The following is a 104,000-nucleotide window of genomic DNA, read 5'->3' as shown; positions in this document are numbered from 1 at the left end:
TTTACAACAAGCATGGGTTGCCGAAGAACAGTTCTAACCCTCATCTTCACGGGTAACAGATTATGTGAGTGACCGGTGCTAACGATAGAGTGTCATCACTAATTTTCAGATTTCAATGAATGAATGAATGAATGAATGAATGAATGAATGAATGAATGAACGAACGAACGAACGAACAAACGAACGAACGAACGAACGAACGAACGAACGAACGAACGAACGAACGAATGAATGTTATCGCTAATTTGGCAGAATCGGTATCGTCGCATAATCGAGACTGGCTCATTTCTGGCCTTCACGTTCTATATCTAACCCACAGGAACATGATACTTTACCAATTATTTTGCTAATTTTAAATGTATATTGCTTGCATGTTAGTATATATATTTTCAGTATTAGAAACCACAAAATACTAATTTGTTTCAGAAAATATTAAACTACAAATGATGAAGCTGAAACAGTGTTTTGAACTGCTTAAACCTCAAGGTGCTGTCACGTCTACACATTCGTAGCCTGAGACAACAGGGGCAACATGACAAGAGTTGACTGTGCTCACTGTTAATAAAGATGAATCATGTAGCCCACACGGCGAGTTTGCATGGCTGCTCTATGAGGATTATTTCAAGACATTGACATTATTCGAACAGACAGCACTCCAGTGGCTATATGTAACATCATTGTGTTCATTTAGGCGGAAACCGACCGTTTCCATGGAAATTTGTAAACAATTATATACATGTGTGGATACAAAGAGTATCATAATAAATTGTGAAAATCTGTATGGCATATTGTGTGTTATCTTTATAGATGTGAAAAAACCGCTTCTTATAATCATAAGAAATCTCCGACAAAAGAAGCGTCCTTCGTACGATTCTGCCTATAAAAAAAATTAATGTTTTTATGAATCACTATTATGATGATAATGATGACAGTGGTTTCAAAAAGGTGTATGCTTCCACAACGGTGGCACCCGCTACAACCCCATGCAAGTGTAAATCAATTGTTTTAAAACGAAGAGCGATGGGGTAGCCTAGTGGTTAAAGCGTCTGCTGGTCACTCTGAAGACCCGGGTTCGATTCCCCACATGGATACAATATGTGAAGCCCATTTCCGATGTCCCCCGCCGTGATATTGCTGGAATATTGCTAAAAGCGGCGCAAAACCATACTCGCTCACTCATTTTGGGAACGACCTCATGGTACACAGCCACTGATCCGTGAAATACAGAAATCACTGCGATTCAAACCAGGAAAAATACACGGAAGCATGTACAAACCCAGTCACTGTCAGTTTATTGATGGCAAAACTGGAAGACAGTAACTGTTTGGAACAGCGTTAAACCAATCCCGTTCAGTCCTTGTCAAGCATGTTTTATATACATATAATCGAACTCAGAGTCTTCACCATGTACTATAGTGGCCTGGGTATGTGCGCTATATAAATATCCTATAATAATAAATAATATCTTGAATAATAGACAATTCCGCAATATCGCTATCCCAGAGAGTAGATTTTCAAAATTAAAACGACTTTCATTTAATAGATGTGTTTAATGTGAGAGTAATAAGAGACATACACCAAGGAAGACCTCTGGCAGGAGACTGCTCATACCACACATTAGTGCCCATGTGCGGATGTGGTGTCTTGAAAGAACAAACAAACGTGAAACTTCTTCTTTTTATTGGCAATCTAAGTTAGAGAACGTACAATTACAAAACATATTATAAACGTAATGCAGTACCTTAATAAAGTACATTGTCTGCGTAGAATTCTGCATAACATAGAATTCTGTATAACAGAATTTTGTCACGAATGAATGAAACACGATGTGATATTTCCAATGTCACTAAAATCGGATCTGTCCGTCCTTCATGATTTCTTTATGAGCGGGGATCTCTGGACATCTCCTTATACGATTACGTTAGGTGAAAGAAGGAGCCCTTAATAGATGGCGTCAGCTAATTCTGGGCAGACTTTGAACACGCAATCTGAATGACGACTATGTGAGCCAACCAGATGTCACTTTTGGAACCGAGAATTCAGAAGCATCCACGCTGATATTCCGAACAGAATGTTTATTTGAACTCCCGTGGAAGTGCTCTGATCTGTGAAAGTATGGATCTGATGTTTCGGAGATTGTGCTATATTCGTACCTATTAACCAAACAACTCTGAACCTTGCTAATCCAGTATCTTCACAACATAGGACCTTAGTAATCCATGGCCTCATTATTCCGAACTTTGGTCATTAAAAACAATTTCACACCTGACCATGGTACTTCTAAACCTCGAAGTTCTAACTCTCATTTACCATTATCGTTTCGTGAGGAGAACGGAAACGTAAATATGTGAGCCTGTGATGATTTTTTCACTCGTGTTTATGAACTAGACCTCCTGTCTCCTTTCAAAAATCTAAATATCACATCTGTTCGCGGAGTTCTTAAACATGCACATTTATCAATCGATTTTGACTTCTGCCGTCATCTATTTTACAGGTCTCTACCACACTAGCTTCAGGAAATTCGTTGCTTTTGTTTCAGAAGGATTCCCTGTGAAATATGAAGTTAGTCTTTTCTACGTTGCCTCGGAGACACAGCTTCTGGACGTCTTCAATCATCGCCTTGGGTCCACAAACAAACACATCGACAGTCGCCCTGCAATGGACAAGTCCATCCGATATGCTAAAACATTCCTGGAAGATGTTACAACAACTGGTTCATATTGAACATTATCCGGCATCGGTCTTCTCATATTACCATTGTGAAGCGAGTTTGAATGTCCGCCAATATCTTATTCGCTCAATAAGGTATTGATTGGTATTCGAACTTTGGAAAAACTCTGGGCCTCAGGACAGATTATGAATGCTTACACAAATTTACCAAAATCGGCTATAAATGTGAGCACATTTCAAAACATTTATATTTTAAAATGCTGAATAATGTTAGATATTATGTGTAAATATTTTCGTAAATTTGAGTTTTCGCTGGAAAGGTATGTATTTTTACAATTAAAGTTGATTTCCGCCGTCTGTGCTGGCAGACAGTGTGTGAATCAAATATTCAATGACACACTGAAATTCGAAAAGCCAAATATATATAATTATTACCGTTTGTGTGCAGCACAAAACTCACTGAAGTGTTGGGGCCAAACAGGCCGTCCACGTTGTAGACGGGAGGTAACAAAGTCTCTCTGCTCAGTGGGAATTGCCTATAATATAACACTTTCATATAAACATCATTCGTTATATGAAGGTTATGTTATTCATCATGTTAATTAATTAGAATCAAGAATCATCAATTAATCTGAATTCCAAAACAAACCCGTTGACATGACATAAGTACGATATTGTTTTCTCCACTTCAACTTAAGACCGACACATACTGCCTTGACTTAGACGGTACACATACAGTACGAAATAACAAGCTACCAGTAAATATAACGAATGGTTCAGTTACCACCAACTACCGATAGACACAATGATTCTACACACAATCTGAATATTACGAACAAAGTTATTCTTCATCTCTCTTCTCCACGCTTTCCTTGAACTGACCTGTATGTGTGAATCTTGCAGACCCGTACAGTGGAACCGGATGTCCAGGAAATCAGGCATATTTTGATCCCATAACTTTCAAACAGACAAAAAACAAATCCATTAACATAATCATTAATGCATGCAATAGAGATTATCCCATGTTATAAATCACCTGAGGTACCACTTTGATCTACAGGTGCAGAAACTATGTCATCTAGTAGGGGTGGGTATTGCATAGAATTTTCATATTGCGATATATTGCGATGCGAAAGCATATATTGCGATATGTATTGCAATATATTGCAAGAAGACTTTTAAAACAAAAACAACTTATTATCGAGTTGATGCTTGATTTATAAAGCAAAACAGAACAAAATCACTATGCTTGACTAGGCTGTGATAAAAACCTTTAATGATGACAAAATACAAATGTAAATAATGTTTGGCACAAATGAAACAAGGAAAGGAACGATTTAAAAAACGGAAATATCCGAAGATTTCCTGGTATTACGAAGTTTTCCGAATGCATGTCAAAATATCGGTTTTCGATCAGCATATCGCAATACGTATCGTGTTCATGTGTGAACCGGTAAATACAGGTACACCGGTTATATTGCGCAGCCCTATCATCTACTAGGACTTTCCCGACACATACCTAAGTTTGGGTCATCCGTATTTGCCAGGTTATATTGCTTTATGATCAGCCCACATGGTCATATTATGCAAAGGACATGATGAGCACATACCAAGCATATACACGACACTGTTAAACACATATGAAGATCACAGACTTACATGTTGATGGGTGGATATGATGGTAGCTAAGAACCAGGTGAGCTCCAGTAATGAACGACACACCCATAGTAGGTAGAGGCGTTTTGGTTTTAACTTGTGTTTGCTTGACCTGGAACATATGTAGAGGATTGGCAATGATTACAAAACATCGATAACATTATAACAGATCGAGTGTAAACCATTTCTAGCAGCGGTGTAAATGTTAAAATAATCATCTGCGTACCATATCTGACATTTATCTATTACTGCAATAAGTAATTACGCCACACAACTAACATTGTGGGTTCGAATCCCAGTTTGGAATGATTATGGTTCTAAATCTGACAGCAGCATACCCGAGCTCTAAGAGTTTTAATAGTCTCAGACCTGCCTCACTGTAGGCACCTCTACCAATTCTTCATTAGCTATTCCGTCTAACAGCTGAAAGCGGCGTTAAATCCAACTCACACACTTTTATGAAGTCAAGATGGTTTAAGTGACTTTGAATACTACTACAAATATATCTCGCCACGTCAGCTGAATTCTAATAAGACAATGGTCGTGGGCTTTTGCAACAAGTGATACCCAGAGTTGGGATGTGACGCCATCACACCAAGGTAAGGGCGATTCTAGGATAAGTAATACACACAGGAATTTGTGTGTCAAGGGGTTACGACATTCACCGACTGATCCGAAACAGGTCATCTCAATACTTCGATTGATCGCATATTATATATTCAGTGCTTTCAATGGTGGCACATACCATGATATCTGTATGGTGTCAGCTGTTTACCTGACATGGTTCAACACGGCTATGAACGGTGTTACTCCTATTCCACCAGCTATACACACGGCAACCCGACTCTGAAGGACTGTATCGAGAGGCCCTCCAAACGGCCCATCAACTACCAGCTTTAACCTACAAAAGAATGCGTGAGCATCATTATCCTTGTGGATGAAGATAAGGATAAATACACGATGTACTATCAGCAGCCTCACTGTCAATGGCCACCCCGTTTGAATTGGTCTTCAGCAACCCATCTTCACCGTCTGAACAGGACCAGGTGACTTCAATTTTGCATGACATCGTATCTCAATTACGTTGATTGATGCTCATATCAGTCACCAGAATGTCTGGTCCAAATTCGAATATTTACCATTCTCATACTGGAATATTGTTGCGTCCGGCGTTAAATAACAAACAAATACGGCCGAGAGTATATACTCTAGCCTTCTATCTGTCCTGGAGATTGTGCATCTTGTATCTGTATTACACGGTACGGCTTCACTGTGGAACTGTGGCCCATAATTGATGGTAAAAAGCTAAAATATTGTGAGTATTAGTTCAAGTTGCTTTGTATGTATCATCGGCAAGACTGAAATTACATGCCATTGACCCTGAACAGTGTTTAACATTAAATCCATCACCTGCGTGAAACCGATATCACTGATATCGTCATTTAGACACTGCCATCTCGACCTGGCCTTGTACGAGATTTAAACATGTTAGAATTCGTGTATTACATTGAAAGAGGTGGCAAGACAATTCTACCACCCTCTACACAGTAACGTACTAAGTATGACCTGCTTGTTCGTTGGAAATATCTGTTTCAATTATATGCTTTTACCGAATTTATTTTTCGATCTAATAAGATCGATGACAGAATAATATACACAAAATACAAAACACTTGGGGTAATCAATGCAGGATATTGTCTTACCGAGATGTTTCATCAAATGACTCAACAGATTCGTCGCGCTCTTCGTGAAGCAGATCCTGAACATGTGTCCTGAATCTCTCTGAAATATACAGTTGTTGTGATCTTCGAGAACCAGAAATGTTAAAATACAAGATAAGGAAATCTGTTTTTGCCAGGCGGATTGCGATGAGCCAGAAGAGAGTGAGTGAGTTAAAATTTAAAGTCACATCGGCTGTGTTTCAGTCATATCGTGGTCGGTTTCGAAGAATAACCTATTTGCTTTGGGGGCGGGGTAACGAACAGTATTTCCGTCACACTACGACGTGTTGGCTTAATGTTGCAGGAGTGAGTGAGTTTAGTTTTACGCCGCACTCAGCAATATTCCAGCTATATGGCGGCGGTCTGTAAATAATCGAGTCTGGACCAGACAATCTAGTGATCAACAGCATGAGCATCGATCTGCACAATTGGGAACCGATGACATGTGTCAACCAAGCCAGCGAGCCTGACCACCCGATCCCGTTAGTCGCCTCTTCCGACAAGCATGGGTTACTGAAGATCAATATTTTAACCCGGATCTTCACGGGTAAATGTAGAAGGAATGTCGGAGGTGACAGAGGCTTTATAAATTAGACGCTTACTATTTCGGTTACATCCATGTGCTGGGGTTTGGTGCTAAAAAACCTACAAACCTAATCGGGATGGTCAGGGATTCGAACCCCTGGCAATAGGTTTCTGGTTTACACGGAAGACTCTTCAATGAATTAAGAACTGTGAAATCAGTCAAAAGACGACGACAGTAGTGTTTTCACTCTAATAATTGTGGAAAGCCAACATATAAACAAACAATAACAATAAACACTACAAATTCCATGCTAAAATGCAGACATCACAGAACACAAAAAGCAAATATATACGAAATTTCAAATTTTGAAAATTGTAGTTATATGGTTTAATACATACAATCTGCCATTTCTGTGATCATATATCTCGGTCCTTTTTTCCTAATCCTGTACATAAGTCTGTGCCGAGAGCCACAGCCAAACGTCTCATCATACCTTAATTCCCTAATTGAGACTGTCACAAAACAGGTGAGGCGGCAAGACGACTACCACGTGACTGAGGATGATGCGTCACCGCCTTCAGCTCTACATAGGGGGTTAACCACATGAACTGAATCCTTCCCCTAAACATTCATAGCTTACTTAAAGGCTGGTTGTTAATGATGAATGGGAAGCACATAATCAGAGAGTGAGTGAGTGAACCATATAGTTTGTAATAAAGGATGATTATGCAGATTGTGAAGGAGTTGGGTTTAAAACGCTTTCGTCATTATTGTAGTAACGGAGAGGATGAGCTGGGTGTGAGCTGACAGTGACTGAGTTTAGCTGGGTTGCACTGGGCTGAGTTGGACTTAGACTAACGCTTAGACTCTGAATATATTAAATTTGGATAGAAACATTAATTTTTAAACTGAAAAGGAGCCCCGGGGCAATGGGAGATTCAGAACCGTAACCTGAGGAAATCTAGACTTGCTTCATGTAGATTTTTTAGCATTGCAGAAAGGGCTGGACAGAAGGTAAAACAATGCAGTTCAGGGACTGTGACACAGATTAGGCTGGGCTGGGCTTCCCGAGGACTGACTGAATGAGTTTGGTTTTACGCCGCTTTTAGCAATATTCCAGCAACATCACGGCGGGGGACACCAGAAATGGGCTTCACACATTGTACCCATGTGAGGATTCGAACCCGGGTCTTCGGCGTGACGAGCGAAAGCTTTAACCACTAGGCTACCCCACCGCCCGGCTTCCCGAGGATGTACCCGTTATCGTCTTTAGTGTTACTCACATAGGTAACTTTAAGGTAAGGCGTGACAGACAAAAGATCAGGAAAATATGGGATTCGACCAACGAAAACAGCCTGCTCTTAGCCCTTGTCACCCACATTGTCCCGATGGAGAGGCCGATTGTCACAGTGTTTCTTAACACGGGGGATTCTATAATGTAATGACAAGATATTGATTAATAGTTACCAATTCACCTGACCAGTCACCATGTGCTCGGATATGTATGGATATTTCTGGACGATCTCTCGTTGGACACTGCAAGATGGACATGTTGGTAAAGATGTACAGTTGACTGACTATTATTTAAATGTATTTCAACAATGCTATATTTCGATAGAAACATTTTCAATGCAAAAAAATATTATGTCTATCTATCTGTCTGTAGTTGTATGGTTCTTTACGGGTATTACAACAGTACTAATGTGATAACGTGAAGCTACAATACCTTTGTGATGGAGTATGGATGCCATTCAAAGACGGACAGTCTCGGACATTGAATCAACACATACTGCAACGAAACCATGGCTGGGATGTTTATTGTTATATATACTGAATGTAAAGGGATAGATATTTGATTTAACTTAAATTACAACTTTTTGGCACGGAAAGATCATCAGTACTCAACACCATTTAACATCACTTCGGTTATAAGCAACTCAGTTACAACCAAATAAACCTAGACTGACGTACAAAAGAAAGTATACACCTGCTGCTTTGGGATCATTTTCCAAAAGAGAACGTAATTATTGTGTAATTCATGTAATTTACTTTGATTTTGGCTTACAAGAAACATTGTGTATGTGTTAGTAAAACATCACAGATGTGGACTTTCTTTCGCAGGTAAGTATATTCTCTAAGCAAATATCACTGTTGAGTGATTGTTTAAACATACAACCGCAAAAGAAGTGATTATTTTACAGTGAGTAAATCTGATGGTTACTAAAATTAGCTATTCACTTATTCAAACTCGAAATATGAATAACGAAATAGTTAAATTTACGAATCACGAATGACGTGTAACGTATTGGCATATTGTTGCCTGAGTTAGTACCCACGAAAAATACTTGCTATAGTAATTGCATATAGTGTGTATAATTACCTGTCCTGGTGACGGTTTGCGCATATCCGTTTGCATATGTATTTCAATGACGTCACAATCATGTTCGATTATGTCCGTGACAATTACAGTCGTCTCCCTTTGTTTCATACGGAAAGCACCATCTATGACGTAGAGTAGAAGCGGTATGCCTATCCACAGCCAGGACTGGAATACATGGACAGATTCCATATGCGATATTAGTACAATGAAACCTTTTTAAACGGAGCCCCGTTCATTCAAATGCCCCGAATTCGGATTAATATTGTTAACGACAAAATCTATTCAAACGGAATAACAATATCGCCGTGACTCTCTAATCCAGTATTTGTTTTCCCGGACATTATCACTATGGTGCGTCCTGATTAAGAGGGTTTCATTGCAATATTTGACTGTCAACTGACTGCAGGGGTGGATACAGCTTTTTGAGAAAGGGGGGGGTGCACACTATTGAGAAAAGGAAGGATGCACACTTCATTTTCACCCGAGTTTCAGTGGTCATTTAACAAACTTTCAGCACGGTGTGTGTGTGTGTGTGTGTGTGTGTTTGTGTGTTTGCGCACCCCTGCACCCCCCCCCCCCTCTGGATCCGCCTATGGACTGCACCTCTGTGCTGGTTACGACTGATATAACTGTTATCTCCTGTCTGACAAACGAAGGGGTCATTGTAGACCATATCACACAAAATGATCAAATGATTTGTAGGTGTGAGCCGGAATCAATGTTCCGCAAGGTTGATCTTGGAGGCTTAGATGAGATACAATAATAACAAAACTGTACCTAACTTGATGACGCACCTGGCAACCAATACTGTCAAACTTTGGTTCCTCCTGACACCGGTAGGAGTGGAATGAATATTCTGGTTCCGGTTCCGGTTCAGCCATTGGCATTTTCAAAGTATCGTTACATCCGGGTGTGTGAGCGGGAATGTTGACCTGCTTCCGTATCGGTCCCCTGATAACAGAGTTATAAAAGAGATGAGTGAGTGAGTTTAGTTTTACGCCGCTTTTTGCTATATATCCCAGCAATATCACGGCGGGGGACATCAGAAATGGGCTTCACACATTGTACCCATGTAGGGAATCGAACCCGGGTGTTCAGCGTGTCGAGCGAACGCTTTAACCACAAGGCTACCCCACCGCCCCTATAACAGAGATAAATCATAATAATACAATAACCATGCTTTGTATCAAGTAGAATACGGCAAATAACAAATAGTGAAAACAAATAAGTTACTATGAAATTATAACAACAAGTATAACCATGCATAATCACATCATTGAAAATAATATAACTGCCTTTGATCCAATGTCACTGCATTAAAGAAATCAATTACATCATTAAAAAGGTCGTAGTAAAATACAACCCAGAAATATTCCAGTTGTATGACGGCGTTCTGTAAATAATCGAGCCTTGACAATCCCGTGATCAATATCATGAGCATGGATGTACACAATTTGTATACGATGACATGTGTCAACCAGGTGTGCGAGTCTGGGCCCTTATTCTCCAAACGTTCGTAGCTCTAAGAATTCTTAATTTTGATCGTAGCCAATGTGTAAGAATGGGTTAAAGAAGTTCGTAGGGCTATGAACGTTTCGAGAATAGCTAGCTTGACCACCCGGCCCACCGTGTCGCCCCTTACGAGCATGGATTGCTGAAGACCAATTCTAACCCGGATCCGCCGTACCGTCAGCTTCACCGAAATGTAAGACATGTAAGACTGTCATTACTTTCCCCACATCAAGGTGACAAAGAACTGCTCAAACCGGCGTTAAACCACACCCACTCACTCACCCAAGCCCCTAATACGTCACTCACCTTAAGGCGTGTATGAGCAGGAGGATGTAGAATATAACGATAAGTCTGTGAGTGTACCAGAACAGGTCGTAGTTGGTGTCCCTGGAACAAACATGCGACAAACTATATAATAAACAGGAAAGTTGGGCATTTACTTTGTTACAACCAAACACACGCATATATTCAAACTAAATGGTAAACGTGAAGAATCAGTTAGGAATGCTCGTGAAGTCCAGGGCACGTGGTAGGCCCACTGTACGTCCAGGGCACGTGGTAGGCCCACTGTACGTCCAGGGCACGTGGTAGGCCCACTGGTTGAATATTAAAGCATAACAATAACATTATCTCCGTTCCCGGTTGATAAATCGTATATATACACTATCAAGCATTGTGAGCGAGACGATCACGCCTTATTCCGGTTAACAGTTAAGTTTTGTGAGCCTGTAGTTTGCCGATTGCCTCACTGTGCAATACATACTGAGCGAAACAAATAAGGGAACACCACTTCATGGCAGTGTTCCTTTATTTACCCTCGGATTTCCTCCTACAGAACTATTCAGAGCTGGTGATGAAAACTGGAAAATTAAAGGAACGCTTGAATTTTCATGTGTTTTTATTTGTTTTTCTCAGTATATGTGACCAGATCCAACAATTTCATCTGTCTACATTTTTAGACGTAAATAGGTTTTCAACCGCAATCAACCATCCGCTGATCAAAACAGTGTCCACGTCCTCACTCGAATATCAACCCGTGAAGATCCGGGTTAGAATTGATCTTCAGTAACCCATGTTTGTCGGAAGATGCGACTAACGGGATCGGGTGGTCAGGCTCGCTGACTCGGTTGGCACGTGTCATCGTATCCCAATTGCGTAGATCGATGCTCATGCTGTTGATCACTGGATTGTCTGGTCCTGACTCGATTATTTACAGACCGTCACCATATAGCTGGAATATCGCTGAGTACGGTGTAAAACTAAACTCACTCACTCACTCGCTCGAACATCATCCACAGACATCACTACCTTTACGGTTCTCACCTCATGTAACGGAAACTTGATGTTACAATCATTATCAGAATCATCATCATCAACATCCCCGTGATTCCTGGAACTGCAACAGTGAGATCCCGTTTTTAGTTAAAGTGATGAGATTTTGTCGGTCTGTTCTACTCAACAATCACTGGATTGTGTGGTCCAGACTCGATTATTTACAGACCGCCGCCTTATGGCTGGAATATTACTGAGTGTGGCGTAAAGCTAAACTCGCTCACTCACTGTTCTACTCAACAATATTCCAGCCAGTTGAAGGAGTAACTAATCAAACCTGGACCAGACAGACCATTAGACGATACTATGAGCAAGATTCCGTTATTATGTATTCTACAATTAAAACGCAAAGTATTGATCTGTTTAATTTACAATTTCAAGTACATAGTGTAAAGATTAAGAATTAAGAAAAGATACAGAAGGAAACAATTCATAAATTACCTGTTGTTATGGCAACAAGAAGAGGATCCTGCAAACACACAAATATATCATATCACCCATTTCAAGATATATATTTTTGGATTAAAAAACCCAGGTCTAGTTACATTAGTGAATTAAGACAAGGTCACAAGTAATAACTGAACCATATACAAATGGTGGCAACGTATTTTGCAATCAACATGTGAGATATCACGGCGGGGTCTATCAAGAATGGGTTTCAACCATTAACCCATGCTGGGTATCGATGTTTTGTGTTCAATATCTCTAAAAGAGAGGAGCAAATGACAGAAGAAACATGACTGTTGACGTTTACCGTTAAGTTCACCCTTCAGTCTAATTAGAATGTGGTTTTCTTTGATATGACATCCCCCAGTATGACGTCTTCTGAGACGGTAGCTTCAGCTGAACCTTCTGATCAGCCAATGAGCGTCGAGGCTCTGTAGTCTCGGTTGGAATGAACGAACCATCTAGATCTATATATCTGATTTCTATATCTCGTCCAGTTAATCTCGCAAAATTGTAGACGATAAATGTCGCGCAGTGATATCGAGGAGGATATATTACACACCCTGAGTGAGTGAGTAGTTTAGTTTTAAGCCGCACTCAGCAATATTCCAGCTATATGGCGGCGGTCTGTAAATTATCGAGTCTGGACCACACAATCCAGTGATCAACATCATGAGCATCAATCTGCGCAATTGGGAATCGATGAAATGTGTCAACCAAGTCAGCGAGCCTGACCACCCGATCCCGTTAGTCGCCTCTTACGGCAAGCATGGGTTACTGAAGATCAATATTCTAACCCGGACCTTCACGGGTATTTTCACACCCTGTCGCGCAGTGATATCGTAGAGGATATGTTACACACCCTGTCGCGCAGTGAGGAGGAATGTCAGTGTTCTGTCGGGGGTTTCTAGCGGTCAAACTGAAATCCCACTGTCGTTGGTGTGAAAAAAACGGAGCCGAATCATTCAACCGAAATTCGCAAAAGGCTGTTCTTCCTATATCATGTTTGGGCGGTTCAGGTTCGAGTTTTTCTGATGCGACCCAAGGCTACTGACTCCCAAATACCCGTGATTGTCGTGTCTAAGTACACGATCCCATGTTAACGACATTACCTATTGACAAACGGAGGATCATTAACAGAATGGATTCGAATCATGATGTCCCTGTCAAAAGACAAAAGACAGACCAACTGTGTAGTCGTTCTGTGTCGAGATGTTCAAGATATTCGAGATATTACCTGGTTTGAGAAATGTGCACCGTTGACACCTGGAATGGCCGTGTTGTAGAACTGAGAGAAGTTCCTGGCGTTGAACATGTGAGCGACAAAATGAATAACTGAAACAGAGAGTGAAATCTCGATAGTCCTAAACCAGTGGCTTACGAACCTTATCCCCCAGACAGTTACACAGTCATGGGCCGATGCTACGTGCTCAGGAATCGTTAATCCACAAATCAGTTAAACCTGGTGATATTCGGATTAACAGGATCTATACAATAGTACAATGTACTGCTCATATATAGTCCCCACTCAGGTTTTAATTACGAAATTAACGTGTTTATTCATATATGTTTACATGATTTGCAATACGTTGTAGAGATACAATTAAGTATGCACTTCTTCGTTTCTGTAATGCATTACTTTACCTGCATTTATACATATGAAGAAGGCGCATGTTATATGAAAACCCTTGCATGTGTCTAGGACCAGGCGCATGGTTTCCACAGATATCTGAAATAAAATAATAGTTTTTTGTTTAACGCCGCACCCAGAACTATTCTAGGTATATGGTAGCTATCTGCAAATGATCGAGTCTGGACCAGATAATCCAGTGATCAACATGATGAGTATCGATCTACGCAGTTGGGACACGATGAAATGTGACCACCCGGTCCCGTTAGTATCCTCTTATGACAAGCATGGGCTGTCTACGACCAATTCTATTAGGGATCTTCACAGGTAGAAATAAAGCCATTAACGTGGCAGATTCCCAAACAAGAGAACACGATCAATGTTAAAGGCGAGGATATGTTTTGACATCAACACATCATTACGTAATGTTAAATAAATTTACAAAAACTTTCTTATGAGTTTTGCTTCCTGCCTATCCTACGAACATTACCGTGTCAACAAGGTATTGACGATATAGTTTGCAGGAGGATGAACCATCGTATCATGAAGCGTGACTCATACTTAATGGCATGCTTACCTTCCTGTTGAGTCGACGCAGTAACGTAAGAAGGGATCGACACATGGGCAGCAGAACGAAGCCACAGTTGAGGTTGAGGACGGCGGCAGAGCCACGCGAGATGCAGAGCCATGGCTGAAACAGGAGTACCATCCTTGGTAAACTGTTCCTGTAACCTCTAGTCCGGCCACTTATAGGTGGTTTGTTGTTATGGGTTGTCGGTAAATAATCGAGTCTTGACCAGACAATCCAATGATCAACAGCATGAGCATCGATCCATGCATATGTCAACAAAGTCAGCGAGCCTGACCACCCGATCCCGTTAGTCCCCTCTTACGTATTAGAAATGCAACGAAACAGTACAATATATGACATAAAGGTACGCTCATCAAGTCGACATACCCGATGTGTCGATTTATTGGATTAAAACGTTAGCATAAAGGTAAACAAGAATCGACTCACAATGACTTTACCCATGCACAGTCTTTAACGATACAACGTGTTATCACAGTTCAAGCGAATCGACTAACAGTGACTTTAACCTTGCACAGTCTTTAACGATACAACGTGTTATCACAGTTCAAGCGAACAGGTGTCTGCATACATATAGACGTGTTTATCGTATTACATTTTGTAATCATAAAGAAATCATATATAACCTTCCCGACTGTAACCAACACGCGTTACACACGCCGCGTATCTTCGTCCGGCAACTGTAGTCATTCCAGGTGATTCACAGAGAGGGGTGCAGCGGTATGTACAGACATAACTCAGTTTGTTTACACGGAGGAAGGTTATGAGGAACCTTTTATAAATATCCTGTGCACGCTTTGGTGTGGTGTGTGTCATATTCCCAAATGCCAAGCATCCCATTCCGTGAAACCCATCGACATCGTTCCGAGGCAGATAACACAAACACTTGGCTCCTTCTCTACATGACACCCGACATTATATCAGAACGAACATAATGTATTGATATCATGCAGACGCTGATCATAATAGAAAATGCCAACGATAGTTATTCCATTCCATTCCAATGGCAGTGGAAGTTATATGAATGGAAAACTGAAAAGCAGTGATGCACCATGTGATTAAAAACAGGTTTTTCTTAAACCTTTAATCCATCGTTACCTAATAACGGGCAGTATATAATACAAGAAGCGATATTTATAGGCCATAAATAACGAAGCTGAACACTGTCATTAGGCGTTGAAGTAAGGTTCTTAAGGTGAGGTGTCTGGACTTAGGAGTTGCTGTTATATAGAGGTGTAACAGAGCATAACGTACCCCTAACATTCGATGGACGTAATAGAAGCCTGGGTCATACTTGAAGTAGTAGTAGGTTCTCCAGAACAGCACCGCGCATCCTGCCGTCCACAGCATCTGAAACATGAAACACAACATAGCCCGGTTCATGGTTTACATCTTGTAACATAAGCTAAATGTTTGCTCTACCTTGTAATGGTGAAACATCATAATAATATTTCATAGAGCTAGACGTGACAAAAATGTTAACACAAATGTTATACCTCTTTATTTAACATACTGTTGACTCGTCAAAAATCTTGTGTAAATAATAAATTATTTAATCCAGTAAATGAACCCTCCAATCCTTCAATTTCGCCAACAGTTCTAAAGGAGGGGACCAGTATGATGTTCCAAAGGCAAAAGAATTGAACAGGGGTAAATGTTTTACTCATTATATGGTTTTTGTCTGCAAGACTGTCACTGAGAAGGGAACCAGAAAGTGGCTTGACACATTGCACCAAGTTTGGGAATCGAAACAGGTTCCTTGCTTTAACTACAAGCCGAACTCACTAGCGACGGGAGAATATGGTAGACTGCTATTGATGGTGGTGACAGTGATGACAGTGATGACAATGATCTTGAGTGGTGGAGTGGCGTGGTGTAACACGATAAAGCGATTTTTAAACATGTTTTCCGTAATTTGAATACTTGACATACATGACTTTATACTTTTGAACATATGCATGTATCAGAAATAAGCTTTTAATTTATATGCCGTGTGTTATAAACAACGTCTTTAAAGACTGTAGGCTATTACAACAGTCCGCTTTAATTAAACTTATCACCGGATGCGTTACAGAATAGAAGAATTGAATACTTTATTAAGAAGTGTCACATAAGGTGTACATACATACATACATACATACATACATACATACATACATACATACATACATACATACATACATACATACATACATACATACATACATACATACATACATACATACATACATACATACATACATACATACATACATACATCTTTCCATAGAAACTGTAGACCCCTGAAGGTCCGGGCTAGAATTGGTTCCTAATTGCGCAGATCGTTGTTGATCACCGGATTGTCTGGTCCTGACTCGATTATTTACAGACCGCCGCCATATAGCTGGAATATTGCTCAGTGCGGCGTAAAACTAAACTCACTCACCCCATAGAAACAGTAAACAGTGATCGTGCAAGGCCAGTTTAACTGATATAATATTGTAGATATTCTACTTCTTCTTATCATTAAAGGATACCCATATGTATACATGTATACAATCAGTACATTCCCATCCCCAAATCACCCACATTAACAAATGATCATATTAATCCCAAGAACTGGTGAAATACCAAATTCATTTTATTTCACCTCAACATGCCAACACTCACCTAGGTTTGACCATACACTTGCTCATACACACACACAAGCACACATTTACCCAAAGCGGCCTTGACGTAATCCAGTAATGATTCAAGGTGCCCCACTTACCAAAAGCGGATGATGCTAATTCAAGCTTGAATGAAGCAAGTGTTGCTTGAACTTGACCGGGAAAGTCAATTACGTCCACCCTACGTATAAACACCTTGGACAAAGAGATTCCGTGTTAGGGAGGTAACACATGTTGAGTAATTACACACATGCGGGAAATGTTTTCCCTCTTGGGGAAATACCAGAATCGTTTCACTTCCGGATTCACAGGAAATGGGTCACCCACACGGCTGAGATCTCCGACTGTGCACAGGTTGGTATACGCCATCCAGTTAGTGTCAAATTAGACCTACTTCCTCAGATCTAACGGGGGGTATTTTCAGTCTATTCCTTTTGAAAACCTGTAACACAGGTGGTTCACAGATGTAACACAGATGTTCAAACAAGGACACATATATCTGTCCGATTCACACTTTCACATAGAAGGAGATCAAGTGTAATAGGCAGAACAAATCACAGCTAAGAAAACTTCTTAAAAGAAATGTTTGGATTGTATATATTTTAAATAATGTGACTGAGGATGAACTGGATAAGTTGGGCCTCGAGGTTAGAAATATATGATAAACAGGATTAGTCATATATTAGTACATTTTTTAATGTACGTTTTTAATGTAAATTTGTCCATTTCAGACATTCCAAACTGGATTTAACTCCCGTGAAATTCATGAAAAGACTGTTCGTAGGGGATTTGTTTCTCTGCTTGGAACGAAGGGGTTAAATGAAGGATTACTCTGCTCGGTGTCAGTACACTTTATCTGGGAGGAGTATCCACTGCTGCGTCGCGCGCGCACGCACACACACACACACACATGCACGTGGATACACGTCTCTAAGAAAATAATCATGGAATGCTCAACGTCACCACAACGCTATACCGTCTTTTCAAACTACAAGTAATTTAGATATGTCATATGTAAGCCCATATATGGATCCGTTTACGTTTTCTCGAACACGAGCATCATTAGTATTTAACACTTGTCCAGAGACAAATGCTTTTTCGTCAGACAATATCGCAATATGGACCCACCATTAGCATTGATTTCACTGTGGGAGGGGTTTATAGTTGAGCATGCTATAACTCCAGCTTATCGTTGATGTATGGCTTCTCATGGGATGATCCGCTATCAATGATACTATTGCTCCTAACACCAATTGATTCTCATTGAGGCTAACTTTACTCCCATGATCTCAGTCTGCGTGGTGCAGCCAGTATATAACAGCATTCCTAAAGCCCATCAGTGTACAACACACGCAACATTTGATAAGGGCGTCACACACAGGTTGCGCCGAAACTGGCACCAAGGATAACACATCGCCTGTATGAATCTGCAAATGCCAGTGTGAAAAACAGAAATCTGAAGGAACTTGACAAGGAGCGAAGGGAATATATGCTCGTTGTTATGTGCCGGAATGTTTATATCTACGAGAACATGCCTTGCCCTGACATGATCCGAATGAATTTGAACAGGTTCTGAGAAAATGTACGTCCTTTGACAACAGGCTGAGGCAATTGAGAGGGTTCTATGTGAGTGCAGTTGTGTAATTTCGACGTTTGGCTACAACAACAATCTGAAATGGTGTTTTTTGGATAGGCGCATATATCGATTCACACGCACGCACAAACGCACTCAGGCACGTACTCACCATTACATCAAGTATATTTTTTTGAAAGTTCTCCTATGTGCAAGGGACATGCATGGGACAATTAGTCTCACGTACGCGTGCTGGAAAATCATGTGTTCGAACCCAAGTTCGTGCTTATTTATAATTGAATAACAGCTCAAATAGGAGTTATTCCTCACTTACTGAGTGAGTGAGAGTAAGTGAGTTGGGGGTTTTGCCGCTGTTTAGCAATATTCCAGCAATATCACGGCCGGGGACACCAATGAATGGACTTAACACATTGTCCCCATACCTCACTTACTGTCATGTCAAGAAGCTATTCCTTGTTTTCTTACATTGTTACAAACAGCTTACTGCACCAAGGTCCGAGTGGGTGAGTGAGGTAGATTTGGAGTTGGAATTGGATTATCGCAATATTCCTGTAATATCAGTGCGTGGGACGCCAGAAACGTGCTCCACACATTGCACCCATGGATGGAATCCTACCCAATCATTACTTGTGACCACGAGCGCTTTATTCACTGGACTACCGCACTGCCCCTGTCACACGGCTTCAAAACTTGCTCAGCTTCTATTATGGTTTGTCAATGATTATAATGCCTGTTTTGAGTACAGGTTTGTAAAGGAACCCGATAAAACCATACATTTCAAGTGAACAGTTGACATTCCTTTGCATGTATTTGGAGTTGACGACAACATTGGGTCTATCTAGCCCTAAAAACACTGGTGTTTGATTGTTATTCATGGTCGCACACTTTACTCTTTGTAAGGGATTCTTACAACTATCGACATATTGATATATTTTAAACAACCCCATCAGCTTGGAAAGCGTGGGAGACACACTTAATAGGGTAATCGTGTTTTGCATGCATCCATGTCACTCTTACAAACCACAATGTAACATTTAGCATATGCGTAATTTGTATATGGACAATTCAATAATCTCATTTGTCAAATACTGTCTACAGAGTATATCTGATCAAGTACGCTCTGCAACACGCCCCATATTTGTATGTAGATGATTATTTAGTTATATGTTGTATATCGTTAGATGAGTATGTATTATTATACTTTTTATCTTCTCTAGACAGTTTGGGTCATAGAGGCTACTTCATGTTTCACACAGGTTCCATCTACACCCTGTACCTATACTAGTGGAAACGCAGCGAAGCATGTCGGTCATCGGACGGTCATATTTGTCTAATTATCGCTATGTGCCTTCTGACACGTTGTGGAGTATCAAGTGACCGTAGTGACCTCTGACTGGGCTTTGATCATCACCTGTAACTGGTTCTCTCAACTTGACTGACCACACCGTGGTAATGACGGTAACGGAAGAACTACAATGTACATAACATCGTCTGTTGGTGGGCCGCAGGGAGAGCTTTCCCGTCCATAGGTTTTAACGAATGTTTGTGATTTTAGGTTTTAATGTATATAGTACTCTAATGGGCACGCTGTGACATAGAAACTGTGTGAGAGAGTATGTGTGTATGTGTGTGTGCGTGAGAGAGAGAGAGAGGGGGAGAGGATGGAGGAAGAGGGGGGAGGAGGAAAGTGTTGCCCCTGTAATCGTGAGATGGACCGCATAAGAAAAAGCCCAGACCTGAACCTTGTGTGAATATTTTACATGTACACGTGCTTTATATATACCGTTTGTCATCACATGCAATGGATTGCATTTGAATTGTCATTATGTAGCAGACATTGAAACGAACGAAACACAGATTCACAGGACAGGGATCAACCTCGGCCCATGAAGTGGAATTACAGGATGTGGGGCGCTCAGTGAGCAGCATACTACATATCATCGTGTCTGCCCATGGGGGCATTGTGTTCTAACCCTACATGGTCAGTCTGTGTCAGATTGCCTCATCTGATAGTTATAATGGGGCTGTGAAACGTATACACTCATGATATATACAATGGATTCAGCAGCTATTTCTGAAGATCACTGAAATGGTTTTGTCGCTTTCATTTCACTAACCATATGCATTTCCACGCTGCGTCAAATCTCACCTTATTACTATCACAACCTTCTAACAAGATATATGTCCAGATGTCACATTCATGTTCACATACAATACTTTACATTTACTTGAATCGCAGCTATATGGTCATCACGACGTGTGCATTGTTCAAGAATACCCATACATATCACCGCATTAAGAACACGTTATTCGAATGAAGATTATAATAACGATATTTACTTACCAGCAGTAAATATTTCTTTCCAGTGTTGATATACCAGGCAGAGAGCGACACTCCCATTCTTCCTACAACAACAAAGCACCTTCTACCACTAACCCTCAGCTCCTTACTATCAACGTGCCGTCCCTCCCCCGCCACCCCGAGGCTTTGATGTAACGTCGACCAGGGTCTGTGTTCCGCTGGCTGAGTCAGGCCTGGTCGGTACACTGGGACACCGAGTGCTCCGTTCTGAGGAAGGGCGAACCTGAGTGGCTGTTTTCCAACATGTGCACTTAACATGAAGTACATGCTGTCGGGAGACTGACGCACAAGACATTGAAAAATAATTAACATTGAATGTATAAACACATTTGATAAAAGTATATATACTTTTAGAAGCAGAAAAGAAAGAATGTTTACGTACTTTCATTATATGTTCTTTCTTACTGCTCAGCAAATCTTCATTACGTATAAAGGCAATAGGGTCAAATACGTATTAATATACAGATTCCAACATGTATAAAGGCGTTATGACAAACTATGGAGGATACCTAATGTATTATATGTTCATCATTATATTAACAAATAGAACATTTATTCTACCAATAACGGTTGGATGAATTCGAAAGCACTGAGATAACTTCTGAAATATTTACATGGAACAAGAATTGATATTTCGTAACGGATTTATATATATATATATATAATTATGATGTTCTTGTAAGACGTGCTAACACTTTTGAGACATGTTGACACTGGTTATTAAGTGGTCCCCATTTGGAGCAATGTCGGCTTAAATTTGCCAGAAATTAACCTTTCTTGATTTTTTTATTTGATCAGTAATAAATAGCCTATAATGCAACAGTTCTATACAACAGTTACATACTTTTAAAAACGGCAATTAAATGTTAAGTAACATGCTTTATTTAAGCGTTACTTGAATTGCAAGAAAACAGGATAGAAAATGAAACTCGAGACTAATCATATTATTCTCTAATGGCGGCATCTCAGTCAAAATAAGGTCGTGGGGGATCATTGAAGTATTGAATTGTATCCATAGTCATTTACAAGTGGGGACAAACTGGAACTATTTGTCACAGCTTGGTGCTTATCGTCGGACGAGTAGGACATGGTAGACATGGCATTACTTCATGGTGTATTATGTGCGCGTGTGTATGTAAGTACCTATAAGTGCCTCAGTGGGAACTTTAATTTTCCAACTATTAGTTTTCCTGAAAGAAATAAGTTGTAAAAGATGACATTTCTTTCACAAGTGCTTTTGACCAGTATCCCGATTGGTTTGTTACTTCAGAACGTCATTCAAAAGAATACCCAGGTTTGACTATCCTCAGAAACAAATACTGTTTACTGTAAAAGGAAAATATCTGTGGAGATTTAATGAATGGGTCACTTAAAATCAGTGATGACACCAGGTATTCGCGAAAAGGGTACTCTTTTAATGATGACACATTAACACACATCGACAAGTTTACAATGACGAGAAAACCCGCATCGGTTATATATGTTTAAGGTTAATATGAACAATTAATGACAGGTACACAATCTTCTTTCAGCGATATAAATGCTTCTACAGCTCAAGTGAAGGTCAAATATATGTTACTGTTTACATACAGGCTGGACCACGACTGACTGTTGTGCATGAATCATTGTTGCGTTCGGTTTCTCCAACCCTGTCAATACTTGCCATGATACACATTGTTTTTAGCTAAACCAGCGTTAAGGTAAAGTATTGATCAGCAGTGTCGTATATAAGACCGTGTCGGGGAAAGTGCATGAGTACGAGGGAAGAAACTGACCAAGGCAGAAATCTCAGGAACATCAAACTTTGTTATTTTGGAATATAGATTTTACATATCATACTTTTAGAAAGTTCAGTTATGTGTATATATTCCAGGGCTATGTATCTCTTCACAATCTTATCGTCTCTGATATGTTCTTGTACTTGTTTAAATGATGAAGTCATACTTGTTCGTCGGGGCGTTGTAATGGAAAACAAGCCGACCACCGCCTCATCCATGGCGCTCTCGGCTGATGTGGATGTTCTGGATTGTGTACTGCAATGTCTCCGTGAGGATCAGTGTGCTGGCATTCTGTACAACTCCACAACCAGGGTGTGTCGATATTTTGAGCATGATGTCACTCCGACAACCTATTTGGGGAATTCAGCTTACTTTGGGAAATTGCGATTGAAAGGTAATAATTCTAAACATCAACGATTTCATTAAAGGAAAGTTGTTTAATTAATCTGGTTTGATATAACATATTATATCAATTCTTGTGACTCAGACTGTATTTGTTTGCAGTGCTGTTTGTAGTTCATGTAAGGTTAGTGATTGGTAATAGTGAGGTGTGATTGTGCTTATTAGGTTGTATATTTCTTGCAGAGTCGTTGGAAGACTAACACTTAGTCTTTGAATGGAGACAAGTTTGATCAACTGAAAAGAAAGATTGAGAGGGGAGAAGATTAAGAACATGACAAAATCTAAGTTTGCTTCATTTAGGGCTTTAGCATTGCAGAAAGGGCTGGGCAGAATGGGAAATAATGCGGTTCAGGGACAGAAGGACAGACTAAGTGGTTCGTAGAGATGCTAGTGTTTGAAAAACGGACTGTCACAGCGGTTATTTTCTGTTTGTGGATAGGTTTGGAATATTAGATGCAATGGATAGTTTGGAAGTTCTCTTTATAGAAACAGGAAACCCAAGGGGGATTGGCTTCGACTTGCTTACCTATAGGTGAAAGTATCTGTCCGTCGACAATTATTTTTTTTTAGGTGCCAAGTTTCTTTTTGGGCGTTAGTTTATATGGCAAATTATACCCCCAAACACCACTTCAATAATAACCAAATCTTATTGCAAAAGAAGCAAAATTCATTGGAGTCACATTTGACCAACACTTGACATTGGCACCCCGTATAACTGGGTCACATCATGTCAAAATGTATGAGAGCAGGTATGGGTTCCTTCAGATCAGTCTCAGTCGCTGGACTGGGGATCAACACTTTCCCACGTTCCGATCAATATCAACAAACAAAACACATTAACAAGCAACACTAAAAAACTGCAAACACACCCTTCACTAGCCAAACATCTAACCCAAGTCCTCATTTAATACACAAACATAGGCTTAAACTTATCAGACATCCACCATTTCCAGACAAAATTATACATGACAAACCATAACCCGAAACTTACACAACCCACCACAGTAACAGTTCCTATGCCCCATCGGGTTCGTAATTCTTCTACGACGTCCGCGCGCTAAGCTCACCATAACCAGACTACACAATAACATGTTCACTCATCCAGCCACAAACACCCAAGTTCTGGACCACATCCTACTCTCTCACTGACGACAAAAACACAGTCGCCTTGTCCACGCTTCGACCGTCCAACCTCTTTGTTTATAAGTCATTATGAAAATTATCAGCGTAACTGATACATTCCCCAACAGCCAAGCATAGTAATATATTTTTATTTTTATCAATACAGTACTTATTCAAGATAATTATTACATATTATAATTTAAAGCCAGATTTACATTTTTGGGACAGGAATTGGCCAATCATAGAAATAGACCATAAATCACAAAGAACTGAGGCACCGCTTTGGAAAGAGGAATATGTAAGATTTTGAAAAAGGTGTAACACTGCTTTGTTCAGAAGCATATCATGACACAACGAGAAACATGTAACACTGGGTTTTTTCAGAAGCATATCATGAAATAGTAGGAAACGTTTGACACTGTTTGTTTCAGAAGCATATCATGAAATCGTTAGAAAGACGTAACACTGCTTTGTTCAGAAGCTTATCTTGAGATAGTGAGAAAGGTTTAACACTGTCTGTTTCAGAAGCATATCATGAAATAGTTAGAAAGACGTAACACTGCTTTGTTCAGAAGCTTATCATGAGATAGTGAGAAACGTTTGACACTGTCTGTTTCAGACGCATATCATGAATTAGTTAGAAAGACGTAACACTGCTTTGTTCAGAAGCTTATCATGAGATAGTGAGAAACGTTTGACACTGTCTGTTTCAGACGCATATCATGAATTAGTTAGAAAGACGTAACACTGCTTTGTTCAGAAGCTTATCATGAGATAGTGAGAAAGGTTTAACACTGTTTGTTTCAGACGCATATCATGAATTAGTTAGAAAGACGTAACACTGCTTTGTTCAGAAGCTTATCATGAGATAGTGAGAAAGGTTTAACACTGTTTGTTTCAGACGCATATCTTGAATTAGTTAGAAAGACGAAACACTGCTTTGTTCAGAAGCTTATCATGAGATAGTGAGAAAAGTTTAACACTGTTTGTTTCAGACGCATATCATGAAATCGTTAGAAAGACGTAACACTGCTTTGTTCAGAAGCTTATCATGAGATAGTGAGAAAAGTTTAACACTGTTTGTTTCAGACGCATATCATGAACTAGTTAGAAAGACGTAACACTGCTTTGTTCAGAAGCTCATCATGAGATAGTGAGAAAAGTTTAACACTGTTTCAGACGCATAGCATGAACAAGTTAGAAAGACGTAACACTGCTTTGTTCAGAAGCTTATCATGAGATAGTGAGAAAAGTTTAACACTGTTTGTTTCAGAAGCATATGATGAAATAGTTAGAAAGACGTAACACTGCTTTGTTCAATAGTTTATCATGAGATAGTGAGAAAGGTTTAACACTGTTTGTTTCAGACGCATATCTTGAATTAGTTAGAAAGACGAAACACTGCTTTGTTCAGAAGCTTATCATGAGATAGTGAGAAAGGTTTAACACTGTTTGTTTCAGACGCATATCATGAATTAGTTAGAAAGACGTAACACTGCTTTGTTCAAAAGTTTATCATGAGATAGTGAGAAAAGTTTACACTGTTTGTTTCAGACGCATATCATGAAATCGTTAGAAAGACGTAACACTGCTTTGTTCAGAAGCTTATCATGAGATAGTGAGAAAAGTTTAACACTGTTTGTTTCAGACGCATATCATGAACTAGTTAGAAAGACGTAACACTGCTTTGTTCAGAAGCTCATCATGAGATAGTGAGAAAAGTTTAACACTGTTTCAGACGCATAGCATGAACAAGTTAGAAAGACGTAACACTGCTTTGTTCAGAAGCTTATCATGAGATAGTGAGAAAAGTTTAACACTGTTTGTTTCAGAAGCATATGATGAAATAGTTAGAAAGACGTAACACTGCTTTGTTCAATAGTTTATCATGAGATAGTGAGAAAAGTTTAACACTGTTTGTTTCAGACGCATATCATGAATTAGTTAGAAAGACGTAACACTGCTTTGTTCAGAAGCATATCATGAGATAGTAAAAGTGGTTTAACTCTGCTTTGTTATGAAGTATATCATAAGATAGTGCGACAGTGAGAAAGGTTTCACGCTGCTTTGGACAGAAGCATATCATGAGGAAAGAGTTCGATGTCACAGTCTGGTTTATATTTTCGTCGTAGCAAAGACCTGTGCAGAGGTGCAAGACAAGTTCAAGATCACTACTGACGCTGAGTACTGGTTGTATCCGGTAATGTTTGACGGGAAGCCTGTCAAGATATACTGCAACGACATGGATTCACCTTTCCCACACGAGTATATCACCTTGCCTAACTACAATGGCGGCTTCACTCCTGGTGTGTACAAACCCTTCCTGTGGTCCCACAGAGTTTTCAACAGGTTTCGGCGAAGGGATGTACCAGTTCCTGAAGATCCGTGTAAGGTTGACATTGGTAAGTGTCCTTGACTTTGATTTTACCGGAAGTACCTGCTACATTTCCACCTTAAGCCAATGTGGTGTGTGAATGTTGCGTTATTCTGTGATCAGGGCTATATCATGAAATAAACCATGTTTGCTGGAATGTCATTTGGGAGATGTTTTTATAACACTTGGCTCACCTTATACAATGTCTTATGAATGAGGTGTAGGGTTTTATTCGTGAAAACTCTGAAAACGGGCGAAAGTTAGAATTTTTTTATCGATGACACCTCTACATGTTATGGGACGTACCACTGATGGACCTCTGAGTCAGTATGGCAAGCATTGTAATAAACCTCAGGATCGATCCACACCATGATGTGGCCAAAGATACTGTGTTTGTGGACCTCTGAGTCAATATTGGAAGCATTGTAATAAACCGTAGGATCGATCCACACCATCACGTGGCCAAAGATACTGTGTCTGTGCTTATCCACTGACAGGGTGTAAAGCAGTCTTATTCATAGTTTTGCAACGTCTGCATCTATAGGTACATCCTGATACAAAATCATGTCTAATGGGAGGTGACTGATCCTGAGCAGCAAAGAGAAGCCTTCTCTTTCACATTTCAGGCTAGCTGACTTCATCCAAGTGAAGGTCTCTGCAGTCATCGTCAACATCATTATTAATATCCGATCAGTGCATAATGCATTGCCGTTGCCATAGCAAAATAATAACATAGTTTTTTTTGCTACGTTATAGACCATGAGAATCGTCAAGGATGACCTGACGTTCGCCAATATGGTTGGGGACTTGATCGAAAGCTATTCGTACGGACAGGCAGGTGATGCATATACCCAACATGTGGGCGGTCCGGGCTTCCTGTGGACCAAAGGGCAACTTCACCATGGACACAGCAGGGACAGGACTCATCATTGACCCCACCGTATGTTTCCCGACATAGACTGCCGAGCAATAGAACGTGTTTGATGTTTGATGCTGGTTGGAAATGACACAAACACGAAATGGTTACTCGATGGTGTATTTGACATGGGAATAGTTGCGTTTCGGACATTAGGTTTGCAGCGATTGCCCAGCAACGTTCTGATAACGTCTTGATAACATTTTGGTTAGTCAAGCACTAAGTGCATGTATACCTACTTTTGGTCAATCACTTAATTGTCTGGTCAGACTCGATTATTTACAAACCGCCGTCACATAGTTTAGCTGGTTATTTATTGGGTGATAAATTATCGTTAAACAATCAAACAAAACAAAACATACAAACAACATGACTTTATGCCGGCACAGTTTATGTTCAAAAGTAGTTTAGCTGGTTATTTATTGATGTGATAAATTATCACATCGGCTTTTCATCGTGACAATGTAACTCATCAACTCGTGTTGATATAATTGTATCAGAACACACTGTGAGATTCTCTATATCTCAATTATTGACCCACAACTGTGTCACGAGAAGAGGTCGAAGCGTGCATCTGTTCCTCCAGATTCCTCAGTGTAATATCACTTTAACCTGTGATTGAGCCACAAATCCCTGAGACAGCAAACATGCCATAGGTTTCGGATTACGAATGGCAGTCCCCACCGGTTCCCGTATTCAAATTAATACAGTATTCCTTTCTTTAGATTACTGGTAATTTAGATTTAGTATATACATTAAAATTGTTATTGCACGATTTTTAGTGGACTAAAACGTACACCCCCACCCCACCCCCACCCTAATCCCCTCCCGTCATATTTATGGCAATGTTATCTTCCGAGACGACCTTACCAGCAAGTACAGAATAACAACTCATATCAAGACTTGAAGTGACGAGGGAATGCGGTAAGCGATGGGCCAAGTCACTCCGGACCTTTTCTAGCCGGAATCCCCACAGGCCTTACTGTATGAAACATTTTAATGAATCAGTCAGGGCAATCATCTACCAAATGCAAACGTAATAATATGTTCCAATCGCATCTATTGTGTTGTGTTCCAACATTGATAATAAACTTGATTTCCAATCATGCTTTGTGTTGTTAAAGCAAACATGTGCTGAGACTCGTCTTGCTGTTAACAGACAACCTGGAATATGTTTGGGACTGATGTCTGGAAACAAGTAAACAAGTCAACCGATGGGACCAAGGTGGACATCCTTTGTGGTGGCTATGCTGGCACCTGTTTACCAAACGGACATCTGATCTTGGTCTTGAACCCGTCTGATGGTAAAGCACTCGATTAGAAGGCGTCAGAATATTTGAAACACACACAGGGACTAATACTTAATGAGAACAATTGACGTTCATTAATACTTCAACAAAAGACACAAGTAAACTGGTTATCTCATTTTGAATTTATTTGTTAAAAACCCCAAACACTATAGATTTTTCATCAGGGATATTGTGTGGAACTGATGACTTCTAAAGAGGTAGAACTTTAGTGAGTGATTGTGTTTCAACTGTATTGAACTGTATTCTGGTTTTACAACAAGGTTTTCTCTGCATGAATACTTTTTCGTCTGTAAAATCGATATTTTTGTGTTGCAGTTCTGGATTGGAGTGCCGCTGTGGACCCCAACGATGTGTGGTGATGACAGGCTTGGGGATTCTGTCATGACGCATGTGATGTTTGGACCGCCGTATTCAGTGTGTCATGCCGTATCGATAAAATGTTTGACATTCTGTTTACGTCACCTGAATGAAAGTCAATTGAGCTTGTATTACGGCCTTATTGTCCGTCGTATGGCCTCGATCGTGCGTCGTGAATTGTGTGAGATGCGTCATGAATTGTGTATCGTGTACAGTGCGTCGGGTAAATTATCTCCTCAAACACGACTGAACCAATAAAGCTAAAAGTTTACAGTTTGTTTCAACCAGTAATGACACCCGAAATTTGTTCACGAGGTTCGAATCCAAATGATCAGTTATCCGCCAGAAAAGGCATTTTTAAATATCAATTTATAGCCATTACTTGGCCGTTCGGGTTAACAATGTAATTAGATTTGGTATATATGTAAGGAAGGGTTTTGTGGATGTCAACTATATTATGAGGAACATAGCGTTTCGGAGTATATCCTTACTCCTTCATCAGCTGAATGGTATACATGTAGTTTAGCAGTGGGTCACAACAGACCTAATTTGTTAAGAGGTTGGAATGAAGTTTCACGGCATCAGTCTGGAACAAACAGTTCATTGTCATTATTCAACACATTTTTGCACGAAGCATAAGTTGTTTATTTTGTTGTTGTTATTACAGTCAAATCCCGATGAGTCGAATGCCGGTGTCTCGAATATTATGCATAACACGAAGTACCTGTCGGTCCCGACCATTCCCTGCTATTTTTGTCATCATTTGATTTCCGGTTACACAAATTCGTCTCATAAATACACATCATGACTCGAAATGGAAATTTACTATTCATGATCTGTATATCATGGCGGAGTTACAAAGTTCCCAGCAATCTGGGTGGATAAACAGATCGGAAACATCAACTCCAAAACGGAAGCGCATTCTAAAAGTGCACACTGTTGACAAGAAGATCTGTGAAGGACTGGAGGAATTTCTCGAGTCGGTTTCCAGAAGTGAGTTCATCTTTTTGTATTAATAAGATTCAAGATGGCGGCATGTACAAGTATATCTATCGATTGCCGATAGATTTTGTTCATGGATTTTAAGAGGTAAATGTATTTTGTATTTTATTGTGCTAATATTGAAATGTGTTCTCATTTGTATAATGTTTGTTTCAATTATCCATTATTATCCATTATCTATGTCACCTAATGTATTGTTGTGCTATATTTAGATATGATGTGCTGAATAAAGGAATTGTTCAATATTGAATCATCTTTTTTTTCTACCCTCACAGACATACCTATGTCTCGAATACATCGATAAGCCGAATCTTTTACTTGGTCCCCAGCGATTCGACTCATCGGGATTTGACTGTATTTGTGTTCTGTTCTTCGAAAACCAGTCATGATAGTGTTTTGAACATACTCTTACATTCTCCTATTTAGATTCCTTTACCCCTGAAAATGCCGGACTGAGGTACCTGAACATGTGTTTCTATAAGTGCTGACAGATTAAGTATACTCCATGGCAAAGTTTACACAAACAACAAACGGAATCAGTGTTAAAGTTTTACTGCTGCAAATGAAATTCCATGGAAAGACAATGTTTCAACATCTAGTAACGATGAAGAGTCCAAAGAACAACGCATCTGGGTATATGCAAATGAGCCTTAACACACGAGTGTGTACACCTTGTGCATCCATACAGCCTGGCACCTTTGCCTCATCGAGGCCGCTAAACATTGATGACGGAGTTCCTGTTGTGTTGTTGCAGCATTCGGATGACAACGTATACGTCGCTCCATTTCATCCCAGACGTCTTCAGTGGGTAACAAATTATAGGATTTGCGGGCCAGCCTAACACATTAACTCTTCTTCTTTTGCAGAAAAAAACAATGCAGACATCAACTTTCCTTTAAGTGTCTGGCCTTGATGGCGAAATCTCATGGCGAATTACTCAGCCCGTGGCACAGAAGTGAGAATAGTTTTTCCATGATTATCAGCAAACTTTGTTCAGTGTACGATTTCGGCTTTGTTATGGGTTTGTGTTCATGACTGGCTTGTCATGATATCCAGTTGTTAACGAAAAGGTACCTGCTATCTCAAACTAGGAATTCATATCAAAACAGGTTTAGTGGTGACCCTTATTTCACAGAGGCAAGATGTCAATTCCACACTAGTTTTGCAGTAAACGGTTAATGATATTGTTTTTCTTACTTTGGATAAAATGTCTTCTCCTGATTGGTTGAAACGTTGAGTGGATCAAGATATTTGATATTAAAAGTAAAATATGTGTGAGAAAGAAAACCGTTATTTTACCTAATTCATCCGATCTTCCGTAAAACATACTGTGAAAATAAAGAAACGCTTCTAATAAGATCTTGAAATCTCATTGAACTGCGATTATGAATGACGCCAATGTTTAGGTATGGTTGAACTACATATGGTAGTTTCCTGTAAGGAAAGTAAATTAAACAAAGTCACCAAATTGTTTGAATCTTTCTTTTTGGGTGTGTCTCCATGGAAAACCTTCAAGGGGCTTTGCTCCGAAATGTTGGCTCTGAAATGCTTTGTTCTCAAATGCTTTGCTTGAGATATGATCCATTATGACGAGGCTTCAGGCACGCAATATGTAGAATGTGTGTGTGTGTGTGTGTGTGTGTGTGTGTGTGTGCGTGTGCGTGCGGGCGCGTGCGTGTGCGTGCTGCAATCTGATTGGTTGAAAACCTAAAAGAAAATCAATATTTAACAGCGCACTTCCGATTTAGTTGTCTTTCTCTTCTCTGCTTTCTGGGTAGAGTTTCACGGAAGGATATGACGTCATTGCATTATTGCTTCCTTACTGACGTCATGCATAGTATTTGCGGTTCACGTGGAAAAAAACGCACAAAAAAAGAACTCAAATATTCATATCAAATTCTCAATAGCACCCTTAAAAGTGAAAGTTAAAGCTCAAAAAATGTTTTTTCTCCTATATAGGCGGAGGAATTCAAGTATTCATTACATAAAACGTCACAGCAAGCTACATGTACATAATAATCCTTAAATTGTTCCACCATCTCCAGAATGAGTGGTGTTTCACTCCACAGTGTGCACTGTTAAAGTGTGAGACGTACCAGTGGTTGACGGCATGAACAACGATTCAAGGAATCAGATTTCACACCGAGCAAACCGATTCGTATTTACGGATTACATCGGGCAATGAGGACAGTTTCATTGTCTGAATCTCTGAAGGGTTAACAGATCTAGAAAAAAATGCATTAACCCAATTTCACACGTACTATTCTACGTCATATTTGTCAGAAAAGTCAATATCTAAAACAGACTTCTCAAGCGCTGAAACATTATTTCTCTTTAAAAATAATGCAATTTACGCAATCACCAGTGCACGTTACAATTCTGTATTATATACAAGCAACAAACAAACACAAAAAGAAAAAAAAAAGAAACTGTGCATTGCTAAGATTCTCTCTAAAATTGAAAATCTAACTGCAATGAAAAAATGTAATGTAAAATTTAATAGGTTGATATTGAGATCATATTAAAGACGGCAAAACAGCACGTTTAATGGCATTGATGCATTGAGCCCAAATGCGGGCAGGGACCAAGCAACAGAGTTACAAACTCAATAACGGGTGTTGAGAAGAACCACATTACATCACCGACGTATAGAGACTGTCAAACGGGCATGGAAGCTTGTGGAATGCTATATCACAAAAACCACGAACGTTATCTTGCGGATTCGGTACAGGGTAGACGTCGCTCTAATTCGTCCCACACATGCTCTGTAGGGGAGAGATCCGGTGTATTTGCAAACCAAAGCAGTACTTGAACATTGTGTTGTTGAAGAAAAGCAATAGGAACATTAGCCGTGTGAGGACGGGCATCATCCTGTGGGAATGTCAGCCGTAGGCCATTTTGTTGAATAAACGGAATTGCCATAGAAACTGATCTGTGTATCCCACATCTGTCAAACTACCCTGATCAACAACTAGATGGGTTCTCTGACATGCACTTATCCCACCCCAAAACATCACGAAACGACCCCCAAAGCGATTCCTCCCTACGACACAAACATGAGTAAAACACTCCCCATGACGTCAGTAGACACGTTAACGTCAAGAGCTACGGGATATGTTAAAGGTACACTCCTCTGTAAAACACAAATTCCACCACAACCGAGGCTGACAGACATTACAACATTCGACGATAGGTCGTAAGGCGGGACGTCGAGGACGTATCCCTTAATGTTTGGTGTGTTTGTTGTTAACGCTGCATTTATCAATATTCCAGCTATATAACGGCGGTCTGTAAATAATTGAGTCTCTACAAGACAATCCAGTGACTGACATCATGAGCATCGATCTACGATTGGGATTCGAAAACGTGCTTCAACCAAGTTAGTCACCTCTAAAGACAAACAATACGTACGTTATAACGGTAATCGTTATTATCGTGTCTGGCCATTCAAGGTATTTTATTCTGATAGATGTCACACACGTGCTGTCAGTAGCCGTTTGTAACGGGTTCGATTCCACACAATCATGTGTAAAGCCTGTATAATTCTGGTGTCTTCCGCCGTGATATTGCCAAATATTTGTAAAACCTCTGATTATACACTAATGCGACTAACATATATGTCCCAAACCTTGTTCATAAGACCAGAGTAAATATATAATTACGGTGAAGGCATTGCTGCAGGGTCTTTCCTGGAAATAATTCCACTGGGGCGTTGACGTCACTGTAGTATTTGGCCTTTCACGTGTTCAGTTTGTTCAGTAAACATGTAAAGAACAGCATACATCTAGAATTATTTACCAGTATACATTTGTATCTTTTGTCTAAAAACTACTTGGTTCAAAACAACTGGGTGACTATTATTTGTAGAGAGATGTATATTTGCAGTGGAGAAGCCCAGGAGGATATTTTGCTGAACGGGTTTTGTCACTAATATGTACTTGACGAACAAGGCAACACAACAAACTGGGAATAAAACAAACAGCAGTGTCCTGATTTACTACTGTATATTCCGTAAGTCCAGCAACTAAGTCTATATTGAAACTAAATGTCTTGTTGACCAGTGGCGAATCTTGGCATAATATCAGTACAATGTACGGCCAGGCACAATATCAATGTTTCATTATGACCGAAGCCACCGTATTTGCAAATAGTGTCAGTACAATGTTGGTTAAGCCCTTTATCTGATGTGTTAAAGCGACAATAGTTGATATCAGCACTTCCGGGTGTTTGGATGATTGGGATGGGGTAGAACTGGAGGTGTAGAAGCGGAGGTGTAGAAGGGGTGGGGTAGAGGGTTGGGGTAGATGCGGTTGGGTAGAAGTGGAGGCGACGGGTGGGAGGTTGGTTAACAGGGTGGGTGAGGGGTAGAGGAGTGGGGTAGGAGGCGACGGGTAAAAGTGGGTGGGTTAACAGGGGTGGGGTAGAAGGGTAGGAGTAGGGGTAGAAGGGGACGGGTAGAGTGAGGACATGTAGAGTGGGTGGGTTAGAAGGCGTGGGTGGAAGGGGAGAGGTAACGGGAATGGGGTTAGGTGGAAGGGTAGGGGATTAGGTGGGGAGGGTAGGGGGGTAGAAGGAGAGGCGGAGGGGTGGGTGGAGGTTAAGTAGGATTGCAAATTAACTTCTTCTGGGATTGATAAACCATTGCAAGTGTGTTATCATTCGTAGTATCTCTCATTTACCCTTGGAAAGTTGGTTCACGATTTAGTAATGAATGCGTTCACCCGTCATGCAGGGATCTAGGGTTGTATTCACAAAGTCACACGAACCAATCCTAAACTCACCCCGCTCCCCGCCCCAAAACAAGACATAACTCTGAACTCTTGATTGACTGGCTGATTGATTGATTGATCACTGCTCGTTCACTGGTGATGTCTTTATTACAGGGGTGATGTACAGCTTAGGACCGTTTTAAAACCTTTGTAGTAATTTGTCCGAGTCCAAATATTTAAGTGTATACGCCATTGGCTCGACAGTTTAGATCGAGAAAAACGATTGTAGGGTGGAAGCAAGTGATAATCCTTCAAGAACATGCCCAGTTTGTAGAAAGAAATATAAGATGAATTCTATCAAGTGTTTCTAAAGAGGGAAATCGATGTCTTCCAGCTTATCTCAATGTCATGTCATGCTCATGTTGCAAAATAATAATGATTATCATTAAATGGAAATGCTTATTTTACTACCAGGTTATCAAGATTTTTCATCATTTTCATCCAACACCCGGTGTTAGTTGTTAAAACAGCCTTCCTTGCTAATTTCCTGTCATTGTAAGCCACAAGTTGTGTTATATATGGGCCTGAGCTTCTCTTCATCACTGATCGTATTAGGTGACACGCAGTCTCAAACACAATAAAGAGGAGCTGAACCTAGCCCGAGAACTCTAGCACTTGGTGGCAGGGACTTAATGATGTCTAATGACGTAATAACCTCAATGAATAACAGATCAAGTATTTCTCAATAAATAACGTGTTATATACGAAAGTATATAATTAGAACCAATTCAGAAATGCAAGACTAATTTATTCCCAACAGACGAACTGACACTGGAAGATATTCACGGAAACTATTGTTCGCTTATGATGTAAGGGAGGCAACTCTTGAAGGCTAGCAACGTTTACCACCGATGTTGTTTACAGGATATTTATAGGTCATTTATCGCCCTGTATGTGAAGACTTGGCAATTTGCGAGGACGATACTGCACTGGGTATAACGACAGAAGATTTAACGGATTGAAGGGTTTGATAACCCGACATGACCTCACTGCAAGTCATAACACTCATACCAGTAGCAGGATGTTAAATCAGTGTATGGGCTCTAGTTGAATTAACACTGGCTGCGTGCATATTCAAAAAGCAACGTGGGTTGTAAATTTTGTAAACATCAGAATGGGTTCCTCGCCCAGTTTTCCCATTGTCTCTCTCCCTAGGGACAGAATAGTCGTGGTCACTGGCGGCAACACAGGTAAGTGTTGACACAGGTGCGTGTCACGCTTAGAAACAGCGTAGAAAGACATATAGGTATATAGACCCTACCCTCGTACTATATAGTCCTTTTATATAGTACTAGGGTAGGGTCTATATACCTATATGTCTTTCTAAAGCTGTTTCTAGGCGTGACACGCCCCTGTGAGTGTTGATGCATGTGATCATTCGTCATGTTGTTTCTCGTTCATTTTTTAAGAATTCTCGCATCCGTTTGTTTACTTCCTATTTTGCAGGGTTACATTTTCTGTAAATCGTGGATGTAACAAGACGTGTTTGCTCCGTACTGATTGTCAATGAATGACATTCGGAGAGCATGTAAATGTTATGAATCTGTGTGAGAGAACACATGTCCAGAACTCAGTTTATGTAACTTAGCCCCGTTTCCGCAGGAGGAAACATTTGAACATAAACAGTTACCTCCCTTTGGGTGGACGTGTTATCGAAAGGCGAGGTGAACAGAGGTTAAATATTCGACGTGAATGCTCATTCAAATGTATACATTCTCTCGTGTGTGTGTGTGTGTGTGTGTGTGTGTGTGTGTGTGTGTGTGTGTGTGTGTGTGTGTGTGTGTGTGTGTGTGTGTGTGTGTGTGTGATATATTACCCAATGCCATTTAGAAAGTGGTCAAGTGTAACATATGTTATATTTTGGATTACACTTTGTCAGATTCTAGTACTTTTTTGGGTTGAGTCCCATCCGGGATTCGAAATGAAATCCTCACGGTCAGGCACGTAATCGCCAGCACACAAAGTCATCCGCTTAACCCGCTCAGCCACCGTACAAATTCTAGTACTTTTGTATGTACTTTTGTATGTATGTATGTATGTATGTATGTATGTATTTTGTATGTATGTATGTATGTATGTATGTATGTATGTATGTATGTATGTATGTATGTATGTATGTATGTATGCGTGTGTGTGTCTATCTACGTACCTATCTATATTGTATTAGTTATATAAACTAATGTGTATGTGTAAATTTGTATGTATATAATGTGTGTGTCTGTGACAATGGTAGTGTGCGTGGCAACTCTTCAAGTCCGGTTTTTGTCACATTCCTTGCAAATTTTCAAGCTTCCACGACAAACTGAAACATATTGCTCAAATTAAAGCTAAATACCACCATTAACAACGTAACAGTATATATGTACTGCCCATGTTGAGTTTTCTTGTAAATGCCGAGAAAGTCCTCACCCACTTTGCACATCCTGTGATCATACCTGTGTGATATGATACCGTTATATGTTGTTCTATACTATCGCTGTCCAGGTATTGGTTACGAGACGGCTAAACACATCGCGATGATGGGAGCCACGGTTATCATAGCATGTCGATCGGAACAGAGAGCTACCGATGTGAGTATCTATCTCAGTTCTGGTTGGCGTTTTGTTTTAAATGCAAATGCATCCCCGATGTCAACATTAGTCAAATCTTCACTGTATAGGTGTGTTGACATCTATCTATCTCTCAGTAATTGATTAAAGAACTGCCTATTGATAGTCTATATTGTTGAGGGCCAAATGAAGAACAATGTATTTTTTTAAAGAAAGGGTTGGGTCGTATTTAGTTTGTGTCTGTGTTATTGTGTTGCTTGTGTAACCGTTCGCTTTGTAGCGTTGCGTCCCTTGCTCAAGAAGGCTGTCATCGTGTGTACAATTTATATTCACCGGGATTATGCTTGTAGGTTTATTAACACTATATCCGTGCTCGTGGTTTTCAACAGGATGGTAAATGTCTGGCACCTGCATTATATCCGTCGTCCGATCTTCTTCTTACATTCTTAATGCATCTGAAATACTTTTCAGTCCGGCGCTGAATCCTGCTCACTGATTCAATGCTAATTCATGTAAACTATACAGAGCTGGTTTGTGAAGAATGTACCTATATGTGTCTTCCATCATAAGGTATGGAAACTCTCAAGGACCATTATGTAATTGTACTGATACTATATATTATTATTATTATTATTATTATTTAATGGACATGGTCCTGAATAACGTAAATAATACTAGTATTGAAAAGATATTCGACTTTTCGATTTCGATCTCGTTCATCGATAACATGATGTGGCCCTCTAAACGTCACCAGCTGGTCGTTATCGATTATTATCACATCTGTTACCTTGTTCTTCACTAAGACATACAGGCATATTCGTTACACTGTTACTGACTTAAAACGCGCACAAATATTAAGAACCCTCCTTAAAGGTCACAGAGACACTCTTCAGCATATTAACCTGCATGTTATGCTTGTCAGCGAGATACCTCAAGAATCATTAACTGGAGTTTCTTCATATTTGAAACCAAGCTTTATCTAGGAAAGGCCCAGGACCCAGTCAATTTTGTGACCTTCACGTAATTTTCAGGGTCACGATGACACTTTGAAGATTTCAGCATGTTAACCTGAATTGTCAGCAAGATATTTCAAGATTTACTGGATTTTCTTCATTGACTTTCAAGACTTCCCTTGAATGTTTTTCAATAAACAATTTCTTTAGTACTATTTTTGCATATTTCATACAATACGACATTCATGTCAAGGTCAAAGTCAGTCTTGAAAATATGTGTGTGTTTGAACACCTAAAGAGCAAGATATCAAGAGAGGTTGACTGGTCATGTTTTTGTTGACATTTAACTTAAACTTTCATTTCTTTATAAGTTTGATTTGATATTTGCGGCGGGAGATTATGTCACCTTAGTGACAATGCTTGTTTTTCTTTCCCTTGTGTGGTCTGAAAAAAAGAATTAGCATTTAACAAGACGCAGAAACGAGTGTGAATGATGTCACAATGTCAATTATCAAAGGAATTTGATTTTAGAATTAAAACAATATTTTATTTTCCCTTATTAAGCAGGCGGTTAAACAACAAATTGGGAAATTCAGAGAAAAACGAAGGCATTGTGCTCTGTGTAACAGCTGTAACACGATATACATACCCATAGTAGTTCCACCCATAGTCGACCGCCGCCATGGTGAAGTGGATAGCGTGTCTGCCAGGATGATAGCAGGTTCGGTTCCCGGTTACATCATACCCAATGACGCCAACAGAGGATACTTGTTGATCTGCCTGACTCTCAGAATTAAGAGTTAAGAATTATCTAGGGCTGTGAGCTTGTCAGTATTAAACTGCAGCATGGTATCTCAGCGGGCTAGCACATACTGGCTTCTTTTCAGACAAGTACTTAATCACGCAAACACGCACGTATGCACACACTTATTTATACTTTATATTATACTATATTTACACTTTATTTCCCCTACCTCAACACCAATCGGCATATTTCACTTCCAGGCCATCAGAAGGATGAATGACGAATACCAAGAAGACAGGAAAAACGACAAGCTTAAGGAGGGACATATAAATGAAGACAAACTTCCAATAGAGTTCATGCAGCTGGACCTAGCTTCACTGAAATCAACGATGAAATTCATTGAGGCATTCAAGTCCTCCGGGCGGAAACTTCACGTTTTGTTGTGTAATGCTGGTGTGGCAATGGTACCGAGAGGTAAGAGCTACAGAGTTGCATCCCTTACTCCCGTCAGGATCGGGTTATAGTTAATACACCGTTAAGGAATGCATAGCTGAAATATTGTTGATAGCGGCTTGACGACCCGTTGTCTATTGCCCTTGTATGCTGCAAACCAAAGAGAGAGAAATAGCAGTGTATTAATCAAACATGTGATGATGTTGGAGTAACCAATGTCTGTGCGCTACGAGTATGGAGGGGCGGTGGGCTAGCCTAATGGTTAAAGCGTTCGCTCGTCACGCCGAAGACCCGGGTTCGACTCCCCACATGGGTACAATGTGTGAAGCTCATTTCTGGTGTCCCCCGCCGTGATATTGCTGGAATATTGCTAAAAGCGGCGTAAATCCAAACTCACTCACTCACTCACGAGTATGGATCCCGGTTTATAATAGGTTCTGTAAAGCTTATCACAAGTGACGACAAAATGAATCGTATGACCAGGCTTACTAAATTATATGTCATCGTACCAAGGTTTGTCTGGTCAAGCCTCGATCATTTTCAAACTGTCGCCAAATAGCTTATTAATAGATATTGCAGAGAGCAATGGTAAACAAAACCTGCTGTGTTAAGTCAATGTAAACCTTTCCTTTCATATCAACGAGATTTAACCGTATCGCACAACTAAATGAGGCTGTGATCAATTTATCGACATGACATCTCGCTTTCAGGTCAGACAGAGGATGGGTATGAAACTCACTTTCAGGTAAATCATCTTGGTTTACACAAGAACATACACGTTAATACAGAAGGACCAATTTTCACAAACCAGGTTCTACAGAGAATAAAGTATGACATAATAACTATTGATGTATTAATGTAGGTAAATGTATTAATTCTGCAGCATTCAGGACCAGCACACTTCATTATTGATAGGCAATATTAAACCTCACACAGGATTTGTACCAGTGTCCTTGATAGGAGCATTTCCGATTATAAATTGTCAAAAGTCGGATCACGATACTGTGATACGTAGGAATGATAGGTGTGTATGGATGATCAACTACTTTATTGTACAATATCGACGTTTCATGCTTGAAAACTATATAAGCATCTATACCGAAACGTCGCTATTGTACAATAGAGAACTTGATCATCCACTTGTCATTCATCTTGCTTACAACTTTATTTAATCACGACAACAATCAGATATTCTTCAGGAAGCGTCCCGATTCTCCTGTTCTCAATACCTATATGATCCGATTTGAATCTTCCGTATGGTAAAAACGACCGAATCTGCTCCGACAGCGTCGCGATTCTTCCGAATGCGACACGACAGAGATCAGACAGTGACGGGACAGTGAACCGACGTTGATCTGGACGCAATTTCTCGAGTTTTTACTCAAATTTCAAACTGAGTTTGACAATTGAAACAGCTGAGTTTTTAACTCAACTGCATTTTTAAAGTATGAAAGCCAAAACGACTTAAGTAATCTATCCACCAAACTCAAATTGTCTACTGTGTTTGAGTTCAATATCGATTTCAGTTCATTCTGGGCAATGCATTTTCCTGCGTTTTCTCAAACTTGAGTAGAAACTCTAACTTAAGTCAAAACCCAGACATAAGTTTGTTTCGAGAAATCAGGGCCTGGACTCAATCGGCATGAAACGGCAATGTAAAATATCTCCAAATCATGTCCGTTCATCGCAACAGCTTCCCCGTCCACAGGACACTGACCAGACAACACAGGACATGATCACGCTTTGAATCGATACAGCAGAATCTGTCCCGACATTGTAACGATTGTAGTCCGACAAGACAAAATCGGCTGAGTTTTCCGAATGTTACGGGACGCGGCTACTGTAGGGAGTGCTTGGCCGACCTCTCTGGGCCTTTCCTGATCCGTAGGACAACGTATATTAGTGAATCAGTGAATGGTTTATTCTCATGAAGATCACAAGAGTGACGACTGCCTTCAGACAATAATAGGACATTCCAGATCAATAAGGATAGTAATCCGACTTTTTCACTTTTCGTGTCGTAGCGCTGTCTGATCCGAAACGGGAGCATTAATCGGCACCGTGAGAAGGCCCCATTACAACTGATTTAGTATCTCCTTGACTATTCCGTCTACATCAAACCTTGTGTTTGTCATCGCAGGTGAACTACCTGAGCCACTTCCTGATTGTCGCCCATCTGCTGCCTATCATGAAGACCTCGGGAGAAGACTGCAGGATTGTGTTCACCTCCAGTCTGGGTCACAAAGGAGCAAGGTTTGACCTTGAGAAGGCACAAGCCCAAAATGCATCTGACTATGGGCGAATGCTTTACTACGCCAACTCAAAGATGTACCAGGTTCCTAGTGGTTTGCCTTGCCTCTTTTTATCAATACAATTTCTCGATGATATAGAATTCCTAAAACTCCAACATTCTTATTATTCCATGGTGCTGGATATGTTTCGAAGAACGGACGTTAACATACATAATTCATTACTTGACGCTTTACATCAACATTAACGCATACTGGGTCCCTTGTGACAGGTATACCACCAATACAGCCGGAGCAAGTGATACTGATGTATCTCCAAATGGCGACAGGTCATTTTAATACGAAGCAGAAGAAAAAAATGAAAGGGTAGTCAGTTAATTGTTGTCAAAGAGCAGTTACTAAGTGCTATGCTTTACTTTTATATTATGTGGATGACGGGTGCTGCTGGTGGGTCGGGTCCTGCTTGCCCTGGTGCCATTGTTGGATGTCGGCGGTCCATTCTTCTAGTTTTCAGAGTTGGTTTGCTCTGTGCACCAATTGAGTGAGTGAGTTTAGTTGTACGCCACACTCAGCAATATTCCAGCTATATGGCGGAGGTCTGTACATGCTTCCGGTCTTGGTTTTCAGTGTTGTGTTTACAACACATAAAGATAAACCCCATATGCTTGTATTATAGATTCAACACATGTTCTGTCTATCACGCCGCCTGAGAGGAAGTGACGTCACTGTGACGTCAATGCATCCGGGAACTGTCTCCACCGAGATCACAAGAAACTACAGTGATATGAAGTGTTTCTCGTGCTTAGTCAGCTGTTTTGACAGTATGAGTAAGTGAGAATTTCATTATATTATTTTCATGTATACTGTGAGGCTCATGGTATCATGACTATTATATAGTGATTTAGGATTTTAGCAGATATTTGCTATGATCATGGTATCGTACTGGATACGCCGTTTTCTTATAACTGCGGGTAAACAAAACCCATACATTCCGAGAACAGTTTTGTATGAAACGCATGGTTATCGTTTCTTCTGCATTATCCTCCATATCGGCACAACCTTACGTAAGTTAACAGGTGCGTATTCAACCATTTGTTTTCGTGTAAGCCCGATAGGTAGCAAAGCTTTATTATTTAGATAGTATTGATGGCTTGCCCAACAATTTTAACAACAACCATGTGTACGCCCGGGCTTTTTCTTATAATGGTAGCTACACAACTGGTTAAGAGATAAGATTTCTAGTCACATATGTTAGCAACATATCGTGGACAAGCTTACATAAGCTACCACGAAACTCTTTCACTTGATCAGTGCTGATCACTGGAAGAGACTCGAAAAGATCCTTTAGTCTAGAGAACCTATGCTACTAACGGGATCATGCTACTAACGGGATCGAGTGGTTAGGTTTGCTGACTGGCGTAGATCAATAATGATAATGTCGTCACTGCAGTATCTAATCCTGACTATATTTTATAGATTGCCGTCATATAGAGAGAGCATTGCTGAGTTCGGCGTTTAACTGACAAAAACTTTGTTGACTACTATTTACAATTGACATGAATGTAATGAATAAATTCAATTACAGAAGCTCTACGTACGCCGTATCAAGGGGCAGTGACGCTGATTGACCTGGCTGTAAACCCAAAGTATAAAGGAACAACGGACGTATACTTTGTTGACTGTAAATCCTCATCCATAGCACGACTTGCCCGGTACGTTCTTGCAGATACAACTTGAGGGTGTTCAGACCATGTTTACTCGAGACTGAGAGAGTCAGTGAGTGAGTGAGTGAGTGACTTTGAATCAACACCTGAACAGTGTTATAGCTATGCCAGAGCTTCGGGCCTTAGGTTTAAGCAGAGACCATATACCGTATATGGTCTCTGGTTTAAGCGAGGGGAAACCCGACAAGATGGAGGTCTAAGATATGTACACCATTGATGACAGAATTGGTGAGGTGTTTGATAAACTAAGGATCACAATCTGTGAATCATGGCGAATCTGAGATCTGGATGCCAAGTGATATATACAGGACTCTGGTACCTGGCGCTCGGCATTTATGGGTACAAGGACCGGTCGGCTCGGAGTCAGTATAATGTGTCTGAGTGGGATATTCATGCTTCACTGCGGCATGGTATCACAGTGGGCTAGCACTATAAAACCAGCTTTAGTCTGGGCTGGTACAAGCAGCCGCACATACACATACACACGCATGCACGTCGTCATATGAGCGAAATATTCTCAAGCACGACGATAAACCCAATTTCACCTCACCTCACCTCAAGACAACTGAGCCACTCCTAACCTCGTTGATTGTGATGTGAGGCCTACAGCATACATGTTTGTATAAAGCCATTAATGCATATAGTACAGAGGTTGTAAAGCATTTAAAGCACTGAGGTTCCATCCATTTGTTTCAGGAATGAGCAGTACCAGGAAGATCTATGGAACTATTCTGTAGAGTGTCTGAAGCAATATCTACCGGCAGATATCACTGCGTCACTTGATATGCCTCAAGATGGTAACCAGTAACGACCACCACTTCCGACCTCTGAAAAAATAAATGTTAGTCAGAAAAGGTAGACATCGAGCGCTCACTCCAATCGCTGCGTATTCACCATGCATGGTTTACACTATCGGGGCTTTGTCTGCATTAGTCCTCTAATGTGCAGTTATCACACTGGCTTCGTGTGCGGAAAGGGAATTCCATTCTTACTTATTTAAGTTACTTGTTTGTTTAGGCCTTTCAGTTTAGGGGCTTCTGTTGGATAGCTTCCTTTCAGACTACTGTCTAAATGATAAAGTCAAACACATGGTTGTTATATATTAAGACAGCTTACTTCGTGTCCGTTAGGACGACCTTTAGCGTTAGGTGTGCTAAACGTGCTGTCAGGATCGATTTGGGGAGGAATTAGCTATAGGGAGCAAGCCTTGAAACAAGAAAGGAGAGCTGTGAGTTCCTGGGTTTATTCAAGCAAGTGTATGGTTCAACAGGGTATGTACGGTAACTGCTTACAGAAACATAATATAAATAATACAACATTTCCTTGAGTAACTACGGTACTGATAAATAACATAACCTGACGGATAAATTAATCATCAACAACAATTGCAAAGAACAAGTACTGAGTGGAGCGCCCAACAGTTTAATTACAGCATGTAGTTCATTAACTGTTGTGCGGATTTATGACTATTACGTTATGTCGCGCCTAATGCGTTAACTACGGTACCGATTTATGACAATTACGGTATGTGGTGCCTATTGCGTTAACTACGGTAGGAATTTATGATTTTTACGGTATGTTGCGCTTAATGTATTGACTACGGTAGGAATTTACGACTATTACGGTATGTCGCGCTTAATGCAGTAACTACGGTAACGATTCACGACTAGTGTAAGTAAATTTTAGTTATAAAAATACATGCATTGAGCAAGTACGGTAAACGGCGCGAAGTGCTCAGATTTGACATATACCAGTTAACTCCGGTATTGACTGTACGCGTTCTAACTGTAATGTTAACATTTATTTTCTCAATACAATAATTTCAGTAGATACGTAAGTGATATTAGAGAGATATAAAAGTGTTGTAAATACGGGGACAGAAGGCCTAGTTTTAGTTAGAGTACTACTACTTAAGCTTGTTTTATTACGAATTATATGGGTGACTACGGTAAGTGTATTTCGACGGTGGTGTTGCTATTGGCAACGTGCAATTTCGACATATACGGAGTTAAGCCATGACCTAGAATATATGTGTAATGCTGTAGTGCTACATTTTTTGTGCTTTACAAAACAAGACAGTAACTTAGTTAAATGAATATGTAATAATGTACTAGGACGGCGCTGTTGTCATTGGCTACGCGTATTTCTTAAATTACGGAGCTAAATAAATACGGAACGAAGACTGTAATTGCAAACTACACGGATTTGAATGTATATCTTCTGGTAATATGAAGAGTAGACAATACCATTTTCTACTGATTACGATAATGTGATTCGCGTATAAACTGTTCTGTACGGTATACAACTGCACGCGGAACGGAACGTTTAATATATCATTATTCAAATACTTATAGTGTTGGGCCTCCTTTCACAAAGCACTAAAGTGATCATAAGTCACTAAGCTAACCTTTTGTGCAATGTTAAAGAATAGGAGTTAAGGTTAACCTTAGTAAAGGTTGCTTCGTGAAAGAAGCCCTTGGTGAAATATCAAAACACAAATGCTGGCTGTTGTACCTATCATGTGAGCGCGTATATTATTTGATCGGCGGCCTATTGTAAAATACGGAGTAACTGACCTACATATAAATTCATCTTCGCTGGAAATGATTGTATAAACTTGCGGAACTGTTTTTGTGACTAAGCTAATAGAATCTAGGCTACTGAACGGGAATCTACCTGCATATACAGATCTAACACGCAAACATGAATGAAACTAGACAAGGACTGGGAATACACACATGTGTGTCGAACATAGAAAAGAAATATTCGTTTGTACATGAAAAACATGAAAGCTTGAGGAGCCCACGACGCAATGTGTATAAATAAATATCCCTGGATAGTGCCTAAGAATTAATCGGTTATCCAGAACTAGCATTTGCAATGAAAAAGTGCTTCAATGTTGTAGGAATGTTTCTAACCTAACATTTTGTAGACGATAATTACAAAGGAATAACAAGTTAGACATAAACAAGAATAAAGTTTAAATGTTTCTTCCCTTGAAACAAGAAATGAGAGAGCTGTGAGTTCCTGGGTGTATTCAAGCAAGTGTGCCTGAGATGGAAGAACCCAGGATTTTATAACCCACAGCTCTACTCGTTTGTCATTATCAAGTTTCTATAAAGTTGAAGTTTCCATATGCGTTATCTACCCTATGCTGACAAAGTATACTACACGAGGTAGGTGGTAAGAAGATGATTACCTAACAAGGTTTGATTTTCTTTATGGTGTAGTCACAATCAGCTTGCGCCAGCTGCTTAACAAAATATCTGTCAGTGCTTGACCATGGCATTTACGACAGGATAAACAGGATATCATGATGGTAATCTCGATCTTGTTCAACAAAAGTTGATTTTCGATTACGACTTAGTTGGTGGTAGACATGCTCCTGCTGGGATGGGACTACGTATCTGTGCTTGACCAAGGGATGTACCCGAGAAGAAAGGCCGGAGCCGACACAGCTCAATAACTTCATCTTTGATTAATTAGTTTAAGGTTGGCGTGGATGCGTTTGCTAATTGCCTAGTACTGCGCTTGACATGCGGGGCTATAAACAAGATACACTATGCTATGCAACTTGCACGTATACGGATTTTCTTTGTTATGAATAATTTGTGAAAAATCTAAAAATGTATGAAGAAATATATGCACTGTAATAATATCATCAATCGGTACGTGAATATCTCTGGCTGTCTTGACTAGGTAAAGTGGCTTATCATCTTATTGGTAGAGTCTGTGAATGTTATCATTAGTCAGTACTGTTTTGGAGATTCAGTTCCCACTTGGGTAGTCTTGTGAGAGGAATTACAACTGTAGCATTAGTTGCTGCCTTGTACAGTATCTGACTGTCGTAACCAGTCTAAGAGCATTCCAAACAGTTAATCTCAGGACATATACGTTGTCCAAATATATTTATAATGTTATTACATGTGATGTATTCTTGTACAGATAGAATAAATTCTGTTTTCACGAGTTTTGTTATTTATATTTGCAGCTAAATCCAAACCGTCTAGAATAATCAGTTTCTATTATCATCCGACGCATATTCCTTGGAGTGAAAGTCAAAGTAGTGGTATAATACATGTGCCACTGGAAATCATTGGTGAAACCGGGTGTTCTCAAAATGTAAACATACCTTTGCTGTTCCGCCGATAACACCACGGGCAGTTCTGTAAGAAGGTTAATGACGGTCAGTAACGAGGTGTGCCTCCCACATGTAACGACATTGGGGGGGGGGGGGGGAATAACATCAAGCATCATGTTCATAAGTGAATTGTCATATATATTTCCCTTTTCATGTCTATCTTACAATTTATGGATTGGTCTAACGTTGAGTGAAAAGCAAAACGTAAGTGTCCGTGAAATTTGCATAACATACACATGCTCTAACGTATATGCAACGTGTGTACGCGTGTGTTGCTCGATATGACTGACTGACTGACTGTGTTTGGTTTTACGCCGCTTTTAGCAATATTCCAGCAACATCACGGCGGGGGACACCAGAAATGGGCTTCACACATTGTACCCATGTGGGGAATCGAACCCGGGTCTTCGGCGTGACGAGCCAACGCTTTAACCATTAGGCTACCCCACCGCCCCTGCTCGATATGAAGATCTATATAAATGTCCTAACTATTTGCCTTTCACGCCCTGCGAATCTGTGCTGCAGATTTACCGATGTCGACGTTTCGAATTTACATCAATTCCCCTTTAACTGCTTAAATGTACACTAACATTACCTTAATCCCGTGTCCTGTACGTATGTGAAGTATATGCTCAACGATCAGTAGCCTCGCCGTTCTATATAGAACATAGTTCTATTGTAATCTTCATGTAACGCCACACTAACATTACCTTAATTCACAGGTAACATATACATGGTGTGTGCACATGAATCATGAAATCCAAAGGTTAGGGACTTCTCAGGGAAGGTTTTTGTCGGGGTGTGGGTTGTGGTTGCGCACCCCCGGCTGGATCCGCCCTTGATATAGCTGCACGTACTCTTTGTAATTCCGCCATGGTACGTACTGCTATTCACATACCTACTATAAGGTATAGCTACATTTTGTGACAAAATCAGAGGACTTCAGTGTAAATACTTCATGCAGCTACATTAGGAAACAGTGTGACTGTCACAGTCCTTGTAAATATCATGTTATCTTTATTAACACAACCGTGGTATTTTAGTTCACACGCTACATTTTGTAACACAACCGTAGTGCCCCATTTCACATGCTTCTTCGTATTACCACAGGACGTTAGATCACGTCACAGTTTGTAACACAACGATAGTACTGTATAAATCATACGCTACATTCTGAAACACAATCATAGTGCCCTAGATCACATGCTGCATATATAGCTACATTTTGCGACAAACTCCTAGTACGTATAATCACATATCACACACAGCTACGTTCTGAAACATTCACCGCATCTACATTTTGTAGTCTGATCACATTTATCATTCTTTCTTCCTCATATTACACTCAAGAGAACCCACTTCTTAACTGTCGTTGGATACAGAGACGTTCCAGTCAGTGATGTGTCCCGGTTGCATCAGGCGAATGGCATGCCAAGGTTTCCAACATACATTCATTCCCAATATGCGATACTACCCAGCTCACACGTATATAATCACATACAGGCGTATGTAACACAAACGACAGGCCTGCCTTGATACGCGCACTGCACATCTATCCCCAGATTTATCATAAGCTTATAAGTATATCTTGGTATCCTGACTCAAATACAAAAGAAATGTTTGATCCGATACAGTGTAAGGCTGACACCCAATGTATTTTAATGGTGGTCTGATTTCCAAACGTTTATCTTTACTTATGGTCATCGAGGTCATGATTCAATTATATAACGTTTTTTTTCGGTCTATTGATCACTTGATGGTCTGGTTTGTTTGCAGGCCGACGTCGCAGGGTGTGGTTGTTGTTGTACGGCGTCAGACAAAAATACTTCCACTTTTGGGTACATATTGCGGGGCAGGGCGTGAAAACTTATCCTACTGGTGTCACAAGTGATCTTCAGTGATCTTCAGTGATCCATTACATGAATTTCTACAGCTGTTTTTATCCTGGCACCAAACGGAGTTTGTTTCTTGGGACAGTAAAGACTGACATAAATGTGTATTCTTTTGTTCGGTCTTTTATATGTGTATTAGCACCTAGGAGCCGTTGTACAAAGTGATCTTAGTGTTAATTTATTCGTAACTCCCATACCTTTACATAGACTTACGACTGGCGTAGCGCTGAGGTTGCTTTGTACAACGGCTCCCTGACCTATTTTCTACTTCATTCTAATTTTATCTATGTCAACAGCTCGCTCACGATCATATATAATGCATTCAATTCTTCCGTGGAATGGAATCCCCCCCACCCTACGCATTATCGACGCAATGTCACTGTAAGTTACTGGTCAATGACACGAGACGGCCTCAGCAAAGAATGTTCTAGCTGTTATCGTGTCTGTGGGTGAGCATGACTCAACACATTTTGCAACCTTGTGACCCAGGAGAGCTCGTATTGAGCAGATAGAGGCATACTAGGTTGTTACTCAAGAAAGTGAGACGCAGTTATAATATCATCGTGGAACAATAATAGCTGTGAATATCAGACATGGGATCTTCACCAAGTTTCCCCGTGGTGTCGTTACCGAGAGAGAGGATCGTTATTGTAACGGGTGGCAATACCGGTATGTGTTTGATAATAGTTTACTATCAGGCAAGTCAGTAGTGTACACATGTATAGTGAAACAAATGGTACACACAGAGTATAGATGGTATATGTGTTATAGTGTTTCGTATACAATGACGATTCCGTTCTGTCTATTTATATCTAGCAGTAACTGTTGTGAGTGTGTTGAGTGACGTGCAGCTATTGACAAACTTGCACATCTAGCCTACAAAAGTCGTGTTCGTTGGTTTTATAGTTTTAGGGCGACGTGGGCCGGTAAGGGGCCTATTTGCGCCCAAGACATTGACTTGACTTAATATAAATCACTGGTTATTACATCGCCAAAAGGAATCGTTTAGATAACATAAAAGAAACGACAACACTATCAATATTTATTTGGCTAGACGTATACATCGAATAACCTCTGCTTCGTGTTACAGATTAAAAATCTTTAAGTCATCACTTCCACTTCTGAAGCAAGAAATACTCATTCATTAAAAAAGCAGTAGGTTAAGATGACAGAGCGTTAAAACGATTTAAAATCACAGAACTAAATCTGTCTAAGTCATTTGAGAGCCTGTCTAGATTACATCATATTTTCCAGATGACTAGACAAAATCTAAAACTGCCCGTTGCAAGACTCATACATGATATTGGGGCCCAAAACTGTTTCTAAAGAAAATATATCATCAACCTCAAGTACAGCACTTTTGAGATTTTGTCTTATGTTGTTATTCCCAGGGCATGTAATTAGTTAATGTTAAATATGTTCAGTCGTCTCCAAATTGCAACGGCCACATTTAGAAGAGACCGTCTTATCTATAATACTCCTGTAACAAAAGCCGTGTGACTGTGAATAGAGGTGTTTCCCTTTGAGTGTATAGTCTGCTGCCGGTGCGATGGCTGACTTGAAAATTAATCACCTGCAGTGGAGAAGCCAGCAAGCCTCAGTTTCAAACTGAGACACACTGTAACATATATTGATGTAATATTGTGTCTACACCTGTATACTTTTTACTACGTTCTCAGATATGAACACAATATTACGTGTACACATAATCCACATTAGTTCGGAGTAATAAGGTCACTCCTCGAATAAGGATGTTTTCCTCGCCATGCAGCTCGGTGTCATAGTAGTATTTCAGCAGTGGCGACGTCACTCAATTTTTGGACGACTCAAGCAAGTTTTGTTGGTTAATAGTGCATCCATTTCATTAACTTCTAGATGTAGTGATTTATGAGGCCTCTATTTAACAATAACTGGTGAGTTATTCATAACAGGTGATACATATTCTTTCTAGGGATTGGCTATGAAGCTGCAAAACATATAGCGATGATGGGGGCTACCGTCATAATTGCCTGTCGATCCGAACAAAGAGCCACTGATGTAAGTTGCCTGGTAATCATAAAATATAAATGTGTAAAACAATTAAATGTTTACTTTATGTCATATTTGTATACAGTTTTCGTGATAATTTTCGATTATTTTGTGATAAAAATTTAAACATCATCACAATAAAGATTCCAAAACTGAGAATTTCAGCACCCAACCCGACGATACATTATAATGATTAACTATAAACTCATGATGATTACGTTTAAATATCTTAATATACCGTTACCGTTGTCATAGTTGCTATGTTATATATGGAATGCTGTCATAGTTGCTATGTTATATATGGAATGCTGTCATAGTTGCTATGTTATATATGGAATGTTTAGTTGCTATGTTATATATGGAATGCTTCATATGTATTGTATATATGGAATTTCATAGTTGCTATGTATATGGAATACAATTGCTATGTTATATATGGAATGCTGCCCAGTGCTGCGTTTTACCAAAGATTGATTCATATGTATTGTACGAATTTTATCGATGTTCTACAATGGATATTTTTATCAATCAAAGGCAATCAAAAGGATGAATGAAGATTATGAACAAATCAAAGCTGACGGTAAATTAGAGGCAGGACATATAAATGAAGCCAAACTCCCGGTAGAGTTCATGCAGCTGGACCTGGCTTCGCTGAAATCAACGATGGACTTTATAGAGGCATTCAAGGCTTCCGGGCGGAAACTCCAGGTTCTGTTGTGTAATGCTGGTCTGGCAGCAGTTGAGAGAGGTGCGTACACTTCTTGACAAGGGATCAGCCGCATGTGTATGAAATTAATTGCATTAATTAATTTTTCTGTAAGCCTAATAATGTTATCCTTCAACAAAGTTTACATTATTGACAAACTACCAACAAATTAACTGTGTTTGTCCTACACGTTGTATACATGCGGCTAGTCTGTCTCACAGTCCCTGAACCACATTATTTTTCCCTACAGCCTAGCCTTCCCTGTAGTGCTAAAGCCCTAAACGAAACAAGTCTAGATTTCCCCAGGTTCTGGTCTCCCTAGGGCTCCTTTTCAATATAAATGGGCTTGTTTGTTACTATCAAAATTATATATATTCAGAGACTAAGCCTTAGTCTAACATGCGGCGTGACATGTGGGTATTCGGCATATCTGGGGCCAAAGTCCAAGAGGTCAAATACTGGACACACCACTACGCACTATGTAATGCATAGATCCATGTAATGTATAACATAGATAAATATCAAGTGGTGCAAATGAGATGTTTGAAATGAAATGTCAGGGTGTGTCAGGTTGATTGAGGAATAAAATGAGAGGCTGACCTTAACCCGCCTTCCCTTCGAGTTCTATACACTCACGCACGCATACATACGCACGCACGCACGCACGCACGGTGACTGTATCGAAATATGAGGCAACTTGATCCATTGTGTTTCAGAAATCACTGACGATGGGTATGAGATGCAGTTCCAGGTAAATACAACGTTTATTGGCAAGAATATGTACGTGAAATTGTCTAATATAAGTGCTCGCATTCACATATTCGTCAATCAAATGAGTCGTATTGGCAAGAACATGTGAACATTCGACTGGAACGAAAGCGCTTATTGGTGGTATTTTAAATCATGCTTGTATTTAATTATTATAATACATTATTTGTTCCAAAGGTAGGCGAAGCTGAAATGTACGCCTGTCACCAGTGACCCTATTAACATGAATACACATATCATGCGATAACTCCACTTGCATGTCTAATATATTGCTCCAGTTGTAATTATTCCATCCTTCTAATTATATATTTTACAGATATTTCAAAAATGTTTACTGTACAACATTCACAAAACTATCACCGTAGGTAAAACGCTTCCCCGCTGAAGTTTCAGAACGTCAATGTCATTCTTGATACGTTAAACACTGATTCATTATCAATTTATCTCCTTGACTATTCCATCTACATCAAACCTTGTGTTTGTCATCGCAGGTGAACTACCTGACTCACTTCCTGATTGTCGCCCATCTGCTGCCTATCATGAAGAACTCGGGAGAAGACTGCAGAATTGTTTTCACGTCAAGTTTGGCTCACAAGTTCGCCAGATTTGACTTGGACAAGGCACAAGCACAGAACCCATCAGATTTTGACAAATTGCGTTACTATGGCAACTCAAAGTTATATCAGGTAGGTACCTGAAAGTACTCCATGGTGTAATACTCCATATTCTTAAGGCAAGTTCTGACTTTAGAACTTATTTCCATTAGAAGAGGAATATGTCAGGGCGATTCATTTAGTCCTTTGCTTTTCTGTCAGTTACTAAATCCGTTGAGCTGTTATGTGTGCTTAGCCATGAGGAGGCTCATCGTTCCGGACCTCCTCAGCACAGATCCCCAACACTTGTAAACTCATCTCATTTACACTGATGGCCTTCAACTGCTTGCCAATAGAGAATTTACACTGAAAAAAATCAGCTTTTCCTTGTCGATTTTTCCCCCAATGACATCGACTTGTCCTTCGAACTCGACAAATGCAACACTTTTCATCTGGAACGTGGTAAGACAGAATAAGGAGGATCAGCCAGTTTCAGAGCTGAACGCTCGTATCAAATTCAAAGCTACAGACACCTATGCCCGTCCTCATATTCGTTTGGTGCTGTTGTTTGGACGAAACATGAAATTATCATTGCATTGGCACCCTCACAAGAACATTCATCCACCACCCTCGCTCTTCCTTCAATCGTTGATATTTGTCAATTCTGTTAAAAGTCACGATGAAAACAAGGCATTCCACAGCCACGCCAAAGAGTCAACGATGTTGGATAGAATCACAAGGTTCTGACTTCTGGACGCTACAGAAAGAAGTGTCAAACAAGCAAGCAAAAATATAGTGAACTGAAAAGTGAAACACCCGTTTTTCTATTGCTGCTGAGGACTGGTAACCGTCAATGTACATACGTCAAAACGTAAGAATGAAATGGCTAGTATAATGATTTAGTGATACTGTCCAACATCTTGTCAGTGGATGCCCAGAGTTAGCACAGACATAGTATTTTCAGTGACATGATGGTGTGGCTCTATCCAATTATTACCATCTCCGCCATGCTTGAATTCTCTGGAATAGGCCCATATATATCTTGAGCCGTATCCAAGCTAACAAATCTAACCTTGCCGTTTTTTATAACATGGATAAAGTGATTATATCCTTGAAATATCTGTCCCTTTTGTACCTAATGTGTTTGCCAAATTTGGGAAGAACATGCGACATATATGGACTTCGCTTACGAAATATCTTGTTTGCATCCCTTTCATCAAGTCCTGCGACTCCCTGTTGTTTCTACCTCCCAACCCTTTCCTTTTACTGACATTGGGAGAGTACACGGGTTTAATAGGAACACAGCCCTTTTGACACCCTGGGTTATAAAGACGGCTATGCTGTCTCTGAAATGGTCCCGGTAGTTTGACAAGGCAACGCTTCCTGTGAGAAGTCCCATTCGCTTTCAGGGCCGCATGTAAAGGTGACAAGGGCCCTTAGCCTAACTGATTAACCTAACCAGACTGACTGTGGTGCATTTACTTATTTTACTAGTAACTAATGATAAGAATAATGAGGCAATGATGTCTCTGACTTTCAGATCCAGCACATGTTCAGCCTTCTACGTCGTCAGCATGGACAACAAGTCGCAGTGATGTCATATCATCCAGGTGGAGTCAACACAGAGTTGGGGAGGCACTATCAGAAGCGACGACTGTATTCCTTTTTCCTCTCGGCCATGTCTACTTTAAGTAAGTGTAGCAGTCACCAAGATGCACGGACTGGATAGTCATTTACATCGCCCTCGTAAAACACGCCTTTAGAATGAATTGGACACTGGCAAACCAATGAATTGAGCATATTTCCACACCTTCAGGAAACGTAAACTAGTGCTCAAAAGAAACTATACACCGCAAAATATTACATAAAAATTCACAAAAATTAAAATGTTTTTATATACTAGTAACCATGCCGAGCCATGTCACACACGTACAGACCTATCCTTTCCGGGAACAAACGGCGAAACAAGTTAACGAATCGCAAAAAATCCAAAACGATACTGTAAACTTTCTTTTACACTCACATTCAGCTTACACGCAGCGATATAAATGGAATCCTGTTCTTGTCTCTCAAAAGATTGTCGGGTAAACTCTTTACACCTCAGTCTCCCAGTTGTTGATTTGTCTGATCGGTTATTTGCAGGAATATTTCGGACTCCTTTCCAAGGGGCGGTAACTTTGGTAGACGCTGCAGTGAATCCCGCGAAGAAGGGGTTGAATGGTGTCTATCTCGTTGATTGTAAGCCAGCTTCAATGTCCAGTGATGCCAGGTAAAGATTGGTTTCCGTTTTCTCGAAATGCTCGTAACCTATAGTGGGTGCAATACTCTTTATCCCCCCAAACCGTTTTCCAGTAACGGATAGAATTACTTCAACATTTCAGGAATGAAAAGTTCCAGGAGGAATTGTGGACGTACACGCTGGAGTGTCTGAAGCAGTATCTTCCCGAAGATGTCCTCAGTGCATTGGAAGGACCATCTTCTTGAACAGGAACAACAAATCAGGAGATATAAGATATATACACTTCTGCATGAGACAGTCAGTCCATTACCACATTTACTGGGATATAACCATGCATATTATCACTAATGGCACTCATAACAGCCGAGATCTAAACGCAGAGATCTGAGATTATAAAGAATCGGTGAATATGATTAGTCAACATGTGATGAAACATATGTATATAAGCATAGCTTGAGAAGAATTCATTATGGTATCGTCAGAATCGGAGAGTGGACCGATTTTAGCACATTTTCTTTTGTATTCCTAAATGGAAACTATGTGACATCGCACCGAGATTGTGATTTTGATATTCTCTTGTCTGAGTAGTTGGATATACCCATGCTCATGATTATTGAGACCCCTACAATATGACATGACACCGGTGTTCTGGCCTGTTAACAACATTAAACATCTGTAGTGTGATTTACTTCTGTTTACACATTTTATTCACAAACTGAAAACGATCTAGGACGAGTTCTTACAACACATAAAACCTCTCTCCAAGAATATGTACAATAGCAAATTACATCACAGGCAACTATTAGAAACTTGCACACAGGAATATTGACTGTAAAATGAAATATTATAATACAAAAGGTACAGTTCGAGACAACTTCTGGCATCTTTTTGATTTGCTTATGTATGGTTTAATATATTTTCATTTTTATAATTAGTCTGTTCTGCAATACCAAAAGAACACAACAATCACAAACATCTAGAATGACTTTAAACATGATTTTTCGATGTTTTGGGGAAGGTGAATATTCGAAGAAGTAATGATTTTCGCATTTAAATTTTGAAGTGATATGCTTCTATCATTTGTGATCATACAGGGACCTACGCCGACACATGCTGATGTTAGATCTGATGCACATTCATGCACGTTGTAGACGATGACAAGTAATCTGAACGTCAACAGTGACAAGGACAGCATTTAGTATCTGTCTATATCCATTAGAGAAATATCGCTATTTTCAACTGGCATGAGATCCATGGGCCTTTTTCCAGAGAATTTTTCAAAACCTTATATTTTCACGTATATAATATGGTCTATTCTCGCCACAGTAACATTTTGTCCCCAAATGGAATAGTTTACAGTACTGTCCATGACGTATTGCGAGATGGTACACATTTATTCTATAACGTATTGCCAAAATGTATTTAACAAAGATCGTATTTATAATTAAGAAACCGTGAAGATCCGGGTTAGAATTGGTCTTCAGCAACCCATGATCGTCGTAAGAGGCGACTAATGGGATCGGGTGGTCAGACTCACTGACTTGGTTGACAAAATGTCACCCTATCCCATGCACATGTGATGCACATGCTGTTGTTTACTGGATTGTCTTGTCTAGACTCGTTTATGTACGTACCGCCGCCATAAAGCTGTAATATTATTGAGTGCGGCGTTAAACAACAGACCACCCAACTATTTAGGGAGGAGATATGCACACTCGTCACCCTGCCGCTATTCAAACAAACGACCAAACAAATAATGCCTTGTGTGCTATTTTCTTACTTGTTTCTGTGCAAACGACCAAACAAACAATAATAAAACAAACTTAATAATTAACTGAAGTATTTTCTTACTTATTTCTACGTATCTGGAAGTAGCAACAAGCCACGGTCAGTACACGTAGTTGGAAGAGACACACAAACACACACACATGTACAATGTGGCATATGTATGCCTTGTTTCACACAGTCACAGTTCATCAAGATCCTGGTATTGGTATTCTTGGTGTAACAAGCAGTTCTCGCCAATCTGTGGTATTAGTATGTACTGGAGCTATCCCTTCTATCCTGTGAAACGTGTTACTCCACATAGTTCACATGCAACATTTTGTACCACAACCACGACACAATAGTTCACAATCTACATTTTGTACCACAACCACGACACAATAGTTCACATGCCACATTTTGTACCACAACCACGACACAATAGTTCACATGCCACATTTTATACCACAACCACTGTACAATAGTTCACATGCAACATTTTGTACCACAACCACTGTACAATAGTTCACATGCAACATTTTGCACCACAACAACTGCACAATAGTTCACATTCTACATTTTGTACCACAACCACGACACAATAGTTCACATGCAACATTTTGTATCACAACCACGACACAATAGTTCACATGCAACATTTTGTACCACAACCACTGTACAATAGTTCACATGCAACATTTTGCACCACAACAACTGCACAATAGTTCACATTCTACATTTTGTACCACAACCACGACACAATAGTTCACATGCAACATTTTGTATCACAACCACGACACAATAGTTCACATGCAACATTTTGTACCACAACCACTGTACAATAGTTCACATGCCACATTTTGCACCACAACAACTGCACAATAGTTCACATTCTACATTTTGTACCACAACCACGACACAATAGTTCACATGCAACATTTTGTATCACAACCACGACACAATAGTTCACATGCAACATTTTGTACCACAACCATGGCACAATAGTTCACATGCAACATTTTGTACCACAACCACGACACAATAGTTCACATGCAACATTTTGTACCACAACCACGACACAATAGTTCACATGCAACATTTTGTACCACAACAACGACACAATAGTTCACATGCAACATTTTGTACCACAACCATGGCACAATAGTTCACATGCAACATTTTGTACCACAACCACGACACAATAGTTCACATGCAACATTTTGTACCACAACCACGACACAATAGTTCACATGCAACATTTTATATCACAACCACGACACAATAGTTCACATGCAACATTTTATACCACAACCACTGTACAATAGTTCACATGCCACATTTTATACCACAACCACTGTACAATAGTTCACATGCCACATTTTGTACCACAACAACTGCACAATAGTTCACATGCAACATTTTGTACCACAACCACGACACAATAGTTCACATGCCACATTTTGTACCACAACCACTGCACTATAGTTCACATGCAACATTTTGTACCACAACCACGACACAATAGTTCACATGCAACATTTTGTACCACAACCACGACACAATAGTTCACATGCAACATTTTGTACCACAACCACGACACAATAGTTCACATGCAACATTTTGTACCACAACCACGACACAATAGTTCACATTCTACATTTTGTACCACAACCACTGTACACTAGTTCACATGCCACATTTTCTACCACAACCACGACACAATAGTTCACATTCTACATTTTGTACCACAACCACGGCACAATAGTTCACATGCAAGATTTTGTACCACAACCACGACACAATAGTTCACATGGCACATTTTATACCACAACCACGACACAATAGTTCACATTCTACTTTTTGTACCACAACCACTGCGCTATAGTTCAAATGCTACATTTTGTACCACAACCACGACACTATAGTTCACATGCTACATTTTGTACCACAACCACGACACAATAGTTCACATGCTACATTTTATACCACAACCACTGTACACTAGTTCACATGCAACATTTTATACCACAACCACGACACAATAGTTCACATTCTACTTTTTGTACCACTACCACTGCGCTATAGTTCAAATGCTACATTTTGTACCACAACCACGACACTATAGTTCACATGCTAGATTTTGTACCACAACCACGACACTATAGTTCAAATGCTACATTTTGTACCACAACCACGACACAACAGTTCACATGCTACATTTTGTACCACAACCACTGCACTATAGTTCACATGCTACATTTTGTATGAAGGATGAATAAAAATTATGAACAAATGAAAGCTGACGGTAAACTGGAGGAGGGACATATAAATGAAGCCAAACTCCCGGTAGAATTCATGCAGTTGGACCTAGCTTCGTTAGCTTCGATGGAATTTATAGAGGCATTCAAGTCTTCCGGGCGGAAACTCCAGGTTTTGTTGTGTAATGCTGGTCTGGCAGCAGTTGACAGAGGTACGTACAATCCCTGACAAGGGATCAGCCACACGTATAGCAATTGCATTAATTCAGTTTTCTGTAAGCGTAATAATGTTATCATTTAACACAGTTTCTGATAACGTTACAGTATTGACAAACTACCAATAAATTAACGTTGTTTGTGCTACACATTGTATACATGCAGCGTGACATGTGAATATGCGTCATAGCCGGGGCCAAAGTCCAAGAGGTAAAAAACTGGATACATGCAGCGTGACATGTGGATATTCGTCATAGCCAGGGCCAAGTTGAAGAGGTCAGATACTGGATACACAACTATGCACAGCACAGTATATTCAGCGTATTACCCTGGGTAGATTAGGGGTCAATATATGTAGTGCATAACTCCATGTAATGTATAGCATAGATACATATATATTATGTTCAAATTGAATGTTTGAAACAAAACATGCTATGTCACGTTGTGTCAGCTTGATGGATGGAGATTATGAACAAATGAAAGCTGACGGTAAACTGGAGGCAGGACATATATATGAAGCCAAACTCCCGGTAGAATTCATGCAGTTGGATCTAGCTTCGCTGAAATCAACGATGGACTTTATAGAGGCATTCAAGTCTTCCGGGCGGAAACTCCAGGTTTTGTTGTGTAATGCTGGTCTGGCAGCAGTTGACAGAGATACGTACAATCCCTGACAAGGGATCAGCCACATGTATAGCAATTGCACTAATTCAATATTAATGACGCTGATCGTAACCCATCCTGGATTGCGTCTCTTTCTCTCGTTCTCTCTCTCTGTGTGTCTCTGTCTCTCTCTCTCTCTCGTTCTCTCTCTCTCTCTCGTTCTCTCTCTCTCTCGTTCTCGTTCTCTCTCTCGTTCTCGTTCTCTCTCTCTCTCTCTCTCTCTCTCTCTCTCTCTCTCTCTCTCTCTCTCTCTCGAAGAGTGAGGCAACTTGATGTTCTGATCACTTCAGAAATCACTGACGATGGGTATGAGCTGCAGTTCCAGTGAATACAACGTTTACTGGCAATAACATGTACGTGAACTTGTCTAGCATATGCGATTCCTGGTACTAATCTAAACTATGCGTGTATACACAATCAAATGCATTTCCGGGGTAAATGAGTCTATTGGCAAGAGCACGTGAACAAGAGCACATTCTGCAACACAGCCACGGCACTGTAGTTCACATGTTTTATTATGTAACCCAACTGTAGAGTAATAACTCACATCCTACAATTTTTTACACAACCACAACATTATGATGCACATGCTACATTTTGTAACAGGACCATTGAACTTATATTCACATGCTTTTGTCCTGTTACACAACCACAGTACCTCAATTCACATGTCACATTTTGTAACACAAACATACTGTAAATCACACGCTATATTCTGCAACACTATCATAGTGCCTTAGACCACAAGGGGCGGTGGGGTAGCCTAGTGGTTAAAGCATACGCTCGTCACACCGAAGACCCGAGTTCGATTCCCCACATCGGTACAATGTGTGAAGCCCATTTCTGGTGTCCCCCCGCCGTGATATTGCTGGAATATTGCTAAAAGCGGCGTAAAACCAAACTCACTCACTCACTTAGACCACAAGCTACATACAGATACATTTTGCGACAAACTCATAGTACATGGCTTAAATTATCACACACAGCTACGTTCTGAAACATTCACACACTGTGACAAACACAATGTGGTTCGTAAGGCATGTTTAATGTCGTTAAGTGCCGTTAAATGTTACACCAGTAGGGATGTCGTAATTGATACGTTACACACACTACATGTAACTATAGTTTGTATTCTGATCACTTTAATCATTCTTTGTTCCTCATATTAAACTCAAGAGAACCCGAGAGTGCCTGCCTAACACAGCACATCTATGTGACCCAATACAAGAGCGTAATTAAGACCAGACTCTTAAAAAAGTAGGGAAACCTGTTTATTTAATAATTATTTAATTTGGATAGGAAGTATAAGCGTTATTCAAGGACAGACATCTTATGAAATCACCACCATTTCTTTTTTATCAACACCCCTTAACACAACGAATGCAGAATGCAGTAGCCTCATACACGTGCATGGGGTGTCATTCTTGATTTTGACGGTTTTCAAGAAGGTCGATAAATCACTGTAGACCATAAAGTTTGACAATCATCTTGCATCACACAGATGTTAGTGTTGGTTTCTAGCCGTATTTTTTGTTTGAACGTGAACAATTGTACCCATGCAAATTTCATGCCATACACCAATCATCTTTCTAGAGCGATTAGTGTACAAACAAATAAACATGGTCACAAGGAAGTGCAAGTGGTGATGCACTCTCTAAACATTCATTATTGTCATATCAACATTGATTGACTCTGACATATCTACCAATTTTTTCAATCGTAAATTAAAAATGAAGTTCCTCTACTTTTTGAAGAGCATATAACTTATGTAACTAGAGGAGAGACGAGACTGGGTACTATTTGCACTGACATACCATATTTAATTCAGCTATTACATTTCTGACGGTGGAAGTAAGTCCACAAGATTCATCATAAGCTCATAAGTATGCTGATTCAACCAGAAAATAAATGTTTGGTACGATACATTAAGGCTGACTCCCAATGCGTTTGAAACAAATCTAATTTCCAAACATTTCTCTTCACATACGGGTATCGGGATCTCTTGCTTTTGCACAGACGTCATGATTCAGTTATATGAGTGAGTGAGTTTTATTTATAGTCACATCGGCAATATTTCAGTCATATTGTGACTTAAAAAGTTATACATTAACAATAAACACAATTAAATTACATTAAAACCTGTCGACAAAGGACGGTAAATAACTAGATTATCACAGAGAATTAAAACTTGCAAGTAACTTTTACAATTAGACAAATGGTATAGACAATACAATATAGAAACGGGCTAGAGGTCACCAGCAACTGAAGGTCGATCACCATGCTAGAGACCATGGGGACTTGCAGAACTTTTGCTACCTGCATTGACCCAAGCTGGATTTATACGATTCATTATGTAACGGGATTTTCCGGTCCATTGGATCACTTGATTGTCTGGTTTGTTTGCTGGCCGCCGTCGCAGGGTATGGTTGTTGCTGTGCGGCGTCAGGCAAAAATAATTCCACTTTGGGGTACATGCTTACCCTATTGGAGAACACCTTGTGTCATCGGTGATTTGCAGTCATCCACATACATATAGTTTTCGCAGCTGTTTTTATCTAATCACCAAACGGAGTTTGTTTCTTAGGCCAGTTTCTTATACGTGTACAGCTGTTTTTATCTAATCACCAAACGGAGTTTGTTCACGATCTTGTTTTGTAATGTTTTCAATAGGAATCAAGACTGTATTCTTTTCATAATAATAATAATAATAATATCACCGCTCAGTCTCTTATACGTGTACAGGCACCTGACCTTTTTCCAGCTTCATTCATCTATGTCAGCTTCCGCCTCTGTCTCTTTGCAGCACGGATGTTATCATTATACCATGGAGACTCAGGATGGGTTGTGATGGTACAGGTTTTGACAGGTGCATGTTGGTCTGCTAGCTGTCGGAGCAGTGAATCGTACATGTCCACAGCGTCAGAAACAGACATGCCTTGGTAACTGACACATGCTGTTGATATATCTTCACCGAGAGACTTAATGTCAACGTTTTCCATTTCCGGTACGTGACAGCATTCCTCGATCTTTTCTTGACTCTGACATGAGACCATGGGTATCCAGGATATAGAGCAGACGTTTTGCGTTAGCATCTTCAGGATTGTCAATGTGAAAATTGAAATCCCCACACACTAACAGTTTTCCATTAACTGTGTTCAGTGTATCCAAAAGTGCCGAGAAATCATCAAAGAATATGTTTCCAGAATTTGGTGGCCTGTAAAGCACTATAAAATTTACACACTGATTTTCAGTTACGAACTGAATCGGTAGAAACTCGAATGAATCAAAGTGTCTAACATCAGTCAGACGACGCATTTTTAATCTATCATCATACACAACACCCACGCCGCCACCTCGCCTGTTAGATCGGGGTACGCTCGCTTCAGATCTCACGATCATGTGTAATGTTTTCAATACTTCCATGGAATGTATTCCCCGAACTCCCTAAGCATTATAAATGCAATGTAACTTGACGTTACTGGTCAGTGACACGAAACGGCATCATCATCATAATAATAATAATAATAAGGGTACTTATACTGCGCAATACTCCATACCACAAAGGGGCATGCTCAGTATTGTAGTAAATATGAGCTTGGAGAGAGTTACTGTTTATATCGACTGAAAAGGTGTGTTTTGGGGTTACGCTTGAACACTTGAAGGGATGGAGCTTTATGTACGTAATTTAAGTGGAAATCATCATCAATATTCCTGCTGATATATGTCTGTGGATGAGTATGACTCAACACATTTGACTCAGCAGACCTCGCACGGAGCAGATAGAGGCGGACTGGCTCATATAGTGATTTGTAACTCAAGAAAGTGAGACGCTGTTATAATATCATCGTGGAACGATAATAGCTGTGAATATCAGCCATGGGATCTTCACCAAGTTTCCCCGTCGTGTCGCTACCGAGAGAGAGGATCGTTGTTGTAACGGGTGGCAATACCGGTATGTGTTTCATTATAGTTTACTGTCAGGCAAGTCAGTAGTGTATGGTGTAACAAATGGTACATACAGAGTATAGCTGGTACATGTGTTACAGAGTTTCGTTTGCACTGACGACACTGTTTTGTCTGTTGATATTTAGCAGTTTACGTTGTGAGTGCATAGTCTGACCCTCAGCTATTGCCATACTCACACGATATACCACAAAAGCCGCGTAAATGTGAATAGAGTTGTTTCCCTTTGAGTGTTATCGTCTGCTGCCGGTACGATGGCTGACGTAATATCATTGACACGAGCGAAGGAAGCAATCCTCAGTTTCCATACGTACGTATGTATGTATGCATGCTGGTCAATAGTGCAACCATTACAATAGCTTCTATTTAACAAATAATGAGTAGTTATTCATAACAGGTGATACATATTCTTTCTAGGGATTGGCTACGAAGCTGCAAAACATATAGCGATGAGGTGAGGTGAAATTGGGTTTATCGTCGTGCATGAGAATATTTCTGCTCATATGACGATATAGCGATGATGGGGGCTACCGTCATAATAGCCTGTCGATCCGAACAAAGAGCCACTGATGTAAGTTGCCTGGCAATCACAAAATAAAAATATGTAAAACAATTAAATGCTTACTTTATGTCATATTTGTATAAATCTTTCTAAGTTCTAATGTTCGATTTTTCTTTCGTGATAAAATTAAAATCCTCATGACAATAACGATTCTAAAGCTGAAAATTTCAGTATCTGACCCGATCATACATTATGATTAATTATATCCTCATCATTGCGCTTGAATATCTTCATGTACCGCTGCTGTTGTAAGGGTCACCGTATTATTTTGATCTAATAGTGCCCTCTGCGGCGTTTTTACAAAGGTTCTTTGATTTGTATAGTGTGAATGTTATCGATGTTCGACCATGGATATTGTTATGAATCAAAGGCAATCAAAAAGATGAATGAAGATTATGAACAAATCAAAGCTGACGGTAAACTTGAGGCAAGGACATATAAATGGAGCCAAACTCCCGGTAGAGTTCATGCAGTTGGACCTGGCTTCGCTGAAATCAACGATGGACTTTATAGAGGCATTCAAGTCTTCCGGGCGGAAACTCCAGGTTTTGTTGTGTAATGCTGGCCTCGCAGCAGTTGACAGAGGTACGTATAATCCCTGACAAGGGATCAGCCACACGTATAGCAATTGCATTAATTCAGTTTTCTGTAAGCGTAATAATGTTATCATTTAACACAGTTTCTGATAACGTTATAGAATTGACAGTGTTGATAACGTTACAATATATGTAGTGCATAACTCCATGTAATGTATAGCATAGATACATATATATTATGTTCAAATGGAATGTTTGAAACAAAAAATGTTATGTCACGTTGTGTCAGCTTGATGGATGAGGATGTGATAATGACCTTATCCCGCCCGGATTGCCTCATCCCCTCGGTTCTACACACTCACGTATGCACGCATTCACACACATGCACGCGCGCACGTATGCACACACACACGCACGATGTCTGCATCAAACTGTGAGGCAACGTGATCTTTGTGGCTTCAGAAATCACTGAAGATGGATATGAGCTGCAGTTCCAGGTAAATACGACGTTTATTAGGCAAGAATATGTACGTGAATATGCGATTCCTGGTATTATTTTAAAATATGCGTGTATTCACAATCAAATGCATTTACAGGCAACAGATTCAAATGAATCTATTGGCAAGAGCTGGTGAACGTCCAGCCTATAAGAAAGTGCTTCCTGGTGGTATTTAAATCATGCTTGTATTTAATTACTAAGATACATTATTTGTTCCAAAGTTAGAGCTGGTGTTTTCGGCATGTACGCCTGTCACTAATGATAATAATCTATCATAATGAATACACGTATCATGTGTCGCCGGCAGCCGTATTTCTTCTTTCTTCTGTCCTACGGCTGCCTCTCAACTATCAAATAATGAGGAGTTGTACGTGCTACCTGTATCTGACGCACAGGTAATTCACGAGCTTTTGCCTGTGACGTCAGGACAATTGAACTCACCTTCTATTGTCACCTGTCAGCCTCAGACGACGGCAGACAGATATCAACTTTTCATATTGTTGATGTTTCTAATTACAGGTAAGCACTCTCCCTATATGTTCATTTTACATCTACCTTTAGTTGCTAGTATAATAATTATACCTACCATGTTACTTAATTACCAATCCCACAATGTAATCATAAAGTTAGTAAATCTACGTATTGGTCGCGTATAATGTAAATATCCCGCTCATCGCTATTACTAACTTAAACATTGCACTATTATAGCACGTAAGAGAGTGTGTGAAAGGCATACATTGTATATAATTCATGTATATTTCATATCAGTAAAGATCACTGTATTTCACGGATCACTGACCTAGCGCCATATCTGTGACTGTTCATTTCATGATAACGTGCTACTACCATGCACAGCACGTGTGGTTATAAATATGTTGCCTATTTTACTTAAACCATTATTTTATCTATTGTCTGTTAGGACAATTTGAACTCACCTTCTGTTGTCACCTGTCAGCCTCGGACGACGGCAGACAGATATCAACCTTTCATATAGTTGATGTTTCTAATTACAGGCAAATAAACAGCTTTTAAAACCACTCCGTCTCCTAATATTTGTCTCGGACAATAAGAGTGCTGAACCTGCGACACATGCAATTAATTCACTTGCATGTCTAATTATATTGGTTGCTCCAATGGTAATAAATTATTCCATCCTTCTAAATTATGAATTATATATATTACAGTTATTTTAAAATGTTTACTGTATAATATTCACAAAAGTATCACTGTGGGTAAAACGCTTCCCCGCTGAAGTTTCAGATCGTAAATCTGATTGTTGATACGTTAGACGCTGATTCATTATCTCCTTGACTATTCCGTCTACATCAAACCTAGTGTTTGTCATCGCAGGTGAACTACCTGACTCACTTCCTGATTGTCGCCCATCTGCTGCCTATCATGAAGACCTCGGGAGAAGACTGCAGAATTATTTTCACGTCCAGTGCGGCTCACAAGTTCGCCAGATTTGACTTGGACAAGGCACAAGCACAGAACCCATCAGACTTTGACAAAGTGCGTTACTATGGTAGCTCAAAGTTATATCAGGTAAGTGCCTGAAAGTACTCCACTGATATTGGCATGGTATGTCAGGGAGAAATGAGATGCAGATCCAGTGATCAACAGCATGAGCATCGATCTACGCAATTGGGCACTGACTTTAGAAAATCTGAGCTGAACGCTCGTATCGAAGTTAAAGCCCCAAATACTTCTGCTGTGCCCCTCCTCTCATATTCTTTTGCCATTGTTGATTGGCAGAAACAAGAAATCATAATTGTATTAGAAAACTCACAAGAAATTTAATTTCAGACAATGGAGCTCAGCACCCTCGCTCTTCCATCAATCATTTTATCAATTCTAATGGGATGGTGTGTTTTAATGAACGTGGTGGCTCTTCATTTTAGCACACATGTATGTATAGGTTAGCACCCTCCTCAAGGGTGATATGGATGTCAACGCTCGAGCCGTCAGGCGAGAGCGTTGAATCCATATCACCCGCAGAGGGGGGGTGCTAACCTGCTTATACCACGAGGGCGCCGCATGGACTCGTACAATTGCTTGTTGCTCGTGCGTTTCCTGCACCGACCAGGTCGTTATCCACATATCAACCTCTGCACGTGCAGACAGAAGGTTGATACGCAGAAAATCAACCTGCCGGAACAATGGACATAACACACCCTAGTGGTATAATTGTTGGATGATGCCCTAGTGGGGCATGCCAAAACTCAAGACAAAACAAGGCTTTCTACAGCCATCAAAAACAACCAAGGGCGTTGAGCAGAATCACAATGTAAATGCTGATAATGTTGATGGCTGTCAAGGGAAGGCTCTTTAAACAACCGCTGCATCGACTTTACGTGCAGTCTGTTGAGAAGGGTAACCCTGCTGGTCTGAAAAGTGAAACAGAAGGTTTTTTTTCTATTTGCTGCTGAGGACTAGTCGCTTCACACTTACAACCGTCAATGTGTGATTTTACGTCAATGTCGTGTAAGAATGAAATGCCTATTATGTAATGCATTAAACGAGACTGCTAAACACATGCCAGTGGATGCCCAGAGTTAGCACAGACATAGTATCTGCGGTGACGATGGCGTGGCTGGATCCTATTATTACCATCTCCACCATGCTTGTGGTTTTGACTCAGATGTCCATCCATGGTTCGAAATAAATAGAATTCTCTGGAACAGGTCCGTATATATCTTGAGCCGTAGGGGCGGTGGGGTAGCCTAATGGTTAAAGCGTTGGCTCGTCACGCCGAAGGCCCGGGTTCGAATCCCCACATGGGTACAATGTGTGAAGCCCATTTCTGGTGTCCCCCGCCGTGATGTTGCTGGAATATTGCTAAAAGCGGCGTAAAACCAAACTCAGTCAGTCAGTCATTCTTGAGCCGTAGCCAAGCCAACAAACCTGGTCATGTCGTTTTTGAAGCCACAAATGAAGTGATTACATCATTGAATTATCTGTCCCTTTTGACCCTAATGTGATTGACAAAATGTAGGAAGAAAATGCGACAAATATATGGACTTCGCTTACGAAATATCATGTTTGTATCCCATGCATCAAGTCGTGCGACTCCCCCGTTGTTCTTCTTCCCAGTCTCTTTACTGACACAGGGAGTGTACGTACGTGGGTGTACTGTTAGGAACACATTCCTTTTGACACCCTGGGGTATAAAGACGGCTACGCTGTCTCTGAAATGTGCCCGGTGGTTTGACAAGGCAACGCTTCCTGTGAGAAGTCCATTCGCTTTCAGGGCCGCATGTAAAGGTGACACGGACCCTTAGCCTAACTGACGATCCTTCCCAGACTGACTGTGGTGCATTTATATATTTTATAAGTGACAATAATGTCTTTCAACTTTCAGATACAGCACATGTTCAGCCTTCTACGTCGTCAGCATGGACAACAACTGACAGTGATGTCATTTCATCCGGGTGTAGTCAACACAGAGATAGGGAGGCACTATCAGAAGCGACGACTGTATTCCTTTTTCCTTGGGGCCGTGTCTACTTTACGTAAGTGTAACAATCACCAAGATGCACGGACTGGATAGTCATTTATGTCACCCCCGTAAAGCACGCCTTTAGAATGAATTGGACAGGCAAACCAGCGATCAATGAAGTGAGCATAGTTCCACGCTTTCAAGAAATGCATATGGACACGTGCTCCCCAACCGGGTCACGACAGCAACATTCTCCCCATATAGTATCCATAATGGACATGTAGACCAGATTTTAGACACTGTTAGAATGTTGCGAGTGTCGACCCTTGGTCGTGGCTCCCAAACGTAGACTGGTAGATTTTGGTCCCTTTCCACGCTTCTTTACTAGTCTTTTAGGTCGCCCCTAAAAACATGTCTTTAAACTTTATAGTGCCAACGTTCTTGTGCATGCACATCGTTATACTTTCACATTGAGCTTACACGCCGCGACTTAACTGAAATCCTGTTCTTGTCTCTCAAAACATGCTCGGGTAAACCCTTTACACATCAGTTTCTTGATTCTTCTGATTGCTTATTTTTAGGAATATTGCGGACTCCTTTCCAAGGGTCGGTAACTATGGTAGACGCTGCAGTAAATCCCGAAAAGAAGGGATTGAGTGGTGTCTGTCTCGTTGATTGTAAGCCAGCTTTCATGTCCAGTGATGCCAGGTAAAGATTGGTTACCGTTTTCACAAAACGCTCCTAACCTATAGTAGATGCAGTACCTGTTATCCCCCCAAACCTTTTTCCAGTAACGGAAAGAATAACTTCAACATTTCAGGAATGAAAAGTTCCAGGAGGAATTGTGGACGTACACGCTGGAGTGTCTGAAGCAGTATCTTCCCGAAGATGTCCTCAGTGCATTGGAAGGACCATCTTCTTGAACAGGAACAACAAATGAGGGGATATAACATATATACACATCTGCATTAGACAGACAGTTCATTACCACAACTACTAGGATCTAACCATGCATAGTATCACTGATGGCACTCATAACAGCCGATATCTGAAAGCAGAGATCTCATTGTTCCCCCGAGTGCATTATAAAGAATCGGTGAATATGATTAGTTAATATGTGATGAAACATATGTATATAAACACAGCTTGAGAAGAACTCGTTATGGTATCGTCAGAATCGGAGAGTGGTCCGATTTTAGCACATTTTCTTTTTTATTCCTAAGTGGAAAATATGTCACATTGCAGCAATCTTGTGATTCTAATATTCTCCATTCCACAAGCCCGAGTCCCTATAAGCATCTTAATACATTTCATCTTCAGATCTAATAAGATAATCGGGATAAGAACTAAAACCATTTGATCAATTTCGATGAATGTCCAGGTGATGTACTCTGTGATCTGGGGACTTGAAGCGATGTATATATCACTTTGTAAAATAAATTAAATATTCAATGACACACCTTTATGTCATATTTCCTGAATAAACATTAACACAAATACAAAAAACAGCCTGTAGTGAGATTTACTTCCATTTACATATATTCACAAGAAACTATAAGAAACAGACACAGAGGAGACGGACTGTAAAGGGAAATACCCTCACGTCTGTATTATGATACAAAAAGGTAAGTTAATCAAACATTAATCTGTTTAAATGGTAAACAGAAACATCGCTTTTTTCACCTGGCATGAGGTGCATCGGCCTTCCAGAGGCTTGTTCAAACCCATTATTTACACCAATATATGATATATTCTCACCACAGTAACAATCGACCCTAGATGGAGATATTTGCAGTACTGTCCATGCCGTACACAAGGTACACATTTACTTGATAGAGTATTGTCAAAACATCGTTCACAAAGATCGTATTTATAATTAAGACCTCTTGAAGATCCGGTCTAGAATTGGTCTTCAGCAACCCATGCTTGTGGTAAGCGGCGAATAACGGGATCGGGTGGTCAGGCTTGAACACTTGGTTGACACATGTCACCGTATCCCAATTGCGTAGATCGATGTTCATGCTGTTAATCACTGGATTGTCTGGTCCCGACTCGATCATTTACGTACCGCCGCCATAAAGCTGTAATATTATTTTGTGCGGCGTTATACAACAAACCACCCAACTACATAGGGATGCAATATGAACACTCCCTACCCTGAGGCTGTATTAAAACCATGCAAATTGCCTCGTGGCTTTCGTTACTGGGCAAACAATCGAACAAACAATCCAAAAGCAAACTTAATACTTTACTGAAGTATTTTCATGATAATTTTTACATACCTGGACGACTCGAGGACGTAGCAAGAAGCCACGGTCACTACATGCAGTTGGAATGTCCTGGTATTGGCATTCTTGGTGTAGCAAACAGTTCTCACCAATCAGTGGTATTGTTATAAGTTGTATGCTTCTCTCGAGGGTAATACGGTTTGATGTACGCCTCTTTGTAGTAGTGTTACCCGAGCCGGTACGACGGTAATAAAGTGCCTGGTACTGAAAGCAGAGGTTTATCACCTTTTAACAAGTTGGTATTGTGCCTTCTTGCACACACATGAACATGCTTCACCGCACCCTCTACATTCAATTTACTTCCATGTAATGTGTGTCTGTGCATTCGTCTGACTGTGTTGACTGAACAATTATGTCATGTCTATTTTTATAGCTACTGTCAGGACTATTTATATATACTATATATAAAATGGAAAGGGAAAAGACTACTGATACAGTCCGATGTTTGGCACCTTGCTATACCAAAACCCTAAGGTGAGAGCTTTGTTACAATTCCTGTAGAGTAGCTGTTTTGTCCCAAGCAATATTTCAGCTCGTTAAAGGTGGCTTGTCGATAAAACCAGTGCGAACATGTTCACCACGAGACTGGCTGCAAGCGGTTCAAAGATCCAAAACGAAACAACGCGATGGAATGGATATTATTACACCATTAATGCATTATTCCAGGGGAAAGGTGGTTAAATTCCGAACTTAAATAGGATATGTTAGGTAGAAATACCATACTGATGTCTGATGTAAGATGATTTCAGTATTTGAACAGATTATATACATATTACATAAAACACTTTCTAGATCAATCGGAACTCAATAGTAGTTTTGTAGAAGTATGCTTGTGTTAGGCGACTATTCTGAGCTGCATAATCGATAGTTAAACTAATTATTCTCTGGCGCTGATGATTGAGGTACTATATCTGAGTGAACAGCCCCAGGTATATTATGTTGACAAATGATATACGGCCATATTTGTTTACCCTTCAGGAAACCTCGATATACTTTTGTGAGGCGTTGTGTAAATCTGTTTGTGAAAAGTTGGCCCGCCGTGATATTGCTGGAATATTGCTAAACGCGGCGTTAAACCCAACTCACTCACTCACTCACTCACTCACTCACTCACAGGCTGGCATGGCGGATGGTTATACATGTTAATCCCCTTGATGTACAGGATCATGGCGGCATGGCGAATGGTTATACATGTTAATCCCTTTGATGTACTGGATCATGGCAGCATGGCGGATGGTTATACATGTTAATCCCCTTGATGTACAGGATCACCATTACCATCCTTTATATGTTAAAATATTTGATTAAAAGTGTATTAGTTTTAATGAAACAGTGATTGTTTAGTAACAGGCCAAATGAAAGATAGAGCCGCGACAAAATAAATCAGAGGCAATGTTGAAGTTTTGTATCGATGTGCTCGTAAATGTTGAATTAATTATATTTATCACCGATTAGTGGGTAGGATGGTAAACATCACTCGACCTTATATGTGGGGTTTAATAATTAGCACGGGCACCGGGACGAATTTCTCTTCTGATCTTTTCTTACCAAATTTTTATTTTTGAATTTTAGGAGCCAAGGAATCTGAAAGAAGTTACTGTAAAGACAGATACATGTAGCTCGTCACAACTTCAAACTTCATAACAAGGTAACTTTCGATGTTTCTTGAGTCGGTTGGCTCAGCTGGACAATAATAGCCAGATTTATAGTTTTGTCTTATTGTTTAACTTTGGTGTAAATGTTCAATATGTACGCATGTGCGTCCTTATGTTGCGTTATGTACATATATATATATTGTGTTTGATGCCACCTATGATCAACATTCCATAAATATGATAGCAGCTGAGGCTGGTTAGACAATCACGTGACTGAAATTGTGAGCAACAATACACACCTATCCTTCGTGTTTGGCATGACGATTCTATATCACTGTCAGTCAAGGCTACTCCACTGTCCTTCGTGTTCGGCATGACGATTCTATATCACTGTCAGTCAAGGCTATTCCACCGTCCTTCGTGTTTGGCATGACGATTCTATATCACTGTCAGTCAAGGCTACTCCACTGTCCTTCGTGTTCGGCATGACGATTCTATATCACTGTCAATCAAGGCTACTCCACTGTCCTTCGTGTTCGGCATGGCGATTCTATATCACATTTAGTCAAGGCTACTCCACTGTGCTTCGTGTTCGGCATGACGATTCTATATCACTGTCAGTCAAGGCTACTCCACTGTCCTTCGTGTTCGGCATGACGATTCTATATCACTGTCAATCAAGGCTATTCCACTGTCCTTCGTGTTCGGCATGACGATTCTTTATCACTGTCAGTCAAGGCTATTCCACTGTCCTTCGTGTTCGGCATGACGATTCTATATCACTGTCAGTCAAGGCTACTCCACTTTCCTTCGTGTTCGGCATGACGATTCTATATCACTGTCAATCAAGGCTATTCCACTGTCCTTCGTGTTCGGCATGACGATTCTATATCACTGTCAGTCAAGGCTATTCCACTGTCCTTCGTGTTCGGCATGACGATTCTTTATCACTGTCAGTCAAGGCTACTCCACTGTCCGTGTTTATCTCAGCATGAAGTCTTTGTTTAGGTACAGCGGCTCCGACCGCTTTGAGTACAGCAAACCCGTGAAGATCCGGGTTAGAGTTGATCTTCAGTACCTCATGCTTGTCGTAAGAGGCGACTAACGGGATCGGGTGGTCAGGCTCGCTGACTTGGTTGACACATGTTATCGTATCCCAATTACGTAGATAGATGCTCATGCTCACTCGCTTACTCGAGTCCAGCATCATCCTCGATGTCGCCTTCTGAGACATTTTTTACATTTTGTGCCCGATCTGTATCTACTGTATGCTGAAAGAAGATACGTTTTATTTTTTCAGATTCCAGAGGTACAGGATAAACACATACCATGGCAGAAACAGTAATCGCAGTGATTGTGATTCTTGTGATATTCTTAGTAATTGTCCTTGGCTGTGTTTGGTTTTTCGTCATAAAGCAGAAATGGGGAACCTGTCTAAACCGACAGTCTCATTGATTAATGTCTACTTAATAATGCATACCGGACTGTTATATCTTTGTCAACCTCAACGACCATGATGAACTGAACGTCATTATGTCAGAGATATACACTGTCCACTTACTACACCCTACTGTAGATGCCTAATGGTAATGGCAACAGTCATATCATATCTCGCCACTGTGATGCAGTACATGTACATGTGCTTAGATACCTGTTTTATCCGACATGTAAGCATCCCTAACCCAAGTTATACTACTAAAAAGAAGTGGCGGCATAGATTAACAATAGTAATATGAACAATTCGTTTATTCCTTAATTTAGTTTGAGGAGTATATAACAAAATGAAATCAAAGTGATTGTGGTTATCTAAAAACAGAAGTCGGTTTAAATGCGTCCTATCTTGTTGACGAATTTTAGAGGACTGCATGTTTCACCCTTGGTTTTGACGTCAGCTGTAATATTGCAGTTAACACAACCAACGCTTGTTGTACCATGTGTATGTTGGTGACAGTAACGCCAGTGTGTTGCAATACGCCTACAATAAACCAACGGTAAATGTACCAATGTATATTCTTTAACAGTATCAAGGAAGGAGAGGGTACGCTCGTGGTTAAAGCGTTCGCCTGTCAGGTCAAAAACCGGTGTTTGATTCCCAACATAGGCACATTAAGACAGAAAATATATTATTTTGATAAAAGGCAAAGATCTTAATTTCAATTGAAAAAATAAGAGACGAAGTAATTTGGAAGATTCACAGACTCACAACATCTATATTGGGGCTACAGGTGCAGGAAGTATCTTCAATTATATAGTCACATTCCACAAACATCAAATAAAGGTTTAAATGACAAGCATATTTATTGGTACAAGACCCGCGTTATTGGCTCATTGAAGTCATATTTGACAATTAATTGCCAACATATTTTTTTACAATCAAAGTGGCACGTACCGCGGGAAGTCAGCGGTGACTTGTCAAACTGTCTCCTACGTAAAATGTATCCAGCCAGGTAACCCAAAGTGCTTAGCAATGCTTAGTATTATGTTAAATATGTTCGTAGAAAACATGCATTTTACTTATACGATGATCTCTGTTAGATTAACTGCTTGACATATAAATTATTCTGATAATGGAATAGAAATTCTTTGATGTTATATTTTCGGATCGTTTTTATCTGAATCACCGACACCGGTACACTGGACCAAAACATCGATCTGTGCACAGCGAATGTTTATACATAATTAAAAAAATGTAACAGCACTAGTATCCATTTTGTCTTTTGTCTTCTACCCGTCAGAACTAGATTAACAACTAGTCTCTGATATGAACATATAATCTCCCAAAAAAGAAACGCATCATGAAAATAGCAATTTCATGTAGCAATGTATTAAAACGTGATTCATTTCAAAAAAGGTTTTGCTCTGTTTATGAGTCCTATGGTGTTTATGTTTTGAAACATCACAACAAAACGCACCATCCGTAAAATACCCATATTTAACAGCATAATTTTCAATTTCGGCGTGTAGTGTCACAGAATACACAATTCACATGCAATGCACGTGAAAGTTGGGGATCAGATAGTCTCAATGATGGGTATAAAAGGTTGATCGCTGTCTGTCGATTATTCACTGTATTTGGAATATTGTTGACGAACGCAAAATGCCACGTCTAAGTGAAGCTAACCGTCATATCGCCATTGGTTTGCTTGAAGCTGGCCAGTCTCAACGTGCAGTTGCCCGACGCATGAATGTTCACCAAAGCACCATTTCACGGCTCTGGGAGAGATATCGCCGGCAGAATACGGTAGCAGATGCCCCTCGTAGTGGGCGACCACTGCGGCGCAGGATCGCTACATCCGGGTACATCACCTGCGTCATCGAACAGCTACGGCGACCAGTACCGCTCGACAAATACCCGGATTGAGGAGGCTTTCTGCACAGACCGCCAGGAACAGGTTGAGAGAGGCTGGGTTACGTGCCAGAAGACCTTATTTTGGCCCTGTGCTTCGACAACAACATCGTCGACATTGAGTTCAATGGTGCACAAACGTTCAGGCCTGGAACCTACCGAATTGGCGTAGAATCTGGTTCAGTGATGAATCACGATTTCTATTGGAACGACGCGATGGAAGAATGCGGGCGTACAGACGTCGACGTGAACGTTTCGCCGACGCTTGCGTTCCCCAGGTGGACAGATTCGGCTCCCCTGTGCTCCCCTGGCCCTCAAGATCACCGGACTTAAACCCGATCGAACATCTGTGGGATGCCCTGGACAGACGGGTGCGACGCCGTAACCCTCAGCCCCAGACACTTCAGCAACTCGCACGGGCACTAAAGGCAGAGTGGGCTGCGATTGGGCAACACGAGATTCTGAGACTTATTCGTTCGATGCCGAGGCGATGCCGTGCAGTTCTGGATGCCCACGGTGGTCACACGAGGTATTGACTTCAGCGCCACCACACGTCTCCATGTGACACTCAAACTGACTTTCCTCGAGTTGGTGCCAAAGACGGATATATCTGCATTCCTAGTGTGCAGTTTCGCTTTATTTCATTGACTCATAAAGCCTACAAGATGTTTAAAAATAATCATAAAAATACAGTTGAAATTCCTAAATGCGTTTCTTTTTTGGGAGAGTATATTTTACAGAAGAAAAGTTCATAGTAAAACAAATTTATAATATAATGAAAAGGAGCCCTGAGACTTTCTCCTGAAGCTGTGGAAATCTAGACTTGCCACAATTTGTAGACTTGCGTGGGCTTTGATATATTTGCTTCAGGGTCTGTATGACAGACGACGTCCCAGCATACGCTCAGTCACATGTGTCTCCAGGTCACGGAGAATCAGTGGATAGAATGCCGTATTGCAATTCTCGTGCGTTTGCCAGGCGCGTAGCAAGCCAATTTTTTCGGGTAAGCCCTATGGGCTGCAAAGCCTTATATTTAGGTGGTATTGAGGGCTTGCCCAACTTTCATTTTTATGAGACCTGAAGAGTTATCGTTTGACGTTTGATGATTTCAATAGCTTCAAAATATTGTGGAAATTGAAATGTGATTTCCTCATATACAATATGTTTGGACATAGTTTACACCTGTCTGCTGGATTGATACAATACCATACATCGAGTATTTGGTGTTTTTTCTAAAATAAATGATAAACAAATGAAAAATAAACAACTGCATGTCGGTGATGATTCACATATAATCATGACTGTAACAAAACATCCTCATACATGTCGATGGAAAAACAATTATCACTGAACGTTATGATATGAAGAATAACCTGTTTACTGTACATGGTATTTTATAGATAGTGTTGACTTGCTGGCTCAATTATTAGTTGAACTATTTAATCTCATATTTGAGAAGGGTGTTTTACCAGAATCATGGTTAACGGGAATAATTAAACCGATCTATCAGAAAAAAGGCGATAAATCTGATCCTAACTCATATAGACCAATCACTTTACTTAGTCGTTTCGGAAAATTGTTCACTAAAATATTAAACAACCGCCTTTCAGATTTCTTAGATACTAATAATGTTTTAACACCTGCCCAAGCCGGGTTTAGAAAATCATTCTCTACTGTTGACAATGTATTTATAATTTATAATCTGATGCAAATTTTGAAAGATCGGAAACAAAAACTCTATTGTGCCTTTATAGATTTTACAAAAGGTTTCGATGCTGTTTGGCGAGTGGGATTGTGGAAAAAAATGCAAACGATTGGTATAGAGGGCAAATTCCTGAATCTTGTCAAATCAATGTATAGCAATATCAAATCACTTGTACAATGTAATAATGATGTATCAAACTACTTCTCATGTAACAACGGCGTCAGACAAGGGGAAAATCTGTCACCTTTACTATTCTCCATTTTCATAAATGATATTGAAACTCATTTACTTACTTCAGACTGTAATGGTGTAAATCTAAACTATATTGAAGACGAAGATTTGGTTATATTTGTAAAGTTGTTAATTTTGTTATATGCAGATGATACAGTATTATTTGATGAATCGTCAAAGGGACTACAAGATGCTTTGAACTCATTTAAGGACTATTGTGATTCATGGAAGCTAAAAGTGAATATAAACAAAACTAAAATAGTAATATTCGGGGCAGGACCATCAAAAAGCACAAAAAATAAATTTCGTTTGGATGGGAAATTACTTGAAATAGTTGATAGTTATACCTACCTCGGTATAACGCTCCATAGAAATAGAAAACTCGTATCAAGTATTAAAACTGTAAGCAATAGTGCCTCAAAAGCAATGTATAGTTTAGTGAAAAAAGCTAGAAAATTAGACTTGCCTTTAGACTGTTTATGGTTAGCATTTGACTTAATGGTAATACCTATCTTGACCTATGGTGCAGAAGTCTGGTCTTTCGAAAACCTTGAAATTTTGGAGAAAATTCATTTAAAATTCTTAAGACTCATTACAGGATTAAGAAATTCAACCCCTCGTTTCATGCTGTATGGGGAACTAGGAAGATTCCCAATTAGAATTATGATTTATAAACGTTCATTAAACGTTTGGCAGAAGTTAACTTACCAAGAAGGTGTTTTTAAGCTTACGAACTTAATTTACAAGTATTTATCACTTCACAGATCAATAGATAAAAAATATCTCGCACGTTAAAAATATATTAGACAATACTGGACTCTCGTTTGTTTTTGAAAATCCCTCAATTTGTACTACCCAGTGGCTGGTCTCAAAAGTTGAACATATTCTTAAAGATCAGTTTATCCAAAACTGGCACAATGACATTATTTCTAGTCCTAAGGGTATACACTTTCAGCACCTAAAGCCATTTCCCAATTTTTATGTATATCTCCTCCTTCCAAAACGCATTTCTTTACCATTATTGAGATTTAGAACATGTAACCATAGTTTACCAATTGAGACGGGCCGCTAGTATAATATTCCAAGGGACGAGAGAACGTGTCAACTATGTACTTCTAAAAGCATCGCAGATGAATACCACTATATCTTTCATTGCAAAGCAATCGATACTTTGAGGAAAGAATATTTACCATCCCACCTAACCTCTTTTCCCAATGAAACAAAGTTCACGTAAATATTATCTGTAAAAAACATCTCGAGACACAGTAAATCTATCAAAATATATCCTACATCTATCATCTCTTGTCAGAAAAAAATGTTAATATGTTGTTAACTGCCATCTTGAATTTGAATTTGTATTTGTATATATATGTCTACAATATATGCTCTTGTACCACCAAGGTGGTTTATGAGAATAAAGAATTGAATTTGAATTGGTAATGCTTTAATCAAAGAATACTGTAGTCAATATGATTCATAGACGGATTTCCACTTTTTAAATGGAACGTGTTTGTAGGTATTTTTGGCAAGATTTAGAAGAAAAATTATTATTTAGCAAAGATCATGTGTAAGGTTGAGCTGTTTTCTATAATGGTAGCTACGCCCCTGTTTACATGTGTTGTTGACGCGGCATGGACGCCTTGTAACATCACTATTTCATTATGATTCACAAACACATGCCCATGATATGTACGGAATCGTGCCAAGGTTTAGCAGATATTTATCATGAAAACAGGTATTTATGTAGGTGGCTTGAAACTCGCTTTTACAAAGGCCTATACAGGCCTACCATACAAACGGTGAACAAATCATCAAAACTGATGTCATATACACCAAAACAGAAAAAAACCCACCAACACTGCAACAATATCCTCTAAAACCGAAACAATACATCTGTAATGGAAGACTAATCGTTTGAAATGGAAACAAAACTCGCGTATCAGCTACAAGAGCGCGCGAGATCGGTCGCCGAGCATACAAAACGGCATTCATAGCATCCCAACACGGCAGTCATAGCATCCCGAAACGGCATACAAATCGTCAAAGATGGCGGCGAGGGGAGACGAATAGGCTTTGGTACATAATTTGTAAACTTTTTAAATCACTAAAATATAGTAATGTTGAATGTGACGCTATGAACACTTTAATTTATAAAACTGAAGAGACAAGAAACTGACAAGAAATCCTATTCGGTCGAACGATGGACCACATTGTGTAGAATTGCAAGCCTGACACTGAGAAGTATGGACATAAGTTTGAAGCTTACTACAATATGGGGTTTATGCACTACATCCCGATATCACATTTTCAAGATTAGACTCATAGTGACGAAAAACAATTATGTACCAAAGCCTATTCGTCTCCCCTCGCCGCCATCTTTGACGATTTGTATGCCGTTTCGGGATGCTATGACTGCCGTGTTGGGATGCTATGAATGCCGTTTTGTATGCTCGGCGACCGATCTCGCGCGCTCTTGTAGCTGATACGCGAGTTTTGTTTCCATTTCAAACGATTAGTCTTCCATTACAGATGTATTGTTTCGGTTTTAGAGGATATTGTTGCAGTTTTGGTGGTTTTTGTTCTGTTTTGGTGTATATGAGATCAGTTTTGATGATTTGTTCACCGTTTGTGTGGTAGGCCTGCTATAGGTTCGATCACAATACATTAATTTTCGTTTTACAGCTTCTCTTTTCTTAACATGCTCACGTCAAAACTGATTTAAATTCTAATCGCAGATTAAAGAATAACACAATAAATAGTATGCCAAATTATCGTTACCATGACAACCCTGTGATATTTCACCTTATGTAAGAGAGTAATGCAGATGATACTGTCGGCCGTAAATTTTGATAAGTTGCTTCATCGCTATCAATAAACACAGGGTATCTATACAATTATATGTGTGATCAAAGGCCATATGATAAATTATATGGTCTCTGGTGTGATGGAGGAGAACTTGCGTCGCTAGTTTTCTCGATAATCTGAACACATGTATGTAGCGTGAAACCGGCAGATACCTTTAAAAGAAAGTGTTTTCCCTACCTGTATGTAACATCGATGTCCCGTGTCTATAAAAGGGATATAATGTGGGGATGAATGACATGTTCTTTTATCTTGGCCGGTTTATGATGATACATACTGCGATCTTTCACAATAATCCCTCTGGCTATCAGATTTTGGGTACGTTTTAAACATAACCGGTATTTCTAGTATTGTATTTATAAAGTTCTTCGAACGTTCTCCATATACGTCCGTCAGATACATCGCGCACTACCCTTTTCTCTTTTGATCTTCTCAAACGACTGTTACAAGTTCGAAGAATCCTGGGGGCGGTGGGGTAGCCTAATGGTTAAAGCGTTGGCTCGTCACGCCGAAGACCCGGGTTCGAATCCCCACATGGGTACAATGTGTGAAGTCTATTTCTGGTGTCCCCCGCCGTGATGTTGCTGGAATATTGCTAAAAGCGGCGTAAAACCAAACTCAGTCAGTCAGTCGAAGAATCCTGGTCGAAGTAGAAAAGTCTATTCCCTACAATTCTGTAACTTACACATTGTACCCTAAATGGGTAGAGCTTCCGTTCGGGGGAATATCAGAAGGGCAACGATACAGTTATTTCCAATGTTGTAGAAAACACTCCACTTACTGAGGAAAACACTGAGCTATTGTATTCATGTCGGAGTGATATATTCAGCCCCTGTCAGATCTGATCTTGAACATGCGAGGTCTGCGTCTGTGTCAGACTAAAGAACTACAAGATGTTTAGCAACACTGGGGCGTAATAGCCATAGATCTTCTCCAAACAAGGGAATATATATCTTGTGAGAATGACTTCTCCGACAGGGAAATGTACAGCAATGCGTCATCACAATTACTTACGTGAGTTATGGATCGTCAATTTAAACAGGACAATATAGACGAATTTCACAAAAGGCACGGAGATCCAACATGCCTATGATATACTCAGAGAACGCACCCGCCTGTGCTATCCGGTCATAATAGCTACACAATAAAAACAAGTTTTCATTTCATGTCTCACAGAATATATAACTTGATATGGTATTGTTTGTTATCGTATACCTTTGCGTTAGTGAAACAAATGTGGACAACTTTAAAGTTTATGTATGGCGTTATTACAGCAAGGCTGAGCGAATGGAGAAATAACATTGTTCAGGCACTGTGAGACTATTAAGGAAGGTCACATGCAGTGCAATAATATTCCAATTATGTACTGTCAAAAGAACGTTAGAGTAGTGACGTGCGAGCTGAACAGACTCAAGCAATTACGAGTCGGTACGTGTGGTGTATTTGGCTGTGCTCCAAGAGAGACAGAGTGCTATTCTATTGGGACAGCTAGGGACACTTGCGAGGACAAAGGGGCAAAGCATCGCCCTTTGTTCACCACTGAACCTTTTAATCCCTCGAAACATGCACCTCACAAGATTTGCCAACACCACAGACAAGGCGTAACTGATACTGGTAGCAAGAGCGAATGCAGCTTGATAAGGCGTGTTAGCTTGCGTAATACTGCTTTCTTTGTCAGTCTCTATTGGTGATAAGAATGATGAGGTCATGTTAACGTTGATTTCAAACGTACTAAAATGTGTGAAAATGAAATTACATGAACCAAGTATTTCACAAGATGGAAACATATGATCATCTTGCTTGAGTACAGGTAACATGAAGGTGTATGAACCGTTCATATAGATAGATAGATCGTCTTTATTTCCTCCAAAATTGAAGATACATATGCATGATTTAGCAGATATTACATTTTACAAGGTACAAGTGTATGAAAGTTATACAATACAAAAACATTTAAGATATGTATATATGGGGGGATGTGAATCTAGTAACATGTGATGGAAAACCGTTTCCATTCATGAACAGCTTTACTCGTGATTTTCATACATTGAATCCACAGATCAGTATCAAGATCTCTAATGTTGGCACTCCCCCAAAGTAGAAAACTAATCAGTGCATCATCATCATCATCATCATCATCATTCCAAACACTTACAAAGGTTGTAACATCCAATAGATCAACGAGGGAGCTAAGTAGTCGCTCTCTGTAACATTCCGTTTGTGGACAAAAGAGAAATACATGTTTTACAATGTCATAAGCATATGTGCCACATAAACATTCTTTAGATTGTATAGCGAAAGTGCCGACACGGATAAGATAGGATATGTCATAGAAATAATCTGAATCATTAAGAGCTATTAACCAAAGTTTGTTACCAGCAGCTGGATTGCGTAGGAGAGCGTATCTGTGGAGATTGACTCAGTAGTTAAGCTCAGAGGTAATGACATTTGATCAAATTTTGAGACTTTATCTCTTACAAGATTTGACTATTGATTTTTTGTAACAAATACAGATGAGTTGCGATAAATGTCAACATATTCAGTAAGATCATATTTACAGGTAAGATATAACATATGGCGTAAAGGAGAGGATTTACACTTCAGCATGTTTTGCATACTATCCTTACAATCATGTTGAGCTAATCTATAGTGAAGAATTCGTTTGAAAATGAAACTAATATCAGTGTTAAGCAGTCTTCCCAGGAACAATAATGCTCTCTGGTCAATCAATATACGCACGTAGTGATACAAGTCCAAGACAGTCTCTGGCAATGACCGAGCACGTGCGTTTAGAGAACCCTTGTACTTTTTTACAGAAGTATTTTGCACACATTCAAGCCTATCGTATTCTTTAGTTGATAAGTTACACCACATATTACAGGCAAATAGACCACAGGGTAGTACAATACGTTCCCATATGCGTACAGCATGCATAGGGTGAAGACCACCAAAATACAATCCATGACTGTGGTTAACATTGACTAGCTTTCTAAGCTTTTCACATATTAAAACAGTACGACTAAGGGTAGATTTAGCAGTGTTTATGTACAGGCCCGCATATACGATATCGGTTTTGCGGTTAATAACATGATCACCCAAATATAGCTCTGAGCATTCGTGTTTATGATAATCACCAAACAGAAGGAAGACACTTTTAAAGCATTAAACCTAAGGTGCCATGTTTTTGCATAATCAGATATAACATTCAATAAACATTGAAGACCATCGGGTGTACAACTTAATAGGGTTGTATCATCTGCAAGTAGGATACCAGGGGTAATGGCCCAGGGCAGGTTTAAGCCCCTTCCTGAATTATCAGCAACATTTAACAGATCGTTAATGTACAGTGTAAACAACCAATCCGATAGGACCCGTCCTTGCCCAACACCCTGACGTATTTCAAAGGTATCCGAAATATGTCCGCCAATGCTAATACGTGATTTCATTGATGAAGAAAGTATGTATAAAAGTCTCCTCAATTCCAAAGTTGTGCAGTTTTAGGAAAAGACCATTAAGCCAAACCCGGTCGAATGCTTTTTCATTATCGACAAATGCACAGTATACTGGAGTTTCTCTTTCATTGTAGTAAGCAATAGTTTCTTGGAGAAGTAAATAATGCGGTCTCTGCTCCAGCACCTTTTCTAAAACCAAACTGAAAAGGGTGAGGAAAATTCTTTACTTCTGTTGCCCAGCTTTCGATTCTATTCAAAAGCAGTCTTTCAAAAAGTTTACCTAAAACTGGAGTAAGTGTGATGCCTCTGTAATTAGAAGGGTTATCCTTACTTTTACCATGGCCTTTGTGGATTGGGAGTATATTCCCACACTAAACAACTAAGGAACATATTCATAAGAAACAATATCATTACAAAACGTAAGAAGGTGGTTGATGAGTGATCTTCCACTAAATTAACATGCTCATTTACAATATGATCCGGGCCTGGGGATTTACCCGCCTTCAATGATTTTACAGTTTTCAATAGTTCATCACCAGTAAATGGACATAAAAGATTCATACTGGTGTCATTACAGTCATCAACGTCTTGTCTTGTGACAAGATCTTCAATAAAACTATTAGCAAAACAGGTAAAATCTTGATCAAAATTGATATCTTCATACGGCTGGGAGAGATCCCTAAAGTACTTAGCAAATAGGTTACAGATACTTTCTGGAGTGTCACAGGTCTCGTTCTCATACACAAGGGTTTTAACTCGTTGTTTATTGCGTTTGTACTTTTTTTGGTATATTCCTGAATATCAACTTCGGCTGCTTCATAAATGTCCCTGAACTTTTCATCTTGAAGTTTACGTTTTGATCGGCGATGTTCTTTCCGAAAGATTCTCTTAGCCTGCTTATATTTTACGTAGTGAACATCGTCCTTATTTCGTGGCTTACCCATATGGACCCATTCTTTACGTGCGTGTCGCATATCGTTATGACATGGCTTTAAATTATCCCTCTTCTAGTAGGGTTTTAATTGGGATTGAAATTTTGAAGCAGGAATACTGATATTGGCTGAAGCATGTAATGAACATCAGAAATGGGCTCCACACATTGTACCCATATGGAGAAACGAACCCAGGGTCTTCAAAGTGACGAGCGAACGCTTTAACCACTAGACTACCCCACCACCACGATACCACTATGTGTCCTTGTTCCGCCGAGACAATGATATCGATATTTGTTTTGTAACATCCTACCAATGTGATATGATTGTCTAGTTTTTTATAACAATTTGTGGGTTCAAACTTTTAAGAGGGAGGTGAAGTTATCATGTTGCATCATCTATCCACAATAAGGAAAGTAGGGATAAGAAATATTAGTGTCAGGTATAGCTTATAGATGAATACCTAGTTAAAATCCTATACTCCTATTTAATAAGAGTGAGTGAGTTTAGTTTTACGCCACACCCAGCAATATTGAAGCTATATGTAAATAATCTGTAAATAATCGAGTCTTGACCAGACAATCCAGTGATCAACAGCAATAACATCGATCGATGACATGTGTCAACCAACTCAGCGAGCCTGACCATCCGATCCCGTTTGTCGCCGCTTACAACAAGCGTTCGTCAGTTAATGACGACGTTTGTTCTTGGATGAACCAGAAGACGTGATGTGATTCAACACCGCTGATCCCAACCCACCATTGCGTGTCAACGTGGACGATGTTGCAGCGGAAACCAGTCAACAGCATCAGGGCTACAAGGTGTTATACTCCAGATATGTAAACATGAAATGCTTTAATGACTAAAAGAATAAAGGCCAGGCCGGTTCGGCCCATAACACTTTCCCCAAGAAATACAGAATTCGGAGGTCCGTATATTCAGATTGGCCCATGGGTCACGGACCAAAGTTTAAATATACATTGTAAACCCGGAATTTACTTTTTGGAATTGACTATGATATTTTAGGTTTGTAGATGTCGGGGTTTGGATTATTTGTATGTTGTTGGAAACATACAGATATGGAAATACAATATAATTTCCGGAAAACAATCATATTTATTCATAATGCTACTGTGCTCGTTAGAATATTTAGGAAAATAGTTCCAACTATAGCCTTCATGGACGTAAACGCGTTGGGGAGTTTACAAACACGTTAAGCAGTTATCATTTCACACTTCAACGTTATTTTATGTGAGGACATATCCAGTATGATGGGAAAATCGCATTCCGGGTTGCCTGAAGCAATATGAAAGGAAATAAAATGGGTGAGTGAGTGAGTCGGGTTTAAGGCGTCTTCAGTTATACTTCGGCGTGGCGCTTCCGTTTAATGCTAAGATTACAATAAACCTTGATAAGCATTTTGAATCTGAGATGTATATGGAAGATAGCAATTTACCAAAGCAGAACCAAACCCGAGTCTTGGAAAACCTGATGTATTGTACTTCAATAAATGGATGAAAGAAAGATCTTGGCGATGATACAATTGGTACAATTCACAAACTGTAAGCAGATCTCACTTACACTGCAATAAGCAGTAAGGGATACATAACGAGGCATACCACTAGAGGGATAACAACTTCTTTTTTATTTCATAGATCGAGGTTTTGATGTACATCGTTAAGGATAATGTTGATCCAATCAGCCTGTTCACACATTTGATAGTTCCAGTATATTTGTTACAATATGAACTCAAATAGAACAAGATATGTTTGAATTAGTTAAGTACATGTTCTCTTCCTGACATTGACATCGTCGGACAGATATTAATACAGGGAATCCTTGTGAAAAGGATAAACTGAAAGAGCAGTGGTAAAATCCTTCCTAACTTCACCAAAAAATGTAAGCTTGTAAATATCATCTTTACAAAATTTGTACATTGCTGCTTTTTAATAAATCAAGAGATATAGAGCATAAGAATCATGAGTAACATAATACAAACGACTCTCAAAGTATTAGTTAACGGTGAATCGCCAATGAGTAGTTTAGAGTGATTCATACTTGTTAAAAGGTGATGATCCTCCTTTCTGTAGCCCTTGTGATGAAAGAATCACGGTCAAGCATGTCCTGCTTGACTGTATTGATTTTCCATCACAAGGGATAAGTATTTCAGTGTCAAAACATTGAAGGATCGTTTTAACATAAATTTAATCATTGCATTTTTAAAAGATATATTATTGTTAGATAAATTTTGATCTATGTTTTGTAAATGGATAAATGTTTTATAATTGGTAGTTACGGATCAACGGAGATTGTTTGTGGCTGTATCCTCAAAGGGGGTTAAAGTACTGTAAAATTATTGTCCTCCAGAGAGGGCACGTAAGGCCCAAAACATTCAAAGTAAATTTAAACATACCACTATCTTTAACAGTTGAATATATGTTAGTTTGATTTATGGCTAGATTGTCTAAACTTGCTAACAGATGGAGAGATGGTGTAAATGCAGCCAGGGTCCATGCAGGAAGCAAATGTACTGTAAGTCCCCATGGTGGCTAGTATGGTGATCTACCTTCAGCTGCTGGCAATCTATAGCCAGTATTTATATTGTATTGTCTTCTGTAGTTAAAATGTTTTAAATTTACATACCAGTTTTAGTTTCATATCTGTGATATGCTCGTTGTTTTTACTGCATTTATGGTGAACGTTTTAGTCACGATATGGCTCAGATGTTGCCGATGTGACCGTAATACGTAACTCACTCACTCACTCATAAGAGTTATTCATCGATCATGAGGCAAGACATGAGACATGGTCAGATAATAATACTTTTTAACAAATCAAAACGCTATAAGAGCATGTGATCAAAGTCAGGCCAGGCTTGACCCATTTAAAAAGTTTACACGAGTAGAATGGTCGAGGCATATCGCTGTCACTCAGTTTCCCATTAAGGGACGAGTCTATCTCATCTTGTAGTAAGAGAGATGGACCAGGTGAGACCGGGCTTACATTTCAAAGGATAACGGCAGTCCGGGCTTACATTCCCCAGGATAACGGCAGTCAGGGCTTACATTCCCCTTGATAACGGCAGTCAGGGCTTACATTTCCCAGGATAACGGCAGACCGGGCTTACATTCGCCAGGATAACGGCAGAATAGGCTTACATTCCCCAGGATACGGCAATCCGGGCTTATATTTCCCAGGATAACGGCAGTCCAGTCCGGGTTTACATTCCAGAGGATAACGGCAGACAGGGCTTACATTCCCCAGGATAACGGCAGACCGGTCTTACATTCCCCAGGATTACTGCAGATAGGCTTACATTCCCCAGGATAACGGCAGATCGGGCTTGCATTCCAGAGGATAACGGCAGTCCGGGCTTACATTCCCCAGGATTACTGCAGATAGGCTTACATTCCCCAGGATAACGACAGTTAGGGCTTACATTTCCCAGGATAACGGCAGTTAGGGCTTACATTCCCCAGGATAACGACAGTTAGGGCTTACATTCCCCAGGATAACGACAGTTAGGGCTTACATTCCCCAGGATAACGGCAGACCGGTCTTACATTCCCCAGGATTACTGCAGATAGGCTTACATTCCCCAGGATAACGGCAGATCGGGCTTGCATTCCAGAGGATAACGGCAGTCCGGGCTTACATTCCCCAGGATTACGGCAGATGGGCTTACATTCCCCAGGATAACGACAGTTAGGGCTTACATTTCCCAGGATAACGGCAGTTAGGGCTTACATTCCCCAGGATAACGACAGTTAGGGCTTACATTCCCCAGGATAACGACAGTTAGGGCTTACATTCCCCAGGATAACGGCAGACCGGTCTTACATTCCCCAGGATTACTGCAGATAGGCTTACATTCCCCAGGATAACGGCAGATCGGGCTTGCATTCCCGAGGATAACGGCAGTCCGGGCTTACATTCCCCAGGATAACTGCAGATAGGCTTACATTCCCCAGGATAACGGCAGATAGGCTTACATTCCCAGGATAACGGCACACTGGGCTTACATTCCCCAGGATAACGGCAGTCCGGGCTTACATTCCCCAGGATAACGGCAGACAGGGCTTACATTCCCCAGGATAACGGCAGTCAGGGCTTACATTCCCCAGGATAACGGCAGTCCGGGCTTACATTTCCCAGGATAACGGCAGTCCGGGCTTACATTTCCCAGGAAAGCGGCAGACCGGGCTTACTTTCTCCAGGATAACGGCAATACAATTAAGAACTTGTGGGGTCCACTGACGCCCGGACGCAGTTACGACATGGCCAACGTTGCCTAACTGGGCTAAAATTATGGAGTTGCTGTTCATGTGTGCAGTTCTCTGGACGTCGACGGATATCCTCAAATGGGTGAGTTAAGATTTTAAATCACATCGGCAGTATTCAGCCATATCGTGACTAAATTAAGTCATATATTATAGTAATTAACTGTAAATTTATATTTAAAAATCCTGTCAACGAAGGACAGTAAAAATAACTAGAGTATCACATATATGAATATAAAACTGGTATGTAAATATAAAACAGTTTAACTATAGAAGACGATAAAAAAACACAGGCTGTACGCCAGCAACTGAATATGCTCAAATGACTTAGTGCAGTTCGTGAGTTAGGACTGGTTACGACAAATATGTTGATTATCAATTCTCTGGGCGGGACTTACAGGGGACAGCTTGCATCCCTTGATCCATCAATCAAATCACTCTCCGCCCACTTATATACAGTTGAATTATTGATGGTATTAATTTCATTTATGCTTGTCACTAATTATGGATTTTAGATATAAAGTATTAACGGGCCGACAGATGTCTGAGTTGCTACAAGGTGGAGTGGCTCGACCAAGTCTCATTATCACACTCCGTGTTAGAACAGTTTACTACAACAAACTGAAGGTGTTCTTGTCATCATGCCTTTACTTAGAAGATATGTCCATGGACGAAAACTAATACTGGTCGTTCTGTTACTTGTTGTGTTATATTGTGTGAGGCAGGTTGTTAAAGAACGAACGATCATGACAGGTTTGGCTGATCTCGCTAAAGTTGTCCCAAGACAACTAGCAGCTGTCCCGACGGTTCAAAGGAATCATTCGTTTGCTAAAGAAGTAATGGCGAGCAAAAATCACACTCAAACGGTGAATCTGTGTCCGATGATGCCACCAAAACTTGGTAAGTATCTGTTGACACAAGAGAAACGTCTAACATATCCACAGCAAGCAATTTTAGTTTATTGTTTGTATGGATGGACACGTGAAGATCCGGGTTAGAAATGGTTTCCAGCAACCCATGCTTGTCGTGAGAGGCGACTAACGGGATCGGGTGGTTAGGCTGGCTTGGTTACACATGTTATCGTACCCCAGTTGCGTACATCTATGCTCATGCTTATGATGCTTAGACTTATGTACAGACCGCCGACATAAAACTGGGACAATATACTAAAACCCTTGGTAGGTTCCATTTGCTAGGCATTTCGGTCGTCATGTCGTCTTTCAGGATCACAATGCCCGTGCTCACCGTGCACGTACTGTTAATAATCACCTCCAGCAACACAACATCGTTTGCATCGAACACGTATAGGACATGATAGGGAGACGTGTGCGTCAACGTCAAAGGCCGCCGACTACGCTGGATGAACTTGGCCGTGTGCTTCGGGAAGAATGGAACAGACTTCCCCAATTGGTCTTTGGGATATTCATTCAAATGATAATGGTTTTCCTTCGCCACAGAGATCAATATTACATGTGAAGACATTAAAATACTAGCTTTAGACCTCCAGCAACCAAAGCTAGATCACTTTACTAGGGATCACGGGGACTTATAGTACTTTGGTTTCTTGCAGTTGCAGAAAAGGCTAGCTATAAATTAAAACATGTCGAAATATGTAAGCATACAATTCTGGTTGTCTGCAAAGTACTGACAATACCATTAAGACTAACATGCTATCACCAGAGGACAATCTTTTTTACAATTAAATAGCACTGCTGTAATGATATTAGTTATCAATCAAATAGTGGCTTAAATGTTGTCATTCACATTGGGGTTTGATAGTTGTTTCGGTTATACAATATGGTATTAATTTCTTCAGGCTTATTGGGTGTTATAGTATGACCGGAAATTATTGAGAATTATAGGAATATGTTTAATTGGATTTCTAGTATAAACAACCTTGTCCAGTTATCAAGTGCTCGGTTTCATTCAAGAAAGACAACTCCGTTAATCCTTTTTCATTAGTTTGTGAAGAGTTATGCCCCTTTGTTTACTTGCTAGCAGACGACATTTTCAGTGATCCTCAGTATGGATGATTTAGAGAAGAGGAAGATGATTTTAGAGTATTATAACAAGGACATCAGATCAGCTAAAGTGATTTCAAGTAGAACAGGCATCCCATTGTCCACTGTTTATCATGTTTTGACAGGAGGCGGCTTGGTATTCTTGTTTCTAAAAACAAACGAAGGAGTTTAGAAAACTTAAGGCTGGATATGATTGATAGAGGAACTGTGGCTGTCTGTAAGGAGACAATTAGAACTGAGCTGCATGCAATGGGTTGGCAGAAAAGTCGAGGAATTCCATCACCGATCATGAAACCTGAACAAAAGGAGCGAAGGTTGAACTGGTGCTTACAGCATAGAAATTTTAACTGGGACAAGGTGATTTTCTCAGATGAAAGTTCTGTGTGGCTGTTTCCTAATACACTGAAATTCTGGACCAAACAAACTGAAAAACCTTTGTATCAGCGCCCAAAGTACAGTCCGAAATTTAACGTGTGGGGTGGCATATCTGTGTTAGGGGCAACGCCCCTCTGTGTATTTGAAGGGAATATGAACAGTGAGCGGTACACAGATATTCTAGAGGGACATTTACTTCCATCTGCTCACGTGTTCTATGGAAAGTTTTGGATTTTCCAGAGGGACAACGACCCAAAACATCGTTCAAAGCATTCACAGGCCTGGTTCTGGACCCAAAATCTGACATTATTAGATTGGCCAAGCCCTGACCTAAATCCAATAGAAAATGTTTGGGGACTTATGAAGGAAAGTGTCAATAAGAAAAATCTGACAAATATTGCTGAAATGAAAAAAGAGGTGGTCCGATATTGGGACAGCATGGACCACGACTTTCTAACTTCTTTGATCTGTAGTATGCCCCGCCGCATTGAAGCCTGCATTGCTGGCCATGGTGACTTGACAAAATACTAACTGTTCACCTGTCTTTGAATCTGGAGTTATGTTCTGCTAATAATCACATTAATACGTGAGTAATGAGTGAAACAAAAAAATTACAATCTTTAAATTCTCAATAATTTCTGGTTGTACTGTAACTGACGACAACATTATTATTTGCGACATGTTTCGCAACATTCATGATTCATGATTCTTGCATTCAATCAATAACAAAATATCTGTAAAATACTCGTAGTCGAAACCTGCTTAAAGGTTACATTACTCACAGGTACTTACACAGTGTTGTTATACTTTTCTGTTATTAAATTTCCCTATGCCTATCTGTGCACAAGTAACTCAAAATCAATTGAGGTATGCTTGTTTTCAAATGTATACGTTTTAGCATTTTAATCAACGCTGCAGATTGTCTGGATGTCTGGAGACGTATCAATGCATTAACACCTGGAACACCTTTCTCTGTGCCTAATACCCCATGAATAAGTGGATAATATCATGCTAATTAGGATATAGCACTAGCACATTCAACGCACACGCGTTATTCTAATTTTATAAGCATAAGGTTAGCCTTTCCACATTCCATGAAAATCAAACTGATATTCAATGCCATATATACATTTTGAGTTTAAATTAAAAAAAATATATGACCATATTTAAATAAAGAGATTAGGATGTAATTGTGTGACATTTCACCAATAAGGAGAACAAGATGTCAAAAAGACACCCATCTTCATTTAAAGTTTGTTTGCGGAAACGTTTAGCACATTTTGCCCTTCCTACCTAGCACCCGTTACAAACACACTCAACGGCATGCCACCAGAATAAACATGGGAGTTTATGGTACAAACGAAAAATAGGTCACTTCTTTCGCTACTTCAGTGTTAGTCAGGAAACAATCAATATATTCTGCTTAGATGACTTTCATCTTGAATATCCCCAACCAAGAGTACAACAAGAAAGAAACAAACACACGTACAAAACCCAACCAAATGCCATAAAAAGGCTACACGGCGTGCACCTTGAATATTGGATCTTACAACAGGTGTCTAATGTGGGAGAAATTAGGAAATACAGGTATCGTCTTGAAAAACCAATAAGCATTTTTTCCGGCCATAATTACAATATCTTGACATGTTATGCAAAGCGCTGGAAATATGACCATTGGGAGCCTAGACTGGCTTCATTTCGGACTATTGCATTGCAGAAAGGGTTGGGCAGAATGTTTGGTGTATGAGACAGACTACTCACATGCCTAAGGTCCCAGCGATACAGAGCCAATGTGGCTCGTAAAAGGAGGGAAACGTTTTTTTAAAACCCCAACTGGGCTAAAAGCAAACTCACTCACTAAGTCAAGTTAGCAACTGAGATTGTTAGTGGCAGTATCCTCACCGGGGATTGAAGTAACTTAAAATTATTGTCCTCCTGTGCGGATAGTTAAGTCTCAAAACGTTCATAGGATATTTTACAATACCAGTTGTTTTCAAAATGTGGTACATTTGTGATTTTATATGATGGCTTAATTTGACTACTATCACCAGCGGCCGAGGGGATGATATGAATCGAACTAGGGTCCATGCAGGTAGCAAAAATACTGTAAGTCCCCATGGCCCCTAGTATGGTGATTTACCTTGAACAGCTGCTTGTGTTCTGAAGCCCGTTTTTATATTGTATTGTTCTGTTTAGAAATCCACTTTTAGAGTTAAATGCTGAGTGTATATTCTGGTTCTGGATATGCTAGTGGTTTGTACAGTCCTAAGCCGACAAGTGTTTATCCCCCACGACGTGTTTTGCGGGGGATATTATTTTGGACTCCGCCCGTCCGTGCAAATTCGCCTTTTCCGGAGCAGAACATGAAAACCATTCATTAATTCTTCACCAAATTTTGCTCATAGATAGGTCTGGTTGTGAACTGGTGCCTTTTTGTAGTTTGGGATTTCTGAATAAATAGGTTTTGTGTTTCCTTGACAACAACTTTGACTTGAAATTGGTGTTGGTACTCTTTTCCGGTGCTAACTGTAAAACCATTCAATATTTCTTCATCAAATTTGGCACATAGATAGGTCTGGTGGTAAACTGGTGCGTTTTGATAGTTTTGGATTTCTGAACAAAATAATGTTTTTGCGTTCCATGGCAACAAGTTTGACTTCTGCTGAAATAAGTATTGGTGCTCTTTTCCGGAGCAGAACTTTAAAACCGTTCAGTGTTTTTTCACCAAACTTGGCGCATAAATAAGTCTGGTGGTGAACTGACATTTTGAGAGTTTTGGATTTCTGAATAAAATAACTTTTGCATTTCCATGGCAGTTTTACTTTGACTAAAATTGGTTGTAGTGATCCTTTCCGGAGCAGAACGTGAAAACCTTTCAATACTCTCCTTCCACTTTGTGGGTATTTAAGAACATAATGATATAAATCAACAGTGCCACTCCAGTATCAACAGTACTGAGCTACATCAAACCATGGTAGCCCTCAGGCAGTCTGTTGTTGATACAGGCATCACACAGTCATAACTAGTTGACATATTCATGAAGAGTCTTTTAACATTGCGGGGGATATTGATGATTTTGACTTCTTGTTTTTGTTACATTGTATTGTTGCAGAAATAGTGTTTTATGGTTATATGCTAGTTTTAATTGTAAATTTGTGGTAGACTAGTTATTATTACTGTTCTGGGTTTTTATTTATGAATTTACATCTTTCATAATCATATGGCTGAAATACTGTTGATGTGACTTTAACTTTTAACTCAATCTGGGCAAATATCGTGGTTAATTCTGTCAAAAGGCGGTACACCAACTACAATATAACAGATAAAGTTTAAAACTAGCATTTTTAAAAATGTTACTACTTAGGACAATAAATTATACACACCAGGCTATAGATCATTCTCAGTCACTGAATTTTCTGGTCCAGGCGCTTCTTTTTACAGACCACCGTCATATGGATGGAACATTGCTGAGTGCGTTGTTAAACGCAACGTGGATTTCAGTGTCCGTCAGCCCAACCCCGGGTTACACATCATTAGCATACTGCGCTAGGTCCGTTCATTGCCCTCAAGTAGCTCCTTTCATTGTAGGGAAATGCCGAAGTGCAAAGATATGAAGTTAAATGAAAGACGTACCAAATCCTTAGGAACATATACATTTATATTCCTTTATGACAGCTGGATCCCTTTCAGCGTCTACTTCCCTGTCTTTTTACTGATTGCTTGTTAACGCCAATGTTAAGTTAACCATTGGAATCCCAAATTGGTTCAATATATACACTATTAAAAACAGAAACGCATGACCCAGAAATCTGTTGCGAAAATGTTGTATTTTCAAACATGAATAACTCGTCCACAAATAGACTTTAGTACATGAATTTTTACATCAGTTTAGAAGAAGGAAATATGGTGACGACGTAGCACGGTCCCGATGTCTGATCTCCTGGCTCTCAGTCTAGTCTCTCTCAGCCTGTTCCGTACAGTTTTAACCGGATATCCTCCGAAGTCCAAGCACCCTGGATGCAGTGCATTCACCCGTTGCAGTACCCGGATGTACCGATCTTGGGCTGCTGTGTTGACTCGAGGTCTGCCTGTACGGGGACGGTCATTTGTTATACCTGTTTGGTTGTAACGAGCTGCAAGCAGTGATATCGTTTCTCAGACTAACATTCAGATTGGTAATATCAAGCGCGCATTCTTTCAATGGCGATGTTCGTGTTGCAGCGTCAAGACGTGGCGTAGTGATTTGACCTTGAAACTTCTTCAAAACGAATGCCAATTTCCGGATGTAATCTGGATTTTTTATAGCCAGACAGGGCATGCTCTTTGCTGCACAATTCAACTGGATGGTGATTTCTGTTGCGTTGTGGTAATGTCTTTTTTCTAATCCTTGTAAGAAATCTCATCAAAATCAACATTTTCAGGTAAAGTTGATGTTTCACTAATGCAATTGTGTAAAATCATGTTATCAACACTTTTTGTTACATATTTGGACGATTGTTTGAACACAATAGGTAATTAATAGATTTTTTTAAAAGGACAAACCACTCATGCGTTTCTTTTTTGGGATAGTATAAATCGATAATAATTTTGTAAATCTGTTGCTTAATCCTCCGTGTCTTAAATTGGCTTTGTTGTCAATATACTGAAATGTTTATGGCTTGAACCATACATAAATATTGAATAGAACATGAATTATTATCCCCCGAGCTGAGGCGGTTACATTCAGGAGTCTTCAACTTCACTTGAATTTTGCGTTGAACATCATCGTGGAGAGTGTTCTTATCTGACTGGTCTTAGGGTTTTTTAATTTGCAAGGGTTACATTCAGGCCATCGGCCCATGGTACATAGAACATCTGTCCACAGAGCTTCAGTATTACGTTGCACACATTATAATCGGTGCAACACGTTTCATATTGTTAACATTAGTATACATACATCATTGGTCCATAGAGTTTCGGTAATTGCTCGCACATAATACAGTCAGTGTAACACGTTTCATAATTTTAACATTAGTATACATGTACATACATCATTGGTCCATAGAGTTTCGGTAATTGCTCGCACATAAAACAGTCAGTGTAACACGTTTCATAATTTTAACATTAGTATACATACATCATTGGTCCATAGAGTTTCGGTAATTGCTCGCACATAATACAGTCAGTGTAACACGTTTCATAATTTTAACATTAGTATACATACATCATTGGTCCATAGAGTTTCGGTAATTGCTCGCACATAATACAGTCAGTGTAACACGTTTCCATATTTTAACATTAGTATACATATATCATTGGTCCATAGAGTTTCGGTAATTGCTCGCACATAACACAGTCAGTGTATCACGTTTCATATGTTTAACATTAGTATACATACATCATTGGTCCATAGAGTTTCGGTAATTGCTCGCACATAATACAGTCAGTGTAACACGTTTCATAATTTTAAACTTTAGTATACATACATCATTGGTCCATAGAGTTTCGGTAATTGCTCGCACATAATACAGTCAGTGTAACACGTTTCATATTGTTAACATTAGTATACATACATCATTGGTCCATAGAGTTTCGGTAATTGCTCGCACATAATACAGTCAGTGTAACACGTTTCATAATTTTAAACTTTAGTATCCATACATCATTTCCCACAAAGTTTTGATGGTTGCTCGCACATAGAACAGACATTGCAGCACATTACCCTTCAAAGAAGTTCAAAGCAATTTACTGTTCTCAATTAGGTCAATGATGGTCCTTCGTAATTCCTGCTGTAAAAGAGCTTATTTCTCTTTAATGATACATCTATAACTATTTCGTGTCTTTTAAAATATGAAAAGGTTAAAAGAGTTTTCATGCAGCCGGCAACGTTACACAACAAGGTTGTTATAACATCCACTGCAGAATCAATAAGTCCAGAGTGGATAAAGTCAATGCATTTATCAAACACAAATGCTGAGTCGAATGATAACAAAAAATCTCTAAAAATAGTCTCTCTGTTCTCATTTTCACACAAAGCAAGGACTGCTATTGTTTCCACGAGGATCACGCTTGTCGTGGCCGTGTTCGCGGTAGTCACGTGACTGAAATTGACATGTGATTGGCAAGTGTTCTGAATCTGACCTAGATACAACATCAAAATGGGTACATAATGAAAACAGACATGTTGCTGATATTACATAGTCAACTACGTTCGTACCGTTTGCATTGACAAATGTGAAGTCACCTTTAGCATTTATCGGTGCCCCAACGACCATTCATTATATTGAGGTTCAAGGCACAACACAGGTTTAAAATGATATCTACCAAAATTATTTAAAGTCGCATCACATGAGTGGCGAGTGATGTGAATATTGTCACCAAGGTCAGAAAAGTCTCTCAGCAATAACATCGGTTATTGAACCTACATCAGTCCCAGTCCTTGCACAGAGTTTCGGTAATTGCTCGCCCATAATACAGTCAGTGTAACACGTGTCCTTAATTTAACATTAGTATGCATACATCTGACTGGCCATGGTCAACCAATTGTTTTCGGATTCGGAAACGCGTGCGTGCGTGCGTGCGTGTGTGTGTGTGTGTTTACAAACAGTAAATGGAATGAAAGCCAGAAGTTGAGAAAGCTTGCAAAGTTACCATTTCAGTATCATGATAACAACATTCAAAGGATTATTATGTTTACAATATATGTTCTTCATTGAACGTGATTCTGCTTCCTGTATAATTTCCAATCCATTCTGATAGCTTTTCCCACATATCACCAGAATATGAACATTAACATAAAATATGTGAAGTTGTTTCATCTGGTTCGTTATATAAGGTCCACGCTGCAATCATAAATAGATAACTGCGTGTACTCGGGATGGCGTGCCAAACGCAGCTGAAACCGCCAACTTTTATCATTCCATATTAGTTAAGAAAGGTTTTCCTGGGAAATTCTTCATCATTCTCCAAGGACTTTATTCTAATTTAAAGGCAGCTGTTAAGGTATTGAATACACACATAACGGAATAATGTCGCACATTAAGTGGAGTCAGACAAGGCTGTCCCTTGAGCCCTCTGTTATTCTCACTGTTTATTGTGGAACTGGAAGTCATGATTCATGAGACAGAACTGAGAGGGACTTTTGCTGGTTCAGAATTCCTGGATATATTCCAGTTATACTTCAGTTATACTCCAGTTACTCTACGCCGATGGTTTGGGATTGGAACTGAACTACCATCATCGCCAGCTGATGAACATCAACCGTACAAGGTCAGTTAAATATTGACAGAACTCACCCAGATGCACACTAACCGGCTGTCGTCAACTTCATTGTTCTAGCAGACATTCTGCTTGCCCAAATCTATCGGCTATATATTGAGCCGGCTCAATATTTGACTGACCTTGTACTGTTGGTGTTCATCAGCTGAATATGGTGATTCACGTGTGTCAATTCCATGATGCGCTATCTATCTATTATCAATACATTAACTTTATGCTTCACTGACAATGTAGTCATGCGACACACTGAAATCGGTAAATGAACGACAGTATCCATCTGGGCGAGGTCACCCACCACTGTCGATATAGACATTTTGATTTCAAGGTTTCCCCGCAAAATCTGTTTCTAATGCATCTGACTCGTTTGCCATCGTCTGTACCGAATTCTGTGAGTGCATTGAACAGCTGATAGTGACTATATGTAACTGGTACAAAATCCTAATCAGTGAGTGGGTGAATTGAGATTTTATGTCACATCGGCAGTATCGGAAAATACGGTTTCTTCGTGTGGCGAGAATGCCCGATGCTCACGCAGAGACCCGATATATGACCTTTTAAACAGACTTTATGTGTGGGTCAAGAGTGAGTGAGTGTAAGTTTATTGTCACATCGGCCATATCGTGACTAGAATTGGTTACAAATTCATAATATATACAGCATCACACCAGTCATCAATTCGCTTCACACGTTCATTCCTGAGCAAATCGTGTTCGAAATACTCTCGCTCGCCTACCAAGCTGTCCATAGTACCGAACCGGCATATGAGGGTGATCTGACTCTACCATACTGCCCTTCAAGAACTTTGCGCTCTAGTCAAGAACAACTCCTCCGGGTGCCTGCCACCAAACTGAAAACTTTCGGTTCCAGACCATTCTCTATCTCAGCCGCTACTTTGTGGAGCTCTCTACCCGAATCATTCAATTTGAGTCCATCTGCAGGGACTTTTAAATCCAGCCTTAAAACTCACCTTTTCAATCAGTATACCTAACAAACTCATACCTATTGTGAAGCACTCAGCTGCCTCTGATACCATCGTTTGAGGCTATGCAGTTTGAGCAACCTTCATGGCGTGAAGACAGTCCAATTTAAATGCCATCATTATTATTATTATGTTTTACACATTAAAGATAGTATGCAGCAGAGAGGGTTCGGGTGATCCTGGCACAGTCAGGCTGGTAAGGCTCATAATTAGCTCAGGGCCCTTGATCCCTCTACACGCAGCCCAGACAGCGAATGGGACTTCTCCCAGGAAACACTGCCTAGTCGAACCCACCAAGAACTTTCCGGAGAATATGAAGGCTCCCCAATACTGCAGCCTTCTGCATTACCCAGAGTGTCAGAAGGGCTGTGTTCCCGGTGGAGAACCTGGGCACTCTCCTGATCTGCGCCAAGAGATCAGGAGGTACCAAACCAAGGCCACCGAAAACAATGGGGAGTCTGACGACAGTGTACTAGGGATGCAAGCAAGACATTTTAAAGGCGAGGTCCGCATGTTTAGATTGTTTTTCCTGAATCTTGCAAGTCACGTTGCTGTCAAAAGGGACAGAAAATTCAATGATATAAATGAATTCATTGGCTTTGTCAAAAGGCTGGAATTCTTCTCATGCTGTATATAGGCCTATTCTAAAGAAGTTTTCATTGACGCCCTGTACATGTTCAGGGTCGTACCATGGATGGACCTCGGAGTCAAAGCCAAAGGCATGGCGAAGACGATAGTAAAAGCAACGAGCCATGCCATCATATCGTTTAAGAGAAGATGTTTGTGCCAAAGAAGGGCATCCACTGTTGAGCAGCCTCTGTAAATTCATTGCAAAGACATTTCATATTGATATTTTCCTTTCAAATCACATTTAGGTGATTGCGAGTGGGAAGTGACTGGCCCTGAGCAGCAAACAGGAAGCCCTCAGTTTCACATTTAAGACCAGCCGCCTTCATCCAGGTGAAGTTGTCGTTTGGATTGCTATTCTGTTCCACACACTGCATGTTCAAAAGATGCAATGGTTTCTCAGAAAGCTTCTCCACAAATGACCGACTCTGGGCAGACTTGGTGAATATCTTCACCTGGTTTACTCCCATCGCTGTACCGTCCAGCAGTACATTGCCATCAACAAAATCAACCTCAAATTTCAGATTCTGTAAAACAACTTTGACAGCTTAAAATAGCTGTGGAATTCCTTGCTTTCATCTTGACATGCATCACTAGAGGATCATCCGATAAATAAATATATTCAAAAGTACACAATAAATTTTATATCATGAAGAACCTCCACATTAATCAAATCCCGACTCCAGAATTTATTGGCATATATAAACGATTTAGAGAGGAACGAGGGTGGTGAGCTCTGTTAATAGACATGGTCCTTCTGGTCAGGCGGTCAAGACTCTGGATGTCTTGTTTAGTCCAATCAACTACTCCAAAGGAATAGGAAAGGACTTGCACAGCAAACGTATTGGTGGCTTTGACATTGTTTCGAGCAGTAACTTCTGAGCTCCACATTTTCTTTAAGCGAGCTTTATACTCGGCCCGAAGTTTGTCTTGAATCTGGGCATTCTGGAGCTTTTCCCGAACTTGCATTTCAAGATAGGTGTAGGCCTGATCTTCCACAAGGCATGCCAATATAATTAGAAAAGGACTCGACCAGGAGAACCTGTTCTTTCAGATTGGAATCTCCTTTGACAAGGAGCTCAATGTCATCCATGTAACGAAGATGAGTAAGCCGTGTTTGGGATCTGTGCTGAGGAGGTCAGGGATGATAATCCTCCTCTTTATTTAGCAGAAAACTCAAAGGATTTAACGACACACAAAAGCAAAAGACTAAAGGAATCCCCCTGGAATATTCCCCTTCTGATTTGAATAGATTCCGAAGTCTGCACCTGCCCTTGCGAGTACATCTCAAGTTGAGTCAACCAGCAACTCTTTAAAGACTTGAGTAAATCAAGTAGTCGCTTCGGTAGGTCAACACAGAGACTTCAGAATCCATTCATGAGGGACACACAGAGTTATTTGCTTTTTTGTAGTCAATCCAGCACATGGAGAGGTTGCGGTGATATGTTTTAGCCTCTTCCAAAATATTTTTTGTGTACAAGATAGTTCTGGATCCAATGGCAGTGCCACATGCAACATCCACCATCCGTGGATTCATCTGTAAATAGAGATTTGTATGAATATTTCATAGCTGATTAAATTCTTGTCTGTATTGTATTTCATTAGTTTCTGATTACTTCAAAGTGGTCAGTGTTAGGTCTAGATGTGGTCTCATCAATTGCTTTGGAGGAGAAGAAAGCAGGCGGAAAGGAGATTTGTTTCCCAGCTCAATGTGAACAGCAGCAATGAAAGGTTTAACTCTTATTCCAGAGGGTGGAACAAGAGAAGACTTATTGATGTACAGATCCTCATAAAGAGCATTAAAACACAATTGAATGCAGGGCTCAATTCATTAGAATATAGCTTGGGGGATGGAGGGTGGTTTGGTCTCCTGCCCACTTTGAAATGGGAACGACTTTCAACAAATCGAGTGCCCTCAGGCTTTAAGATATCTGATATGAGGCAAACACGTTAAATGGGATTCAAAAATAACACAACAATTTTGCATCCTTTACAACTTTGATGGGTGTGTCA

The 104,000-nt window shown here is 40.0% G+C and overlaps 4 protein-coding genes and 1 long non-coding RNA gene across 6 annotated transcripts; 4 read left to right on the top strand and 1 right to left on the bottom strand.

Moving 5' to 3' along the window:
• Positions 1-1,665: 1,665 nt before the first annotated feature.
• Positions 1,666-21,181, bottom strand: LOC124269457 (NADPH oxidase 4-like). Its single transcript, XM_046704459.1, has 18 exons — positions 21,050-21,181; positions 15,718-15,813; positions 14,452-14,565; positions 13,889-13,973; positions 13,482-13,579; positions 12,239-12,266; positions 11,789-11,861; positions 10,772-10,852; positions 9,748-9,904; positions 8,954-9,118; positions 8,300-8,362; positions 8,049-8,109; positions 6,030-6,108; positions 5,102-5,227; positions 4,330-4,438; positions 3,553-3,627; positions 3,106-3,206; positions 1,666-2,653 (listed from the first exon to the last, which is right to left on the bottom strand). Exons 1-18 carry the CDS (start codon positions 21,104-21,106, stop codon positions 2,536-2,538), a joined length of 1,686 nt encoding a protein of 561 aa, XP_046560415.1. The 5' UTR covers positions 21,107-21,181; the 3' UTR covers positions 1,666-2,535.
• A 14,743-nt stretch (positions 21,182-35,924) lies between these two features.
• Positions 35,925-45,070, top strand: LOC124269489 (retinol dehydrogenase 12-like). 2 transcript variants are annotated; one of them, XM_046704503.1, is made up of 8 exons: positions 35,925-36,287; positions 37,582-37,667; positions 39,605-39,818; positions 40,508-40,542; positions 41,938-42,132; positions 42,723-42,873; positions 43,632-43,758; positions 44,467-45,070. In XM_046704503.1, the coding sequence occupies exons 1-8, from the start codon at positions 36,212-36,214 to the stop codon at positions 44,576-44,578; spliced, it is 996 nt and encodes a 331-aa protein (XP_046560459.1). In that variant the 5' UTR covers positions 35,925-36,211; the 3' UTR covers positions 44,579-45,070. The 2 variants fall into 2 exon arrangements, with proteins under 2 accessions (XP_046560459.1, XP_046560460.1); XM_046704504.1 differs by lacking the exon at positions 35,925-36,287 and adding an exon at positions 36,520-36,761.
• Positions 45,071-50,123: 5,053 nt separating this feature from the next.
• On the top strand, positions 50,124-57,129 carry LOC124269487 (retinol dehydrogenase 14-like). The gene is made up of 8 exons (XM_046704501.1): positions 50,124-50,472; positions 51,755-51,840; positions 52,366-52,579; positions 53,254-53,288; positions 53,797-53,991; positions 55,439-55,589; positions 56,041-56,167; positions 56,280-57,129. Exons 1-8 carry the CDS (start codon positions 50,397-50,399, stop codon positions 56,380-56,382), a joined length of 987 nt encoding a protein of 328 aa, XP_046560457.1. The 5' UTR covers positions 50,124-50,396; the 3' UTR covers positions 56,383-57,129.
• Positions 57,130-64,857: 7,728 nt separating this feature from the next.
• LOC124269488 (dehydrogenase/reductase SDR family member on chromosome X-like) lies at positions 64,858-71,489 on the top strand. The gene is given in 10 exon segments (XM_046704502.1): positions 64,858-64,990; positions 65,419-65,444; positions 65,513-65,572; positions 65,934-65,981; positions 65,983-66,148; positions 66,562-66,596; positions 67,949-68,143; positions 69,960-70,110; positions 70,619-70,745; positions 70,858-71,489. Coding segments are annotated over 10 exon segments (987 nt in total). The 5' UTR covers positions 64,858-64,914; the 3' UTR covers positions 70,961-71,489.
• Positions 71,490-72,729: 1,240 nt separating this feature from the next.
• LOC124269454 lies at positions 72,730-75,253 on the top strand. The gene is made up of 3 exons (XR_006896516.1): positions 72,730-72,799; positions 73,898-73,973; positions 75,221-75,253. It is a non-coding gene; the product is annotated as an uncharacterized LOC124269454 (long non-coding RNA).
• The last annotated feature ends 28,747 nt before the right edge of the window (positions 75,254-104,000 follow it).

Source organism: Haliotis rubra, unplaced genomic scaffold (assembly GCF_003918875.1).
Source record: "Haliotis rubra isolate DU_JTF1 unplaced genomic scaffold, ASM391887v1 Scf145, whole genome shotgun sequence".
Classification (NCBI taxonomy): domain Eukaryota; kingdom Metazoa; phylum Mollusca; class Gastropoda; order Lepetellida; family Haliotidae; genus Haliotis; species Haliotis rubra.
This window is presented reverse-complemented; position numbering and strand designations above follow the sequence as displayed.

What these genes read in the sequence shown, in the direction of transcription:
- LOC124269457 (XM_046704459.1), bottom strand. Translation starts at nt 21,106, where the DNA reads ATGGGAGTGTCGCTCTCTGCCTGGTATATCAACACTGGAAAGAAATAT. An exon ending in TGCGTCGACTCAACAGGAAG is followed by an intron (nt 13,974 to 14,451) that starts GTAAGCATGCCA and finishes ATTTTATTTCAG; the next exon opens with ATATCTGTGGAAACCATGCG. An exon ending in AGCACATGGTGACTGGTCAG is followed by an intron (nt 6,109 to 8,048) that starts GTGAATTGGTAA and finishes TGTATATTTCAG; the next exon opens with AGAGATTCAGGACACATGTT.
- LOC124269489 (XM_046704503.1), top strand. Translation starts at nt 36,212, where the DNA reads ATGGGTTCCTCGCCCAGTTTTCCCATTGTCTCTCTCCCTAGGGACAGA. An exon ending in TGTGGCAATGGTACCGAGAG is followed by an intron (nt 39,819 to 40,507) that starts GTAAGAGCTACA and finishes TCTCGCTTTCAG; the next exon opens with GTCAGACAGAGGATGGGTAT. An exon ending in CCAACTCAAAGATGTACCAG is followed by an intron (nt 42,133 to 42,722) that starts GTTCCTAGTGGT and finishes CTTGTATTATAG; the next exon opens with ATTCAACACATGTTCTGTCT.
- LOC124269487 (XM_046704501.1), top strand. Translation starts at nt 50,397, where the DNA reads ATGGGATCTTCACCAAGTTTCCCCGTGGTGTCGTTACCGAGAGAGAGG. An exon ending in TCTGGCAGCAGTTGAGAGAG is followed by an intron (nt 52,580 to 53,253) that starts GTGCGTACACTT and finishes ATTGTGTTTCAG; the next exon opens with AAATCACTGACGATGGGTAT. An exon ending in GCAACTCAAAGTTATATCAG is followed by an intron (nt 53,992 to 55,438) that starts GTAGGTACCTGA and finishes TCTGACTTTCAG; the next exon opens with ATCCAGCACATGTTCAGCCT.